We start from the raw sequence: 144,179 nt of genomic DNA, 5'->3' as shown, positions 1-144,179 counted from the left end.
GTTTGTTCGCGCCCAGCTCGTTGTGGGTGGCAGGTCCGCCGTGGCGGCCAGCCCCGGGTGCACGGGCTACTAGTAGGATCCCGGGGATAGTTAGTGGTTCGCAGCCGACGTGCGTCCGGGGAGCCTAGGGGACAGAGGCAAGAAAAAGTGGGGTGCGCCTTGGTGGGCGGCACGTGTGGCGCGAGTCTTACCGTCTGCCCTTTTCACTTTCAGGACTGGAAATGGCAGACCATATGATGGCCATGAACCACGGGCGCTTCCCCGACGGCACCAACGGGCTGCACCACCACCCTGCCCATCGCATGGGCATGGGGCAGTTCCCGAGCCCCCATCACCACCAGCAGCAGCAGCCCCAACACGCCTTCAACGCCCTGATGGGCGAGCACATACACTACGGCGCGGGCAACATGAATGCCACGAGCGGCATCAGGCACGCGATGGGGCCGGGGACTGTGAACGGAGGGCACCCCCCGAGCGCGCTGGCCCCCGCGGCCCGGTTTAACAACTCCCAGTTCATGGGCCCCCCGGTGGCCAGCCAGGGAGGCTCCCTGCCGGCCAGCATGCAGCTGCAGAAGCTCAACAACCAGTATTTCAACCATCACCCCTACCCCCACAACCACTACATGCCGGATTTGCACCCTGCTGCAGGCCACCAGATGAACGGGACAAACCAGCACTTCCGAGATTGCAACCCCAAGCACAGCGGCGGCAGCAGCACCCCCGGCGGCTCCGGCGGCAGCAGCACCCCCGGCGGCTCCGGCGGCACCTCGGGTGGTGGCGCGGGCAGCGGCAATAGCGGCGGCGGCAGCGGCGGCGGCAGCGGCAGCAACATGCCCGCCTCCGTGGCCCACGTCCCTGCTGCAATGCTGCCGCCCAATGTCATAGACACTGATTTCATCGACGAGGAAGTGCTTATGTCCTTAGTGATAGAAATGGGTTTGGACCGCATCAAGGAGCTGCCCGAACTCTGGCTGGGGCAAAACGAGTTTGATTTTATGACGGACTTCGTGTGCAAACAGCAGCCCAGCAGAGTAAGCTGTTGACTTGATCGAAACCCCGGCGAAAAGAAATCAAACCCCCAACTTCGGTGTGAATTAAAGAAAAAAACAAAAAAACAAAAAAACAAAACAAAACAAAAAAAAAAAAACATTCCCTTAGACACAGTATCTCACTTTTCAGATCTTGAAAGGTTTGAGAACTTGGAAACAAAGTAAAACTATAAACTTGTACAAATTGGTTTAAAAAAATTGCTGCCACTTTTTTTTTTTTTTTCTGTTTTTGTTTCGTTTTGTAGCCTTGACATTCACCTCCCTTATGTAGTTGAAATATCTAGCTAACTTGGTCTTTTTTGTTTGTTTTTACTCCTTATTTCCTCACTTTCTCCAGTGCTCAACTGTTAGATATTAATCTTGGCAAACTGCTTAATCTTGTGGATTTTGTAGATGGTTTCAAATGACTGAGTTGCATTCAGATTGACGAGTGAAAGGAAAAATTTGCATTAGTTGGTTGCATGAACTTTGAAGGGCAGATATTACTGCACAAACTCTGCCATCTCGCTTCATTTTTTTTAACTATGCATTTGAGTACAGACTAATTTTTTAAATATGCTAAACTGGAAGATTAAACAGATGTGGGCCAAACCGTTCTGGATCAGGAAAAGTCATACTGTTCACTTTCAAGTTGGCTGTTCCCCCTCCCCCATATGTACAGACAATAATAGGGTGTGGAATGTCGTCAGTGGCAAACATTTCACAGATTTTTATTTTGTTTCTGTCTTCAACATTTTTGACACTGTGCTAATAGTTCTATTCAGTACATGAAAAGATACTACTGTGTTGAAAGCTTTTTAGGAAATTTTGACAGTATTTTTGTACAAAACATTTTTTTGAGAAAATACTTGTTAATTTATTCTATTTTAATTTGCCAATGTCAATAAAAAGTTAAGAAATACTTGTTTTCTAGAAGTCATTGGGGGGTGGGGGTGGTTGTTCCTCTTGGTGGCTTTTTCTCTCTGTAAGTTGAACACTTTATTGATGAGAGTAAGCATTCCAAAGGATAAATTACAGGACACTAAAACAGGTCATGATGAGCTTAAGTGGAGAGCAGGATTTAACATAATTGGCATAATGCTTCATTGTTATCATTGTTAACATGCCTCTTGGTGTGGTTTAATCAGAAGCTGCAAAGTTGTCAAAGAGCATTTTTTTTTTTTTCTTAATTGTCATCATATTCAAGTGTACTCCAGAGTTAAAGGTTTGTGACACTAAATCCTATAAAAAAAATTTTTTTTCTCGGGATGGGAGGGGGGAACACCAAGTGTTTCTGGTGATATACCTGATTCAACTATGTAAATGCAGATCAGGATAATATACTGGGAGAATGGTGACGATGGCATTAAACATAAATCTCCCTTTATCTCTAGTGACGAATTTTATTTCTCAGCAAAAGTCCTAAGGAGAGGCACACATTTTCTAGCTTAATCTCTGAAATAGCTTCTGACTGGTTTATAGTCCTAAGAGGAAGAGGGGGCAGAATTCCACCTTGAGGCTTTCTATTTTGTTCTATAATATTTAAAATTTACACAGGGAGGTTGATTCAAAGGTCAAATTACAGTCTTCACAAGATCTTCCCTTGCACGCAATCCCTGTTTTCCAGAATTCTGAGCCTTTTCTGTTACAGACAAGGGGTGCAAAGGACATGAGGATAAGATTGTTTAATTTTACCTAAATGTTTTACCAGGAAGACATAATTACAGTTAAGGAGGTGTCGAGTTTTGCCTATAACCAAGCAAAAGAAAAAGTCATATTGTTAAAATCTCAAATTATCCCAGCTTGAAGATGGAATTTTGTTTTCCCTTTCATGTTTTCTTAGCTTATCTTGTAAGAGCAACATACCTACATTCAAGAAAAAATAGTCTTTTATATTTGACCCACTGAAGAAGTAAAATACAGGTTGAGGAAAATCTCACAAATAATAACTTTAAAAGAACATTTCATTCTGATCCTTAGATTCTAATCTTAAATCCCGTATTTCATAATTTTTAAAAAAAAGGAAATGCAGAAGTGTTAAATTACAGTGAGTCTGGCGTAAAGGCTCATTTCAATATAATTCAGATCACCTACATTCTATAATTCTATTTCCAAGGCAAGCCATTAAAATTAAGATACACACTCCACTGGGCTTGTTATACTTCTCTAATTGACATTTCCTTATTAAAAATTATGTTCTAAATAAATAATTTCTCTGAAAATTGAAAATAATTCCAAACTCTTCACCCCATTTTAAAAAGCTAATCCAGATTTCCCACATTAATAGTTGAAGCTGAAGTTTTCTTCAGCTAAGACCTGTCAATACTAAATCTGCAATCAGCAGTAAATCTTCCTGGCTAGGCATTTTCACAGTAAGTTTTTCTTTTCCTTTTTTTTTTTTTTTTTTTTTTCCAGAGGCTCAAGTGAAAAAATATGTTTGCATACATATTAATACAGCAATTCTTGTTCTTTTTCACTTGTGCCAGGAAAAAAAAAAAGAAAAGAAAAAGGAAAGCTATTGGAGGCATTGTGTTTTTTCTTTTCTTCTTTTTTTTTTTTTTTTTTTTTTTTTTTTGCATAAAGAAAGAAACAAAATAATTGTCTTGCCACCACCCTTCACCATTCATTCTGCCAGGAAATAAGCCACAACACCTGCTCTGTCACTAAATTCCTCCTGCTGTTCTAACACCGGAACACGTATGTGGAGACGCGGAGCCCAAGGAACTATTATTAGATCTGAGCCCATCTCTGCCAGAACAGAGGAGCTGGTTTAAAAGCACAATTTCTCCTTAGTGCAAATACAACCCCCCTCCACCCCCTATTCATCTGAATGATCTCTATTTCATTAAAACTCTTTCTCGATCAACAATTGAGCAGATTCCATGCGATATCTGCAGGTCTCTTAAGCACAGGAAAAATAACTCCTTGTTTGAACAACCTGATTCATGAACCCTGTACAGTGACCTAGATCACCGGGCTACTGGCGGACATTTGCAAAACCTTTTGTGGTCTTGCTTCCTACTAAGTTGCTTATAGCATATGGGGAAATTTGACCTCCGTACCTTGGCTGTTTTTCAAAAAGTTCTAACATGGTACAAGAGAGCTTCTGTTCTTTAAGCTTTGCCCACAAATAGATACTCCACGCTTGATTTTTCAAGATGAGATCGATGATAAGCAAGAACATCATAGAAACAAGTCAGAAAAATAAGAACACGTTGATGAAAACTTGCACCTCTGCCTTGTGCCTGCTCGGATCCTGGTGGCGGTATTTTTTGCGGGAGCTGATAAAGACGTTACATCTATGGATGGGTCTTTGAAGGACAGTTACCTAATCACCACTGTTTATGGGGTGCTAGGCTAGAGCACTGGTACCAGAAGGCTGACATCTATTGTGAAGTTTATGGTCTCCGTGACTTTTACTACTGTAAACGCCTGGGCTAGCTATAAATTGATGTCAACATTAAAGGCCAGATCCTTTAGAGCAAAATATTAATCCACTAATCTATTATGGGTGGCCGGCTTTGAAATACAAACTTTGCAGTCCCAGACCATTAGGTGTTTTCGCCCCCTTGTGGAATTTATTTAGAAGGTCAAAGGAAAGCCATTTCCTTAAGAGGGGTTTTTTTTTTTTGTTGGTGGTGGTTTGTTTGTTTACCTTTTCTGAATGCTTCATTTTCTATCTTGAAGCAAACAGCATATATTTGAGCAACAAATTTTTTTTTATTAAAACAGATTTCAAAGTAAACACCCTTTATGAAAATAAGAGTATTTTCCTTACCAAAGAACTTAACTTGGGATAAGCGTACATAATTGAGATGTGCCTCACATTTCAAAATATGCATTGGCTAAGGGGTTTTCTTTTATAAAAGTATAATGAGCAAATGCTTTAGCCTGTCAGTTAAAACTGATACTCTGCACTCTCACAACAGAACTGTTGTTTTGGGACAAGTACAAATAATAATGCATTTGATGGTAAGTGTTGGGAAAGGTGGAGGGAAATATCTAGGAATGCAGAATGCGGTTATCTGTGTTGGAATGCGACCAAGCCACAGGCTCTAATCTTGTGAAAGGGCCACAGGATGTTTAATGGGAATGAGTGTTGCTGTCTAATTGATTCAGTAAAATTTACTTTAAAATAAGCTTGGCAGATAACATTGTCTCCAAAGAAAGAAATACATTTAGAATTCAAGGAATTCAGGACTCAAGCCATTGGAAATGTTCTCCTCTCCAACCGTATTGTTTTGCTAGCACAAAAGAGGTGTTACGCAGCTTCAGAGATGGTATTTATCATTTTGGTACTGTACCACTGTCATCAGAATCACAGCTGCCAGGCAGGTTAAAGCAAGACAAGGTTAAAGGTTAAAGGTTAAAGGTTAAAGCAAGGTTAAAACAATGGATAGCACATCAAGTGACTTAGCCAATGAACCCCTATCATCTTGTGTTCTGTTTGTCTTTTCCCCCCAGAATAGAAGAAACAATGGCAATGTCAGAATTTTAATTGCAATGGACTGGCTTAAATTACTTGACCTATTTTTATCCAGCTAGGAGAGAAATGATTCTGTTTTTTCTTGGCAGCAATACTTATCATTTAAATTAGAAAAAAGAAAGATAAGGACATTTCTCTATCAAGTAGTGTACTATTGGTAAATAGTTTTAGTTTGTTTTATAGTAAATAAGATTCCCATATATTTTTGAAAAATTTTGAGACACCTGAAGTAAAGAACTTTCCCCCTTCATTGGAGAACTTAAATTTATGAAGGATGCTAAATAACAAAATGAAAATACTCTAGGAGCTGCTGCGGTGAATTCCCATAGTATTTTGATATTTATGAACATAATAAAAGAAAAACTAAGAGAAATTGGGGTCTACTGTGTGGGGGAACTGAATCCATGGTCCTTGGGAAAGAGAATATCAACCAACACCTTCCTTGCGATCTAGGAACAAATAATGGCTTTTTAGTACCTGGATCCTCATCAGCCGCCAGATGAGCATTAAAGGTGTCACAGCCCGCCCCAGGAGCCAGTTGGTGATGCTTTTTGAGAATTCTGTTTGGCTAAACCAACACATGAAGAGTGAACTAAAGCAGATGCAAGACGAATGAGTACTATTACTAGCTTTATATGTTGTTGGCTTTCATTAGGCTGAACTAATCTGAAAGATTAGTGAGGCAGGACACGACATGGGTGAGGACAGTAGGTCACAGGATTCTTGGAATTTTCCCATGGCATCATCATCGTGCCCCACCCTGAAATCCTTCCCCTTCCCTCTACAGTGGAAAGGCTCCTTGATGACATTTTGGGTTGCTGAACAGAGCAGACGAGGGACTGTGGCTCCAAAGGAGCCTGTGGCAAGGCAAGGTTGGCCTTGGTGTGCCTTGAAGGAGATATGCAAATAGGCGAGTGGCTTTTGAAAAGTTAATAGTGTTAAAGAATCCTGTGGGTCTATTCTTGAAAGCTGGGTGGGGAGTGAGATTTAGGCTTGAGCAAAAGTCAAACTGGCAGAAAACCACAAAAAAATGTTGTCAGAGGACAGCCAACTCCAGGGTATATGGTATTTTATGAACACTTGTAGGGGATAGGATGCTAGAGTGGAGGAAATGTGATCAGGGCTACTGAACCCTTTTCTCTGTGTGTCTCCCCAGGGATCGACAGAAAAGTTGGCCTTGTGGTTTCTTTAGCTTGACCACAGAGCTTGTTTGTTTGTTTGTTTGTTTGTTTGTTTTTTAATTTCTGGTAACCCACCATTCCCCCTGCCCTTTGTTTCATGACCATATCTCCACACTGACAAACACATAGCACTTAAATTGTATATAAATATCTTTAGGTCTCCTTGTAAATATTGCCCCATTATATTTATTTTGGATAACTCTTTGAAGGAAGATCCTGGATGCAAAATGATGGCTAGTTCCATATTTCTTCCCTTTATCCGGTGTGTTTAGCAAATATATGCATGATGGGGCCAGTCTGTGAAAAGTGATTGAACTGCTATGCTCCTAATATGAACTGAAAATAAAAATCTAAATGTTTCTTAGATCCCTGTCTGCCACCATGTTTTTTTAGGGCAAAGATTTTCAGCTAGCTAGGGCCACCCCTGTAAGAGACAGAGCAGAATAGGAAGAAGGTATAGGGCAGTAACTTGAAAAAACATATTCCATATATATATATTTGGAAAAATGTTTAAATACATGTTATTTCAGTAAGACTTTTTAAAAAATCTTCTTGACTGATAGAGCATGGATTTTAAACTGGAGAGAAATGCTGTTTAGACGACACGATGCTACCAAATCAGAGAAATTCACCCTGCTGCCAGCACCACTTAACAAATCATTTTGTTAACTCAAGTTTCCTGTGACAGAGCTGACTTTGCTGAGCGCCCACTATGTGACAGGCATTGTGGGGGGCACTTTGCATATGCAATCTTATTTAATCCTCACAGTGTTCCTACAAGGGTATGTCATGTCATTATTCCAATTTTAGATAAGGAAACTGTTATTTAAAGAGGAAGTAAGGGGCGCCTGGGTGGCTCAGTCGGTTAAGCGTCCGACTTCAGCCAGGTCACGATCTCGCGGTCCGGGAGTTCGAGCCCCGCGTCAGGCTCTGGGCTGATGGCTCAGAGCCTGGAGCCTGTTTCCGATTCTGTGTCTCCCTCTCTCTCTGCCCCTCCCCCGTTCATGCTCTGTCTCTCTCTGTCCCAAAAATAAATAAACGTTGAAAAAATAAAAAAATAAAAATAAATAAATAAATAAAGAGGAAGTAAAATTGTTCAAGGGCAATACAGCTGGTAGGAGGCTAAGTGGTTTTCCAGACCTAGCTTCCAGTACAGTGTTTATTCTGTTTTTAAAATTTTATTATTATTATCATTTTTATTTTAGTAAGAGAGAGAGAGAGCAAGGCGGTCAAGGGGCGGGGGGGGGGGGGGGAGAGAGAGAGAGAGAGAGAGAGAGAGAGAGAATCTCAAGCAGGCTCCACACTCAGTGTAGAACCTAACATGGGGCTCGATCCCCGCCCCTGGGATCATGACCTGAGCTGAAATCCAGAGCCACTCAATTGACTGAGCCACCCAGGCACCCCAGGACAGTGTTCATTCTAATACATGACACTACCATTCTAAACCAAATTACTTTTAATCGTCTTTTTTTTCTTTTCTTTTCAAATTACTCGTATTCTTAGATCCCATGGTTGTCAGCTCATCAGTTGATTTAATAACGTGCTTCAGGGGGGAAAAACCCTCTACATTTTATGTACGCAAATTATAAAGTATACTAACACCATTATGACACATACCTATCCCTACAGTTGCATACCATTTCCTTTTGGGATTTACAAGATTTGGGTCTACCCTTTTCACACCCAGTCTAAAAATTCTTCAGAATTAAGTTTGGCCCCGACAGACAACTGTGAGACTAGCAGAGGTGGTGAGACTGCCTAATCCCTTCTTAACAGCTTTACCTGGTTTACACTTCAAGTCAGATGAAATAATACCAGTGATTTGCATTTCAAATTCTGTTTTTTATTTCTTAATGGAATTACATACTGCTGGATGGTAAATAGTTTCTTTCGCAAAGTAAGCCAGCAAAACTAAGTAGTTTTGTCAATTCCATAATCTATTACATGAGAATGTGTCAGTGGCTAAATTCTTCCAAGTAAAGAGGATCATCTCACAACTTGACATACTTCCTGGAAGCAACTATGACTTAACATTGTTTCTAAGGGTCAGGCTGATTTCGGAATATTAGCGTGTATACACACACACACACACACACACATATACACACATATACATATACATATATATACACACATCTTAAAATAAAGAAAATAATAGTGTTTAGTTCCTTTACACTTAAATAAGCTTCCTTTATCTATCTAAACTTTCTTGACGATTTAAACTTTCTCTTGCTTTGGTCTTCTATGAAAACCCAAAACTCTTCCGTTAATAATTGTAATAAAAAAGAATGTAGAACAGGAGTAAAAACCATGGGTAGTCTTAGCTCTGCAACCAAATAGCTGGGTAATTTAATCACTGCTGACTCAAGTTTCTCCATCAGGAAAATGAAGATATATGTTTAATTAATATATCCTGTATTCAAATCCTCATGAAGGAAACACAAACCCATACGTATCATCTTCTTCCTCGGAAAACTGGAGTGGAATGCCACAAACCCCTTCAAAATCTTTATATCGTTTCTTGCCATTCTTTTTCCAAGGGAACTGTGAGCTTGGGGATGTGCCATAGATGTGTTCCCAGTCAGTTCGACTCTTCCATGGTTGGAATCATCTCTGTAAATGTCTGCCTTCATGAACATACGGGATTTCTCCATCTGTAAGCAACTACCAAAAAAAAAAAAAATGCCACTTGCAAAGATACAGGTGACTACGTAACGTTCTTTGCTGATGTAGTGGTTGAAGTATATATATTATACATTGAAAATACCTTGATCAATTCTTCATTGAGATTCTGCTCTATTTTCTTACAGATTAATTTCATTTTTCCAACCTGATAAATATCAGATGCAGAATAAATATTTGGTCTCTCTTTCCTTCAAACAACTCTTCCTGGACCATCATCATCATGATCACTGCTACTGTTATTTGTTTTCTGGAAAAGACAATCCTATATGTAAAGCTAAAGTACAGGAACCTAGCAAATGCTAAACGCTTACGCTGGCACTTAAGAGTTTTCAAGCAGGTAAGAGGTACACGTCTATGCCCATGTATTTCCTTCTCCCCAACTTCCCAACACACACAGTCTCTTTTTGTTTCATACCACCACATTCCTCCAGTTTGGGGAATCAATTATTTAGCTAGATGACAAATAGAGTCACTGAAAAATAGTTATACAGAGGAAACTGTACACTATAATACATAACTACCCAAGAAACAATTATTGACTGACTTGTAAAAGCAAAGAATCTCAAGAACCAGGATAAAGTATTACAAGAAAATATTTGTTCCTTTCCCTAGTTGGCCACTAGGTGTAGCTGAAGGTCCATAAGTTCACATTTACTCTTCATCACCCTCTAGACTAGATTGTCACAAGCTTAAAGAACTTGCCTCTTGCCCCTGCAGTGTGTTTTATGAACAGGTAAGATCTTCCACGTGACCTATTATAACTCTCAAAATTAAAGAGAAGCCAAAGACACCTCAGCACACTCTGCCCAAGCACCATTGCTCACCACAGTCTGATAGAAATTGGAAATCAACAAAAGGTATCTTTGAACAGCTTCCACTTCTCCCCCCTTTTATCCCCTTCCATTTCTGAAGTGCTCTCATCCAGCCTTCCATTCACTCAGGTACCAGTGGCTCAATTTTATGCTCTGCTGGGGACATGTATATCTTAGGAGACAAACACTGGAGAGAGTACAGCATTTAAACTAAAGGAGGAAGTTCTGAATGGTGGGTTTTTGTGCACCCGTCAGAAAGAGATTTGAAGCCTGCTAGGTCTTTCTCTACCTTTTTTTGACCCTTAAATCATTCCCTTCTCCTGATCCTCCTCTTACCTCTCAAGCCAGTCCACTTCGATGTCTTATATGAAACTCTTTGCTCTCACCTTAAGTATCGGCGTTCACCAGACTTCTCACCTCATGCCACTAGCCAATTCCATAAATTCCTAAACGCTTCCAAAACAATCAGAAAGGGTTCTAATACTAAGGATTCCAATACCTGGATCTTCAGCCCAATCGCTTTCCCAAGTTCTACCTGCATACACACACACACACACACACACACACACAATGAATTCTGATAAACATTTAAGCACAGCATGTCCAAGATTCACTCAGTCCTCTCTGCCCCCTGGGTTGAATTCCTGGTAGTGGAACTACCATTCTTCTAGACACACAAGCCAGAAGTCTAAAAATGCTAGACTTCTACTTTCTTATTCATCCCAGCTTTCATCAATCGAATTAATTGGTCAATGCCTTCAATAAGTCCTTTGCTCTTGCTGTCCCTCTGCCTGAAATGTGTTTTCCTTCCTGAACCTCCCTTTGCCAAAACTTGCTTCTTCAATGGCCACGTAAATTAAAATGGAAAGCTACTTCCTGCTTTTCCCCATGGGATTCCCCGCCCCTTTCAATCTTGCTCAGTTTTTCTCCAGAGTGCTCATGGTGGTTTTCAAATCAGTCTGTAAAGTTCTGGGCACTCATCTCCTCCAAAGGTTGATTCCCTGAATCTGCTACATAACTTCAGAGGCTGAGTCCAAAAACACCATATAGCTTCCTCCTAGTTCTCTTGGGACCTTGTCCTTGGAGCCCTGAGCTGCAGTATAAAAGGTCCAAGTATTCCTGAGGCTGCCAATCCCATGAGGAAGCCAGGCCACTTAGAAAGGCCGTGTTGAGGTGCGTCCACCAGCAGGTTCACACCTGGTAGCCAGTAACAACCTCCAGGGTGAGCGAAGATGCCTCCACATGCTTCCACTCTCCAGCTGTTGAGTTGCCCTTAGCTGTAAAGTCTTTCCAGCAGAAGCCCCAGACATTAGACATTATAGAGCAGAGACAAGTCATGCTCCTGGTACCTTTTCGGAATTCCTGTCTCACAGCATCCATGGGCATCATAAAATGGAGAGTCTTGGGGTGATTTGATAAATAGCAATCATAACTAAATAGCACTTGTCACTATCTCACACAATTCATAGTTTACTTTTACAAAATTTTCTTGATTTCTGTCTCTAAATTATGAGCGTTATGAGAATAGGAATTTTTGTCTATTTTCCTCATTATACCTAGAAGAATACTGGTATATGATAGATGCTCAATAAACATTTGTTGACTAAATGAATGAGTCAATGAGTAAATTAATTTATTTCACCTTTACTGTATCATTCTCCTTTCTATTCCCCTCCTATTGTCTTAGTTCAGACCTTATTTCTTACTTAGACTACAATAACTTCCTATCTGGTTTTACTTCCTCCCATTTTACCCCCTTACCACCCCCACGCTTCTTGCTTCAGGAAGAGTTATTTGAAGATATAGACTTGATCCTATTGTCAGGTGAACTGAAATTGTTCATCTATGCAGTCATGTTAATATCATAATGACCCTGTCTCCCAATGACACAACTGATTCAACCATAGGAAAGTAACTGTCGAAAGGCTAGCACATTGGCCGGCCAGGAAAATTCCAACCAAGACACAGAGAAACTATAGTCAGATCACAGTGGTGTTTAAACTAAAATCATCTTGAGGTGAGCCCAGGATGTCCTTTTGGGGTTATATACTCATATTGAAGACTGGAGAAACTAGCTTGCAAAAGTCCACAGGAGAGGAACACCTGGTCAGAACAAAGCAATACTAAGAGACCATATGACCCCAAATATAGATGGAGAGAGAATATACATCTGTCCCCAAGAGATGTGTAATTCCCCGAGTCAGTACCCATCACACCCAGTTGTGCATTGTTCCTATGAGATATCTCCTGGCTTTATTTTCTCTACCTTGAGTGATTTAAAGAAGAACACCTATTTTATTACTCTATGCTTATGTACATGTTGTTCCTTCTGCCTGGAAGGCTCTCCTCATCTTCATACCCTCGTTGAAGTGTCCTTCAAGATCCATTTCAAGTGTCTTCTTCTCTGAGAGACTTTCCATATGACTCTGTACTTTGTGGCACCCCTATACATTATAGATACCTTCATTTATTTGTATTTATCACACAGCACTATAATTATTTCGTAATAAGCTCCTCTTTTATAATTTGCAATTGGAATAGTCCCCCTTTATCTGTGGTTTCACTATTCATGGTTTTACTTACCTACTGTCAACATGGTCCAGAAGTAGATGATGACATGTAAAAGTTCAACAGGAGCCCACGCTAAGTCACAATGCTTACGTCATTCACCTCATTACATCTCATCACATAGAAGGAATTTTATCAACCCAAATCATCACAAGAAGAAGGGTGGGTATAGTAGAATAAGATACTTTGAGAGACTACTCTCACATAGCTTTTATTACCGTATATTGTTGTAACCGTTCTATTTTATTGGTACTTATTATTGCTAATCTCTTACTGTGCCTAATTTGTAAAATGAATTTTCATCGTAGGTGTGTATATCTAGGAAAAATCATAGTATATATAGGGTTTGGTACTATTCATGGTTTCAGGCTTCTGCTGGGGGTCTTAGAACATATTCCAAAGATAAAAGGGAACTACCGTATATTTATTAAGAAATTTGTAGCTACAAGTGGCAAAAACCCTGATTTTAGCTTAAATCGTAAGGAGATGTATTAGCCATCCTAAGTCAATGGAAGGAAGGATCCAAGGTTGGTTGCAACAATGTCGACAGGGATTTGGGTTCTTATATCTCTAATGGGCTAACCTCAGTATTGGCCTTACCTTGTACTGGTGACAGGTAGAATTAGCAGAGCATTTGTGACATATGAACCCAACCATGTTCAAAAGAAAAGTTCTTCTCTTTCTATGGAAGAGAAAATTTTTCACAGAAATGTTCAGTCCCCTGCTATCGTATTACATAACCCTTTCTGAACCAACCACTGAGATTGGTTTTACCATGGGATGGAAGTTACACAGTCAACCTAAACTAACCACTTGGGGGTGGGACAGGTAGACAATGGACAACAACTATGTCATTAGAAGAGTTAAAAGCTAAGCTGACCCTTTCTGAAACTGAAGGCAGAGATTTTTTTTTTTCTGGACCAGAACAAGACTATTTTTAAAGTGGTTATATTTTCAAATAGGTTTTCTTTACATAATAAAGATGTGTAGCCAACAAAATTGTATCATAAATCACTGAGAGCAGGTTTATTTGATAAATGTTAAAATGCTTCCTACGAAGTGATTTGTTAATATAAATAATCATCTTAAAAAGAAGTATATAATTATGATGACTTCATTTCTAGCCCTCCAAAAATTCCCTTGTTAATATGATTAATAAACAATTTCTCTGAACCAAGAAAATCATGTACATGTTGGCAGGTAATTAATCTCAGGGCAAAATGAACAGAACCTAATATTTATGAACAAATTACTGATAGCTAGCTATAAGGTCCATTTGCACAGTAAGATACACTGGCCCACATACCAAAGCCGAAAAGAAAATGACATTAGTCTGGTAACATTGAAACACAGGGGATAAGAGAAATCTAATACACATCTTTTGTTCTATCCAGTCATTGTTTGCTCTACCCTTCCCCAAAATGCCCCTTCATGCATTCCAGTCATGTACATCCATTTGAGAACTCCCATGATCTTAGGACCACAGTGATTGGTTAGGGCTACCCAGATAGACTCACTTGATCCAATCATCGTAACTTATCCTCCTGGCTGCAGCTAATGTGTCCACAAATAACACTTGACCCAATGAAAACCTTTCTCAGGGAGTTTTTAACTTCACAATGGAGATCAAGTTTTAATCCCTCTCCAGTGATGAAATTGAGCCTGGAAACTGCTGTGAGCCATATTTCCAGCTGTGTGGAAGAAGCTAGTGTCAGACAAGGAAGACAGTATGAAGAGAGAAGCAAAGACAAAAAAGTGATCTGTGACCATCTGAGTCCCTCAGGTCTAGTTGCAATTTTGCCTTTCCCGGAGTTTGGTTACATGAGACAATACCATTTCCTGTTTCCAAGCTAATTTTAGTTGGGCTCAATTATGTGAAACAAAATCATCCTGACTAATACATACGAACACAAATTTCATCTCCATTTGGGTTCTTTTTTTTAATGTTTCACAGAAATATGTTTGAGGGGGAACTTCTATTTTAGACCTAAGCTAGTGAGTGACTCAAAAACAATCTTTTTCATGAACAACATGAGGTCTATAAAGCGCCAGTATTAAAATTCACTTTGTTCCTCTCAGATGAAACTTCCAGCATCCTCTTCCACTAATATTACAATTAGCAATGGATGCCGTGATATGCTGCCCAGATTTTCCCTCCAGGACTGAAGAACCTATTCCCTCGGTTGCTGGGAATGCTGCCAGCAGATAGCCCACAGCTGACAAGAACTCTGTTTAAAACTGCCTCCTTGCCTTGCCCAAGGTCACATCCCTTTCACAAGGCAGCCTGCTTCCAATGACTGGTTAATGTTTGATACAAAGGCCTGGCTCCCTGGCCCCAACTCAGGAAAACTCTGAAAGGCCATCCTCACTTCCAAGCTTCCCATGGGGGGGTGGGGGGGGGAGCTGAGGATGTCACTGGGTTGCATTGCAGCCCATCTCCTCACGCACTGGGCTCTCCTCCCTTCCTTTCCACAGGCATTGCTTCCAACAGCACTCCCCGCTCAACTCCCAGCCTGCTAATCTCCACCTCAGAGGCCGCCCTCTGAGAAACCCAACCTGCAACACGGTGCTTTTTAAACATCATTAAACCATAAAGATATGATGTGGCCCTTTAAGAAAAGCTCAATGGTTAGTTAATGGCTCCTTAAATTTCCCTAGCATTCTGCTAAGCATTACAGAGGAGAGAATAAAAGTATAAGGTGTATCTCCTGCCCTTAATGAACACACAGTCTCATTGGACACATACAATGTAAGCAGTTGTTCTCATACAACTCAGCAGCATGTCCAGATGAATAAAACTAAAAGGAAGCTCAAACTGGCACACTGTAGATGATTCATTGAGTGGATTCATTCATCACAGTAGATGATTCATTGGGTGGATGGATGGATGGACGGACGGGTGGATGAATGGAAAGAGATGTATGTGAACTGGGCTAGACCATAAAATGTATGTGAAGGCTCTCCACTTTTGCCACGGCCACCTTCCTTCTCTTCATTAACCTCCTTTATCATCCCCTGTTTTTCACATTAAAAAAATAGAATAATCGACCAAAGTGAGCACACAAGATCTCACTAGGAACTCTGTTTTGGTCTGGGAGAATATGAGGGGGGAAAGAGCCTGCCCTTTTGCCTCTGTGCCAAAATCTAATCTCTCCCATGCTCTCAGAAGGGCCAAAGTGAACCAACCACCTTCCTGCCTCACAAGTAATCTATGGAGAAAGAGAGCTATTCTATAGTCAGTAACAATCATACCAACACTAATAATATCTTACATCACTATAGTGTTTTATGAACTAGCCTCTTACCTTATTTGATCCTCACATCATCCTGGAAGGTAGGGAGGGTAAATATCATTGTATCCTCCCTTTCACAGAGAGGGAAACTGAGGTCTAGAGGTCCTACATATTAAAGCAAAAATTAAAATGAAGTCTTCTTCTTCCTTTCATTGCCGTCCTATAAACTATTAGAATTCACATGGACTATGAATGAGGTCTGTCTCTGAAGGCTACCAACTGAGAGTTACGATTTATGTAGTAATGAGATGATAACATTCTTAGTTCCAATAGTACAGTTAGTTTGGGTCTCAGTAAAAGTCAGTCGATCTTTACCAAGCAGAACTCATATCATTGCATATATTATTCAGAAATGATGTATCTGAACATAAACTTTGAATTAGAAAAACAGAGAGAAGTTCGACCAATTAATTATACCCACCTTTGAACAGATAAGTACATATATTACATTCTAGGTCATAAATATCTCTAATTTCTATCAGGATCTTACTTACAATTACACAGTTCTGTAGGAGATAAAAGCTGGATCCTAACAGAAACCTATTTCCTTTTCTACTCAGTTGTATGGCATAACATTCTATTCTTAACTGAGATAAACTTATTTTGGATGTCTACTTTGGCAGGTCCTTTGTGGGGGTGGGGGTGAAAATTGATGGGAAAAGAAATTGCTCTGCCAGCTCCTGCCATGCACCTTCAACTCAAATCAGCTTCCTACTTCTTCTACATGTCTTCAGCCAGCATATGGCAGAAACATCAGCATGTTTTTTTTCTTCCCTTCATAAGTGAATTGAGGTCATCTCTTGTGCAGTCATTATTTTGTAAGGATTATTCTGCAGGATGATTTGATTTCCTATTGTCTTGTCTACTCTTGTTTCCACCTATATTTGCATCTCATTGACTCTCAAGAATAATGTCTTACTCAGCTCCATTCCATCTGTTCATGTATATAATGAAGATTCAGTTTCTAAAGTGTTCTATTCCTGAATCTGAGTCTCATCCAGCAGTCTCGTTTATGGACTATATGACCTTGGCCTAGACAATTGCATTCTCATTGGCTTCAGCTACCTCTTCTAGACAAAGGGGAAAATTATAACTGTTCCATTTATTAATGTGCTTTGAAAAATCACAGGAGATCATTGGAATGTATGGATTTAATCTTCATGACTATGCATTCACACATAATCCCTGAAAGTCCCTGACATATTCAGTAGATTGTCATTTTGAATTAATAGATGTTTAAGGATGATACCTGAGTCACTTAGCATGCCTCAGCACCTGGACTGTCCAATAACTAATTTTTTCAGGTTTTGTAGTTCCCTTCCCATCAGCAAAAATTCACATTGAGCAATAGAAACTTTCTATCTTTGTTAAACATGGACACCGAGCAAAAACAAAGCATATGCAAGTGTTGTCAGAAAAATTGAAGCCAAAGTAAAGAGAGCTAAAAAGTAATAATTATTAGTCAGAAAAATTAAGTTTTCAATATATTCAAGAGTGGAATGCTAGGGGTGCCTGGGTGGCTCAGCTGGTTAAGCGTCCAACTTCGGCTTAGGTCATGATCTCACGGTTCATGGGTTCGAGCCCCACATTGGGCTCTGAGCTGACAGTTCAGAGCCTGGAGCCTGCTTTGGATTCTGTGCCTCCCTCTCTCTCTCTGCCCCTCCCCTGCTCATGTCCTGTCTCTCTCTCTCTCTCTCTCTCAAAAATAAACATTAAAAAAAATTAAAAATTAAAAAAAGACTGGAATCCTGAATTTGGCCATGACTAGTGACTCTATTATGTGAAAGGCTCTGCCATATTTATTGAATACAGAATGAAGAGAAAGTGATTAAAGAAACTATTTCATCTAGTGCTTTAGCCAGTGCAATTATGGAAATTTGTAGGGATAAAACTATATGTTAAAGTCCCGCTGTAACTTGAAGGATTCCAGATGGGTTCAGATGTATCTCTCCTGAATGTTAAGTACCTACCATATAAGGCAGTGTGGAAATGCTGGGCATGTTATGATGGTCCCACCCAATGAGATAATGCTGATCATATAGAAGTTATTTTTAAAGATTTTTTTGTTTGACTGCTACATAAAAAGAGTATTTTAAACCCCCCAGAGCTCATATTCCATACTTCTGACCGGGAAAGCAGTAAGCACTTTGGGAGATTCTTAAGCATTTGTTTAAAACTATACCAATTTAAAGGTGACCCTATGACTCTATAAATACTCCTGTCTTTTAATTTATCTGTTTTTCTTCTATGAATCTATCTTAAGAAAGTAGTCCAAATATAGAGAAATGTTTATTCATTACAGTATTTTTGCAGCATTTTAGGTAGTGAAAAGCTGTTGGAAATAATCTAAATATCTACTGTTCAGGGAATGGCTCAGTTAATTACGGTTTAGACATGAAAGAAAAATGTTGTTGCCACTTAAAATGTTCTTTAACAGACTTTAATGAAAAGCTGAAATTCATGTAAAGATGTGTGTTGCTAAAAGTCTAGAAAAAAAGTCTGTCAAATGATAATACACTGGAGTTTGAACACTGGAATGAAAACTTTTTTTATATTGATGTACTTTCCAGTTTCTCTATGATATATACATATTACATTTAAAGTCAGGGAAAAAGTTGAAAAGAATTTTTAAATAATCTATCTTTCTTAAAAATAACAATATTATCCGGAGGAATGATGAACACATGAAACACTACCCCAATGTCAGAAACTAGAATTGCTGTTGACAATCTACTGCGCCTATGCCCTACAGGCATGTAAATGTCTCCCAGTTTCTTGCTTACCGCTTATGACATGTTTGTTTATAATGTTGGAATGTTTCCATAGCTAGTAAAACAGAAATTACTGACAATATCAAGAGGGAAATTTGCAGATGTTTGTGTTACCATCCAAAGTAGTTATTTATTTATAAATATTAGACTAACTAGATACTAGGTACTATGTGTGCTAGGGGCTGGGGAAATCAGAACGAGAAATGCAGAGTTTACAGTCTGGTGGTAGAGTTTTATGGGAAGCAAACAACCATTTCACCTGAAGCTAGAAAGATTAGTGTTAGCAAAGCCAAAGTGAGGGCTAAGTCAGGCATAGGGCACTCTATACAATAGCCCTGGAGGCAGAAAGGCGAGTTCCTAGTGTTCTCCAGTATCCAGTCCTCCTTCTCTTCTCTGTTCACAGAGAATTCTACGGCTCAGTTCCCTTGTAACTGGGCAGAGCCATGTGATTAATTCTGTCCACTAAAATGTGAACAGGAGTGATATGCAGCATTTCCAGGCTAAGGCAGTCTCTCTTCTCCTCTGACCTTTAACTGAAGAGGTCATGTGTTCCATCCAGGTCACAAGATCTTCTCTCAGTAACCACATAGATAACCGCTGTCCTAGAGTCATTTAGACCCATAGCAGATTTTGCACTGATAAGAAATAATTATTTATTTCGATCAGCTGCAGAAAATGGGGAATTTCTTATTTCTAGTATAACTCAACCTATCCTGTCTTTTTTTTTTTTTACTTTTTAAATTCTATTATTATTATTTAATAATTTTATTGTCACATTAGCTAACATATAGTGTATACAGTGTAGTCTTGGCTTCAGGAGTAGATTCTCGTGATTCATCACTTATATACAACACGCAGAACTCATCCCAACAAGTGCCCTCTTCAATGCCCATCACCCATTTTTCCCGCCTCCCCTGCCATCCCATCCCCATCAATCCTCAGTTTCTTCTCCGTATTTAAGAATCTCTTATGGTTTGCCTCTCTCTCTGTTTGTAACTGATTTTTCCTTCCCTTCCCCTAAGGTCTTCTGTTAAGTTTCTCAAATTCCACATATGAGTGAAAACATCTGATATCTGTCTTTTTCTGACTGGTTTATTTCACTTATAATATCCTCCAGTTCCATCCACATTGTTGCAAATGGCAAGATTTCATTCATTTTCATCACCATATATATATATATACATATATATATATATATATATATATGTATATATATATACCACATCTTCTTTATCCATTCATCAGTTGATGGACATTTGGGCTCTTCCCATAATTTGGCTCTTATTGATAGCACTGCTATAAACATGGGGGTACATGTGCCCCTGTGAATCAGCACCCCTCTATCCTTTGGATAAATTCCTAGTAGGGCTATTGCTAGGTTGTGGGGTAATTCTATTTTTAATTTTTTGAGGACTCTCTACACTGCTTTCCTGAGTGGCTGCACCAGTTTGCATTCCCACCAACAGTGCAAAAGGGTTCCCTTTTCTCCACATCCTCACCAACATCTGTTATTTCCTGAGTTGTTAAATTTAGCCATTCTGACTAGTGTGAGGTGGTATCGCAATGTGATTTTCATTTGTATTTCCCTGATAAGGAACAACATTGAGCATCTTTTCATGTGCCTGTTGGCCATCTGGATGTATTCTTTAGAAAAGTGTCTATTCATGTCTTCTGCCCATTTCTTCACTGGAGTCTTTTTTTTTTTTTTTTTTTTTTGCGGGGGGCGGGGGGTTGAGTTTGGTAGTTTTTTATAGATTTTGGATACTAACCCTTTATCCAGATATGTCATTTGCAAATATCTTCTCTCCATTCCATTGGTTGCCTTTTAGTTTTGTTGGGTGTTTCCATTGCTGTGCAGAAGCTTTTTATCTTGATGAGGTCCCAATAGTTCACTATTGCTTTTATTTCCCTTGCCTTCAGAAACATGTCAAGTAAAAAGTTGCTGCAGCCAAGGTCAAAGAGGTTATTGCCTCTTTTCTCTTCTAAGATTTAATGGTTTCCTGTCTCACATATAGACCTTTCATCCATTTTGAATTTATTTTTATGTATGGTGTAAGAAAGTGGTCCAGTTTCATTCTTTTGCATGTTGCTGTCCAGTTTCTCCCAGCACCATTTGCTAAAGAGACTGTCTTTATTCCATTGGATACTCTTTCCTGCTTTGTCAAAGATCAATTGGCCATACATTTCTGTGTCAATTTCTGGGTTCTCTATTCTATTCCATTGGTCTATGTGCCTGTTTTTGTTCCAATACCATACTGTCTTGATGATTACAGCTTTGTTACAGGCTGAAGTCCAGGAATGTGATGCCTCCAGCTTCGGTTTTCTTTTTCAACATTACTTTGGCTATTCGGGGTCTTTTGTGGTTCCATACAAACTTTAGGATTGTTTGTTCTAGCTCTGAGAAGAATCCTGGTGCTGTTTTGATTGGGATTCCATTGAATGTGTAGATTGCTTTGGGTAGTATCGACATTTTAACAATATTTGTTCTTCCGATCCATGAGCATGGAATGTTTTTCCATTTCGTTGTGTCTTCTTCAGTTTCTTTCATAAGCTTTCTAAAAGTTTCTCTTTTTTAAATTTTTTTAATGTTTATTTGAGAGAGAGAGAGAAAGAGAGAGAGCGAGCATGAACGGGGGAGGGGCAGAGAGAGAGGGAGACACAGAATCTGAAGCAGGCTCCAGGCTCTGAGTGGTCAGCACAGAGCCTGATGCAGGGCTTGAACTCACAAACTGCAAGATCATGACCTGAGCTGAAGTCGGACGCTTAACCGACTGAGCCACCCAAGTGTCCCAGATTTCTATAGTTTTCAGTGTACAGATCTTTTATCCCTTTGGTTAGGTTTATTCCTAGGTATTTTATGGTTCTTGCTGCACTTGTAAATGGGATCAATTTCTTGATTATCTCTTTCTGTTGCTTCATTATTGATGTATAGAAATGCAACTGATTTCTATACATTGATTTTATACCCTGCAACTTTGCTGAATCCATGTATCAGTTCTAGCAGTTTCTTGGTGGAGTCTTGTGGGTTTTCCATGTAGAGTATCATGTCATCTGCAAAAAGTGAACGTTTGACTTAATTGCTGATTTGAATGATTTTTATTTCATTTTGTTGTCTGATTGCTGAGTCTAGACCTTCCAACACTATGTTAAACAACAGTAGTGAGAGTGGACATCCCTGACGTGTTTCTGATCTCAGGGGGAAAGCTCTCAGTTTTTCCCCACTGAGGATTATACTAGCTGTGGTCTTTTCATATATGGCTTTTATGATGTTATGTTCCTTCTATCCCAACTTTCTTGAGGGTTTTTATTAAGAAAAGATGCTGTATTTTGTCAAATACTTTTTTTGCATCTATTGACAGAATCATATGGTTCTTATCCTTCCTTCTACTAATGTGATGTATTGCATTGATTGTTTTGCAAATATTGAACCAGCCCTGCAGCCCGGGAATGAATCTCACTTGATCACAGTGAATAATTCTTTTAATATGCTCTTGAATTCAATTTGCTAGTATCCTGTTGAGAATTTTTGCATCCATGTTTATCATAGATATTTGACCTATAATTCTCCTTTTTAGTGGGGTCTTTGTCTGATTTGGAAATCAATGTAATCCTGGCTTCACAGAATGAGTCTGGAGGCTTTCCTTCTGTTTCTATTTTTTGGAACAGCTTGAGAAGAATAGGTATTAACTCTGCTTTACATGTCTGGTAGAATTCCCCTGGGAAGCCATCTGGATCAGGACTTCTATTTTGGGGGAGATTTTTGAAAACCAATTCAATTTCTTTGCTGGTTAGGGGTCTGTTCAAATTTTCTATTTCTTCCCATTTGAGTTTTGGTGATGTGTGAGTGTCTAGAAATTTGTCCATTTCTTCCAGATTGTCTAGTTTGTTGGCATGTAATTTTTCATAGTATTCTCTAATAATTGTTTGTATTTCTGTGGTGTTGGTTGTGATCTCTCCTGTTTCATTTGTGATTTTTATCAATTTGGGTCCTCTCTCTTTTCTTTTTGAGCACTCTGGCTAGGGGTTTATCAATTTTGTTTATTCTTTCAAAAAACCAGCTCTTAGATTCATTGATCTGTTCTACTGTTTTTGTTTGTTTGTTTGTTTGGTTGGTTGGTTGGTTTTGTTTTTGCTTTTGGGTTTGTTTGTTTGTTTGTTTTTGGATTCTATATTGTTTATTTCTACTATAATCTTTATTATCTCTCTTCTTCTGCTGGCTTTGGGCTTTCTTTGCTGCTCTGTTTCTAGTTTCTTTAGGCATGAGGTTAAGATATGTTTTGGTGATCTTTCTTGCTTCTTGAGATAAGCCTGGATTGCAATGTATTTTCCACTTAGGACTGACTTTGCCGCATCCCAAAGGGTTTAGACTGTCGTGTTTTCATTTTCATGTGCTTCCACATGTTTAAAAAAATTTTTTTTAACACTTACTTATTTTTGAGAGACAGAGAGACACACAGAGCATGAGCAGGGGGCGGGCAGAGAGAGAGGGAGACACAGAATCCGAAACAGGCTCCAGACTCCAAGCTGTCAGCACAGAGCCTGATGCGTGGCTCGAACTCACAAACCACAAGTTTGTGACCTGAGCTGAAGTCAGGCGTTTAACTGAGCCACCCAGGCACCCCCTTTTTTTTTTTAATTTTTTTTTAACATTTATTTATTTTTGAGAGACAGAACATGAGCAGGGGAGGGGCAGAGATAAAGAGGGAGAATGTGCTTCTATACATTCTTTTAAATTTCTTCTTTAATTGCCTGGTTGACACACATTCTTTGGTAGGATGTTCTTTAACCTCCATGCATTTGGAGGCTTTCCAAATTTTTTCTTGTGGTTGATTTCAAGTTTCATAGTGTTGTGCTGTGTTCTGAAAATATGCATGGTATGATCTCAATCCTTTTACATTTGTTGAGGGCTGTTTTGTGACCCAGTGTGTGATCTATTTTGGAGAATATTCCATGCACACTCGAGAAGACTGTGTATTCTGCTGCTTTTGGATGAAAGGCTCTGAATAATATATCTGTTAAGTCCATCTGTCCAGTGTATCATTCAAGACCATTGCTTCCTTATTGATTTTCTGCCTAGATTATCTGTCCATTGAAGTAAGTGGAGCATTAAAGTCACCTACAATTACAGTATTATATCAATAAATTTGCTTATGTTTGTGATTGATTGATTTATATATTTGGCTGCTTCATTTTAGGGGCCTAAACATTTACAATTGTTAGTTCTTCTTGATGGATGGAGCCCTTAATTATGATACAATGCCCTTCTTCATCTCTTGTTACAGTCTTTGGTTTAAAATCTAGTTTATCTGTGGGTCGCCTAAGTGGCTCAGTCAGTTGAGCAGCCAGTTTCAGCTCAGGTCATGATCTCACAGCTCATGAGTTCGAGCCCCACGTCAGGCTCTGTGCTGACAGCTCGGGGCCTGGATCCTGCTTCAGATCAGTGTCTCCCTATCTGCCCCTAATTCACTTGCATTCTGTCTCTGTCTCTCTCCAAAGTAAATAAACACTAAAAAAAATTTTTTAATCTAGTTTGTCTGATATAAGTATGGCTAGTCCAGCTTTCTTTTGACTTCCAGTAGCATGATAGATGGTTCTCCATCCCCTCACTTTCAATCTGCAAGTGTCCTCAGGTCTAAAATGAGTCTCTTGTAGGCAGCATACAGATGGATCTTGGTTCTGTATCCATTCTGATATCCTATTTTTATTGGGGCATTTAGTCCATTTACATTCAGAGTGATGGTTGAAAGATATGGATTTAGTGTCACTGTGTTATCTGTAGGTTTTGTGCTTGTGGTCCTTTGTAGTCATTGCTGCTTTCCACTCACAGAGTTTCCCTTAGGATTTCCTGCAGGGCTGGTTTAGTGGTCATGAATGCCTTCGGTTTTTGTTTGTCTGGGAAAGCCTTTATCTCCCCTTCTGTTCTGAATGACAACCTTGCTGGATAAAGGATCCTTGGCTGCATATTTTTCCTATTCAACACATTGAATATTTCCTGCCACTCCCTTCTGGCCTGCCAGGTTTCAACGGACAGGTCTGCTGCTATCCTTATGTGTCTACACTTGTAGGTTAAGGCCTGTTTGCCCCTAGCTGCTTTCAGAATTCTCTTTCTCTTTGCATTTTGTCAGTTTCACTGTGATACGTCGTGGCGTTGACCCATTTTTGTTGATTTTGAAGGGAGTTCTCTGTGTTTCCTGAACTAGGATGTCTGCTTCCTTCCCCAGATTAGGGAAAATCTCAGCTATAATTTGTTCAAATAAACCTTCTGCCCCTTCCTCTCTCTCTTTTTCCTCTGGTACTTGTATGATACAGATATTATTATGTTTCTCTGAATCACTTAGGTCTCTAATTCTCCCCTCGTGGTCTAGTAATTTCCTATCCCTCTCTTTCTCAGCTTCATCATTTTCCATAATTTTATCTTCTATTTCACTTATTCTCCCCGCTGCCTTTTCATCCTTGCTGTCACTGCATCTAGTTTATTTTGCATCTCATTAGCAGCATTTCTTGATTTGTCATGACTATTTCTTAGGTCCTTGATCTCTTCAGCAATAGATTCTTTGCTGTCTTCTATGCTTTTTCAAGCCGAGCTATTAGTCTTACGACTATTATTCCAAGTTCATGTTCAGATATATTGTTTATATCTGTTTTGTGCAATTGTCTACCTGTCATTTCTTCCTGGAATTCCTTTTGAGAAGAATTCTTCTGTTTCATCATTTTGGCTAGTTTTTTGTCTTTTACGTGTTTTAATAGCTTGTTATGAGTCACCAACTTGCGAGTACTACTATGTTAAAAAGTGGTAATACACTATCCAGGGCCTGGCATTTCAGGCATTTCAGAGTGTGTTGCACACACTCTGTTGTGTCTCTCATTGCTTTGTCTCCCTACTGGTAGTGGTGGTTTTGTTTGATTTGTGCTTTGGTTTGTTCATTGAATTAAACCCTGGAAAAAATGGAAAAGGGGGAGGGTGGAAGAAGCCTTATCCCATACAAAGAGAGAAATGACAGGGATGGCAAAAAAAGACCAGGCAAAGAACCAAATAAACTACAATGCTTAATCCAGAGAGGGAGAGAGGAAAATAAAGAAGACAGAGATAAAGAAAAGGTGTAGAAAGAACAGAGTAAAAATGCCTGATTAAACAAACAACCAGAATAGAGAAGCAGTTACCAGGCACAGAGGGGCAAGGTTTGGTGTAGGAGGGTCTGCCCTCCACGGGGGGCTGTTGTCTTGTTCCCTGAAGCCCCACTGTGTTGGTGATGAGGAGAAAAATGGCTACACCCCAATCTCTCCTCCCCAGACTAGGTGTTCCAAACCACAATGTTCAGGCAGCCCTCCCAGAGCAGTGTGGATGGGCCGGTTTGTCCTGCTCCACAGTCTCCCGTGCCTCCTAGGTGCTCAGCTGGGATTCAAAACCCAATGTCTTAAAGGATCCCCCTCCACATGGAGCAGGGCTAGTCTGCCCAGCCAGCAAAGGGCTTCTGGCTGGCATCTATCTTTTATCCTTGGAAGAGTAATACACCCTCTTCCCACAGTAATCAGGGGAGGACACTGCTGTCTCCCAGTGCACCCTTGAGATCGCTACTGAGCCCTGAGCTGGTTCCCCCTCCCCCAGAAAGCTTGCACACACAGTGGCAGCTCTAGTCTAGAGAAAGTCACACAACTCTGAAAACTGATCTTCACTCCTAAGGCTGTTTGCAAGGTATAAACTGGCTCTCTCTGTATTTTTCATTCCCCGATCCATGGTCTAGAGAGGTTTTTCTCTTGTCCAAATACAATCCCACACTTCCACAGCCTCTCTTTCTCTTCCTTTTGTCTCTCTGCTGAAGAGGATCCCCTCCTCCAAGCCTATGCCACCCATTTTATATCAACCCAGTTGGTAAACATGCACCTCTGTCCCCCCAAGCTGTCTCTGTATACCTGTACACACGTGGAGATGTTTCTGTCACTCTGTAGCCTGGATTCCTGGAATTCCAACTGTTCTGACCTCCATACTGCTATGTTTGAGGGAGAAGGTTAATTCTGGTTTCCCTACTTCTCTACCATCATGATTCTCCCCCAACACATCCTGTCTTAAACAGGGATTTTAAAAATCAAAACACTGTGATTGAATCAAGTAGAAGGGATGGGCATTTAGAAATGAGTGTTAATTGCATCAGCTATGGCTGACATCATTATAACATGGTCCCTATAAAGATGCATTCCCCAGCATTACGAGAAGGTACTCACTCTCCCCTTCTCCATTCTCCCCATGACGTGCTTCTGGAGCACTTTTTTCTCACTCTCATTTGTTTAATTTCTGGTCAGACCTTCCCTATTTCAGTTATGCTTATAGTCTACTTCATCATAGACCACCACCAATCCCTGTCTATTTCCACAACTTTCTTTGAAGACTCTTGTAGTCAATGTAAAACTCCAATTTTAACACCCAGTATGAGGTTTCTTTGTTTCATTTTTCTAGAACACTGTCATCAAATCTATTTGCCAAGTACAAAATAAACAACTTAAAGAGAAGCCACAGAGAAGACTACCATGTTGCAACATAGTCAACTCAACTCAGAATAGTACAGTGGAGAACATTTGGGGCATGCTACACAAATGTGCATTGCCATAAATGCAGATTACAGTCTGGGGAGCTAGTTTTCATTGCTTAAATGTATAATAATAGTTGACATTACATAGGGCTTAAAATGTGTTAATAGATTAGAACAGACCAACCACCTCCATCAATCACACAAAATTGAAACTGTAAGAACGACCTCCAAGTGCAACTTTAAAATGTCTTGTGACTCACATCACGATTCCTCCTTCATTAAAGACATCACAGCACTGGCATCAACCCTCACTTGAAGAAATCAACCGATCCAAAGACCATTCCCACTTGTGATATCCTACAACCAAACTGAACAATAGAAAACTGTACAGTCGTTTCTGCTAATGAGAGACCATTTCCGTTGAAATGTTCTCCCTTGTTTCTATAATTTTATATAGTTTGTTCATTTATATTATAACTGGTTTCTTTATTTAAAGAGGAGGCTTTCGGGGCGCCTGGGTGGCGCAGTCGGTTAAGCGTCCGACTTCAGCCAGGTCACGATCTCGCGGTCCGTGAGTTCGAGCCCCGCGTCAGGCTCTGGGCTGATGGCTCAGAGCCTGGAGCCTGTTTCCGATTCTGTGTCTCCCTCTCTCTCTGCCCCTCCCCCGTTCATGCTGTGTCTCTCTCTGTCCCAAAAATAAATAAACGTTGAAAAAAAAAATTATAAAGAGGAGGCTTTCCAAAGTTTGGAGGACTTACCAAGGTTCACCTCTAACTTTCCTGCCACAGACCAGGACCGCTGAGCCAGACAACTTCTGTGTACATTCCTCAGGGCCTTGTTTGTCTCTTTTGCTTGAAGTTCCTGGGCTCTGCTGGAGAGATGAATCATGCACTGGGTCCAAAATATTATTTAATTACAGCTTCCAAAAATAACAAAAAACTTTTTTATTTTTTCCTAAGAAAATAATATTTTATTCATTTATATCTTGAACTTTCTGATCAGATTTGCACTACAAAAAATTCTTGGTGATATAGTGTTCTCTATCTTATGTCAACTTTATCTTGTAATATCTTCTCATAAACATTACTTGTTGATTAAAGGGAAAACAATGTAGAATGATCAACAGATAAAATACCAGTAAGTCTAAGTCCATGACAAAAACTGTCACCACGGTCTTCTGCTTATGGCCAAGATGGAATAGCAGATAACAGATTTACTCTCTTGCCTAAACAACGAAAAACAAATGGACGAAATATATGAAGAAACAGGTTTCAAGATATAGGACATCAGCTGAAAAACACTGGTAACGGAATGAGAATCAAATAAGGTGAATCCTATGATTGCCTGAGCTTATGGCCTTAAGGAATTTCCAAGTTACACCACAGAAAGGAAACCCAGGAATTCAATGCAAACGTCCTGCATTGAGGAGATAAAGCTTAGAGTCATGGGAAAACAAGGTGGCAGAGTTTACAGGGCAGAGTATTAGAGATTGCTGCTGGGAAAGAATCACCCAAAAGCACTAGAACTAACAACGCTTGATGCTCACCCAGGACTGGGAATAGTGCCTGTACCCACTAACCAGACAGGAAAACCTCATAACTCACACACCTTTTGGTAAAGCATCTCGCTTCGGTAATCTGGAGTATTTAACCCTAGACTAAACACTGCACTAGGACTGCTGAGCACATCTTAAAAGTAAGTCATGAAAGAATCAAACTTTTTCCAAGTAACTTACCCGCATCCAAGAAAAACGCCCAAGAATATTTTTACTAATATAAAAATATCCAACACTGAACAAGGAATAAATCTATAATGTCCAGCATCTGATAAAAGATTATGAAGCATCCAAAAAGCAAAATACAGCCTTTAATGAGAAGGGAAGTCAATCAATTGAAAACAACCAAGTATTAAACTTAGCAGACAAGGACATTGGAACAGTTATAAGGGTTTTCCATATGATCAAACATTACATACAGAGATGGGTGACATAGAAAAGACCTAAATCAAAATTCTAGTGATAATAACTTTAAAGTGATGATATGAAAAATATATTGGATGGAATTAAAGGTAGATTAGAAAAAAGAGAATAGAGAAGATGCTTCACAACAGCGTGAATATAATTACCACCATTGAACTGTACGCTTAAGAATAGTTACGACGGTAAATTTTATGTGATTCTTTTTCACCACAACAAAAAATTGTTTTGAAAAGTTGATTAGAAATTTCAGAAGAAAAAGTAGTGTGTTTGAAGACATAGCAATAGAAACTATCCAAAATGAAGCAGAGAAAGAGAAAACAATTAAAATAAGAGTATCAGTGAGGGGTGCCTGGGGGGCTCAGTCAGTTGAGCATCTGATTCATGATTTGGATTTGGGTCATGATACCAGGGTTCATGGACTGGACCCCAAGTCAAGCTCCACGCTCAGTGTGGAGCTTGCTTGGGATTCTCTCTCTCTCTGTCTCTCTCTCTCTCTCTCTCTCTGCCCCTCTCCCCAGTTCATGCTCTCTCTCTCTCTCTTACTGTCTCTAAAATTTAAAAAAATGAAAAAAAAAAAAACCCAGGATCAGTAAGTTGTGGACAATGTGAAGATGCCATATCTATCTATATATGTAATAGGAGTCTCTGGAAGAGAGGTTGACAGAAAGAAATTTGAAGAAATAATGGCCAGTAACTTTCCAAAGTAAATGAAAACTGTGTTTCTGTATACCTAAGCTCAATCAATCCAAGGCACCAGATATAGAAAGAAAGAATACACCAAGGCACATTATAATTGAATTTTTCTAAACTAGTGATAGAGAGAAAATTGTAAAGCAATTAAAAAACAGAGAAAAACACATTAAGTGCAGAGAAACACAGATAAGGATGACAGCAGATTTCTCGTAGGAAGTGATGCAAATGAGAAGGCAATGAAGCAACATCTTTAATCTAGTGACAGAAAAAAAAAAAAAACAGAAAACCTGTCAACCTAGAATTTTATACTAAGTAAAATATCTTTTAAGAACTAAGGTGAGGGACACCTGGGTGGCTTAGTCAGTTGAGCATCCAACTTTGGCTCAGGTCATGATCTCATGGTTCATGAGTTTGAGCCCTGCATCAGGCTCTGTGCTGACAGCTGGGAGCCTGGAACCTGCTCCAGATTCTGTGGTCTCCCTCTCTCTCTGCCCTTCCCCCACTCATACTTTCTCTCTCTCTCTCTCTCTCTCTAAGAATAAATGAACATTAAAATAATTTTTAAAAAAATAACTAAAGTGAAATAAAGACTTCCAGATGTACAAAAGCTGAAAAAAATTCATCACCAACAGACCTGCTATATAAGAAATATTAAAAGAAAAAAATTAGAAATATTAAAAGAGGTTTTTCAGGCAAACATATGAGGACAAAAGGGGAAAAGGAAGAATTGGAACAAATAGAAAACAAACGGCAAGTGGATCAATAATCACATTAAACATTAATTGTCAAAACCATCCCAGTTGAAAGGTAGAGATTGTCAAATAACATTTGTTTTTTTTAAATGTAAGATCTGACTATATGCTACATATAAGCACTCCATAGAAAAGGATAGAAAAAGGGGCGCCTGAGTGGCTCAGTCAGTTAAGCACTGACTCTTGATTTCAGCTCAAGTCCTGATCTCACAGTTTGTGTGTTCAAGCCCTGTATTGGGCTCCATGCTGACCGTGCGGAGTCTGCTTGGGATTCTCTGTCTCCCTCTGTCTCTGCTCCTCCCCTGCTCACTCTCTAGCTGTTGTTCAAAATAAATATATATATTTATTTTACTGATAGAACTACAGAAGTGGACCAATCCATAATAGTTGATTTCAATATTCTTCTCTCAATAGTTGATAGAAAAAATAGACCGAAAATCTGTAAAGTCGTAGAAGAATTAACAACATAATCAGTAGATTTAATTGGCGTTTATAGAACACTCCAACGAACAAAAGCAGAACATGCCTTCTTTTTAAGTGCACATGAAACATTTACCAAGATAGACCATATTCTGGGCTATAAAAAAGTGTCTCAATAAATTGAAAAGATTTAAGTTACACAAAGGATGATCTCTGACCATAATATAATTACCAGAAGTTAATGACTGAAATATTTCTATAAAATTTGAAATATTTGGAAGCTAAATGACACACTTCTAAATAACACATGGAACAAATAATCAACAAGGAAATTAGGCAGTATTAAAAGCTGAGTAAAAATGAAAAGAAACTATTCCCAAATTCGTGGGATGTGTTTAAAACAGTACTTAGGGGAAATTTATAGCATTAGAAAGTGAAATCCAAGTAACAAAGGGCGAAACAATAAATCAAATCAGAAAGCAATGAAATAGAAACGAAAACCTAGTAGAGAAAATCAATGAAACAAAAAGCTAGTTCTTCGAGAAGATCAATAAAATTAGTGAAACTCTAGCCAGACTAATCAGGAAAATAATGAAAGGAGTCACAAATTACCAATATCCACAAAGAGATAATAACAGCCTGGAATCTACAGATATTGAAAGAATAATAAAGTAATATTGTGAAAAACTTTATGCCAATAAACTTGACAACTTAGATAAAATGGAAAAATTCCTTGAAATACACAAACTTCAGAAGAAATAGGTAACGTGAATAGCCTTATATCTCTCAGAGAAATTGAATTCGGAGCTAAAAACTTTCCCACAGAGAAAACTGGGCCCAGATATTTTTGCTGGTAAAATTTACCAAACATCTAAGAAAGAAACAGTACCAATCACACACAAAATGTTGGAGAAGGTCAGTGAAAAAGGAACACTTCCCAACTCACTCAAATGAAGCAAGCGTTATACTGCACTAACACAACACAAAGACTACAAGACAAGAAGACTAAAGAACAATACTTCTCATGACATAGATGTAAAATTACTAAATAAAGATTTCAACAAATGGAATTCAAAACTATATTAAAAGGCCATCATGACCAAGGGAGAGGGAGCTATCCCACAAATGTAACAATAGTGTATCATTCAAAAATCAATTCATGTAACTCACCATATCAACAGAACAAAAAGAAAAAAAAATGCATGATAATCTAAATAAAGGCAGAAAAAGCATTTAACAAGATCCAATACCCCTTCCTGATAAAAATTCACAGCAAGGGAACTTTATCAAACTAACAAAGGGAAAAAGGACATCTATGAAAAGCCTACAGCTAACTTCATTCTTAATGATGAAAAAAAAATGCTTTTTTTCCCCTCAGATCAGAAATGGGACAAGTGTGGACCCTTCCCACTTTTAACCATCATTCTAGCCAAAGACGAAAAGAAAAAACAAATAAACGAAAGATCTCCAAATTGAAGAGGAAGAAGTAAAAGCCTATTTAGAGATGAAATGACTGTCTGTGTGGAAAATCCTACGGAATCGACTAAAAAGCTACAAACCAGACTAAATAGAACTAACAAGAGGATTCAGCATAAAAGATCAATATACAAAAACTCAGTTGAAGTTCTTCTACTAGTAATAAACAATCAGAAATTTTAAAAAGCAATACCACTAACAACAGCATCAAAATGTGAAACTGGGATAAGTCTAACAAAAGATGTGAGAAACTTATACAATGAAAACCACAAAACATTGCTGTGAGATGTAATAGATCTCCTACATACTTGAAGTGATAAGACCATGTTCCTGGGTTGGAAAACTCAGTGTTGCTAAGGTGCCAATTCTCCTCAAATTGATTTATAGATTCAGTGCAATCCCTATCAAAATCCCAGCAGGCATTCTCATAGGAATTGACAAGTTTATTTCAAAGTTCAAATACAAAATTTAAAAGAAATTCAAAGGAGCTGAAACAGCCAAAACAAATTTGAAAAAAAAAAAAAAAGCACAAAGTTAGAGGACTCTGATAACCAGATTTCAAGACCCAGTATAAAGCTACAGTAATCAAAATGTTATGTGTTAGCATAAAGATTAACAAATACATTAATGGAGCAGAAGAGAGAGTCCAGAAACAGACCTACAGATACATGGAAAACTGATTTTCAACACAGGTGCAAAGAAGACAAGGTAATCTTTTCAACCAGTATGCTGAAATGGATATCCATATGCAAAAATATGGACTTCTATCTATACATCTTACCAATATAATAATTAACTCAAATGAAATCATAGATCTAAATGTAAATCTTACAACTATGCAAATTTTAGAAGAAAATATAGAGCAATATCTTTGTGACCTTAGGTTAGGCCAGACTTCTTAGATATAACCCCAAAAGTAAAATATTTTTTTTAAATAGTTCAGATATTCAGTTCTTTGAAAGACACTAAGAGAATAAGAAGAGAAGCCACAGACTGGGCAAAATATTTACAAATAATATATCTGAAAAAACACATGTGTTCAGATTATATAAAGAACATCCAGGGACGCCTGGGTGGCTCACTTGGTTAAGCGCCGGACTTCGGCTCAGGTTATGATCTCATGGCTCGTGAATTCAAGCCCCACGTCGGGCTCTGTGCCGACATCTTGGAGCCTGGATCCTGCTTTGGATTCTGTGTCTCCCTCTGTCTCTGCCCTTCTCCCACTCATGCTCTGATTCTCTCTCAAAAATAAACATTAAAAAATTTTTTAGAAAAAGAACATCCATAACAACCCACTTAAAAAATGATGTAAAATGGTAAGACTATTTTGAAAAATAGCTTGGCAGTTTCTTAAAAATGCGGTTGTTCTACACCTAGATATTTACTCAAAGGAAAAGAAAGCATATGTGCACACAAAGACTTGTATGTGAACGTGCACAGCAATGTATTTGTAATAGCAAAAACCTAGAAAACACTCCTTTATTCATATAGAGGCAAACGGATACATAATTTGTGGAATACCCATATAATGGGAGACACATCGAAAATAAATGAACTATTGGCATACACAACAATATGGTCGTTTCTTAAAATAATTATGTTGAGTGAAAGAAGACAGAGAAGAAAGAATACATACTATATTCCTTTTATGTAAATTTTTAGAAGACATTGATTAATCTATAATAATCTATATCATCTATAATAGTCTAATTATTACCAAGAGTCATGGGGAATTTCAGGAAGTGATAGATAATTCATTATCTTGATTGTGGATTTGTTCATTGATTTATATATACGTCAAAACTCACAATTTTTATGCTTTAGTTATGTGCAGTTATGCAGTTATGTATGCCAATTATACCTCAATATAACTGCTAATAAAAATCTTACAAGCTGATGTTTCCCATTGGATAAAATTTATTTTAAGTCACCATCAAAAAATTTCACAAGGTTTGTGTCTCTTCTTTTCTGTGTTTACAACCCTGGGAGTTAATCTGGGAGCTCAATCTCCACAAATTCTGTCTGCTGAAGACCACACATTAGCAAATCTGTTGCCCAAGATGGACAACCACTGGCTTAATTAGGGCTTGATATATGAGCTATGGAATCAACACGTTAAACTGACCGCGATTCTTTCCCAGAGGCAGCCTCCGTTCAAGTTTGTACTTTTGCCAAGCCACTCCTGCTTCGTCGATGCCATATCATCATTACCCAAATTCTTGCACACATCTGACAAAATGGCACTATTTCATCGATGACAAATTGGAATCACAGTGATTGCTTTGGGGTGAACTCTAGATATCTCTCCAAATTGTCCATCTTAGAGTCATCTTAAAGCAAATGGGCAGTCAAACCCCTGTTAAATGTACTGTCTTTTTTTTTTTTTTTTTTGCTATAGAGAAGCTTCTAAACAAAATTCCAATCCTCTAATAACTTTAATTACAAGGAAAGAGCCAAAAGCCCATAGCTTATTAAAGACTGTCTTTTGATCCAGTGGCAAAGACCTACCTTGCCTCAAGGCTATAGCAGCCACTGCCAAATTTATGGTGGCTTCCGCTGGCACAGTTTCAGGGTCTTCCTTGGAGCTAATGTTATACAATTCGGCACTTAACTGAAAACACACATTTGCAGCAAGCTGGCTTACATCCTAGAAGATACTCTTGCTTACTTCTTGTTGGTTTGAAACCCTCTCTGGAGCTTCATGGGTGAAATTTGGAACCAGCGCCTGCACTCGGAAGGCAGAAAGAGACTAAAGAGAGAGGCAACTTACTCCGGGCTGGTAGGTGGCAGATTTAAAAAGAAAAAAAAAAAAAAAAAAAAAAGGTACGTACGAGGCTTATCTTGGGAGGCAAGATGGGTGGAGCCCCACATCTGTCCACCAAATCTTAAATGTTCATAAAGAAGCTTTAGCTGGGTTCAGTCACATATACCCTGCAGACAATCTCAGCACCACATCACTGTCTCAAGGCTGTTGTCCTTAGAGCACCTCTGGGAGAGAGAAAGGCAAGCAGAACCCACATTCCAGGAAGGGTGGGGGGGGAGACCTGATTGCCCAGTCCAGCTCAGGGGTCAACAGAGGGTCACTTCCTATCAATGACCTCTCCCAACACTCCTTTATAAATTACTGGCCACCTTATACCTTGCTAATTCCCTTCTCAGAAAAAGAAATGCACACAATGGGGGCTACCTAATCTATGACACATCCTTAAAATTAGATACCAAAAATCTTGGGCAAGATTGAAATTTAGGGGAAGAAGCCTAAGTTGCATGAGTTTACTCTGAAATAAGATTTTTAAAGTCCTGATTTGATTAGGTTATTCTGAATTGGCAAAATTAAATTTTGCATTAGCTGGTAGAAATTAACATTTATGAAATTCATAACACATATTTGATGATGAAAAAAGTTTAAGCTGTATTTTATGCACAATTATGTCATAGATTGATATGTTTGTGTCCACTGAAATAGCATCCTTTCCTGCTAGGAGGAACCAGACTCCTGGATTGTCTCATTTCGACAGGAATGGAGTGAATCCTACAAGCTCCTAGATAAGGATCTCAGGCTAGAATTTAAAATAATTCCACTGCAAGAATAAAGGAGGTTAATGAACAAGCTGGTTGAAGGCTCTGGGACAGAAATGGGAATCTAACCCAGATTCACACCCAAGTTTGTTTGAATCCAAACCCATGTTCTCCCTCTTACAGAAGAGGTAGCCCAGGGTTTGAAATCCAATTCACCAGCTTGGTTGGCAGCATCATGGCCCCTTATGTAAACGAGGAGATTACAGTGATCTTGAAATATGAGCCAGCATCTGTAAACACCTGACCTTAGCAAGGGTTTAACACACTTTATTTAAGATTATAACCATCTAGCAGGATGCCAGGTGATGTGGAAAACCTAAGGGACCAACCAAAAAAATAGAAAGAGGATTTCATACCTAAATGATCAGTTTTCTGACCACCAATGAATACTTGTATTCAAATTGTCAGGAAAGAGGAGGCAGGATTTTTGAACTGGCTATACATGACTAGGTGGAAGTCAGAGGGAGTCAGAGGAATATTTATACTTGCTTTCTCAGCTCCTGTCTACAGTGTTATTCGTCACATAAATCTTGCAGGTGCTTTGTTCAGACGAGTTCTAAATGCCAGCAGAGCTAATGGCCCCACCTTCTGGAGACTATTACTTCACCTACCTCTGTTGGGAGACAAACTAATAGAACTTCCCATTAAAAGTATTTTTGGATACTAAATTTACTCACTTTCTTCTGTAGTCTAACTCAATCTCTTTCTATATTCACCAGTGTTCAATGATTTCAGTTTAATTTATTCTTCTGTTTTACCTTGATTCATGCTTTCAGGCCACTCCATTTACCATCCAGCTTTCCCTGACCCCCCTCAAAAACAAAAACAGAACAACCCTCCCAAAAAACCTTTTTGAGAGTACGTTTCTAAGCAACAGCCCTGCCCGTATGTTATAGCCTCTAAGATTATAAAATCAATACAAATATTTTTCTTTTGAGACAGATTTCATCATTGCAGCCATGAAAGAAACATAAGATGATTTTTAGTGTTGATTTTTTTGAAGATGAAGACGCCTAGGGAAAGGTCTGTTTGTTGGAAGATGAGTCACATTTGGCAAAGGTTTAAATGAAACAACGAATTTGATAAATCTGTCCAAGTTTTAAGAATATTCAGACACCTTTCTTCTCAAGAAAATCCCCATGGATCTCTTCAAGAACAAAAGCTTCTCTACAATGGCTTCAAATGATTCAGACATAACTTCCTGCATATGCCACCGAAGGGATTTCTTTACTTTTAGTAAGACCATTAACTGGCTTGCCAAATTCTTCAGCATAACAAAATTATAGGCCGTTTCTCTCTTGGGCATGCTGAAATGGTGAAAATTGCCCAGAGAAAATTGAAACCCTGATAATTGATTTTCTTGCTGTTTTCAAAAGACCCAAACCCTTCTACGATTAAATTGAAACTTTTCAGGAAGAACACAATTGAGACCATAGGGAATACCACTATATTCTTAGAAGAGTTCCACAACTAAAACCTACACGGGACATTTCTTCAGACACAGATTTAGAATTAAATTATTTTTCTAAAATAGGATTCTTCTCTTTGGGCTTATGCAGAATCAGCAAACGTAATTGCATTGTTCACCTCGTCCTTGGAATCTGGGAGCCAAGAATTTGAAATGCAAAACAAAACAGGTAAATATTGGCTGTGAAAGAAATGCTTTAAATTATAAACTTGATGTTGAAAAATAAAGCTTTCTCATCAGGAGTGAACTACTTCAGATAGAGACGTTGTTGACAAAATGACTGAAATGTGAGACCTTTAGTTTCCCCATAAAATACATTTCCAAGAGATTCAATAATGTTGGATTATGTGATGTATATATTTCCAAATCAAGACGCTTTGTGGTTGTCCACAAAACACAGATTGGGTTGTGCAATACCATTGTTAGTTGGTATGTGAAAAACACGTTCAACAGTTGAAAGAAACTTTATACATATGTGGAAGTTCTTAGCCTACAAACACTTGGTTACCTTTTCCAGGATAACTGTGTTCCACAAGAATATTTGGGCTATTAGAAAAGTTATTTGAGGGCCGCCTGGGTGGCTCAGTCAGTTTAGTGTCTGACTCTTGACTTTGACTCAGGTCATAATCTCACGGTTCATGAGGTGGAGCCCCGCATCGTGGGATTCCCTCTCTCCCTCTCTCTGCCCTTCCCCCGCTCATGCTCTCTCTCTCAAAATAAATAAACATTTTTCTTTTTAAGAAAAGTTATTTGAATCATTATTTCTTGAACACGATACACCAATACTTAAAACCTCAACTAACATTAATGCCCTTTATTCCTAAAGCCCTAGATCAGAAGAAGGGGTTCATGAAGAGGCTTATAAGGTTATCGCCTTCAGATTCTGGCCAGCCCTACCCCTGGAACACCGATGTTCCATCGTAGAGTGGATATTTGTTCTTTTTGCCTACAGCATCCTTTCCCCATTCGGGTGGTAGGTAAGAGTATCTCAATTTTCCTCTGAGCGAACAAAGTCATCCCCACTCCTTCTGAGTAGGACTAGTCCCTCCACATTACTTTGGATGTGGGGCCTAAGCCAACTTGCTCATTTTACCACATACTCCCCACCTGCCCACAACCACAGTGATTAGTTGAAGGATGAGATGGGCCCAGTAACCCACGGGGGGCCAGAGATAGAATGTGTGTACATCTCTAGAATTATGAAGCTACAGGAAGTGATTCCCCCCTCTGCAGAACTTAAGAGTAGAATAATATGGATCTGAATCTCCTGTGGGCCACAGAGTAGAACCTAGAAATGGACGCTCATGGTACCGTCTGAGCACAGAATCAAGCAATCCCTAAAATTAGCTCCATTTCATCAAAAGAATCATTAAATGCTAGATCAGTTCAATCTTCAAATATCCGCAATAAAAAAATATCCTAATTGGTATGTGAGCCTCTCCACTATTCAAGAAGCAACATGTTCATTTTATATCTTAATTAAATCATTGTTAGAAGCAAGTTTTCAAAGGGAACTTTCATTAATCTGAGAGAAAACAAACAACCTCAAAGCATAAATAGCTATGTATGTAATTTATAAATTACATATATAGCAATCAATTTCATAGTTAAGTTGCAATGTGTTAAATTCAAGTGTTTATATTTATTATTATTTTTTTTTAACGTTTACTTTTTTTTTTGAGACAGAGAGAGACAGAGCATGAACAGGGGAGGGTCAGAGAGAGGGAGACACAGAATCTGAAACAGGCTCCAGGCTCTGAGCTATCAGCACAGAGCCCGACAGGGGGGCTCGAACTCACGAGCTATGAGATCATGGCCCGAGCCGAAGTCGGACACTCAACCGACTGAGCCACCCAGACGCCCCTATATTTTTTAAAAAAGGAACTGTAATGAACTACATTGAAAATAGCCAATAGGATCAATAATAAGGGTGGATTAGGAACATGGTTCCCATGCTATGGTTTTCACAAGAACATCATGAAAACACAAATTCCAATTCTGGCCAACAATTTTACTGAGTTATTTTACTCAGCTTTACATGCTATAATCATCTCTCCTCATTCTGTAGCTCTAAGACATGTTCCCGTTTGATAGTTCATCTGAGCAAACATTTACAGCTGGAGGATGATATCTCCTCAGTCACCTCAAGAAGAATGGAGACGCAAAAGACAATCTTTTGCTTATAGAATCCTTTAGAAACTATCTTGGGTGGCAAGTCTCCATCCCGGCCAATTCTTTATTCTCATTAGTATCTCAGGTATAGTTTCCTCAGAATGGACCCTATGGAATCAATCTTCTACAGAAAAGATCATTCTGTAGTCACTCCAAGTTACAAATTCTTCAGTGCGTTTTCTTCTTTTGAAAGTGTAGGACAGATTTCAGACACCAGGTCCGGGTTTCTCACTCTTTCGCAAGGGGAGGGGAAAAACCAAAAAAACAAAACCATGACCCTCTGACCACAAAATACTACCTTATTTTTCCTTCAGTCTCTTGAAGTATTCAGATGAATGTCGGAATCATATTGGCATTTATCAATCATTTTAAATGGTGTTCTTCCCACATGCACAATCTTGGTATAGAAACCAGCCTTTGAATTCTTTTCCAGCCAGGATTTTAACATTCCAGCAAAATGGGAACAGACAAGAGTAACATTCCGATAGATAGAGTTTTATTTTAATGTTTTCAAAACTGACTGCATTTTAGCCCTTTCAATTTATGTGTATGTGTGTGTGTGTGTGTGTGTGTGTGTGTGTGTGTGTAAAGGGTATTATTTATTTATTTATTTTAACATTTATTTATTTTTGAAGGAGAAAGAGACGGAGCGTGAGTGGGGGAGGGGCAGAGAGAGAGAGGGAGGGGCAGAGAGAGAGAGGGAGGCACAGGATCCCAAGCAGGCTCCAGACTCTGAGCTGTCAGCAAAGAGCCTGATGCGGGGGCTCAAACTCACGATTCATGAGATCATGACCTGAGTCAGGTCAGACGCTTAACCAATTGAGCCACCCAGGCACCCTTAACAGGTATTATTTAGATCTTAATGAAATAATGTCTACCAAGCCTTCCGAATAGGAAGATGACCACATGAACAATAAAAAGAAAATTCTACGTATCAGGTCAGTTTATCCAGAAGTTAATGGTGTGTTCTACAAATCATTCTTAGAGTATAATTCCAACCAATATCAGATTTACAACAATGCCCTACCAAACCCAGAAATTCAGGGTGAAAACTTGGGTAGGAGGCATAAAGGGGAACAATTTTTTTTCTGCTCATTTTAAGGTTCTATTATCATAAGTGCTATTTGAAGAAGTATATATTGATTTCTACTTATCTTTTTTTTTTTTAACGTTTTATTTATTTTTGAGACAGGGAGAGACAGAGCATGAACAGGGGAGGGTCAGAGAGAGGGAGACACAGAATCCGAAACAGGCTCCAGGCTCCGAGCTGTCAGCACAGAGCCCGACGCAGGGCTCGAACTCACGGAGTGAGAGATCATGACCCGAGCCGAAGTCGGCCGCTTAACCGACTCAGCCACCCAGGCGCCCCTACTTATTTCTTTTCTTTTTTTTTTTTTTTTTTTTTTTTTTTTTTTAATTTTCTTTTTCAACGTTTATTTATTTTCGGGACAGAGAGAGACAGAGCATGAACGGGGGAGGGGCAGAGAGAGAGGGAGACACAGAATCGGAAACAGGCTCCAGGCTCTGAGCCATCAGCCCAGAGCCCGACGCGGGGCTCGAACTCACGGACCGCGAGATCGTGACCTGGCCGAAGTCGGACGCTTAACCGACTGCGCCACCCAGGCGCCCCTACTTATTTCTTTTCTTAATAAACTTTGCTTTCCTGTCAGATTAGTTCATCAAAAAGCAACATACACATATTATCTTAACTCCTCACTGAAAAGCCTTTGCAAAAGTTTAATACTATCCTTTCAGTATCTGTCAATGGTCAATACCTAAAAATGGTCATTCATAGAACTTTTTGCATCTTCTGTAAAAAATAATATTTCAAGGGGCGCCTGGGTGGTGCAGTCGGTTAAGCGTCCGACTTCAGCCAGGTCACGATCTCGTGGTCCGCGAGTTCAAGCCCCGCGTCAGGCTCTGGGCTGTTGGCTCAGAGCCTGGAGCCTGTTTCCTATTCTGTGTCTCCCTCTCTCTCTGCCCCTCCCCCGTTCATGCTCTGTCTCTCTCTGCCCCAAAAATAAATAAACGTTGAAAAAAAATTTAAAAAAAATAAAAATAAAAAAATAAATAATATTTCAAGGTAATGCTCACTCTGTTATCCACTGCTCCTCTGTATGGATCCATGCAAGAAATTCCTCCTAGAACAGAATTCCTGCCTGTTATACAGTGTTAGGAATACTGTTTGCTTGTTTGTTTTCTGACTGTATACATATATTTCCTTTATAACATCTAAAGAGAATTCTAGAACCTATCAGGTTTCCTTTTTGGTTTTGTCTACCAGGAAACTAAAAAATACATTATTGCTAAATTTAAGTTAAATTCTATTTATATACTGTATTGTACTGTATTGCTCTGATACAATGTTAGATTTCTGTAGCAGTAAATTTATTTCTATTAAAATTCTGGCCATTCTTTTACTCTTCATATTAACTGCTTTGCCTTATGTCTGGGAAATATCTTCATAGTATGAAATTTCCAAATTTCATTTGTAAGTAAGGGTAAAATAACATATTTTAAATATACGTTACCTTCTTAATTCATATACGGTTGAATTAAAGTTGAAAGAAAGTTATGTATAAGAACGTTCTGGTACTAAAGCCAAAAGCATTGTGGAAATGGAGAGTAGTGTGGAAGTTTATAAACTATAAAGCAAAGGCTTCAGCTTTTTCCTAAAGACAGATGAGGAAACATATCTAAGTGGCAGTTAATAGTAAATGAGGTAACCTGAAATGAAATGCTACATGTCTTTTGATTTTGGTACTCTCAATTTTGCTTTTATACATTCCTTGTTTTATATTGTACACAGACTGCCGTCAGGGGGAGGAAAAGTGGTTTCCCTCTGTCTCTGAGACAAGGTCAGCCCTTTCACATACATGGAACTGTGAGGGAGGAAAGGGGCACTCTATTCATCCAGCCATGCGTTCATTCTTCCAACAAATATTTATTAAGTACTCACTATGTACTAGACGCTGCATTTTCAACCCTATTCTTATGGAACTTACAACTGTATGGAGACAGACATTTAAACAGAACAAAAATGTCAGATAAATATATCATTACAATATGGTAAGTGCTATGCAGAATTCGAAAACAAAACGGAAGAACACAGGGAAGGGGATTTATATCAGGGGATCAGGGAAAGCAACTCAGAAAAATGACACTCATGCTGGGCTCTGAAAGAACAGTATGAGTTGGCCAAGTCAAGGAGGGCACGAGGGAGAATATTCCTAGCAGAGGAAAAAGCGGGCAGAAGGGCCAGAGGCAAGAAAGAGGCTGGCACATTTGAGGAACTGAAAGACCAGTATGGCTCAGGTTAAAGAGTAAGGGAAGAGCGCAGAAGCATGGTACAGACACGAACACCTGTTTCAGCCACCAGGTCAGGCAAATCAAGCCAACAAGGGGGCAGAGAGCAATAGATATGACGGGCTGATGGCTCTTAGACTCTCATTATTAAATGACTGAAGTAGAAATTACCATATGTGTATATGGTAATAAGTTTTAATACAGTGAGTTTTCTTAAAGAGACAAGAGTACATGACTGCTTGCTGCTAATTGAGGCCAAGATGTTGTCTCATCAGTCAACACATATTTATCGTACTGGGGCTGGGTATCCAAAGGCGGATAGGATAAATACCTCTCCCGCCCTCATGCAGCCTGCAGCCTGGGGAAGATAAAGACAAGCAAGCAGACACTTGGGACTTTCTCAGACAGCAGCAGTGGTGGGGTGGCCATTCCTCAGAGGAAGGATGACAGAAAAGCAATGGGAACAGCGCCCACAGTTCTGTGGGTGTAGCAGTTGTGAAGGCTAGACAGGAGCCCAAATCCAGAAGGAAATATTCCCCACCCGAGGGACATGGATGGACAGGGGAGAGGGGCTCTTCTGATGACGCCACGTCCGTTTTGCCAGGAGCAAATCTCTCCCAGTTCTTGGTGACCCAACTATGCTTCATTTTATTGCCTTCATGAAATGAAGGTACTACTGACTTGGAGAATCATTCAGCTTAGAGTTTGAGTTTTTTAAGAAAACGGTTTTTGGGTGTTTTTGTTGTTGTTTTACTACAGTATAAAATATTTGACAATTAAATGTCAGATGATTTGACTCTGCGTGTTTGCATTTGAGGGAAATGGTGGTTATAAGCAGGCATAAAAATTAACACCCCTTGAAGAATGAGGAAGTGACTCTTACAGTTAGCAAATTGTTTCGGTCTCTGACCACAGAAGCAGAGGCTAGCAACAAATTTGATTTACAAAGTAAATATAATTTCTACAGTTGGGCTCAGCCTGTTGTTTCCTTAGAGGATATATATTTTAGTTTGCACTGCGCAAAAACACAGATTAGCATTTTTCAGAACATGAGGAATCAAAGATAGTATCATAAAAGCACAGAAAAAAAAAAAAAAAAGGAACTCATTTTATCTTCCAGTCACGGATGATGTTCCCAAACAAAACTGACATGTGACTAATAGGCAGATATCATATTTGTGGGCTCTGCTCTCATCCACATATTATTCCATGTATGTTTCTTTGCAGTAGCAGAAAACAAGATTCCAGCACTGATTCATCTGTGTGATTGAGAATATGAATATGCCAGAATTTTCTCGATGTCATGTGATCGAGAACAACAGTCTCTTAATATTTCTTGACTCTGGAAAGTATTGGCATACATTTGAATGCAACTCAGGATTTTTTTTCAAAATTGGCCTTTATCGTAAAAAAAATATTCTCTATTCAAATTGAAATAATTTTAATAGACCTTCATTTCCAGAAACGATAATATACAAAGCAAGGCATTTTGTGAACTGTGGTCCTAACCTAATCACAGTGCAAAAGTAAATATGTACTAAGTATACTAGTCGAACAGAGACTACTCTCTGTCCCTTGAGCTTCAAAGGAAGCTGGACAAACTTTGGGCAGGGGATTCCAAAACCAAAGTGAAGCTAAGCACTAAGGCTGCATGTTTAACATTTGGCGCTAGGATATGGTGATCAAAGGTGGACATCGTAAGTTAATATCAGTGTCCCAGAGAGCTTTTCAAAGTCAAAAGTGGCGTTGTAAGAGTTAAATACACAATAATCTGAAAGGAACCCATCTGTATGGAGATGACAATAAACAAGGCAGGGCAGCTGGCGGAAGGGGGACTTTGATTCACTTTCTCTGCTCAAAGCTCCTGAGGATTTATTTTGGTTTGCGGGACCCTTTCAAAACCCTGGAGGCACTGGCCTGGACACGGGGCGCGTCCTGACGAGAACAATCCATGGGCTGTCCCCTCCTGCAAACTAGAGTGGACCGATTTTGAGAAATAGAGACTGAATCAGTCAGAAGTGAGGGATGGGAGCAGATGTGAAAGGAAGCCCTGAAGTAGACTACAGCCTCTGCAAACTGAAGAGGAAACAGAAATTATGAGTAAGCAGCGGAAGTTAGTCAGTAAGTCTAGAGAGGAAAACGGAGCAGATGTGCAGAGAGAAGATGCTGAGAGACAAACTATGTGCCTCGTGATTCTTGGTGACTTTCTCATCCATCCCCGGCTCAAGTCTATATGTGTCCTAATTGTTACATAAGTAAGTTTAAAAGTCAACAAATGCTTTTTCTTGGGGTCACTATAATAAATCTCTAGAGGTACCTTGCAAACAAAGAAGTACTAACCACACACTAATCCAAATCTCCACTTTGTCTTCTGCTGACCAGAAACATCAACACTGAGAAAATGATTTCCTGTGTCTTTAAGTGAAGAAAATTCATAGTCACTGTCCCGTCTTTTCTTACTGAAAAGACGATTGAAATTCCTCCTGATCCCTCATAGAAATCCTGGCTTAGTATTTGAAAATGAGGGAAGGTCCAGAGGAGATAAAGGGATTTAGGGAAACGGACATCCAAAAAGTGATTGCCCCAAGAGTCTCTGTCCTAGGACACTCACTATTCAGTAAGCAAATGTTTATGGAGTATTCAGCAGGGGGAAAAATTGACCAAAATTCCTGCCCCATGGAACACACAGACTAGAAGAGAAAATGTAGAATAAGCAAAGTAAATAAGTAAGGTATACTCTGGGTTAGATGATTTCTAAAGAATGAAGCAAAGCAAATGATGGAAATACAAAGCTGGGGGTGGGGGCATTGATATTTCAAAGAGGTGACAAGGAGACACTTGCTAGTAAGGTAACTTTTGTATGAAGAAATGGAGAAAGGTAAGGATCTCTCCTTAGAGACATCTGGGAAAACAAGTTTTAAGACAGAGTAGACAGCAAGTGTGGAAACCCTGGCACAGACAGTGTTGGGGTGCTGGTAGAAAAGCAAGGCGGGGAGTATGGCTAGAGTGGAGTAAATGAGGGAGAGAAGTGCATGAGGTCACGGAGTCCCAGGGGACCCGGTTGCACAGGTTTTATAGGCCATCGTACAGGCTTTGGCTTTGAACTTTGAGAGGATGGGAAACGCCTGGACAATTTTAGGCATAACAGTAATGTGACCTGATCTACATTTGTATTGAAAGTAGATGGAAGGGGGCAAGGGCAGAAGCAGGTAGACCAGTAAGAGATTCCCTTAATGATTCAGGGGACAAATAATGGCGGTTGGAGCAGGACAATGACAATGAGGATAATGAGAAGTGGTTGAATTCTGAAAACTGAACTGATAGGACTTGGTGTTTGGATCACATGTGAGAAAGAAAAAAAAGAGGGGAGTCATTCTTGACTCCAAACGTTTGGTCCAAGTAACTAGAAGAATGGAGTTGCCATTTTCTATGATGGAGAAGACTGGAGGAGAAACTTCTTTGGAGGGAAATATTCAGGGATACATTTTGGACATTTCAGAATCTTTATGTCCATTAAATATGCCCAAGTGGAGATGTCAATAAGCAGTTGGATATATAAATCTGGAGTTCAAAGGAGTGGTATGGGTTGAAGCACTTAGATGAAGTCACTATAGATAGAAAAGAAAAGAGGTCCAACGACTGAGCCCTGAAGGCTCCCACCCTGAAAGGCTGTGTGTCCATTAAGATTCAATCCATGGGCTACAATATAAAGTCCAATTAACAGTATCATAAAGAACATAGACAACTGGAAATAAGTCTTCTCAGGCTAGTAGGCAGTCCGTGATATTTATAGAGATCCTGTCCCCTTTCCTCTCTGCTCTGCCATCCCAAACACATGGCTTCCATGTTCCACATTTGCCCCAGAGGCGGAATATGGCTGCCGTAGCTCCTAGCAATTCATCTGTTTCAGGCAGAAAGAAGGAGAAAGTGGAAAAGTGTGGAAGACCTCTCCTGGAGGTGCTACCCAACAACTCTTGCTTCCACAACATGGAGAGAAGAAGAGATACAGGCTCTGGAGGCAAACTGCTGGGTGAGAATCCTGCCTCCACCATTCATAATTATGCAGCTTTGGGAAGTCAGTTCACCTGGGCTAGTTGATTAATCTCTGCCATAAACTGACCTTCCAAAAATGAGAAGAATAATAGCTCTTCCACCTACACTCGTGTGAGTAATAAGTGAGATAACATGCGTAGAATATTTTCTGCTCAAAGTAAATGTTCCTTAATGGGTTCATGTGATCATGTTTCCTTTAATGAGCCAACGTGTAAGGGAGGCCAGAATACAGAGTTTATAAATTCTGTGTAGACCAGTAGCAGTGTTTTCTATAGAAGAGAATGGTGTAAAAACCTCTCGACCAGGAGTCCTATCTCTGGTGTTACAATGCGGTCAGTGTGGCACCTGAGATAATTCCACCACTCTGAAGATGATTGTATGCATCTGTTAAAAAGAAATAAAAAAACACCTCCCCAGATTTCTTCTCTAGGATATTGTGAGGATCCAATGACTTGATGTTTGTAAAAGTATGTGTGTACTGTATGTTATTACATAAAGTAGACTATTTTCTTAATTGTCGTAAGATTTCTTCCCATTCTAACACCACAGATCTTTCTTCTTCTGATGTTATACAATTTACATTTTTATAATTTAGTAAAGTTTTCCCAAATATAACATTTTATTGGGGAAAAATGAAAAATACTGAAGTATATACAGAAAAAAAATAAAAATTATCCATAATCCCACTAATGTAGCATGTTTCCTCACATATTTTTTCTTTCTATGTATGTGTGCGTGCATGCGTGTGTGTGTGTGTGTGTGTGTGTGTACACAAGCATTCACATATATACAAATGTATATTTCATTCTACAAAGACAATTTTTTAAGTTGAGGTATAATTGACATATTATGTTAATTTCAGGTATACGACATAGTGATTTAATATTTGCATGTATTGAGAAAGGATCACCACAATAAGTCTAGTTGACATCTGTCACCATACATAGTTATAATTTTTTTCTTGTGTTGAGAATTTTTACAATTTACCCTCTTAGCAACTTTCAATTATGCAATATGGCATTGTTAACAATAGTCACCATGCTGCACATTTTATCCCCATGACTCATTTGGTTTATAATTAGAAGTTTGTACCTTTTGACCTCTTTCACACATGTCGTCCACCCCCAACCCCTGCCTCTGGCAACCACTAATCTGTTCTCTGTATCTTGGGCTTAGTTTTTTTTGTGTATTTTTTTGGGTTTGAATTTTTTTTTTATTCTACATACAAGTGAGATCATATGGTATTTGTCTTTTTCCCTCTGACTTCATTTAGCATACTGTCAGGGTGCAAGGACAAGTTTTAACTCACCTTTCCCCTTGATTTTTTTTATCATCAGCATATCCCCATGTCATTAAATAGTCCTTAAGAATTGCAAAACATTCCCAGTCATAAATGTGTAATAATTTTATTTTTATCCTGTGGGAATTTCAGTTGCTTTCAGTTTTTGTTATTATAAATAAGTCTGCAATGAACATTCTCATGGCTGTAAATATTTCTGCCGATTGTTTATTCAGAATTATTAGAAGCAAAATAACTAAATCCTGGGAAATGGATATTTGTAAAGCCTGTGCTATATTTTGACATACTGATCACTAGAAATCCTGATCAATTTTTATGTCAATGCATTAGGAATGTGTTATTAATAAATTTTCATACACAACATTTTAGGAAGGAAATCATATTTTGCCCAAACTCTTTTTTTTTTTTCTTTTTTTTGTATATGTAGCTTTGGGCCACTGTCTTCCATGTATCTCCTTTCATTTCCTTTTCTTACTTGGAGTGCTTCCAAGCTCTCCTGTCCTTAGTCCATGAGTGTAGTTTGGAATAGGAGATAGATAATCTTGTCATTTAGTTCTTAGGTTTCCAGACTAAGAGCGGCCACAGGTGGATTTCATGTAGAGTCCCCTGCGAACCATTCCCTAGTGAAGAAACAACCTCACACTAAAGACACTGGAGATTGAATTTCATACCATGATTGGGTGGCACTTTAAGGATACTACCCTCAGAGAAGGGCCGAGTGTATTTTGCATGCAGGGAAGAAAGTAGACTGAATTTAATTACCAGAGAGGTGGACTGTGATGTCATTTGTCCCCATGGTAGATCTGTACTTCCCCTGGAAGTTGAGGCCATGGGACTGGTTTTTGCCAATAAAGTGTGGGTGGAAGTGATGGTTTCTTCACTGGCAACCGTTACCCAGGGAAACAAACCATGTGTTCCCCTTTATTTTTTTATTTTATTTTTTTAAGTTTATTTATTTATTTTGAGAGAGACAGACAGTGCGAGTAGGGGGGAGCAGAGAGAAGGAGAGAGAGAGAGAGAATCCCAGCATGGGGCTCAAACCCATGAAACCGTGACATCATGACCTGTGTCAAAACCAAGAGGTGGAGGTTTAACTGACTGAGCCACCCACGTGCCCCCATGTGTTCCCTTTTAAAAAGTGGTACTTTCTAAGGTCTGCCATTTTGCACCCCCATCTCTGCATGGGCCATAGCATATTCTCTGTCTTCTTCAGCAATTATTCCTATTTGTTCTCACTCCTGCTCACTCAGAGAAGTGCCCCTTTCTTTTGAAAGTGAATATTGAAGACAATTTCTAATATCTTCCCCAACTGGCCTTCTTCACACCTCCCATTTTTTCTCTATAATGCAATTCTTCACCTAGGATGCCCATGAAGATTTTTATGATCTCAATTACTTTGGGCCATATCCCCATTTATTACAGAGTTTGTAGGATTTGTTTCTTAAAGACTGTGTGGCTGTAATGTGTTTTGAAATGATATTTTCAAAAATAATTATATAGTAATATTGAATTTGAGGGATTGAAATTCCAATATGTAAAAGTCCATATTCCACAAGTGTTCACACATATTTGTGTGACCACCACCACAATCTATATACAGAACAGTTCCACCACCCCCCCCTCAAAATCTCCCCTGTCCTATATTTGTAATCACACCCTCCTTATGCTGGTAACCACTGATCTGTTCTCTGTCACTATACTTTTGTCATTTAGAAAATGAGAATCATTGGAATCGTAGTATATAAACTTTGAGACTGGATTCTTTCACTCAAAATAATGCCTCTGAGTTTCATCTAAGTTGCTGCATATATTAATAGTTGGTTCCTTTTTATTGCTGAGTAGTATTCCATTATAAAGATATACCAGAGTTTATCAATTCACCCACTGAAAGACATTTGAATTGTTTCCAGTATTTTGGCACTATGAAGAATTCTATAAACACTCATGTACAGGTTTTTTTTATCATGAATGGGTATTGAATTTTGTCAAATGCTTTTCCGTATCAATTCTTCAAACTATTTATATGGTAGATTGCATTGATTGGTTTCCAAATATTGAACCAGTCTTGCAATCTCAGGATAAACCTCACTTAGTTCTAGTGATTTTTTTTTTTTTTTACATATTACTGAATTCAATTTGCTAATACTTTCTGGATAATTTTTACATCTACAGTTTTCTCCTGCTTTTCTTTTTTGGGTACCATCTTTTTCTAGTGTTGGTGTCAGAATAACACCGATCTCATAAAATGCACTGTGAAGCATTCTCTCCTCTTCGATTTTCTGGAAAAGATTATGCAGAATTGGTGCTATTTCTTTAAATGCTTAATGTAATTTGCCAGTGAAACAATATGAGACTAGACATTTGTTTTTCAGAAGGTTTTACACACAAATTTAATACCTTTAATAGTTACAGGACTGCTCAGTCCTGTTTTTTCTTCGGTGAGTTTGAGTAGTTTTTGGATTTTAAAATTTTGGTCCATTTTGTCTAAGTTGTCAAATTTATGTGCATGAAGTTTTTTTTAGTGTTCTCTTATTATCTTTTTAATGTCTCCTAGATCTGTAGAGGTATTCTCTGTTTGTCAGTCCATCATCCATTATGGTCAGATGTAGAATGTTTTCCCACTTTCCTCATTGCCCTGTATGATTTCCAGAAGAAAAAGTAGAAACACTTACAGCTAAGTTTCCTCTACACTCTTAGTAAAAGAGAATATGAGAAAAACTTCTCTCAGATTTCCAGTGCCTCTTCTCCAATCCAGGTCCAAGAATTTGGATTTTCAATGAGAGTAGCATGTTAGGAAAGGAAACAGAGGTTGCTGGCAACAATTGTGTTTCTCCAGGACTGAAACAGTCATTACAGCTAGTAATAAAGGAGATTGTTTAATTCATGTACAAATATTCCTTGTGGTTTTCAGAAGTGATTTGGAAGCAGAAATCTAAAGAAGAATGGAGAAGTGTTCCAAATTATTGTAATTTTAATTTTAAAATTTAATTTTAATAGAGAAATGTATACTCCCAAATTGGTAAAGTAGGACTTATGTAACATTTTGGGAAACACATAGAATTAGTTTCCAATTAAAATGTGTTACATAGGTAAGTTTTATATAAGTGGGGGAGAGGAAAGTTGGTAACAGGGTGTTCATATTTACTTAAAAGATTTAAAATTTTAATACCACATTAGATTTTAATCATTTTAAGAACACTTAATTTTATTTTATTTTTTTCAATATATGAAGATTATTGTCAAATTGGTTTCCATACAACACCCAGTGCTCATTCCAAAAGGTGCCCTCCTCAATACCCATCACCCACCCTCCCCTCCCTCCCACCCCCCATCAACCCTCAGTTTGTTCTCAGTTTTTAAGAGTCTATTATGCTTTGGCTCTCTTCCACTCTAACCTCTTTTTTTTTCCTTCCTCTCCCCCATGGGTTTCTGTTAAGTTTCTCGGGATCCACATAAGAGTGAAAACATATGGTATCTGTCTTTCTCTGTATGGCTTATTTCACTTAGCATCACACTCTCCAGTTCCATCCATGTTGCTACAAAGGGCCATATTTCATTCTTTCTCATTGCCACGTAGTACTCCATTGTGTATATAAACCACAATTTCTTTATCCATTCATCCGTTGATGGACATTTAGGCTCTTTCCATAATTTGGCTATTGTTGAGAGTGCTGCTATAAACATTGGGGTACAAGTGCCCCTATGTATCAGTACTCCTGTATCCCTTGGGTAAATTCCTAGCAGCGCTATTGCTGGGTCATAGGGTAGGTCTATTTTTAGTTTTGTGAGGAACCTCCACACTGTTTTCCAGAGTGGCTGCACCAATTTGCATTCCCACCAACAGTGCAAGAGGGTTCCCGTTTCTCCACATCCTCTCCAGCATCTATAGTCTCCTGATTTGTTCATTTTGGCCACTCTGACTGGCGTGAGGTGGTATCTGAGTGTGGTTTTGATTTGTATTTCCCTGATGAGAAGCGACGTTGAGCATCTTTTCATGTGCCTGTTGGCCATCCGGATGTCTTCTTTAGAGAAGTGTCTATTCATGTTTTCTGCCCATTTCTTCGCTGCGTTATTTGTTTGTCGGGTGTGGAGTTTGGTGAGCTCTTTATAGATTTTGGATACTAGTCCTTTGTCCAATATGTCATTTGCAAATATCTTTTCCCATTCCGTTGGTTGCCTTTCAGTTTTGTTGGTTGTTTCCTTTGCTGTGCAGAAGCTTTTTATCTTCATAAGGTCCCAGTAGTTCATTTTTGCTTTTAATTCCCTTGCCTTTGGGGATGTGTCGAGTAAGAAATTGCTACGGCTGAGGTCAGAGAGGTCTTTTCCTGTTTTCTCCTCTAGGGTTTTGATGGTTTCCTGTCTCACATTCAGGTCCTTTATCCATTTTGAGTTTATTTTTGTGAGTGTTGTGAGAAAGTGGTCTAGTTTCAACCTTCTGCATGTTGCTGTCCAGTTCTCCCAGCACCATTTGTTAAAAAGACTGTCTTTTTTCCATTGGATATTCTTTCCTGCTTTATCAAAGATTAGTTGGCCATACGTTTGTGGGTCTAGTTCTGGGGTTTCTATTCTATTCCATTGGTCTATGTGTCTGTTTTTGTGCCAATACCATGCTGTCTTGATGATTACACCTTTGTAGTAGAGGCTAAAGTCTGGGATTGTGATGCCTCCTGCTTTAGTCTTCTTCTTCAAAATTACTTTGGCTATTCGGGGCCTTTTGTGGTTCCATATTAATTTTAGGATTGCTTGTTCTAGTTTCGAGAAGAATGCTGGTGCAATTTTGATTGGGATTGCATTGAATGTGTAGATAGCTTTGGGTAGTATTGACATTTTGACAACATTTATTCTTCCAATCCATGAGCACAGAATGTTTTTCCATTTCTTTATATCTTCTTCAATTTCCTTCATAAGCTTTCTATAGTTTTCAGCATACAGATCTTTTATATCTTTGGTTAGATTTATTCCTAGGTATTTTATGCTTCTTGGTGCAATTGTGAATGGGATCAGTTTCTTTATTTGTCTTTCTGTTGCTTCATTATTAGTGTATAAGAATGCAACTGATTTCTGTACATTGATTTTGTATCCTGCAACTTTGCTAAATTCATGTATCAGTTCTAGCAGACTTCTGGTGGAGTCTACCGGATTTTCCATGTATAATATCATGTCATCTGCAAAAAGCGAAAGCTTAACTTCATCTTTGCCAATCTTGATGCCTTTGATTTCCTTTTGTTGTCTGATTGCTGATGCTAGAACTTCCAACACTATGTTAAACAATAGCGGTGAGAGTGGACATCCTTGTCGTGTTCCTGATCTCAGGGAAAAAGCTCTCAGTTTTTCCCCATTGAGGATGATGTTAGCTGTGGGCTTTTCATAAATGGCTTTTATGATCTTTAAGTATGTTCCTTCTATCCCGACTTTCTCGAGGGTTTTTATTAAGAAATGTTGCTGAATTTTGTCAAAGGCCTTTTCTGCATCGATTGACAGGATCATATGGTTTTTATCTTTTTTTTTGTTAATGTGATGTATCACGTTGATTGATTTGCGAATGTTGAACCAGCCCTGCAGCCCAGGAATGAATCCCACTTGATCATTGTGAATAATTCTTGTTATATGCTGTTGAATTCGATTTGCTAGTATCTTATTGAGAATTTTTGCATGCATATTCATCAGGGATATTGGCCTGCAGTTCTCTTTTTTTACTGGGTCTCTGTCTGGTTTAGGAATCAAAGTAATACTGGCTTCATAGAATGAGTCTGAAAGTTTTCCTTCCCTTTCTATTTCTTGGAATAGCTTGAGAAGGATAGGTATTATCTCTGCTTTAAATGTCTGGTAGAACTCCCCTGGGAAGCCATCTGGGCCTGGACTCTTATTTATTGGGAGATTTTTGATGACTGATTCAATTTCTTCGCTGGTTATGGGTCTGTTCAAGCTTTCTATTTCCTCCTGATTGAGTTTTGGAAGTGTATGGGTGTTTAGGAATTTGTCCATTTCTTCCAGGTTGTCCAGTTTGTTGGCATATAATTTTTCATAGTATTCCCTGATAATTGCTTATATCTCTGAGGGATTGGTTGTAATAATTCCATTTTCATTCATGATTTTATCTATTTGGGTCATCTCCCTTTTCTTTTTGAGAAGCCTGGTTAGAGGTTTATCAATTTTGTTTATTTTTTCAAAAAACCAACTCTTGGTTTCGTTGATCTGCTCTACGGTTTTTTTTAGATTCTATATTGTTTATTTCTGCTCTGACCTTTATTATTTCTCTTCTTCTGCTGGGTTTGGGGTGTCTTTGCTGCTCTGCTTCTATTTCCTTTAGGTGCGCTGTTAGATTTTGTATTTGGGATTTTTCTTGTTTCTTGAGATAGGCCTGGATTGCAATGTATTTTCCTCTCAGGACTGCCTTCGCTGCATCCCAAAGCGTTTGGATTGTTGTATTTTCATTTTCGTGTGTTTCCATATATTTTTTAATTTCTTCTCTAATTGCCTGGTTGACCCACTCATTCTTTAGTAGGGTGTTCTTTAACCTCCATGCTTTTGGAGGTTTTCCAGACTTTTTCCTGTGGTTGATTTCAAGCTTCATAGCATTGTGGTCTGAAAGTATGCATGGTATGATCTCAATTCTTGTATACTTATGAAGGGCTGTTTTGTGACCCAGTATGTGATCTATCTTGGAGAATGTTCCATGTGCACTCGAGAAGAAAGTATATTCTGTTGCTTTGGGATGCAGAGTTCTAAATATACCTGTCAAGTCCATCTGATCCAATGTATCATTCAGGGCCCTTGTTTCTTTATTGACCGTGTGTCTGGATGATCTATCCATTTCTGTAAATGGAGTGTTAAAGTCCCCTGCAATTACCACATTCTTATCAATAAGGTTGCTTATGTTTGTGAGTAATTGTTTTATATATTTGGGGGCTCCCATATTCGGCTCATCGACATTTATAATTGTTAGCTCTTCCTGATGGATAGACCCTGTGACTATTGTATAATGCCCTTCTTCATTTCTTGTTACAGCCTTTAATTTAAAGTCTAGTTTGTCTGATATAAGTATGGCTACTCCAGCTTTCTTTTGACTTCCAGTGGCGTGATAAATAGTTCTCCATCCCCTCACTCTCAGTCTGAAGGTGTCCTCAGGTCTAAAATGAGTCTCTTGTAGACAGCAAATAGATGGGTCTTGTTTTTTTATCCATTCTGAAACCCTATGTCTTTTGGTTGGCACATTTAGTCCATTTACATTCAGTGTTATAGAAAGATATGGGTTTAGAGTCATTGTGATGTCCGTAGGTTTCATGCTTGTAACGATGTCTCTGGTACTTTGTCTCACAGGATCCTTCTTAGGATCTCTTATAGGGCTGGTTTAGTGGTGACGAATTCCTTCAGTTTTTGTTTGTTTGGGAAGACCTTTATCTCTCCTTCTATTTAAATGACAGACTTGCTGGATAAAGGATTCTCGGCTGCATATTTTTTCTGTTCATCACATGGCAGATCTCCTGCCATTCCTTTCTGGCCTGCCAACTTTCAGTAGAGAGATCGGTCACGAGTCTTATAGGTCTCCCTTTATATGTTAGAGCACGTTTATCTCTAGATGCTTTTAGAATTTTCTCTTTATCCTTGTATTTTGCCAGTTTCACTATGATATGTCGTGCAGAAGATCAATTCAAGTTACGTCTGAAGGGAGTTCTCTGTGCCTCTTGGATTTCAATGCCTTTTTCCTTCCCCAGATCCAGGAAGTTCTCAGCTATTATTTCTTCAAGTACACCTTCAGCACCTTTCCCTCTCTCTTCCTCCTCTGGAATACCAATTATGCGTATATTATTTCTCTTTAGTGCATCACTTAGTTCTCTAATTTTCCCCTCATACTCCTGGATTTTTTTTTTTATCTCTGTTTTTCTCAGCTTCTTCTTTTTCCATAATTTTATCTTCTAGTTCACCTATTCTCTCCTCTGCCTCTTCAATCCAAGCCGTAGTTGTCTCCATTTTATTTTGCAACTCGTTGATAGCATTTTTTAGCTCCTCCTGGCTGTTCCTTAGTCCCTTGATCTCTGTAGCAAGAGATTCTCTGCTGTCCTTTATACTGTTTTCAAGCCCAGCGATTAATTTTACGACTATTATTCTAAATTCACTTTCTGTTATATTGTTTAAATCATTTTTGATCAGTTCGTTAGCTGTTGTTATTTCCTGGACATTTTTCTGAGGGGAATTCTTCCGTTTCGTCATTTTGGATAGTCCCTGGAGTGGTGCGGGACTGCGGGGCACTTCCCCTGTGCTGTCTTGAATAACTTGTGTTGGTGGGCGGGGCCGCAGTCAGACCTGATGTCTGCCCCCAGCCCACCACTGGGGCCACAGTCAGACTGGTGTGTGCCTTCTCTTCCCCTCTCCTAGGGGTGGGATTCACTGTGGGGGTGGTGTGGCCTGTCTGGGCTACTTGCACACTGCCAGGCTTGTGGTGCTGGGGATCTGGCATATTAGCTGGGGTGGATCGGCAAGGTGCACGGGGCGGGAGGGGCAGGCTCAGCTAGGTTCTCCTTAGGTGATCCACTTCAGGAGGGGCCCTGTGGCAGCGGGAGGGAGTCAGACCCGCTGCCAGAGGGTTGGCTCCGCAGAAGCACAGCGTTGGGTGTTTGCACAGAGCAAGCAAGTTCCCTGGCAGGAACTGGTTCCCTTTGGGATTTTGGGTGAGGGATGGGTGGGGGAGATGGCGCTGGCGAGCGCCTTTGTTCCCCGCCAAACTGAGCTCTGTCGTCCGGGGGCTCAGCAGCTCTCCCTCCCTTTGTCCTCCAGCCTTCCCGCTTTCCGAGCAGAGCTGTTATGACCTCCCAGACGCTAAGTCGCACTTGCTGTCAGAACACAGTCCGTCAGGCCCCTCCGCTTTTGCAAGCCAGACTCTGGAGCTCTGCTTGGCCGGCGAGCCGCCCCTCCGCCCCGGCTCCCTCCCGCCAGTCCGTGGAGCGCGCACCGCCTCGCCGCCCTTCCTACCCTCTTCCGCGGGCCTCTCGTCTGCGCTTGGCTCCGGAGACTCCGTTCTGCTAGTCTTCTGGCGGTTTTCTGGGTTATTTAGGCAGGTGTAGGTGGAATCTAAGTGATCAGCAGGACGCTGGTGAGCCCAGCATCCTCCTACGCCGCCATCTTCCCAGGATCCACCCCCCACTTAATTTTAAATAAAGACATAAAGCACTGTATCCACCACAAGTTATAAAATATTTCAGTTCTCTATTATTGCCATAAACAAAATATTTATAAATGTAGAAAGTAGTAAAAAGGTATGTTTTAAGCTGATAATGTTTTCACTTTTTATCCAGCTAAATGCCATTTAGTATGTCATTTATTGCTAAGTCTTTCTAAATTTGCCCATCATTTCCTGTTATAATTGTTTGTCAAATTCTATAAATTTTTAAAAGCTGGCCCAGAATGTCATTTATCAATGAATGTAAAGTACTCATTCAGAGGATTATTTGTTCTCATGTTTTTCCTCTTATAAAGGAGAAAACTAACCTAATAAATCCTGAGTAAAGTTACACTTTCTTAAATCCCCCCAAAAGTTTACTATCTTTTGTGAATGCATCATTTTAGTCTATCCATTTATGTAACTTAATATTTGTGGGTATCTCTACCTCAATCAATTTTTATGTGAGTTTACTGGCAAGAAATATTCTCAGATTTTGTCTGAAAAAAATGTCTTTACTGTATTTTCATTTTTGAATACTTTCACTGCCTTGTAGAATGCTAAGTTAGCAGTGTTTTCTTACAGCAAGTTAAATATAGCATGCCATTATTATCTGGATTTCACCACTTTGATCATTTCTCCTTGGAAGAGATGTGTTTTGTCTTCTAGATGCTTTTAATAATTTCTTTTGGTCTTTAATTTTAAATAGTTTTACTATAATGTACCTGGCTGTGCTTGGGTTTTACAGAGATTCTCGAATCTTTGGCTTGATATCTTGCACTAATTTTGGAAAATTCTCCATGAGTATCTCTTCATTTGCTACTTATTCCCCAATTCTTTCCCTCTTCTCCTTCTGGGGCCCCAATTACACATATGCAAGAACTTCTCACCATTTGTTATATATATCTTGCTCTCTTTTGTATTTTTCACCTTTTTCTTTTTAATTTTTTTTTAACATTTATTTATTTTTGAGACAGAGAGAGACACAGCATGAACAGGGGAGGAGCAGAGAGAGAGGGAGACACAGAATCTGAAGCAGGCTCCAGGCTCTGAGCTGTCAGCACAGAGCCCAACGCGGGGCTCGAACTCACAAACCACGAGATCATGACCTGAGCAGAAGTCGGAGGCTTAACCGACCAAGCCACCCAGGTGCCCCACACCTTTTTCTTTTTAATGTGTCAGTTCAGTGATCCTCTGCTCTAATTACTGTTAAACTCATCTGATGAGATATAATTTTTACCAACTCTTGAACCTCGATTGGACTGTGTTTATAGGTCCCAGTCTTCTGGCAGAATTTTCTTTTTATCTATTTTCTTAAACCTATTAGTTACAATTATTTAAAAGACTGTCTAAAAACTCTGATATATAGATCAACCAAGGGTCTGTTTGTATTCTTTTTGCTTTTGTATTGGCCATTTTGTCCTGTTTCCTGGAACGTCTGATAATTTTTGATTGAATGCCAGTCATTGTGAATGATGAATTATAAGGGCTCTGGATAATATCCTCCTTGAAAGACGCTGGGTGTTTTGTTTATTTGTTTCCTAGGAGATAGTCAAAGGAGTTGTGAATCACTTTGATCCAATCAGGGACTGAGATGATTGAAATCCAAGAGGTCTTTGGAAATGTCTGAATCCAGTGTTTCTATCTCTCCAAACACCGTGAAACTGTTTAAACTTATTTTCCACTTTCTGCATTGTTGCATATATTCCCACCCTGTGCAGCTTATCAAATACACTGAAGAAAAAAGAGTTGCAGAATATTGGGCTCACTTCCTTGTAATTCCCTTTAATCCAAGATCTTGATTTCTAAAGTCTTAGCTACTTTGATCATATGGAACCCAGACTCTTACCCAGCTCTGATGCCCAGCTTTGTGAGCATCAAAAGTTCTGAGACTTTTCTCTCTGTCTAGCGTCTCACCTGTGCTACCTACCTACTAGAAAATGACTTGAGAGGATCACCAATAAAGAATGTCATATTTGCATCAATGCATTGCTCTTCTTTCCAGGACTTTATCCTATTAATCTTTAACAGCCTTAGTTCTTCTCTGATGCCTCCAACAGCTTGGAGAGGGGAACTGTTAAATTTTAATACATTTTACTATCTTTTTTTGGTCATTATTCTTGTCAAGAGAAGGGAGTCAATCTGATATAAACTACTCTGGCATAGCTAGAAGTGGAAATTTCTTTACAAGATGTTTGCATTCTTCTCTATATATTCTTACCGAATATATTTTCCCCTTGTCATGTTTCACTTATTATTTCAGATGAAAGAGACTTTACTATTATCATTACTTTATAAAATTTAGTTCTTGAATTTCTTTCCATTTATTTATACCTATACCATTTATACATTCTGTTTCTTTTTGGCCTGCAACTTCAATCTCATAATCCAAATTCTCTCTGTAAAGTCCGTGTCTAAAATAGTATCCCCGGCAGTTCTCTTGATTAAATGGCTTATTTCTAACAGTACACAAAAGGAACTCTGATTTAAAAAAAAAAAAAAAAAAAAAAAATGGCCTGCATACCTTTTGTTCGTTCCAGAATAAATTCTTTTCCTTTCATCATTTGTTTTATTCTCAAAAGAATTTCAAGCTCCCTTGCCTGAATATCCATCCTTGCTTTTAACAGTTTTTATAATACATTTCGCTTGAAGAGAATCTGAAACTCAAACTTCTCTGGGATGCCATAAATATTCTATTTCTATAAAATTTATATTCAAATAGCTGTTTCTTTATTATGTCATTCATGTAAGTAGTATTCTCAGTGAGAGAGATGACAAACAAATAATTACACGGATGCAGGCTTCATCCAAAGAATGCGAAGATCATGAATTTTACTAATAACATAGTCTCTTTCATGCCAGTAACAAGGTCTTTAAAAAAAACTACTTAGCATAGTATTGTTCTAGATAAAGTTATTATAAGGTTTGAAGTCCCATTTTGTAGGGGGAGAAAAATCTTATGAATGAATACTAAGGCTGCCTGCCACACAGGAGTCTTAAAAAATAAGTATAAAAAAATAAATTGGATATCACCAGAAAAATTTACCATAACAGCAGGGGCTTTCCCACATCAAATTTCCTCCAGTTGTTTCTGAAAGCACCACGGAGCTTTGTCATATATGCTCCACAACAGACCCCACATGTGGTTATTCTGGCCTAAACTAAACTCCTGGTGAAGGCACCCTTTCCCTTTCTCTTCTGGTAGGAGCTCTGAGATCACCATTTGGCAGAAGAAGCTACACTATGGAAAATGGCCATTGCTAACGCTTAACCAGCCTAGGTGACAGACCCTTCCCTTAACTAAGGGATGCAGCTAAGTTCAGACTGCAGCAGATGATGAAAGTATACTGTCTTTTCTTTGATGCGTGGCCCCCAATTGAAGGGTGTCTTACAAATGCTACCAGAGGTGGTTACTCTTACAGTTTAGTGTCAACTTGTTTTCAGGGTCCATTTGGGTGCTCCCAGCCAAAGTGAATAGAGTCAGGCTCAAATTATTCTAACCCCAGGAATGCTCTGAACATAACTGTGCCTAGGAGTATAGGTCACTTAAGACAAGTTAAGAAAGAATGATTTTTACCCTTCTTCAAGTCTAAGATCCTATGATTGGCTCCTCTTGCTCAAGAATAACTAAAGAAGAAATGTCTCCTTCACAGGAAAGTCCTGCCCTTGACCACAGGAGGGTGGCCTTGCATCATGACCCCATCAGCACAATGACACCAAACATAATAACGCAGTGTCACTCCAGGTCTGTGCATCGCATGGAAAAACAAAACTAACCCCCACAAACTACTTAAGGAAGAGTCTATGCAGCTTCACAAGTTCACGCAAGAGTTTTGTCAGCAGCAGGCTCTCCATTCATAATCTTAGAAACCCTCCAAAAAAATCACAAAGCCAAGTCTCAGAGGTATGGCCTGGGCTTGAGGACATGGTACATTTTGCATCACCAGACAGAGCATTCTGCAACAATGTCCTCCCGCCTGCAGATCCACCCACAGATGCTTGATTTACATTTGTATAACTCAATTATCCATTCAAGAGGGTTTTTGAGAAATAATAGTATGGCTCAGAAATAAGCTGAGCCTCTATTTTAGCAGAAATGTTTGCTACGTTTTAAAAAGTTTTTCCAGCTTCTACTGATCGAGGTTTCAAAAAGCATTAGAGTTGCATTGTCAACCAGTGTTCTCAATGACACAAGAAGCAGAGTGGTCAGTGGGGTATAGGGCCAGCTAGCTCCTCTGGAGGTGGGAAAATTTGTGTTCTTGCCTTAGCCTTCGATTAACTGTTAATTAAATAATGACTTCATTAGTTATTATATACTAATACTTATTAAAAAATGCAGTAAGACCTGACGATGTCTGGCAGTGAAGCAGAATGGCAGTTTAGTTGACCATGCAATGATACTAAAAGTTACCCAAAAAGAAAAGACACGGAAGTGTCCCTTTTAATAATTAAAATTCTTCTTCATTAGGTAGCTGGGTGGTCTGAACTCGCTCTGAAAGCTTCATAATTGGAAGGATAGATGGAATGGCGATACTTCAGCTGCCAGAAATTTACATCTGATAGATTGAGTGGTGGAAATGGGAATTTGTTTTTAGGGTAGATATCATCTTTTTGCAAGGTGTCACTTTAATGAGCATTTCAAAGTCAAGAACCTAATCATTTCCCTTTGGATATCTCTGGGCATGGCTGGAGAAACCAGCTGCAAATGCTTCATGCTGAGACACTAAGTATTCTGTTTAATAATGTTAAAGACTGGGGTGCCTGGGTGGCTCAGCTGGTTAAGCGTCTGATGTCGGCTCAGGTCATGATCTTGTGGTTTGTGAGTTCAAGTCCCGGGTCGGGCTCTGTGTTGACAGCTCGGAGCCTGGAGCCTGCTTCAGATTCTGTGTCTCCCTCTCTCTCTGCCCCTCCCTTACTCTCTCTGTCTCTCTCTCTCTCAAAAACAAATAAACATTAAAAAAATTAAAAATAACAATAATAATGTTAAAGACTGTGCTGTGGAAAGTAGCACATCTCTAATGAAGGATGTTTTAACTCCAAATTGAATGTCAGTTCCATAGCCTAAGAAGGAAAAAATGTTGGAGGAGCACAAAGCCTGGATGAGGAAGGCAAAAGGGGAGGGTAGGAGTCAAGGACAGGAATGCTGGGGGTATACCGGCTCTTCCTCGGCCTGGACCCTCTGCACTGGTGCTTGGAATGGCTAATTCTGTCTAATCATTTGGATTTCCATTCAAATGTGACCTCCATAAAGAGGACTTCTCAAACCCTCCTGTTCATGGCAGCCTCCAAGATGGCTTCTCATTGTCACAGCCTTCAAAGAAAGGAAGTAATTTTCAAGCACATCACTAAAGAAAAAAATTTACCACAGTTTATTTTTTCCCCTCTTTTGTGTGTAGGAGTATCATTTTTAATCAGTCATTCTTAGAAATTTATGGCTCCAAGCAAAATTTCAAGAAGGAATTCCCATATTGTTTGTTAGGTAAAAATACACATACTGAACTCTTCCTGCCATCTAAGCATTATAAACATTGTAACCAAAGAAGCTAGCCACAACTACATCACCAGTTCTGTTTTCAGTTTGCTTGTCAGTGCATTTTTGTATTATCATGCATGCTATCTGTGAGGGGTAAGTGAGAGGATTCATTTTCAGAAATACCAAATAAAAGCAGTGCGGTCTAGTTAACAATGGGTTTACAACCTTCCCCTCCCCCACCCCGCCTCGCCCCGCCAAAAATGGAGTTCCAAACCCTTGGACACTTCACTTCCTGGTTCTGGTTCGTCTTCCCCTCTCTATTTTACCAGCTTATTTTCACAGGCTTTGCAATGGGCATGCGCCAAAGAACTGAAGTCTGTGTGTCACCTCAAGGAATGTACTTTTTGCCTTACATGGGCCTAGGCGACTTCCGGGTAAGGCTATAACCGCTGTAGTACTCAACCAATGAGGATTAAGGGGAGGGACTTGCACAGTAGGAGATAAATTGTCTGCTGTGACTGCCCAGATCGTGCCTGTCCATCAGACACCCGCTCTTGCAAGAACATTGATTAAAGCCTCACTTCAGGTTGGGCCAACTCGTCCCTCCTTGGATTGGGTCGGTGGGCTTATTTCTCCCACTATCTAGAACCTTTGAGGAATTAGTGATGAATTCCACTTCGCGAAGTGTGCAGTTTAGGCCTGAGCCAATATTAACTGCTATTTGTACAAAGCAACATACTAAACTCCTTTTGGAGGGGTTAGAGAAATCAGCATCTAAAGAGCTTTTAATGCAACTGGGAGGGGAGCAAGAAGGAAAGGAAGGGGGCAAAGACATCACTGTTTAATGTGCGTCTACAAAGTCCTGTGAGGTGTACTTTGTGTTTTATACTGTTCAGAGATCCTGTTGTGGATGACAGAAGCCGATTCTGGCATATTCAAACAGAAAGGAAATTAATAGTTAACCTACTGACTCTAAGAAATATGGAGAACTGGATTTGGAAAATGGTAAGGAATCAAGGAAATGTAAGCAGAAGAGCCTTGGCTCAGAAATACTCTGATTAATATTATGCTGCTAAAACCTCTGGCACTAGCCCTGAGACTGCTGGACCCTACCCACTGGACACTTACCACCACCCCAGGAAATAATCTTCATCCCCTGCATAACTTTGTTCCTGTATTTCCCCAGATTCAAAGTTCCAGTTGGGCTTATGTTGGGACAAAGCTAGGTCATATGCTCACTCCTAGATGCCAGGTAAGAAATGGAATGTATGCCCCATGTACCATAACAAGGGCAGGCGGAACTCTGCCCCCACCAAGACTGATTCATTTGTGAGTGAGGTTTGAAATGGAAAAAAAGATTCAGATGCTGGGCACCCAACAAAATGGCAAGAACTCCCTGCTATCTACCACTTTGCTTTCTTAACACCCACATGCACCATTTGTCACTTATGTTAAAATAAACATCTACACATTAAAATAATCCTCCTGCCTAATAACACGGACCCATTATAGGGTAAAAAAATGTGCTCATCTTCCCAAAGGGAAATGGCCCAATGTCTCAATAGTTTCTGCAGTCAATTCCAACGTTTTTATTTATTTTTTGGGGGGGACAGAGAGAGACAGAGCATGAACGGGGGAGGGGCAGAGAGAGAGGGACACACAGAATCGGAAACAGGCTCCAGGCTCTGAGCCATCAGCCCAGAGCCTGACGCGGGGCTCGAACTCCCGGACCGCGAGATCGTGACCTGGCTGAAGTCGGACGCTTAACCCACTGCGCCACCCAGGCGCCCCTCTGCAGTCAATTCCAAATTGAATATTTTATTCTTGGTGGTATTTTATTTCTCCTCTAGTGATGATATAATCTCCTCGCTAACAACACATACACAACAGTGTGGTAGGAAAGAAAGGGAGAAAATTACTTGAAATATATGGCAAAATAAAGAAGTAAATACAAGTAAAGGTAACAATAGTCCCATCTATAACTTTTCACAAGCTATTTATGATACATGGTATGTGTGACTTTCCTCTTCACCATCTACTTCATTTTCCCTTTTCTTTCAGAGAGCATCTTATTTGGCCAGGGTTTGGCTTTGGGGGCCCTTCCAATATAACGATGTCGTTGTCTTCATTAATTTTTTGCAGCTTGGCAGATGTACAACTTAGGTTCCATCTATACTTTTTCTTGTCCCCATTACATAGTGACAACCTTACATGTCCCCGATAGCCAAAATCAGTGACTCCAACCAGTTCCCCTTCCCCTTGCCTATTTGCCTCTTTGTTCAATAGTACATAGAACTCCAAGGAGCCAGGTATCGAGTCTCAGCTTTAGTTTTCATAGAACCATTGCAGTCCTGTGGGGGCACTGCTCACGTGGATTCTAAAATATTGAATGCAACAGAGCCCAGATATCAGTGGACACCCCCACTTCTACTCTTGGTTCCCAGACCTTTGTGTTTTGTCTGATTGGGAGCAAGTTGGCCTTAAAACACATGTCCGGGCAAAAGTAATTTATCAAAAATGTTTTTAAGACATTTATACAGCGAAAATGACACTATTGTTTCTTAGGCTTTGAAATTCCCACATTTTGAAGAATTAAAATTTTGAAAATAAATTCAGTATTGCCTTTAGAAAGCTACTTGTTGGGGCGCCTGGGTGGCGCAGTCGGTTAAACGTCCGACTTCAGCCAGGTCACGATCTCGCGGTCCGTGAGTTCGAGCCCCGCGTCAGGCTCTGGGCTGATGGCTCAGAGCCTGGAGCCTGTTTCCAATTCTGTGTCTCCCTCTCTCTCTGCCCCTCCCCCGTTCATGCTCTGTCTCTCTCTGTCTCAAAAATAAATAAACGTTGAAAAAAAAAATTTTAGAAAGCTACTTGTTCAATTAATAACACAGGAAATAATAGATGCTGGCAAGGATGTGGAGAAAAGGGAACCTCCTTACACTGTTGGTGGGAATGCAAACTGGTGCAGCCGCTCTGCAAAATAGCCTGGAAGTTCCTCAAAAAGTTAAAAATTGAACTACCCTACGATCCAGCAATTGCACTACTGTGTATTTACCCAAGGCTACAAAATACTGATTTGAAGAGGCATATGCATCCCTGTGTTCATAGCAACATTATCAACAATAGCCCAGCTACAGAAAGAGCCCGAATGTCCATCAACTGATTATTGGATAAAGAAAAGGTAGTATATACACACAATGGAATATTACTCAGCCATTAAAAAGAACGAAATTTTGCCATTGGCAATGATGCGGATGGAGCTAGAGTGTATTATGCTAAGCGAAATAAGTCAATCCGAGAAAGGAAAACACTGTATGATTTCACTCATATGTGGAATTTAAGAAACAACACAGACAAACATAGGGGAAGGGAGGAAAAAATAAAGAATGGGAAGCAAACCCAAAGAGAGTCTTAACTACAGAGAACAAACTGAGGGTTGATAGAGGGAGGTGGATGGGGGATGGGCTAAATGGGTGACAGGTATTAAGGAGGGCACTTGTTGTGATGAGCACTGGGCGTTATACTTAAGGATGAGTCCCTAAATCCTATATCTGAAACCAATTTTACCATATATATTAACTAACTAGAATTTAAGTAAAAACTTGTGGTATACCTAGGATCCAGGAAACGAAACCGAGAGCGTTCCCACACCCCGGAGGTTCTCGGCAGCATGGAGCACCCGCAGCCACAGAACTCTATAAATCATGGAAAAGCAAAATGGACAAATGAATGCTCCTCGCCCAGGAACAAATTTACCATCTGACTATCCCCCGCAATGTCCTTCAGCAGCACCCCGAGGACCTGCAGGACATACTGGCTACCCTGGCCCCCAGGTTTGCTATCCTGGCCCTCAGGCTGGCTACTCAATTCCACCAGCTGGTTATTCAGGTGCTGGCCCAGTAGGGTTTCCTGTCCAACCCCAGCCTGTGTATAATCAACCAGGGGGACCTGCAGGGGTACCATGGATGCCAGCACCACACCTCCATCAGGCTGTCCACCCGGATTGGACTGTTTAAGTCAGATAGATCAGATACTGTTCATCAACAAATTGAGCTTCTGGAAGTCATAACAGGTTTTGAAACTAATAACAAATATGAAATGAAGAACAGCTTTGGACACAAGATTTACTCTGCAGCAGAGGATACAGACTGCTGTACCCGGAATTGCTGTGGGGCTTCTCGGCCTTTTACCATGAGGATTATTGATAATATGGGCCAAGAAGCTATAACTCTGGAGAGACCACTAAGGTGTGACAGCCGTTGTTGCCCTTGCTGCCTTCAGGAGATTGAAGTCCACGCTCCTCCTCGTGTACCTGTAGGTTATGTTACTCAGACCCGGCATCCATGCCTGCCAAGGTTTACAGTTCAAAATGAGAGGAGAGAGGATGCACTAAAAGTTATTGGTCCATGTGTTGGGTGCAGCTGTTGTGCAGATGTTGACTTTGGGATTAAATCTCTGGATGAAGAAACTACAGTTGGCAAGATTTCCAAGCAGTGGACTGGTTTTGGAGAGAGGCATTTACAGATGCTGATAGCTTTGCTATCCAGCTCCCTTTAGACCTTGATGTGAAAATGAAAGCCGTAATGCTTGGTGCATGTTTCCTCATTGATTTCACGTTTTTTTGAAAGGAGTGGAAACAAAGAATAAAAAGAAGGAGTGTGGTAGGGGATTAATGAAAGCCTCCTCAGAAAGTGTGGAGTCCGTGTGCTTATTGGGACTATGTCAAGGAAAAACTAATTGGTTTTCTTTTCTTTATTGAAATGACTTCCGGCATTTGTGAATTCTACTATGATGCCTGGTATATGCGATGACTTTTCAAATTATAGGGTTTATTTTCCATATCACTTACCTATAAATGTTCTTATGCATCTTGGTTTGTTTTATACATTTTCTTTTTCATTGTGTATTTTAGAGAAAGGACATGTTAAGTTTTACATTTAGTCATGAAATTTCCTGTGGCAAGTTGTTCTGAACTATAATCTGTTTTATTTTCAACTTTTACACCAAATTAAGTCCTTATTAATTTTAAAATATAAATGTGCATTTTATTAAACATAGTTCTGATTTATTTCACATCCTGTGGCCACTCCACATCCATTGTGGCAAAGATGTCATCATCTGCTCAGCAGCCCTGTCACGTTCTTGACTTTCATCATACTTGTGGCCAACTCAAATCCCTGTGTTTTGTCTTATGTTGTTGTTAATGTGGTATGTGAAAAAAATAACAATTATGTTATTTTGCAAATACTGTATATTCAAATAAGTTAAAAACGAATATAATTTGTTTCTTTTACATTATGTTAAAATAATACTTAATATTCATATTACCAAAGAAAAATAAAACATGTATTTGTTTTCTGTTCAGCAATCACAGTATATTAAACTTCTTTTGTAAGCTAAATAAATAAATAAAAACTTGAAATTAAAAAAAAAACTACTTGTTCAGATTCTCCAAGAATAAAAAGATACATAATCTATTTTAGTCAACCCACTATAACTACAGCATGGGCAGAGCAAGGTGGATACTTTGATATATTAATCATTAAGATAATAACTAATGGAAAATATTATTCAAATATTAGCAGATATGTATAAGTGCTACTTAAACTGGAAATTTTTAATTTCAGTTTTTGTATCCTTACCCAATACTGAGTCCTTTTTCATAAAACTCTAGTATTACATGCTAAGTTTTATAGCCATAGAGATTCCCACTAAAGCTAATTATAAGGAAACATAAATTACGAGGCATGATAAACTAAATTCTGAAAGGGCTATAAACATGTGTGCTTGTGATGAATTGTTACATTAATGTCCCTCAATAAATCTCACTTCCTATATCCAACCTTAGGTCGTCCCTTTCCTCACTGACTCTGGAATGTGGTCGTGTGACTTGTTTTGACCAATGAGACAACAGCAAACATGATTCAAGCAGAAGCTTGATTTGGGTTTGCACATAGGACTTTCTCCCACTGAAACGCAGCCAGTGTCAGATGAAAAAAACCTGAGTAGCCCTCCCTGAAAATGAAAGACCACATGAAGGGAGAAGCCCAGCCATTCCACTCACCCTAGCTGAGTCTGGCACCCTGAGGGTCTCTCGGCTACGTGCAACCGTGTGACTAAGTCCAGGTGACTGCCGCACAAATGACTAACCTACCAACAGAACTGTGATAAATAGCCATTGTTTTAGATTCCTAGGTTTTGGGGTGTTTTCGTATACAGCATATCTGATAGATGATGCTACCAATATCCTCTGTTATTAATATTGAATCCTGTCTGCACATGAATGAACGGGATGGAGAAAGAATGAATGGGAACAATAAGATTGTCCTGGAAACCTCTAGAAGAGCAAGAAAACTATCCCTTTGAAAAATATAGTGCATGCTTTTCTGAGGATAAATAAAGGGGCACATGCTTGCCTGAGTATGGTAGTAGAGACAATAACCACAGTCTACAACTTTTCCTTCCATCAGAGTCATGATTTAATTAGTAACTATTTGTTGAGCATGTGGTGTGCTCTGGGCTCTTTCCTCGACTTGTCTCACTCAATACCTTTCTCAGTAACTTGGATGAAAATGTGGCAGTAGGCTGATCAAAAGTACACATGGCAAAAGCTTGGAATGGGAAACATTTAATGGTGGAATCATCATTCCAAAATGTCAACATAAGTTGGAATAGCGAGCCAAACCTATCAGTTCCGTAGGAATACAAGTTAAATCCTTAGGTTCAAAGCAGCAGCTTGGTTCAAAATACACAAGCACAGAATTAGAGAATCATATTTAAAACATACCACATTAACAACAACATAAGACAAAACACAGGGATTTGAGTTGGCCACAAGTATGGTGAAAGTCAAGAACGTGACAGGGCTGCTGAGCAGATGATGACGTCTTTGCCACAATGGATGTGGAGTGGCCAGAAGGGCAACAACGGTCCCCTGATCTCTGCTTCGGTCAGGCTACAGCCTGTGTATGCTGTTTATTTCTAGACCCTTGAGGCAATACATAGAAGAAACATGGACAAAACAGAGGAAGAAAATTTAGGGGAGGAAAGGTCTGGAGACTGTGTCAGATGGCGAACAGTTGAAGCAGGAATCATTGCCCAGAAGGGATAAGGTTTTCAAACATCTGAAGGGCTGTCATGAGGAAGTGATTTGAAATGTATTGTCTATCGCTCCTGATACCAAATGCCTACTCAGGGTCTGAAAGGAAAACTGTCACCATGGCTCTACCATATGGTTTTCAAGCACAGCTGCTGGCGGGCAGATCTTTGTACAGCACATCCTTTCACAGAGAATGTCAAGGGCTGGGGCATCCTTGAAGTCTGACCCTTCCCCTCTGGAAACATGCCCTGGACTCAACATCAAAAACGTCAGAGAAATTTTTCCCTCTATTTCTATTACATTCTAGAATGGCTGCAGGAGGGAGCCTCCAAAATGGAAGCAGCCCGGAAGTACTGGAATGAGACACTTTTCTCTATCTCCTCAGAGGAACATATTGAGAGAACTAAATCTCTCTACAACCCTAAGGACCTTATTTTTTCTTCCTACAAATTTACTGAGCATTGACTCTGGGCCAGGCACTGGGCTAAGACTGCTGAGATAAAGCACGCTGTCTTTGTTCCCAAGTCCAGTGGGGTTATAGGCAAATAGACCATGGTAATTAAATTGGATGAAATGCCGTAATCATGGCTATTCTCCTAGGTAGATCTTACAGTTCCTGCTTGACACTAGTACTAATAAATTGTTTTGATTCTTCTAAATTTTTCTAAACTTAATTCTAAGTCTTCTGGGGAGTAAAAGATGCATACCTATTGAGAAAGATGGTTCCCTTTCTAATTAATTGAGCTTACTATTACCATTATTTATTACTATTAATTACTATTACTATTACTAGTTATTACTATTTATTACTATTAGAGACCGATGGAAGATCTAGATCCTTCCCAAGACCTGAGAATTAATGCAAAACTCTACTCATAGTAATCATGCTAATAATTCCATAACTCTAATAGTAGTTATCATCTAGCCCACTTTCCTGGATTTATATTATAAACAATTTCTAATTCTTTCATCTACCTATAGAAATCTACAGATCCTATCTAGGATGCCCCATCTGATGTGCTTGGGATTCTTAAGCTATGTAAATATCTCTTTGAGTCTAAAGACTTATAAATTGAAAACATCATAAACTATGTAGATGCCTTCCCATTGAATTTTTTCCATAATCAATGTTTTCTGTTCCATGATCAGTCCATAGATGCTATGAAACTACTTGCAAACAATTCTTAATATAAACACTGAAAATTTAACAATTCATGAGTTGTAATCCATAGCAATTTTTCCAGTAGCTTTCCATCTTACAATGTGTAGGCAAATTTTTTCTTAAATAGAGGATCTCAAATACCAAGATTTTAAAATATCAATGAGCTGTTAGACCTAATTCCCTCCAAATTACAACTTAATGCACACACACAAAAATTTCCACTCTCTGACAGCACATGAATAAAGTAATAAGGAAAACTGGAGTACAACCACCAAAGATGGCACAGGAAGCAGACATTTGGGAAAGCAATTCTACTTTAAAAATGGATTTTTTAAAAAAAAGTAAGTCATTTAAAATACTTGTCATGCTGAATACATGATTATGGCTTCAAATCGCTATTTAGTTATACTGCATATCATGGCTATTGAGACTTCACTTCTGCAGCCTATGGAATGTTAAGTTGAAACACGAGACAGTCATTCACTTTTTAAAGAAGATTTGTAGTGAAAGGAAGAAAAGCACTTACCTAAATATGTAAAAAGAAGGAAAAAGGTAGTATAAGGGGTGGGATTTTTTTTCTCTTTAAAATGTCCTCCTAGAGCTACCAAAAAATTTGCATTTATAAGAGGATTGGTACAAATACCTCTGAATTAACAAGAAGAGACATGCCAGGACCACAGGTGAGACCAGGTATATGACACTAACTGGACTTTACTTTCAGTTTCTCTGGCTTCTGCAGGGCAGTCTTCTATAGTTTCTCGGTGAGCCACCTCAGCCTCTTCTCTTTTGTTTACATTTATTTTTGTCCTAAGGTTTGTCCTGTCCTGCTTCAATGTTCACCAGCAGGCTGGGCTGACAGCCTTGCCACTGCCCCTTTAATTCTTCTTGTCCCGCTCCTCCTGTTGAATTCACCCTCTTGTTCCCCATGGTGGTATTTGCCTCTTACCTTTGCTTTTTAAAGACATTTGCATGGTATACATTCTTTCCCATTCTTTGCGTCATTTAAAGAGCGATACAAATGTAGCAGCACTATCAACAACAGGCAAACTATGGAAAGAGCCCAAATGACCATCGAATGATGAATGGGTAAAGATGTGGTGTATATATACAATGGAATATTACTCAGTGATCCAAAAGAATGAAATTTTGCCATTTGCAATAATGTGGATGGAACTAGAGTGTATTATGCTAAGTGAAATAAGTCAGAGAAAGACAAATTATCATATGGTTTCTCTCATATGTGGAATTTAAGAAACAAAACAGATGAACATAGGGGAAGGGAAGAAGAAATAAAATAAAAAGAGAGGGAGGTAAACCATAAGAGACTCTTAAATACAGAGAACAAGCTGAGGGTTGCTGTAGGGGTGTTGGGTGGGGGGGGGTATGAGATAAACGGGTGATGGGCATAAAGGAAGGCACTTGTTGGGATGAGCACTGGGTGTTACAGGTAAGTGATGAATCACTAAATTCTACTCCTGAAACCAATGCTACTTGAATTTAATTTTTTTAAAAAACTTTAAAACAAGTGATGCCAATGACTTTTGGATATTTCCCATGGCTTCTGTCTTAGAGTCACAAGTTATGGAGTCTTTCTAATGACGTTCCTACCTTGTGTCAGGAAATGCCTTCTAACTGATACATTTAGGATTAACTCATTTCTGTCATCTTTATACGTACAATAAATAAGCAATAATGCCAAGTAAATAACAAGGCTCAGCAATAATAAATTCTAGTCCCTTCATCTTTTTTCAAATACTTAATATTATCTTTTTTCCTTTTTGTTCATCATTAGGGAATCACAGCTTTTTAATAGATTAAATGTATTTAAGGGGACTGAAGGATTTATTATCATTTTTAATGTCACAACTTTGCACTTCACTTAGGCACTTTCTTGTCTTTTAGATATGAATTTATTTATTTTGAAAGCTTTCTTTCTGGCACAACTATCCAAGTTGTATACCTAGATCATGCATAGACTGAGATATTTCTCCAAGGACCCTTAGTTTCTTTTAGTGAAAGAACAGAGAGACCAAGAATTACATAATAGCTCGCAGCATGGGATAATATTGCTCCTAGGTTATTTCAGTATCAAAGCTACAAATGTTTTCTTCCTTTTTTTTTTTTTTTTTTTTAAGCTCAGGCCCATGGTGGAGCCCAATGCCAGGCTTGAACTAACAACCCTGAGATTAAGACCTGAGCTGAGATCAAGAGTTGGGCACTTAACCGACTGAGCAACCCAGGTGCCCCTGCAAAAATTTTCTTTTAAAGTTTACATTAATATTTCTAATTCTGTTCTTAAATTATGATGTACCTCCTTAATTTGAGGAATCCTATAATCATAGCACCTTTTCTCTTATACAAGTAAGAATAATTTCTTATCTTCTTTACTTGACTAAGAGCCCCAAAAGACTCACCCTAACATCAATATGAGCCATGAAGTATTGAATAGAGTACACCATTCTATATGTAGTTACTTTTGTTTCGAGAGGGGATCCTGGAAAGGATGTGCATTCCAGCTACTTGGTTCCAAGTTCATTCTGCAGCCTTCATTCTTTGTAGCTGCGTAGATGCTTGTTTGACAAATGGTTTATTTCTCTTGTTTCAATTGGTTTAGAGTCTGAGGTCCTCGGCATTCTCACCGCTGCCAATTCCGCGTCTTGGCAAGTGGGGGCTTTGGGTCACTACTCCTTTCTTGGTGCTAATGCTAATATTCAGCTTCAGAAGACAGCACAAAACTAGTCCAGTCCACTCTGAGAGGATGGAAAGAGTTTTAATTTGTGGTCCACTAATACTGTGCAATTAAAAATACAAGTTCATTTATCTAAGTGCATGAGTGCATGCTGCGCAAATTGATTCTTCTTACTCCTCTCTAATTTCTAGTAATTTCTATTTCACACATTTAATTAAAACTTAGCTCTCCCAAATTTTGCCCTTTCCTGATACTCTTTAAATGTATCTCCCTCCCCTTCCTGAGCCCCAAGCACTTCTTTGTATATACCATTCACCGTGTCCTCATTTCCTTAGCAGCTTAACAGATCATAGAATGTTTTATTTGCATTTTAGGAACCCAATTGATTCTCTTAGTTCCACTTCATTCTAGGACCAAGTCAGTTCAAAGTGTTTAATTTTCTGTAGAGAGATCAAGGAAAGGCGCTGTGTGCAAATAACATTGCATGTAAACTTGGGCTCTGGAGGCTCAGACACAAAGTCTTCTTTGACCTACGATCAAACATTCATATATTTTGAATATATCATCTGATAAAATTTCACTTATCAATCAAAAATACATGTCTTTAATTTAATTACAGATGCTACCAGTATAGAACTCGAGTTTCTCAGAGGCCTCTGAATAAATAAAAGTATCTGTTACTTAAAATGTTATGAATTCAAGCTTCCAAAAACTACTTTAGAATATCAGAAAATATGCAGAATATATCAAAATTGGACAGTTTGGTAGAAATATTATGCACATTTACCTAACAAAATTGCATATTTTCACTTTTTTTAAATGTTTTTAATTTTGAGACAGCAAGAGAGAGAGCACAAGCAGGGGAGGGGCAGAGAGAGAGAGGGAGACACAGAATCCAAAGCAGGCTCCAGGCTCTGAGCTGTGGCACAGAACCCGATGCGGGGCTCAAACTCACGGACCAGGAGATCATGACCTGAGCCAAAGTCGGAAGCTCAACCCACTGAGCCACCAAGGCACCCCTATTTTTGCTTGTTTTTATGCAGAAATCTAATCTATGTCACTTAACCTTAGAGAGAAAACCACAAATCATATTAAATTTCCCAGTTTCATTATATGATGCAGGAAGGTTACACTTCAAAATTTAACGGGTTTTTAATCCAGAATGACCCAATTTGGAAAAACAACCAGATTATTTTTTGTTGTTGCTATTGCTCAACCTTTATCTTTCCAGAACTGGGGCTTTTGCTACTATGACACATTTTAAATAGCCACTTTTTTCCCGTCTCAGAACTTTACTCAGGCCCAAGCTTCCCATCCCTTCCTTGGCCTTATTTCATTCTTATTAGCACAAAGTCAAATGTCTCTTTTTGAGCTTAAATCTATGGTATAAAAAAGTATTCATTTAAAGCAGCGTAATTCATATAATATTTAACTTTATCTACATACATTGACACATAATGCCATTCAAGCAAAATATTCAAATACAAATTGTTCATACACACTTTTGACCAATAAAGCTTCATAATTTCAATTAAGTGTATTTTTTTATGTTTATTTATTTTATTTTTGAGAGAGAGAGAGGAGCATGAGCAGGGGAGGGGCAGAGAGAGAGAGAGGGAAACAGAGAATCCCAAGCAGGCTCTGCATTGTCAGCACAGAGCCCAATGCGGGGCTTGATCTCACAAATCCATGAGATCATGACCTGACCTGAAATCAAGAGTCAGGTTCTCACCCTACTGAGTCACCCAGGTGCCCCAAGTGTATGTTTTTTTTAATTGTTTACTTGTTGTTGCCTCCCCTCAAAAGACATTCATTCTTTAGATTCTAAGATCTCTGGATTTTAAATTGTGAATTTTAAAAACTTACGTTAGCTGCCTATTTTGTTTTGCTTTGTTGTTGTTGTTGTTTAAGGAAAGGCACAATCCTTTTTGTTAATGTATAGTTTATGATGATACATATTTTAATATGCACTCTGGGGGGGAGTTAGTTGATCTTTATCTCCATCCAATGACTCTGAAAGTAAGGTTCAGGCAGTGTTCAAGTGTTCATTCCTGTGAACAGATTCCTTCTGGTGAACATCCCTTGTCTCATTCACTGGGGACACCCAGGACAGCACTTCCTTTGGTGAGAACTCAAACCTGTTAGTTTTAGGCTGTCCTCTTCTAATCTATGGGGATACAGTGATCATGCCTCAGGCACTTATTTTTATTTCTAGACAACCAAGAGAAGGCTTCCTGGGATCCCGGCAGGAGGGATATATGGTGGTTTGCAGGGATGCCGCGGGAAGGTAGATGCAGGGCTAAGAGCAACAGCAGAGGTTTCAGAGATTCGCTGAGGCACTCATATCTCGGCAGCCGAGTATCACTACTTTTTAATAATAGTGGACATTTTTCCCAATAAAGTGCTTAACGCTATTACCTTTTGCGATTGCTGGCACTCTACAGAAACGTGAGAAGATCCCCTTGAATTTTTCCTTCATGTTTTTAATGCTTTTGCAACCTCTCTTGGGTACCTGTGAGAAAGACACTTAGGAATTTGTCCTTCCCAGATACCATGATTCCATCTGGCCATAGTGAACCTAGGACCACCATGATGCACAAAGCTGGGTGGGGACCCTTTATTTTGATTCATTAATGACCCTTGGAGTTAGGCAGCAAGCCAGCTCTGACAGCATCCAACTACAATATGGAACCACTGCTGGTTAATTCAAATCCAAATGGGTATAGGATGGGTCCACAAAATCGTTTAAAGATGAATGGAAAAGGTAAGGTGCTTCCTCCCCAGTCCTTGAAATTGAACCAAGGAGCACAAATGGTAAATTAATCTAGTCCAGGAACAACCAGTCACGTAAGAGATTATTCAGAGCCAGAAATGCTCTTAAAGACTAGATAGACAGGCAAACTCAGTTAATGGTCTGTCTCTAAAACAACAAAGCTTAGGCATCCCATACCACAAAAAGGAAGTAAGGAAGAGACATAATAAGAAGGATTCAAAAAGTAAGGTGTTAGAATCTAAGCATTCGCCCACCCGATCTTATCTCACTGACCACCTCTGCCATTCTCAGGGTCTGTGTTGTTCCAGATCCTATCATACCCACATCAAACTATTGGGAGGAAAATAACATGCTTAGAATTTCAAAACAGATCCATGGGGCCTCCTGGGTGCTTCAGTCTGTTAAGCGTCCGACTCTTGATTTCAGCTCAGATCATGATCTCACAGGCTCTATCCCAGCATCGGGCTCTATGCCGACAGCATGGAGCCTGCTTGGGATTCTCTTCCTCCCTCTCTCTCTGTTTCTCTCTCTCTCTCTCTCTCTCTCTCTCTCTCAAAACAAATAAACTTAAAAAAAAAAAATAGGTCCAGACTCTATGCTAAGAACTGCATTGCAAGAGGGAAGGAAAAGAGAACCCACCAGCTTGTCGCTAGAAAACCACCACACCCCTATTCTTTTAACACATCAAAATGACAGTCTTCCTTAAACACAAGTTCAACCTTAGACCCTTTCTGAGAATTGCTCTGTGCTCAGCAGGGGAAGAGGAGCCTCATGACACTCATGAAGAAGAATCAAAAGAACCTTTGATACTAAACAGAGAAGAGAAAGATGAACCTTGTAGTCATTAGTCACCAAACCTCAAAAAAGGGTTTTGAAGGAAATGCCTTTGTCAAATCTTTGAAAGGAGGCACAATTGCTTTTGTGGTAAAACACAATGGATCTATCATTTTGGGAAACTATTCCTTTATTTAACTAGTGACAAGTAGTGCTAGCTTATTAGGAAGGGCTGATTTATTTTTCTTCAAAATGTCGTCTACCTCAGGACAGGTCAGGGTGGCTTTGGACAAAACCTGAGTCTAAGGGAAATGACAAGGTAATCTCTGAGGTCCCTTCCTTTGTCAAGATTCTGCAGATGCTGAAAAGCCATCAAATCCCAGAAAAAGGAAGCATGAGAAGAGGGGGAGGGTTGGGGGATAGGATACACCTGATGGTCCAAAACCGTGGTGGGCTTGGCAACCTCAAAGTTGGGACCATCAGCAATTGGTATTTTCAACCTTCATCACTGCCTTCTTGTTGCCATTAATTTTGGTATCTTGTGATCATAGCTCTTTCAAATGGGGTGTGTCTTCCACATTTCCTCTAGGGAATATGAAACAGAGGATGTGGGATGTGAAAGTAACGGTTCCCCTGGAGTTCAGGAGCTTCTGCCCCCAGAATTATGTTATGAATATTCAAATGTGAGCAGGATTTTCCTGCTGGTCTGCAACAACAAGCAGACCCCCCACCCAAGGAACATCCTAGAACTCTGCTGGGCAAACTGCTGATGACACACATTTTAGACAGGACTAAGGGGAGACATGTCTCCATGCTTCAATCATGTGGCCTTTGAGCCCACTTGCTGGCACTCAGACATTGGAACAGTGAAGCCTGTTCCAGGAGAATGTCATTGCTGCAGACCTGGGCAGCTCTACCCTCAGTGGACACATTATAGATGAACAAGGCAACACACAGTCCCACACTCCCAGATCTCTATGACATTCAGCAATGAAGTAGGGACAGGCTTTTCCAAGATGAAATATCCAATGTTATACAATGTGACAGACTTTATTCTGTCTTCCTTGGACAAAATATTGACACAAGCCAAGTCTCCCTTGTAGAATCCATGCAGCAAAATCATAATTCAGATTAAACAGAGAATCCATGTAAGAAGCTGACTCCAAAATTTATCCGCATTATTTTTAAGAAGAAATCCATGATTAAATTGTTATCATGAAAAAAATTTTAAGTGTAATCAAATAAGGCCACTTAAAAAGAGGAGCTCTTTCCAAGCACAAGTGTAGCACCCAGTATTTATGCAAGTGTCGAATGATTTATTTTATTCATGAAAGCTAGTTCACATTGCCCTGTCTAGAGAAAATCTTTGTTTGCCTAATTCTTGCTTATAATTAATAAAACCAAATTCTTTTCATAGGAAGTGAATCATAATTGCACTTCTGAAGACCACCTGTGCACAGCTAGTGCAAATTAAAGAGGCATCACCGTAAGAATCGAGCCATTGTGACCTGCTGCCTACTTTTGAATTTAGACTAACTGAAAATAATTTCTGCTTGGCCACGGTCCTACATTTTCCCCTTTTCCAGAAACAGAGAGATGATGTCTGATGAGTAGGAACAGAATTTACAAAGATTTGCTCCTCACCACAAGCCAATCTAACCCAGGCATACCATGACCAAGAGATAATACAATACATTCTCAGATATAAATGTTTCTAGACGGCAACAATTCCAAAATATTATTAGTGTAGAAAATATTAATTTCCATTTCACAGGCTTCACTTAAGCATATCATTATTGGAATTAGTTAACATAGATTATGTATTCATTATATAGACCACATTTGTTGTGTTGTCTTATAACAGTCATATAAAATAGGTAGTCCTCATCTTACAGAGAAGGAAACTGAGGAAGTTAAAATATAGTCTAAGTAAAAGATCTAGAATTAATATGCAACCTGCCTGATTTTCAGGCATATAACCTTAATTATTATATGATTTCTGCTTCCCTTAAATCCATAGTAAAAAAGTATAGAATTAATAAACTCTTATATTTGAAAGATGTATTAAGTGAGTCATTTAATCTAAGTCTTTCCCACCCCAGGTAGAAATTTCTTCTTCAGTGTCTTTAAAAGAAAGAACAACCAAGACTTTATGAGATATTTCTGGTACTGGAGCTTCTGATTTTGGGTAATAGTTTACTTCATTGTTGGATCACTGTAATGATTAAACAGATCTCCCTGATTCCAAGATGGCATTGTAAAAATTTTTCTGATCTCTTTTTCCTCTAAAATTCTATAGCAAACAAGAACAAGAAAAAGAAAAAGAAACTGTAACATCAATGAAACCAGAATTGAATCTGTAAATCTCAAACCATAATGAAGACTAGAACAAAACACATAATAGTAAATGATCCAACAGAAAAAGGGTGCTTCACAGAAATGGTTTAGCAGGATGAAGGAAAGACAGTGGGAAAGTTAGAAGCAGTATCATTTTCTTGGTAGATTTTGTTTTGTTTTGTTCAATATTTTCTAAATATTTTATTTATTTTTGAGAGAGAGAGAGAGAGAGCGAGCATGGGAGGGGCAGAGAGAGGGAGACACAGAATCCTAAAGCAGACTCTGGGCTCTAAGCTGTCAGCACAGAGCCTTACCCAGGACTCAAACTCATGAGATCATGACTTGAGCCTTTTCCACTGACTGAGCCACCCAGGCACCCCTTTCCTTGGTATATTTTGAAAAAACTAAAGAATTTGAGGTTAATATTCAGCAAGTAGAGGTACTATCAAAAATATTAATAGAGCTGATTTTATGGGTTGGGTTTTGGTTGTTGGTTTTTAATTAGAAGAATGGTCAGACCCAAGGGTCCCCAATCGCACCTAAAAAAGTAAAGTAACCTCTCTCCATCCTTTCAGGATACCTGAGGATTGTTCTCTGGGGAAGCTTCACCAGAAAGACTGCACTCAGAGTTATGGGGCCCAGAGGAGGAAGAGGGTGAGCAACAATGATAAAGTGGGAAGGAAGTTAAAGCTGTAAGTCTCTAGATTTAAAAACCATTAAGCATCCAACACAATAAATGGGGAAAAATGCACATCAAATTTTATCATTGTGAAACTTCAGAATATAAAGGATAAAGAGAAGATTCTAAAGGTTCCACAAAGGGAAGGAAAAGAAAAAAAAGAAAAAAGATCATACAAGAGATCAAAAATAAAAATGACCTTACCCTTTAAGAAAAAAAAAAAAAGAAACCTAAAAGACAAGGGAATAATACCTTTAAAAATTCAATAGATATGTAAAAAAGTTTTATCAAAAAAAATTTTTTACATTCTGTAAAAAAGTTTACATCCAGCCAAGCAATCAAGTAAGTATAAGGGTAGAGAAAAGGCATTTGAGACGTACAAAGTCCCCCATAAATGCTTTCTCAGAAAGCCAACAGACAGCATGTTTTACTAAATGAGGAAGTACACCAAGAAAGAGGAAGGATGGGAATCAGGAAACAAGAGAAAGGTAAAGGGAATTCCCAGGATGACATCAGGGGAGGTGTTAGGACCACAGCTGTGCAGCAGACCGAGAAAGTCACCAAACCAGACTATAGCAGAAAGTCAAGGCTTTGGGGATGTTTGTATATGGGGGTGATATCTCCAAGAAAATACTAGAATGTATAGATTATCTGATAGATTATATCTTGTGGAAAATTGCATAGCAAGCATTTTACAGAACTTTTGTGCAGTTTGGGAAAACAGAATAGCCTCAATACTAAGCAAATGAAAAGAAAAAGTAATCATTAACTCCAGGAAAAACAAAAAGTTACAAAAGAATGGAATTATTTATAGTCAGTGCTTTACCCAATTTAGCAGTGAACATTATTTCAATAATGAAAATATAGAATATGAATTAAAAATTGAGTTGTAATTTAATGAAGAAAATGAGGAAAAGGGGGTATAGCTAAAATCTTTATCTATTATTATGGGAAGACAATAGGTAATGTCAAAAACTGATGAGTTGACAGCAATATCAGCATCTTATTTATAAATGAGAAAGTAAACTACTGGGGAAATACCTGCAACAGTTTAATATTATTACCCCTGGGGAATATGACAAGGTTGGAGGAACAGGGTGAGGAGAAGGACAAGGGATTATTTTTTCTTGTGGTAAACTTACCATCAGTGACTTTCTATTTTCTTGTAATATTTGCATAAAAATTAAAATGTTATTTTCAAAAAATATATATTCCTTACAATAGCTCAAAGGTTTATTTTATAATAAAACACTCAGCTCTATTGATTTGTTTTCTTTACCTTCCCAGTTCTTTGGGCCTCTACCAGGCCACAGAAGGATTCTAGAGAGCTACAAGTTTGTGCGTTTGTATTCATTTCAATAATAATTGAAAATGTATAAGCCTATTCTGGATCATCTGGATAACTGTCATTTTGGTGCCATCACTATTCTATTATGTGCACATCTAATCAACTTAGCTCCAAGTAGCACTACTTTTTTTTTTTAAGTTTTTATTTTAATTCCATTCATTAACATAGTGTAATATTAGTTTCAGGTGTATGATATTGTCATTTAAAACTTCCATACAACGCCCTTGCTCATCACAAGTGCACTCTTTAATCCTCATCACCTGTGTGACCCAATCCCCCTACCACCCACATCTCCTTTGGTAACCATCAGTTTGTTCTCCATAGTTAAGAGTCTGTTTCTTGGTTTGCCTCTCCCTTTCTTTTTTTTTTTTCCACTGTGCCCATGTGTTTTGTTTCTTAAATTCCACCAATGAGTGAAATCATATACTGACTGACTTATTTAGCTCAGCATAATACTCTCTAGCTCCATCCATGTCATTGCAAATAGCTAGATTTCATTATTTTTTATGGCTGAGTAATATTCCATTCTTTTTTGTTTTTTATTTTTTCTCAGATCTAGGGTTAGGGTTTTCTCAGATCTTAGGGTTAGGGTTATGGCCCAGGTGAGGGTATATAAGTAGCACTACTTTAATAATTGCAAGAAAATGAGGGGCACCTGAGTGGCTCAGTTGGTTGAACATCTGACTCTTGATTTCGGCTCAGGTTATGATCCCAGGGTCATGGGATCAAGCCCTGCATCAGGCTCTGTGCTGAGTGTGGAGCTTGTTTAAGATTGTCCCTCCCTCTTTCTCTCTCTGTCTCTCTTTCTGCCCCTCTCCCCCTCTCGTGTGCTCTCTCAATATATACGAAAAGAAAGTAAATCTTTAAAAAGAAAAAGAAAATGAGAAACAGCTATAAATCATGTTAGAATCAAAGGAAGTCCAACTGAAATTATGGCAATTAAGGTCAATGAAACTTATGTAATAATTTGAATGGACCAAGTGTTGAAGAAATTGAGTCATTTCTTCAGGTACATTGTAGAAGAGTGTCATGAACTCAATAGGACCAGCAGGCAGTACCATATTTGTGTTGCAAGTGGCAATTTGGGTTCAGCAAAATACCATCTGCCACATAAAAGTAATATTTTCATTTGAATTATACTTGTTCATCTCATAGGGTTCTTTAAATGATGTTTTTAAAATTGGTACCATATAATAATTATAAGCAGCTGATGTTTATATCTATTTTTATATTAGTACATACTGGTACAAATAATAATACAGTAACTTAGTTCAATCATGGTGAGTTCTTTTATTTCCTTTAAATTAATTTCATTATTAAAAATTCTGTTAAAAAATATGTACATTACTTAAATTTGAGAAGCACTGACTTACTGTTTATACTCACTGAGAATTCTAGCTGGGTCAGTTTAATGCAATCCAGTATGGTATGCCGCCCAGTTCTAGGTCCTCACCAAGAACACATTAATTTAGAAAGAGGTACTTTTTTTCTCCCACCCATTTTAATTTACCAACCTTATCATCAAATGATGCAGTAAACAGCTTATTGTCTTCATTATTGTAATTTCTTTATCCTGACCCCTATTTGTTGGGAACACTCATCTAATATATAACTTATGCCTCCTCCCCCGAACTCAGAGAAGGGGATGAGAAAATGTTTGGGGGCAGGATATTTTAGTTTTCCTTTACTAAGGTAACAATTTACCATGAATCTGATAGCACTGAAACAATACAAATTTATTATTTTATAGTTCTGGAGGTCAGGACTCCACAATGAATTTTACTAAGCTAAAATCAGGTGTCTGCAGAATTGCATTCCTTCTGGAGGATCTAGAGAACAATCCATTTCTTTGCCTTCCCCAGCTTCGAGAAACTTCCCAAATCCCTTGGTTTGTGGCCCCACAGCACTATGACCTCTTTTGGTGTCTTTTTCTGACACTGACCCTCCTGCTTCTTTCTTTTGTTATAAGGACCCTTGTGATTACATTGGACCCACCCAGATAATTCTGGATAATTCCCCCATCTCAAGATCCTTAATTTAATCACACCTGCAAAGTCTCTTTCACCTTGCAAAGTAACGAATTCACAGAGTTTCTGGGATTAGGATGTGGACATCTTTCTGGTGGCACTATTCTGCATACCACGACAGGTGTCATTATGCCCACCCAGTCCCAGAACAGAAACTCTAATGGAGGAACACGTTCTCCAGAAACAGAAAATAAAGGGCATGGTTGTAAGTTAAGAGAAAGAGGCAGAAGGTTCTTTCTCTGAGGAGGGTTATGGAGCAAGTTGAAGACCTAAGAAGGGTGGAAAAACTTGGGAAAGCAGCAGTGGAAAAGTCTCCAACTCAAAAAGAAAAAGTGACTGCCTCCCCATAGGGCTTATCTAAAATAGACGTGAAGGCAGTGACGTCAGTAAGACGTGGGACGTGAGGCCACGCCAATTACTGTGTACGTGAAGATGCCACTAAACCAAGCTCCAGGACACCACTTCGATTTTTATTTCAAATTTTACAAACCAACCAATGACATCAGGATTTAAGGAGTTCTACCACCTCCTTTCTGTTATGCCATTGTCCCCCCCCCCCCCCCCGCCCATGATTCCCATAAGAAATCTGACACTAATTAGACTAGCATAAGAAGGAAAAAAAAAAAAAATAAGATGACTCATAGACCACACTGGAGATAAACCCAGAAATAAGAAAAACTGATCTCTGCCCGAAAGAACACGGGTGAAAAATCGCTGTAACAGAGGGGCATCTAGTGAGAGTTAAATTTTTTTAAGGACAAAACACAGAGAGTTTGATAAGATATACCAGCTGCTTCTCTTTTCTCAAGACGTTTGCCCAGGAGGCAGCTACTGAAACTTGGGTGTATTTCTCTCTTGCTGTGTCACACGCTGTTCCTTTCCCTCCCCACCCCCTCGCTGCTCTCCTGCTGTGCCTGTGGTGTGTGTGTGTGTGTGTGTGTGTGTGTGTGTGTGTGTGGTTTCTCTCTCCCTTTCAAGAACACAGCCGCCTGCCTGCCTGTCTCCTGCTGTCGGGGCTCCTCTCACTAGCTTTTTGCTGCCTTTTGCTTCTTCTCTTTCTGCTTAGCTCCTTGCCTTCTGGTAAGTGCGACAAACGCTCTCCCCAAGCCCTGTGAGAAGCTGGAGGGTGCGGTGTGTGGTGTTCAAAACTTGCAACTTTGAGACTGCCAGTGAACTGTGGAAGAACTTTCCATTGTTTTATTTATAATTGAAATGTGTTGCTCAGAAAGGGATGTGTGTGATAATTGGCTGGACTACCAATACAAGTGAAAAATTCTTAGAGGAGAAAAAAAAAAAAAAAAGAAAACGAGGCAATAAAGTTTATTAAGAAGATAAAATTTAGAAATAATTTCTTGCTGTCAAGTTATTCATAGTGAAAGGGACAATTTAAAAGTAGCAGAGTTTCTTGAATTTGTTTTTTTTTCCCCCTTCTTGTTGATTTATCCTGAGGCTACTTTTAGGAATTGAGTTGTCTCGTGGTTTACAATGACTCAGTCAATTCTGTTTTAAAGTAAATGTGGGATATGAGTTTAAGGGATATCCATGGAATTAATATTAAAAACATCAATGACTGTGGCCTCTGAGGAATGAAGAATAAATCAAATACAACCAAACTTTTGCATTTAGACTAACCGTATTAAAACTCCTGTGAACAGTTTTAAATTCATTGCTTTGAAGTTGGGTTTACTTTAGATTTTATTTCATCCCAAGAAGCCTCCCTAACACGTTAAAACTCACATATGTATTTAAGCCAGTAAATGTTTACTGCTTTTAGTTTTGATTTAAAAAGGATTCGCTTCCCTTGATTTTCAAAGAAGTGCCAGATGCCACGGCTACTTTTAGAAGAGCTTAAAATAACTTCTGGCTGGACAGCGGGTGCTGTGTGTCTTTCTTGGAGTTTAGGGGAGGCAGGAGTTATATATAGATGAGTGTGCCCAACAAGTAGGGGTCAGGACACAAAAAAATGCCGGTGATGGAAACAATAAGGCTGTTTACTGCATCATTTGATAATCAAGTTGGTGAATTAAAGTGGATGCGAGAAAAAAGTGTTTCTTTCGAAATTAAGGAGTACTTGATGAGGGCCATAAGTAGGTGACAATGACTGTAGGTTGAATTTTTCGTGCTTGTTGGTGCTCAAGCACTTGACCTGCCCTTCCCTGAGAACAAGAGGAGGTAGCTGTGCAAGGCACGGAAGAGTATGCTTTTGTTTTCGCTCTCATCCCCCCACCACAGCAGAACCTATGCCCTAGGAGGAGCCTGTCATATTTTTATGCTAAGAATTAGCAGCATCACCATTAAATACCATTGACAAATAAAATGCACCGTAACTTAAAGGCCTAAGTCAATTCCACTGTAACCTAGAAACGGTGATATCCAGAAATCCTGGAATTCTTGACTCAACTTGTACTTCAGCAACCTATTTCCAAACAGCCCCTATTATATGTCGATTATTTCCCAATAATATTGGGAACATTGCTATTTCCTAAAAATTATGAAGTTATCCTAGAGTTTCTTGACTGAGAGAAAAGATATGCAATCTGTTTTTTTTTTTTTTTTTCTAACATAAATCCAGTTTTTACACTGGAACAAAAAAGTGTTATGGAAATTCAAGAAATTGTTATCATGACCATCACCATGGTTCCATATTAGTCTGTTGGTTAATTTATACCCTCCTTCATTCTCCATCTTATTCCAGAAATGAAGCTAGTTTGAACCTCAGAAAAAGTGTCTTCCTGATGGATAATTACGTGTTGCTCATCTGGGAAAAGGAAAATACCAGAAAAGCCAGAAAGTATTTCCTGTATGCAGTATAATAATTCATTTACATCAATGTACTCATATTTATCAACTCTTCACTTATGGGTTAAAACAGAGTTTAGGACTACAATTGTTATGAATGATTTTAGTAAGTTCAGTGGCTCTTGTATTAAATGTCTTAACTTTGAAAAAAAATAACACCACTTTAAACATTTTTAATGTAGACATTCATGTCGTTCCAATGATTGTAAGGCTGTATAGAATGTCAGAGAGAGGTAGCACAAATTGGCTTAAGCAACAGGACAAATACAACCTGAAAAACAATATCTTGAATTACTCCATTAGTGTCAATAATAGGAATTTCTTCTGGAACTTAAAGACCAAAACCAAAAATATGCTAGTAGCATGACCCACTTTGGAAAAATGGCTCCCCACTGTTTCTACCTTAACTAACTGCAATATCAATGTCTTGTCAAAGTACATTCATTCTATGTTAGAAACTGTAATCAGTAGGTGCCCTTGTGGGGATACCCTTACATTTTACATGTAACTGTACTAACTACATAAAACCTGACTATGCTTACCACTAGATACTGCTCCCAGTATGGAGATGAATCAGTCTGTACAGCTCTCGGGGGAACCCCAATCAACACCTCCAGGGGACAATTCATTACCCACTCAAAATGGTCTGGAGAAGCAAGAGGAGAAGGATTCCTCAACCCTACTCCAAGCACCGGAGGGGAAGGCAGGTATGCAGTCCGAACAGGGAGCTCATGATATCTCTGAGGAGCTCAACCGACAACTGGAAGACATCATCAACACATATGGGTCTGCTACTGAAAAAGAGGGTCCCACCAAAGCAAAGGAGCAGCCTGAGAACACAGAACCACCCGACCATGAGGACGGGGACTGTGATGAGGCCACTGAAGAGATCGAGAGAGAACCCACAGCTTCTGGAGAGCCAGCCACAGCCAAAGAGCCTGTCAGTAATAAAGAGCAAAAATTGGAAAAGAAAATCCTGAAAGGATTAGGCAAGTAGTTGTGTTCTAATGCATGCATGACTTTTCTTTGAGGTATTCCTAAAAAGGGACACTTCCTCCAACCTTTACTAAAAGCCACATCTCATTTTTGGCTATTACTGTAATAGCTTCCTTCAGGGTCTCCTTAAACTTCCCTTGCTATAATTGTGTTTAGCCACTTCCCCGCAAAAGAGCTAAAGCAAACTTTTCAACATGTTACTCACCTACCCTCTCTTTCCAATGGTTTCCCACTGCTCTTAGGGCAAAACCAAAATTCTTAACATGGTCTTTCAGGCCCTAATGGTCTAACCCTAACCAGTCTTCCCAGCTTTATCTCCCATCACTCTTGCCCACAACACCCCTTTTCTGAACTCTCTGCCCCTATCAGCACCACAATGAGTACTGCCTAATTGCTAATCATTCTGATCTTCTCTTTCCTTTGTTTGAACACACCATGCGCTCCATCCCCCCACAAAGCCCACATACATCCTATTTCCTCTACCTAGAAATCCTTACCCATTCAGCCCTTTGGGCACTTAACTTAGTATTTAGCTTACAATCCAAATGGCATTTTCTTAGCCCAACCCTACATAAGGTCTTCTTGTTTTCTATTTCGATTGTACCATGTATCTTTCCTTCCTAGCATTTACAGCATTTGAGAGTGTGCATTTCCTTTTTGCCATTATGTGGTTAATGCATGTCTTCCCAGCTAGCTTTTTTCGATCAAGAACAGGGATTGTGTGTATATTCAGATGCCACTGGATGCCTAGCATCTAAGATAGTGGGTGGCACATGCTAGGTACTCAGTAAATACTTGTTACAAGGAGGAATGAGTGAGTAAATGAATGAAAGAGAAATTGTTTAAAGCAAAGCTAGTGGAATCTGGATTTAAACAAAATATAAATATAGAGATGGTTTGTACATGAAATGATCACCAATTAGATCACTTAGTACGTTCTATTACTACGTGAAATATTTTTTATTAACAAAACTCTTTAGAAATCAATTATAGAATGTCAAACATTGCAGAAAACATGTTTACTCTCATTCGCTTATTGATTCAGCAAATATTTATGAATGCCTAGTCCTTATGAGGTACTGCGTTAGGTACACAAAGATAAATAAGTCATTATGGACCTTTGGTTAAGGAGCTGTAGGTATGGAGAGAAAAACACACATTTAATCTAATTGTTACATAGACGAAGTGCTAAGAACAGGCACAGGAAAGTTTTTGGGAGGGATTTTATACCAGAAATGGCTGTGAAAAAAGAACGAAAGGGTTAAGCTTTTAGCTACTGGTGGAAGCATGTTACTATACACAGGATAGCCCCCCTGCCTGTCTTCCTTGGTGAATTCCACTGTGACACCACAAATACCACCTCTTATATGGCACCTTCCCTGACATGCCCAGGTAGAGTTGGCATCACCTTTCTTAGTCCTCCACTCAATCTTCTGAAGCAATCATTTGTTTATATACCTGCTTCCCAAGGAAGGTAGAGAATCTATCAGGAGAAGCTGTAATGTCTTATTCATTTCTGGAAGATAACGTGGCAAAGTGAAAACTCATGGGCGCTGGAGTCAGTCAGTGCGGGGTTCGGACTCCAATAATGAGCTATCTATAACCCCCCAAATATGCCTATGCATGGGATATGACTATGATGCTTTAAGCCCACTGCTGGCAATGATTTCAAGAAGGGCTAAAAGACACATTCAAATGGCACACTTGGCTCACCCAGCATAAAGAATAAAATAACCCAAATAATACCTTGAAAATATCTACCCAGTTCCAAAGTGCAAGATTGGAATCCCTCAAGTGTTTTTGGATCTTTGGGAAAGAGAATAAAGTTCCTCTGCGTTCAAACACTGCTTTTCCTTATCTATCCAAGCCATCTCAGGAGAGTCCCTTTTGGATTAGTCCCTGTGTAACTTCCCATAAGACAACACAAAGTCACATCTCAGAGGTGAATGATTTCAAGTGTTCCTACCCAGGAAAGTTCTTTTGCTTTCTCACTCTAAAACAACTTCTATAGAGGAATGTGTCTGTGTTGTATTGAGAGGATATGAAGAAAATAGGAGTAAAGTCAAAGAAGACCAATTGTGGTTTCTTCTCTGTCTTCCAGGAGTTATTTCAAAATCCATATTAACCATTTAATTACCAAATAATCAAAACCATTTTAAAGAAAAAAATTCCACAATTCTAATCCTCCCACTATCTACAAGTTCCCAGATTTCAACTGAGCCTGTGGTCAGAACCAATGTTTGTGAAGCAGGGTGCCCACTCGTGTCCACTCTAACCGCACGTGGTGTATAAACGCTGACCCTTCCATGCCATTCCCCTAAACACCATCAGTACGTTCTTCTAACCACTAGTGTTTCAGCTACGTTATGATGTTAAAAAAAAAAACATTTTTAGGCTAATCAAAATATGTAACCACCGATGTATTTTTTTTAAGTTTATTTTGAGAGAGTGAATAAAAGTGGGGAAGGGGGAGAGAGAGAGAGAGAGAGAGAGAGACAGACAGACAGATCCCAAGAAGGCTCTGTGCTGTCAGCACAGAGCCCATTGAGGGGCTCCATTTCATGAACTGTGAGCTCATGCCCTGAGCCCAAATCCAGAGTCTGATGCTCAACCAACTGAGCCACCCAAGCTCCCGTTGTAACCACCATTTTAAACATTATTTCAGCCATCTGCATGTAGCGTTAGCAGGTTTATTAGCTGTTTATCAATTAAATGGCTCTGTACTATCATCTACACCAGTGGTTCTTAAACTTCATTGTGCATTAGAATTGAATACTGAATTTATAAAAAATGCTATTCCTGAGCACAGAAATTCAGAATTTGTAGGAATGGAGTGGAACCAAAGCACCCTGGGTAATTTTGATACAAACAGATTGTGGAAACAATGATTCTGATGCTTTAGAAAGTGCTTCTTCCGCCCTCTTGGAAACAAAAAAACAAAAAAAACAAAAAGTGAAGTGTTGACTATGGTCTTCGTTAGAATCTATTTGGACTTCTATAGAATTTTAGTAACTCATTTGACCAGTACCTGAAAAGATATCCTTAGACTTTGCTTAGGTGCTTAATCGAAGATGACTCTTTAATTATTGCATGCTTCTCAGATAATATAATATTTGTTTTGTTGGTATTTTGAGATGCTGAAATGTTCTGGCTCTCTAACCCAAATTTTTCCCATAGTATATATTTTGGGACATTTCAGATTTCAACAAAGCTAAAGTTTCATTACTGCCAGAATTTTCTGACCTTTAATGTATACAACAATGAAAATGTCCAATAGTGATGGGCATAGTTTACAACATTTCCTAGACTTACTGGACCAAAGAGACCCTTCTTTCCCAAACACTTTGAATATTTGGGAAATATCTCTACAACCCAAGTATCTAGGACTTGTTTTTCCTTTAGAGACTGCATACCCCCTCACAAGCAACACACTATGCACCAAAGCAGTTGGGGAAACATTTTTAAATCTCTTTAGTTGGTAGAGTCACTTTCTCCTTGGCATTTGAACTGAAAGAAACAAGAACATATAAAACATTAGACAGCACCATGGCACGCCCTGTCAGCATCTAAGTATTCCCCCTTGCCTCCCCCACCCCATCATCCAGACTCACAAGTGTCTTAATAATCACTTGTCTGCCAACAGGACGTGGGTTGCACAAGCACCACGTAGTAATAAGCACAAAACAATGACAGAATATAATGTCCATTCTGATATTTAGGTAGATAACTGATTGAGTAGGAAAGCATAGGTTTGAAGTGTAAGCCTAGGAGGAAAACAAAGCTGATCCACAGGTCCAGTCTGAGCTCAGAATACATCTGGTCAACCCACTAATTTTATAGACAGGGAAATTGAAGCCTAGAGAGTTTAAGAGTCTGCAAAAGAGGTTACTCAACTAGTTGATGCGACTGTGAGATTAGTCACAAAGAAAGCAAGGGAGCAGAACTGAAGTCACTAATATTGCAGCACCGAAGATACATAAAAACTAAATGGGGTACTGGTTGAGGAGCATTTATTAGAGCTCAGTGAATGGGTTTCATCTTTAGTTACAGGTAGACTTTCAGTTCTATCATCTAAGGACCTTGACTAGGACAATGGATTCTGAAATGTCTTTAGAAAGTCATTTACTTACTCTTCCTTAGAATGAGCACTTTCCCAGAAGATGTGTTTCATCCATTTTAGCTTGATTTCTAGTTTCACTGTGAAAGAGGAATAAACTTTTGCCTTGATACAAATGGTAATTTATTTTATTTATTTATTTATTTATTTATTTTGGAAGAAATGGGAGGAAACCAGAGGAATTCAGGGGAAAGAGGAATCAGCAAAGAGTGAGGTGTTCATGAGTAGATTCATAGGAATGCTAGATCTCGGGCCAGGTCCTAAAAGGAGAGAGGGGTTTAGAGAAGTGGGTGGAATAGGATAGAAAAATACAATTTGAGCAAAATGATTAGTATTCTCTTTTGATCAGAATTAGGAATAGATGTATTCATTTTTTCCTGCTCTTTCTGGTATTTTTCTTTCATTATAAGGTTTTGTTTTGTTTTCCCTGGAGTAACCTCCTCATTATTAGACTCTTAAAGGTTTTTCCTTTTAAGAAAGTTTTCTTTATAGTTACAGCCAAGAAATCGCTAACAGTTTAAACATATCACCGCCTGATCTAATAAGAGGTCCAGGTCCAGGGGCCCCTGGGTGGCTCAGTCATTTAAGCTTCTGACTCTTGATTTCGGCTCAAGTCATGATCTCATGGTTAGTGGGATCCAGCCCAGCGTTGGGCTCTGCGCTGTCAGCTTGAGATTCTCTCTCTCCCGCTCTCTCTGCCTCTCCCCCACTCATGCTTGCTCACTCTGTCTCTCTCTCTTAAAATAAATAAACTTAAAAAGAAAGAAAGAAAGAAGTCCAGTTCCACTCCCCAACTGAATAAGAGGCCGAAGTTCCAAACACATACAACAAGGTGACTAAAAACACAAGAGATATGAAATGTTGGCCAAATAAAAACAATGTAACAAGAAAATACAGGGCAGGTAGTATTTTCAAAACTGATAGGTCATTAAAACCAAGCACAACAAACAAAACCAGACTATGAGAGGAGATAATGAAGGATAAGAAAATCTTGATAAATTTTTAAAGTGGACAAAAATATTTTGGAAAGACAAATATACCATCCAAACATTGCTATTTTTGTTGTTATCTAAATTAAGCTAAAAATGGTTAAAACTACTCTAGTCATGGAATCAACAAATCCTAAGTGCTAAACTCAGAACCCATTTAGTCAACTTACTCATTTTATAGACAGGGAAATTTAGGCCCAGAGAGGTTAAGACTCTGTAAAAATGGTTACTCAACTTCTCAATGGCAGGGTGAGTTCTAGAACTCAGGTTCTAGACCTTATCCTTAGTCCAGTGTGACTACATTATCCTTTTTGTCTACATATGCAAATCTCATTTTCTTACAAGATATCTATAGATGCTCAGGAATTATTTTTACCATACTCACTATTTTTAAATTTTGTTAGGAGACAAAATTAACATTAAAATATGAATCTGGGGTTGGGGGGGAGCACCTGGGCGGCTCAGTCAGTTAAGTGTCCAACTTTGGTTCAAGTCATGATCTCACGGTCCGGAAGTTTGAGCCCCGTGTCAGGCTCTGTGCTGACAGCTGGGAGTCTGGAGACTGCCTCAGATTTTATGTCTCGCTCTCTCTTTGCCCCTCCCCCACTTGCCCTCTGTCTGTCTGTCTCTCTCTCTCAAAAATAAATAAACATTAAAAAAAAATACGAATCTGGGCCTAACACTGAAACAGAATATTCATGATCTTTTTCCAGCTTTAAGCTTCTGCCACAACACATGGAAATTAGGGAGGGGGGAGAAAGGCACATGTGTGTACCCAAGATGAAATTTTAGCCCCCAATTTCTAAAAGATAATTTTGGAAGAGAAAGAACAAGGTTTAAGACACTCATCAATTCTGCATGAATTTAGAGGGCGCCTGGGCAGCTCAGTCGGTTAAGCGTCTGATTCTTGGTTTCGGCTCGCGTCACCATCTCATGGTTCATGAGTTCAGGCTCCACATTGAGCCCTGTGCTGGCAGCACAGAGCCTGCTTGGGATTCTCTCTCTCTCTCTCTCTCTCTCCACCCCTCCCCACTCACACTGTCTCTGTCTCTCTGAATATAAATAAACTTAAAAAAATTTGTGTAAATTTAGTTTAAATGGTTATCGCTATGCTGAAAGTTTAAGAAAAATCCCAGGTCATATTTATATAGCTGACTTCATTATCTTAAGTGTTTTAATATCTTTGATGTAAGAATCATGTCTTCATATTACAATACTCCCTCGGTCTACAACCGTGCCACAGGTGCAACACACCCGTTCTTGTTGCTGAGGTGGTCCTACCTTCCTGGGGACCGACTACTAAATGCATACTTTGTGGAGGGGTGGCCGAATGCCCTTCACATGCCGTCCCCAGCTCGAATGGGGACTCAGGTCTGTCCCTTGCTTTCTTTATGACGAATCTCACAATCACAGTGCTTTGGAATGACACACTGGGGGGAAAGGCAGTCATTCCCTCCCAGTAAACTGTCCCTGGAAAAAGTCAGTTTGTCTCTTGGGTCTGACACTATCACCAAATGACCCCATTTCTGTGGAACTGTAATTACAGCCTTCATGAGAAGCGGAGCAATCTTTTTGTCTATTCCTCCCTGCCACGGTAATCCCCCACAGCATTCTAGCCCAGCAAAACCGATGCAAGTTTACAAACTAAGCTCTCTGGTGTCACGAGTTTATTAATTCTGCACATGCTTGTCTCCAATTTCCTGGATTTGGCTGTTGTCGTTAAAGGGAGAAATCATTTGGGAAGGATAGACTGTTGCTTGCGAATGTTAACTTTCTAAATATTTATTTTTGAGAGAGAGCACACACAGGAGAGAGACAGACAGAGAGAGAGAGAGAATGAGAGGCTCTGAAGCGGGCTCTGCGCTGAGACAGCAGAGTGCCCAATGCCGGGCTCGAACTCATGAGCGGTGAGATCATGACCTAAGCCAAAGTCAGGCACTTAACCCACTGAGCCACCCAGGCGCCCCACGAATGTTAACCTTCTACACAAAATAACAGAATATTAGAACTGAATATTAGAAACCTCAACGTGACCGAAACAAAACAGGACAAAAACCCTCTTCTCGCAGTTAAAGAAAATAAGAAGGAAAGAAGATACTTCATGTGAAGACGAAAATGTTCCCATCTCCCCCAGATGAGACACGTAATGGTTTTACACGTCGGGACCCTTACTGAGGGGTGATCCTAGGCATACAGTAAATGTCCCAGGGGAGAGTAAGACCCATCTGTCCTCGGGTCCAGCACGAAGTTGTCTTTAGGACACTGATCGTTTAATTTACGTGGCACTAGTGTGCACGCCTTGGCTTGGCTTTGTTCCGTTGTTACCAATCCTTCCTGAGCACTGGCCACAGAACAGACCCATGCAGCGTCCTGGGCCAAATCTGATCTTCAGCAATCTCTTTCCTCTAACAGATGACAGAGGCTTCACGGGGGCCCCTTCCACAGACTGAAGGCAAGGGTGAAGGGATGTCCTGACCAAGGCACGTCCGTCCCTGCGGCTAGAGAAATAACTCAAAGCACTGGCGCAGTGGGGGCAGGGCGGCAGTGATGACCAGGGTAAACGCAGCACGCTAGGCCGCAGCCCATAATCGGAGAGCTGGCGGGGCCCCTCTCACACCCACCCTCTCCCCTGTCTTAAGCCACATCTCTAATCTGAACTGACTCACTGGGCAAAGATGGACAAAACCAGCTGTTAGGAATGAGGTCATGTTTTTTAAGAAGAAGTTTCTTATTATTTCTCTGGGTTTCCTGGCATCAAAATTCCACATGGGAAGGGAGTGATTTAGAGCAAGCAGACAAACCTTGGACTCAAGCCTTGCCTCTGCCAGTACCAATTATGTAACTTTGGGCTTCTCTGGGGCTTCGATTTTTAATCTATAAAATTGAACCAGTTGGCTGGATGCTCTTTAAAGTCCTTCTAGACCTAAAATTCTTTGATGCCATTAGAGTTACCAGATTTAGCAAATAAAAATACAGGAGGCCAAGGCAAATTTGAATTTCGGTAAACAATGCAAAATTCTTTAGTACAATCACGTCCCACGCCCTGTATTTCATCTGGCAAGCCTAATTCCATGATTCATACGCCTCTCCGGGATAAAAGCAGATATTCCAGCAAAAGGGAAATGCCCGTTCTTGGGGAAAGGTTGTCAAAGCTGTTAATACTCTTACATAGATTTACATCAGGAACCATGACCTCTACTGTGTGCCTTGACCTTCCTATCGTAACTAGACTGACTTGTCACTCTGTTCCACCTTGACCAGACTGTTTGAAAAGATATAATCAGTGGTACCTGCAGAGCTCAGGGTCCCACTCCTCCCCACCAACACTCAGCCCAATGGCGACTTGAAAACCAGATTTCCAGGCTCACAGAAAGGCAAGTGGGAGGTTGGGCTGAAGAAGACAAAAGGAAGAACAATGAGGAAAGAGGAGAAGCTGAGGTTCACAGGCGGATAATCGTGAAGAGATGAGTCTTCAAATGTAGCATGAACTTCCACGGGGACCAGAAAAGGAGACCGCCAACAAAGATGAAGACCTGGGTGGCGGAAAGGAAGGCCCAGGAAGGCGGATCCCATTGTCACAGCGACATAAAGAGGCCTGTGGAGAAGGTCCTCTGCCATGTCTTGGCTCGCTTTTCCTTCTAGGTTGATCTTAACTCATTCTCTGCTACGTAGGAAGCATGATCAGAACACTCCCACCCAAACCTCGCAGAAAGCATTCCTGCACAAAAACAAGAGAATTGGTTCCCCCAAAAAAGAGAGAAGAGAGGGACTGAAGGAACAAAAACAAAACAAAGAAAGAAGTGGCCTACTGAACTGTCAAATTTCCGTGCTTTGGGCTGGAATTCTAAAACTGCACACCTCCAGGCTGGCAGTTTGGTGGTAGACAGAAATTTCAATTGGTGGTTTTGCCTCTTTTTTTAAAAATTAGTCAATGCAGGGAAATGGGTGATTTATTCACATATAAAGTCAGTGTTTTTTATTCTTTTGAATATTTTCAAAATATTTAAAGCCCTTATGTTTTTAAATGTCTGTATGGCTTTTTGTTGTCTTTCAAGGCAAAGAAGGCAACCTGCTCATGCAAACGCTGACCAAGCTGCAAACACCTGAAGAAAAATTTGACTTTTTATTCAAGAAGTATGCTGAATTGGTAAGATCTCTGATTAGCTCTTTTTGTCAGAAAGATTCAGGCTCCGGTTAGAGCTGAGAAAAGGAGGCCGTTCGCTTTTCCTGTACCTCATTATAGACCATAGCTGGCTATCTCACATACGCCAGAGCGGGGATCCGGAAAAGCAGAATTTTTTTTTTAAAGGAAAAAGAAACAAAAACTGAGGGCAAACAGCAAAATAAAGAAAGAGGACAGGGATGCCTGGGTGGCTCAGTCAGTTAAGCGGCTGACTTTGGCTCAGGTCATGATCTCACAGTTCGGGGGTTCAAGCCCCATGTTGGGCTCTGTGCTGACAGCTCAGAGCCTGGAGCCTGCTTCGGATTCTGTGTCTCCCTCTCTCTCCCCCCCTCCCCCCCCCCACATGCTCTATCTCTCTGTCTCAAAAATAAATAAACATTAAAAAAGAAAGAAATAAAGAGGATAGAGTTGGAGTCTACTCTGCCTTCAATTATATGTATAACTTGGGGGGTAGAAGAAAGAATTATAGATAATTGAAAGTTGTGGATATTTTGAAGTTTTTTTGGCTTTGTAATATAACAGAAATATACTCCATGTAAGGGCAAACTTTTGTTTAGTTCTTGTTCCTAGGTGTTTCGAGGGGCCCCCTCAGGAAAGCAGAGGGATGAGTTACCCTCAATTTGTGACACATTCTCATTCGGTCTTGAAAACTTTATTTGTGCACTCACTCATTCATTCATTCAATCAACCATTCATTCATTCATTCAACCATTCATTCATTCTCTTTGATCTACATTCTTCTCCCCTCCCCCACTGTGGCAAAGTGTCTGATGTGGATTACTTTGCGCCCAGTTCTAAGACCTCCTGGTGCAGGCTCCCTCTGGATAAGAGAGGGCCATTGGAAGGCAGGGAAGCCACCCACAGACATCAGAGAATCCGGGAAGTGCCTGGTCCCCCCACCAGTACTCCTATAATGGGACCACTTGGGAAAAAGAGGCGGGTTCAGGAAAATACCACTCCCGCATGGGGACTCCCTTATGGAACCCGCGGCTGGGATGTGACATCCTCTCAAGTGGGGCTAGCCAACATGCTTCTCCTTCATTCCTGCTTGCTTTCCTTAAAAGAAAAAAAAAGTTTCATTATTCCTGTTGGACAAGCTGTCACAGGAGAATGAAACTAAGTCCACACACAGCAAAACAGTTCCTCCAGGCGGCAGGTTGAAGGCAGATGGACCTTTACCACTAAAGCAGCTGGATTCAGAGCCTCTCCCTGGTATGGGCCCTTCTGAGACCCTGGACATAATTCTCTTTTCTTGATTTTGGGTTTTTATGTGTCTGTGTTGTTTTCGTGATTTTGTTGGTGTTGGTGTTTTGTTTTTTGTTTTTTGCGTGTGTGTGTTTTGTTTTTAAAAAAGGGGCCTCCAAACTCCCCGTCTTATCCCTATTGATGGAGTGGAGTTTAACAAGTGACTTGTCTTTCTTTTTCACTTGGACTTTCGTCCTGTGATTCCTGTCCTTCCTTTTCTTCCTTTCACCTTGACGCGTTCTCTGTGCTGAACTATCCTGCAGTAGACCCAGAGGAATTCTGAGGCCCTGAGGGACTGCCTGGTTGTTTATCTCTGCCAATACTTTTTAACTGGCTTATAATCACATAAACCCCACATCATGATGATATAAGAAATACTGAATACACGCAGAAATATCTCTAATCCCCTAACCCTTAAACACAAACTTGGATTTATCCCTCTTCCTTCCCAGTTTTGCTACATAGGCAGAGATACTTTTTATAATAATTACTATAAGGTACTTATACTTTGGAATCTGGCTGGGTTTTTTTCTTGGGCTTTTTGGGTTTGTTTTGTTGTTGTTGTTGTTTGGTTTTTTTTGTTTGTTTGTTTTTTTGTCTCATAGGACATTTTCCCATGTCGTTTATAATTATATTTTGTAACAAGCTATGTTATTTTCCATTAAGTAGCCATTATCTACCGGTTCCCTAATTTGGGGACATTAGATTCCTTCCACTGTTTGCTTTACCAAATATCGCAGCAGTGAATACCGTCATGCTTTACATGTGTTCCTTCTTCATTTTATGATCTTTGGGAAAAGTTCCAGAATTGGGATTATTGCATCAAATAGCATGAACGCCTTTTGTTTGTTGTTGGGCTTTTTTAACGGTCATATTACTTTCCAAAAGAATGGTAGAAATTTATGAAGCAGGCATCAGTGCATCAACTTGTTTTTATCGCAACTTATTTAACATTAGCTATTAGCCTTCTATGAACAATTTTGATGCCATAAAGTAAGTTAGGTTTCAAAAATATTTTTCCCAAAAGTAAGGCCCCCATTCTGACCTGTCCATCCTTGCTCTTTTCAGTATTTTCCACATCGTTTTTCTCCCTTTGCCCCTTCAATTTACCTCCTCCTACCAAGGCCATTCATGTTTAGTTTCTAGTGCTATGCTCCATACTTGGCTGGATTGAGCAGCATTCTAGCCTCGCACAGGAAGCCATGTTCAGTGCCGCAGCCCACAGCAGCAAATCACTTCGCCCGTCAGTCCAAGATTTTTTCTTCCGGAACCAGGGCTGTTCACCATGGGATCTCCCTCCACCTACTCACTCTCCTAGTCAAGAGTCACCTCACGGAGGTTCTCTTTCCAGACAGCCTACTCAATTCAAGCCTTACTTACTCTACCTTGGCATTTATGTCCTGTCCTGTAATAGGACACGATATAAACTTTAAAACCCAGAAGATCATTCTAGAAAAAATGAATAGGAGAAAATTGGCCCCAAACCCATTACATTTCCTTTTCAGAAAGGAAAAATTTTGAATAATTTCAATCTTTTACCTGAAGACTAAAACCTATTTCATTGCTCACTGATTTGATATAGAAGATGTTTTGAGAGCAAACTGAGGGTTGATGGGGGGTGGTAGGGAGGGGAGGGAAGGTGATAGGTATTGAAGAGGGCATCTTTTGGGATGAGCACTGGGTGTTGTATGGAAACCAATTTGACAATAAATTTCATATATTAAAAAAAAAAAAAATATATATATATATATATAGGAGATGTCTGATGTGTAGGTGTTAACATAGAATAAATCATCAAATTCAAAGCTGTGAATCAAATAGCCTCTCTAGCTAACTCACCCTTACAGATTCTGAATCCTGTAATATACTACTCTTTTCATTAATAAATAAAGATACCTCATGACTAAATGAGGAAGTGACCTAGGAGAAGTATTTTTTCTAAGTTTCCTCAGTTTTAATGTAGTTACAACAAATCACTAACACTATCGTGATTTGGTAATTGGCATTAATTTTATTTTTTAACTTAGTAATAAACAAGAAGAAAAGAAAAATAGCAGATGAAAATCCATTCGGCCTGTTACAATTGTACAGAACAGCTGTGTCTAAGTGCATTATTAAATCACTAAGCCAGCAAGTATTTGACTGAAGTTGACTCAGCTGCAATACGTTTGCTTCTGTTCATTAAGAAACCATATATGTGTTCACAAGTCTGAAGTACTTGAACAAAATTAGCCACACTCTTTTAAAAAGTGTCAGAAAGTTAAGCGTTTTTATTTAGAGCAAAGCAAGATAGACCCAGCTAAATGTCAAATGTGTATGACCTTGGAGTACACGACATGGTTGATAAGCAAGCAAGTCCTCTCTTCCAACTTATGAAACACAGGTAGGGTATCTTCCTCCTGATGCTCAGATAAATCCATATTGGGCAGTGTTCCCCAGTCAAGGGCAGTTGTGTTCACCATGGGCCAAGAGTAAATCTTTCTGGAGATATTCTGGGTGACACAATTGGGGGGGTGCTACTTGCTTCCAATAGGTTGGGGACAAGGATACTGCTAAACAGCCTACAATGTCCAAGAAGCCCCCCCCCACCACAAAAAAATTATGCTGTCCAGTATGTCTAAGTGCTAAGGTTGAGAAACCCTGACATATGATTTAATCTTCAAACGATAAAGACTAAATCATAATGGCAATAACAATAATAACAATATAAATTTCAGCAAGAGATAACAGGTCATTTAAAATGCAAATATAAGCACAAATATAACTGTGGTCAAAAGGAAAAGACCTCATCTATCCTCCTAACAGGAGGCTTGCATGAGAAACATATAATAACATATCAATGATTTTCCAATTGAACCTCAAGAAGAATATCAATTTCAATCGATGTTTACAGTAATACAGGTCTAGTTTTTCCCGATGCTAATTCTCACTAATAAATAAAAATTGCCCATAAATATGAAGACAGAATATCTTGTGTGGATATCCCCAGCTTGATCTGGCAATGGTCATTTTAGCGTAGCAGGAGGGAGGGAGGAAGGGAGTAAAATAAGATGTTAACTGGAAAAAGTGCAACAGTCCTGTTCAGCTAGTTCAGAAAGAACAAATGCTTTTTCAAGACAGGGAAACTGAGGTACAAATGAGGGCTCATGTCATGTATGTAATCACTTGCATCAGGCTCTTCAAGGCTCTAGGAACACCTGGGGTCACTCCCCGGGGCTTTTCCTCCTCTTGAGCCCACAAGGTCCTAACCAGGACAAGCACCTACTTGGATTAAGCACCATTCAGACAGGCAGGGAACCGAGCCCAGCAAAGGAAGGGCTCTGGACAAAAGGGCTGCCCTTTGCATACAGTCTCACTGATTGCCAGTCTGAGATCGAAATGCCTGGAGCATGCTAGGCTCTGGTGGCTCCGTTGGTAGATCCCCAAACTCCTCCCACCAGAACTAGAATTCCATTAAAATGTTGCCAAATTTGGCAAAAAAGAATACAGAACACCCAGTTAAGTTTGCATTTCAGGTAAACAATATGCTTTTCCAGTAAAAATGCCCCATGCAATACTTTAGATACACTTTTACTAAAATTTATTTGTTTGAAATTCAAATTTAACTGGGTATCCTACATTTTATCTTGCAACCCTATCCCAGAACTTTAGCATCCCAAGATGGAAAGTCCAGTGGAACATGGGTATCATTCTCCATGCCATCCCTAATACTTCGTGGTAGCTGTTGGAGGAGGGTGAGAAGAGACCCCAGCTGTGGTTGGCAAAAGCCAGTGTCCTGATTTACTAGCCATAAGCATGGAGGGTGGGGGTGGTTGGAGGGCAGGCATGTTACAGATACTTGCCTTTCACACTGTGCAGTGGCTACTTCTGAAACTGGTGGAAAATCGCCAATCGTAGACAGTCGATAGGTACTTTCTCTTCTCACCCTTTTTCACGACCCCCAGACTTCACCTTCCATTTACCAGGGGGCTGTTTTATCCTTTTTTATTTTTTAAAAAGATAGTTGCTATAAGCTTGTTTTGAGAAAGAATTCTGAGAACAAAATATAAGCTGAGCAGACACACTGTTGACCATTGCCCCAACACAAGGCATTATCATGGATTCTGGCAGCTTACAGATTCCAAGATATGCCTTTCTATATCGACTCAAATCACTGGATAGAATCAAGAGAAAGAAAACTATTTCTAGACCACCAAAAAGAAGATCAGAGCAAAAAGAGATCATTATAACCATAATGATAAGGAAAAACCTATCACTGACATGGTCTAAAACCCGTATCTACAAGTATTGCAAAGTCCCATTTGTGAAGTTTATTTGACTACAGGGGGGCAGTGATGACAGCAAAAAACGTTTCCAACAACCACAGAGGGGTCTTTAGGTACTTCCTCTTCTGTGTCTTTTCGATCCACTCAAAAGTGATCCCCGCCATTTTGTTTTTCATGTCTGTACCCCTCACGTCTAGCTGGATGAACATCGCACTGAGCAAAAGAAGTTAAAGCTCCTACAGAAGAAACAGGTACAAATGCAAAAAGAAAAGGACCAGTTGCAAGGGGAACACAGCAGAGCCATCCTCGCTCGAAGCAAACTGGAGAGTCTATGCCGGGAGTTGCAGAGACACAACAAGACACTGAAGGTGTGTACTACCACCTGTCTGAATAACACGCTTGCATGCTGCACAGACACAGCCTTCTGCTACTCACGGAAAGAGTGCAAGTTTCTGACTTTCAATAAATCATTTTACCTCCCCAAGCCTGTTTCCTCAGCCCTAAAATGGGGATCCTACCAACGTCACTGGGTGGCGGGGGGAAAATTAAGTGAGGTCATATACTGAGAGTGCTACACAGGCCCTGACACAGAACAGGCTCTCAGTAAAACGTGTGGCATCCCCGCTTACCTTTTTCTTACCTTGAGTCTGTATTATTTTATTTTTTTCAAGGCAGACCTTAGTTCTACACTTGAAAATACAAATTTTCAAAAATCAGAGTTTTGTGTTATAATGAAATCTGCATGACATGAGAAAAATGGACAAAAACTAACTGACCCCATAAAGCAAGATTGAGAGCCCGAATGTCAATAGTCCGCTGAAAACAGAAGCCACTTGAAAAAACACTGACACTCTTCAGACTTAATGATTCAATCTAAAAATAATAGACTGATCACTTCATTCAGGCTGCATGGGTTTCCTTAATTACAGCGCAAGCCTCTAGCAGTGTGCCTAATTTGATTACACACAGACACTAGTTTCATTCAACAAAGCAAGATGCAGCACTCTCCAAGATAATACCGCATGCGTCCACAGTCCCCTTTCCAGCTGAAGATCTTAAAGCTTTTGACAAACAATAATTAATTAGACATCAGTATTCCTGTGAGATAGTTATTGTCACATGTGTTTAAAAGGAGATACTTTAAGAAGCAGAGAGATTCAGATCACTGCCACGTTTGCACAACAGAGTTGGGAAGGAATATGGCTCTGCACATTCCAGATGGTTTTTTGATATCTGGGAAATGGAAGGCCAGTGTGATGAACTATATCTCTCAAATCACAAGGTGTAGGAGAAGGACTCCTGGCATCTCTTCAATCATTGCAGTAGGGACAATCGGAAACGCGGGGTAAATGGCAGCCTGGGGATGGGAGCATCATTCTCAACTCAAGATACATATTCAAGTCAATAGCACCCTGTGTTTACCTAAGTCTGGCTTTCAGTAGTGTTGCATTGTAAGGAGATAAAAATTAAATCAGATACAGTGGAAAGAAAGATATATCAACAAAGATATTTAAAGAATGAAATGGGGTGGCTTGGGCTCTTTGGGTAGCATTCAAAGACAGAATGATGGAAGTGGCAAAGACCCTGTACCTACAGGGTCCACGCCCTCACTAACAGCTTCCAGTTGCGGACAATGAAGTATCATTATTATGCCAGGACTTGTGCTAAGTGCCTTACATATGTCATTTTATCTAATTTTCAGAATAACCTTAACAAGGGTTAACACCTCCATTTTATTGGTGAATAAACTGAGACTTGGCAGTCCTAATCAGTTGCCCACGGTGTAATGTTGCACAAGCAACAATTAGCTCTGGAGCATTTGTCTTTACTGAATTTTTGTCTAGTTGTTCTATCAACTGCTGAGGAAATCTCCTAGTATAATTGTGGAATTGTCTACTTCTCCTTTTAATTATGTAAATGTTTGCTTCATGCTTTTGAAGTATTAATATGATATGTATGCACATTTATGATTGTTTTTATTAAAAAAATTTTTAATGTTTACTTATTTTGGAGAGAGAAAGACAGACAAAGCATGAGTAGGGGAAGGCAGAGAGAGAGGGAGACACAAAATCCAAAGCAGGCTCCAGGCTCTGAGCTGTCAGCACAGAGCCTGATGCTGGGCTCAAATTCGCAAACTGGGAGATCATGACCTGAGCCAAAGTAGAGTGCTTAACCGACTGAGCCATTCAGGTGCCCCTCACATTTATGATTGTTATGTCTCCTTGATAAATTGACTGTTTTATCATTATGAGCTGTCCTTTGGTAATAATTGTTATCTTGATGTCTATATTATCTGATGTTGACATAGCTCCTCCAGTTTTCTCTTATTGTTTGCATGGTATATCTCTTTCCATGCTTGTTTCTAAGCCTGTACCTTTATATTTAAAGTGAGCCTCTTGTAGACAGTATATAGCTGGACCTTACTTATTTTCATTCTTACAATACCTCACTTTTAGAGTACTAGTCCATTAACATACAATGTAATTGGTCATGTGGTTGGATATACTTTTACTATTTTATTATTTATTTACTCTTTGTCATCTCTGCTTTAGGGTCCTCTGTTCTTTTCCTGCTTTCCTTTGGATTATCTGAATATTTTTAATAAAATCCCATTCTAATTTATCTCTTGGATTTTCAGTTATACTTCTTTGTATTTTCAGTGGTTGCTCCATGATTACTTATACATTCTTAACTTTCCACAGCCTACCTGGAGTTAACACTGTTATCATTTCACATAAGGTGTGGAAACACTGCAACCTAAATTGGTCCATTTACTGCCCCCCACCTTCAAACTATAATTGTTATGTGTATTGCATTCACATACATTGAAAAAGCCCATGAGGTACTATTATCATTTTTATTTTAAATGATCATATGCATTTTTTTAAAAAATTAAAGGCAAAGGGGCGCCCGGGTGGCTCAGCCCATTCAATGTCCAACTCTTGATTTCGGCTCTGATCATGATCTCATGGTTGTGAGATCAAGCTCCACGTTGGGCTCAGTGCTGAGCATGGTGGCTGCTTGGGATCTTCTCTCTCCCCCTCTCTCTCTCTCTGCCCCTTCCCTGCCCCTGCTCTCTCTCAAAAGAAAGAAACATTAAAAATAATAATCATAAATAAAATAACATAAAAATTAAAGGTAAAAACTGCTTTTTACTTACTCATATATTTAAATTTTGGACATTTTTTATTCTTTCTGAAGCTTCAACTTTCTGTCTGCTGTCATTCCTTCCCTTCAGCTTGAAAACCTTCCTTTACTATTTCTTGCCATAGAAGTGTGCTGGCAACTAATTCTCTTATGTATTTATCTTTAATCTTTAAAAATGTCTTTATTTTGTTTTTATTTTTGAAGGTTATGGTTATTGGATATAAAATTCTGGATTGGCAAGATTTCCCTGTTTTTCTTCTCTTTCTTTCAGCCTTTTATAGGTTCTATATTCTGTAATCTAACCTCCCATAGTTTCTGATGAAAATCAACAATAATTTGAATTGCTGTCCCCCAGTATGCAATAGTGCCATTTATCTCTGGCTACTCTCAAGGTTTTTCTACTGATCATTGGTTTTTAGAGTTTTGACCACTTTATATGCTGAGCTGCAGTTTTCTTCATATTTATCCTATTTGGGATTTGCCAAGCTTCTCTGCATCTGTAATTTATGTCCTTCACCAATTTTGGTAAAGTTTCAACCATTTTTCTTCAAGTATTTTTTATGTTTCATTCTCTCTCCTTTCCTCCTAAGATTCTAACCTCATGTGTGTTCAACCTTTTGCTATTGTCCCACACACGTTCCTTGGTCTCTCTTCATGTTCTTCACCAATCCTTTTTCTTCTAGCTTCACATTAGATCATTTATACTGGTCTAGCTCCCATTCACTGATTCTTTCCTCTGCCGTCTCCACTCTGCTCTAAGTCTGCCCAGTGATTTGTGAATTTCATATTTTGTAACTTTTAACTGCAGACTTTCCACTTGGTTCTTTCTTATAGATTTTTTTTCTGTCTTCGATTTCCTATCTTTTCATTCATTAAGATAATACTTAACTTTATAGTCATTAAGCATACTTATAACACCGGTTTTTATATTCTCCCTTGCTAATTCCACATCTGGGTCATTATGGAATGGGCCTCCTCCGATTATCTTTTCTTACGAGAATGGGTCACATTTTCTTAGTTCTTCATATATCTAGTCACTGTAGACTATACTCTGGATGTTGCAGCTGTTGTGTTGTGTAGCATATAGATTCTACTATACCCCTTGAAGAATGTTATTGTTGTTGTTGTTGTTGTTGTTCTTTTAGGCAGGCAATTAACTTGATTAGAGTCAAATTGCAAATTCTCTCTCTTGGGCAGCAGCTCAAACTCAGTTCATTTCTTTTTTCTTAATTAGGCTGCTTTGAGTCTGCCCTGCACATGTGTGGTTCAGGGTCAGCCAAAGATTTGGGCAGAATTTATTCACAGAATTTAAGGCTCTCTCTCTGACTCTCTCTTTTTTGGGAATCTCCTCTCATCTTTCTTTTTTTTTTTTTTTTTTTTTTTTTTTAGTCTTTTTTAATGTTTGTTTATTTTTGAGACAGAGGGAGATAGAGTGCGAGTGGGGGAGGGGCAGAGAGAGAGAGAGGGAGACACAGAATCTGAAACAGGCTCCAGGCTCTGAGCTGTCAGCACAGAGCCTGATGTGGGGCTCAAACCCACAAACTGTGAGATCATGACCTGAGCCGAAGTCAGACACTTAACCGGCTGAGCCACCCAAGTGTTCCTCCTCTCATCTTTCAGTGGCTGTAGTTGCCCATAACTCTTCATTCCTCGGACCAGAAACATGGTAGGTAGGTTTTCGATGAGAATTTTACCCATCCTATGCAACTGCCAATTTCAGTCTTCATTCAAGCAAAAAGCTATTTTAAAAAATTGAGAAACTTACAGTATACTATTTTTTACAGGGGTCAGCTTCCCTCTAGCATCTGCCTGATTCTGTCTTCAGTTCTCCAGTGTTTCTAAGTAGTTGTTTCTTGCATCTTGTCCAGACCTTATAGTTATTACCTGTAGAAGGGTCAAAATGGTATGAGCTTCCTTAGCCATACTAGTGAAAGAACCTAAGTATATCTACATCTAAAATCCATGTGCTGAGAGCTTGGGAAGATATAGAAAAAGAATGCATGCCAGGCTCTTCCCACCAAAAAAACTTAACTATTACTATTTTTTTTTAATGCTTATTTTTGAGAGAGAGAGGGTGAGCAGGGGAGGGGCGGGAGGGGGCGGGGAGGACAGAAGATCGGAAGCAGGCTCTGCCCTGACAGCAGCAAACCCAATGTGGGACTCAAACTCATGAACCGTGAGATCATGGCCTGAGCTGAAGTCAGACGCTCAACCAACGGAGCCACCCAAGTGCCCCTAACTATTATTGTTCTTTATTAAAATTGATTCTTCAGTGAGTCAAAAAAAAAAAAAAACCCACAAAAGCTCATAATTTAGAATAATTTAGAAAAAGATGAGTGAAGTTCTGAGACATGGGTTTATTTCAACAAAATATTCATATATTTGAAGCAATAAATGTGAACTTCAAACTATACTGAGGAAGAACTTTCCACTAAGAGATGGCTAAGTGTTTCAGGAAACACGATTTTAGTAAATGAATAAGTAAGATTGGTTATGAGAATATCACAGAATTTTAAGTGGAAAGGACTATAGGACTCATCTAGTCCAAGTTACTCATGTCTGTATGTAAATTATTAATTTATTGGTTCATTGAATAAACACTTACTGAATACTTATGAAGGATGTGCCAGAGCATAGCACCAGTTCTGAGATGCACAGTGATGCACAGTGATGCTTGCAGAGTCTGTTTGCTTAGTTATTTCAGACTTTGCCTCTCAATCTTACTGGCATTACTAATTTCCACTTTGAATTTCCACTTTGAAAATTTTACCTCTGACACCGTCCAAATTATTACAAATTCTTTATCATAGAATCAAATTTTATAAAATTTTGCTAGACTTATTTTTCTCTCAAAAGAAACTACTATAAAATGCAAAATGCTATTTTTTGGGCCAGGATTAGGTGCTATGATGGTTTGACCTGTGTTTAATACCACCCTAACACCCACACCTTCTTTCGGTAGCCAGTTGGCCAGTGACAAGCTCAGACTTGCTGACTATCACGGGATGGTTCTTTCATTTACTCGTTCATTAATGGATGGAATACAAATGCAAATGGCATTCAGATCATAGTCTGTAGTTCTAGAACTAGGAACCCATTGACCTCTAAGCTAATCTGGAGCAGTAAGGAGACAATCACTATCATAGGTATATTCGGTGACTCTTAGCAGCTGGCCATAATCATTCTTAGTGAAATATATATAGTAAGCGCTAGCCTACAAAGTTCAGGGAAATACCTTAGTTAATTTCCTCAGATTAAGAAGGGTAGGTATTTCCTATAATAACCCTAAAAAGTTGTCATTCAATGTTTACACCATGACTTAATTATGATTCAGATATCAGGAATTCTATAAGAGTTGGAGAATATGTTAATATTGTAGCATAAAAAGGACACTTACTGATAAATTCATATATTTCCAGAGCATAATTTTTAGCATCCGTTTTTATTTTGATCACATCATTCAACTATCATAAAAAAAGATTTGCACAATTCCTTCTATTTAAATCATTATTTCTTTTTAAAATTCCTATTACATAACTTGATCATGGGAGGCAACTAAATGTAGTATAATTTTACTTGCCAACCATGAACAAGCTCTCATAATAACAATTAATCAGAAGTGAAAGGCATCCTAAAATGTCTGGATCACTTTTCAGCAGTGTCTCTATCTTTGGTATGATAGAGCAAGATTAAACCCTTTGATTCTTAAAGAATGAGAGGAATCATCACAAAGCAAACAATTCTCAATATAGATATGGGGGAAATTTGGGCACATTGTTGGTAGTTAGCAATGAAGGCAAAGTTTGGATTTAGGAGAAAAGAGAACAGAAATGATATAAAAGTTAATTTCCAATTCTTACATGTTAACAAAGCGGAAGAGGGGGAAATTAGATGTTTCACTTGAGAGTTAAAAAAGATTTGAAACATAATATTGCTTTCAGATTCAAAATTTACATTGAACATCTCAATTACCCTATGTGACACATGGACTGATTGTTCTTTCAGAAATAAAACATCCAGCAAATTTTCTAAGATTTCTTTTTACATTCTTGAATTGCTGTAATTGATCTATAGCCATCTTCGTTTCCTTTTCAAGCTTTTTGATAAAGTTTTTCTTACTAAGAGAAAGTTTGTATTGAGATCACTTCTATTTACAAAACTTGGGTAACACAATTATGCAGTTAACATGCTGTAGTTTTTTTTTAGAGAGGAATATAAGATCTATTATTCTTCTTTCTGCACCAAACCAAGGAAACACAGGATCTGTCTCATCAATCAGTAAAGCCGAGTGGCCTTTTTTCCAGGCCACAGACAAGAAATCAAAACCGTGTTACTATGTGTTTGTTAGGAATCGCTACAGCTTATGCACTCAGCAGGAGACCCGTCATCTTTTAAAACAAGCCTATTCATCACCAACTATCAAATTCAAGGCCCTCATTGCACCTGCTCTGAGTGACTGTGTATTTACAACTGAAACCTTTGCTCACACATTTATTTTGGGGCTGAGCAAGGTTAGCTCCAGAGAACTGAGAAAAAAATGTCCTGCTTACCCTACACACTAACCTCCTTTTATGGACCTAACCCTGCGTTCTATAAACCCAGGTGCATGCAAACCAGCATAACAAAAGACTTTGCTTTTTATCCACAGGAGGAAACCCTTCAGAGGGCACGTGAGGAAGAAGAGAAAAGGAAGGAGATCACAAGTCATTTCCAGACTACTCTGACGGATATCCAGGCCCAGATTGAACAGCAGAGTGAGCGAAACATGAAGCTGTGTCAGGAGAACACAGAGCTTGCAGAGAAACTGAAAAGCATCATTGATCAGTATGAGCTCAGAGAGGAGGTGAGAAACACATCAAACAACTTAGGGGCACTATATATAGATCCAGATCTGGGCGGTGAAGGTGGAGAACTTGGTAATAAGAAAGTTATGGCCAGCCCTCTCAATTGATTAATATTTAGGATCAGATGTCTTTTGGTAGCCAAAATTAAAACAGGAGGTATTGCAAAATACCTGGCTGAAAGTCATACGGGATTTCTTCAAAACTGGAATCATTGCAGAGCAAAGCAATAACTAGGAAGTAGTAGGCCATCAGCACAGTTATCCTTGAAAATAGCATTTGTCGATTTTAAAAAACATTGTCTATAGAGCCGAGAAATATCTCACACACTCCTTCTTAAGAATCATCATGTCATGTAAATGAAGGGTCTGTATTCTATATGCTCCACAAGCCAATAATAGTATTAATGATGTAATAATTATAATATTAATGGTATTATTTATTCAGTGCTGAATTGGTGCCAGGAAAGGTGCTGAGTACTGCACTTTACATACAATATGTCATTACATTGTCTCAACAACCTTATGCCCTAGATAATACCCTATTACCCACATTATATAGATGGGAGGCATAGGCTATGAGGTTCATCACCTACCCATTGTCACAAAAGCCAAAAGAGTTTTGCTTTCAATAGTTTACATTAGGGAGACTAAAAGGGCCTTTTATTATTTCAAAGTTATATCTGGATATTGAATACATTTTGAAGACTTCTGAGGCCTTCTCAAGATCTTTATATACATTATTTTCCTCTTTCCACACAAATATTAAAATGTCTGCCTTAAATGTCACATAACATAATCAGAGCAGCTCTGTTGGCAACATGAGGATTTTATCAAGAAAGAAACTGAGCCAGTAGCACACAGAAGCAGCAGTTAGATAAGTTGAGGAAACCCCTTACAGTAAACCAAAATGCCGTGTTACCGTTTTGTCTTATCACTAAGATCAATCCTACACCACGTGGAGGCTCAGGCAGAAGCAAAAGAGAGGAAGCTAAAAAAAAAAAAAAAAATCCATACTCTTCAGAGGGATCCCAGAGAAGAACAGAATAGACCCAGTAGACCAGTTGTACATTCTTGGGATTGGTTCTAGATGAGCCCGAAGGCTAGAATTCCTTGCATCCTCTTGCCGATTAGACTTCCTAATGACTAAGAAATTCTCTGCACTAAAGTAGAATTGGAAGCTTCTCTTCACTAAGCCAGTTGAGAGGTCAAAAGAGGTAGAGGAGGAAGTAGCAATTTGCATATCAATTCACCTGTGACCCTTAGCCTTGTTTTGCCCAGCATCCAACAGAGTTCAAGTGGGGGGCTCCCCACCCAGTCCCAGACTCTGGGCTACATGCTGGTACCCCAGAGCTGCCTCACAACCCTTGAGACAAGAATGTGGAAGGGAATTCACTACAACAAATTGTATTAATGTGACTGAAGGTGGTTTTATATCTATAGATCTCACCAAGATACTGAGTGATGGTGCCATAGCCCTTCCTTGCAGTATGCATCACCTTGCTATCTAGCATCATAACTCACCTTCGTATCTAGTCGTTGCTAAATTCAGAAAAATAATGTTGGGAGCTTCTGGGGTTAACATTACTGAACTTTGGCACCTCTGCCTTTTGCAGCCACCTTTGCATAATGCAAAATGCAGGGGACTGCACCAACTTATGACTTTTATATAGAGCCATAAGTGATGCCAATGCATTTATCCACCCCCCCCCCATGTTTTAAATCCTGAAACCCGGAAAACATGTGTGTCGATACTATTTTTTTTTTATTTTACGTTATTCAGCACCAATAATAAGCCAAGCTTGATATGTGCAATTTATTTTTCCTTAGCATCTGGACAAAATATTTAAACACAGAGAACTGCAGCAGAAGCTGGTGGATGCAAAACTGGAACAGGCACAAGAAATGATGAAGGAAGCAGAGGAGCGACACAAACGCGAGAAGGAATATGTACTTATCATTTAGCCAATGTGCTTGTCTGGTCTGCCTGGGGGTCAGGAACCCCTGAGAAAGTTGTTTTTGATCATAGTCACAGAGCACTAGACCGATGGGGAGAACCTGGGCTTCCCTGGAGAACTACACTGGCCAGCCAGTAGAAGGCACTGTACCCCCACGGTTTTTTACATAAAATAGTCATGCACCCATTCAACAAATCTTTTTCAAGCACCTGCCCTGTGCTAAGCGTCATCCGGGGCACCGGGGTTTAGCAGTGAACAAGACCAAAAAGGCCGTGTCCCGGCATGGAGACTAGAATCTAACTAAGAAAAGACAGGCAATAAGCAAGGAAATGAACAAAGAAGTAAAATTTCAGATAATAATAGGTGCTAGTAGAGAAATAAGGAGGAACTGCAAAGGGGCAGAAGGAGGGAGAGCCTACATTAGACTGGGTGGCCAAGACGCCTCCCAGAGGGGAGGATGCTTGAGCTGAGCCCTGCCTAGTGACAGGGAGGCAGAGAGGAGGCCTCCAGCAGCAGTATGTAGCAGCAAAAAAGACCCTGATGCTGGAACTAGCTTGGGGTCCCCCAGATACAGAAAAATGTCACAGTAGCAAGAGCATGTGGACCCAGGAGGAGAAAGGTTCCAAATGAAGTTGGAGACATAAGCAGGGGCCAAATTGTGTAGCTTTATAGGCTTGGGAAAGTAGTTTGGATTTTATTCTAAATATACTGAGAAAGTCTGGGTAGTTTTAGCTAAGGAAGTAACATGATCTGCCTTGTATCTCTAAACGATGAATCTGGCTCCTGGGTGGAAAGTGAACTAAAAGGGGACAAGGAGTCTACTGCAGCAATCTGGAGGAGACACGATGATGGCTTGGCTTGGGGACATGGCAGTGGATAAGGAGAACTGGACACGGACAGAAGTTACGTTTTCAGTACAAAACCAACAATCGGTGCTCTATACTGAAGATGGTGGCAGTGAGGAAAGGGAAGAGTCAAGGATGACTCCTGAGTTTTGGAGTTTAAGAAACTGAGTGGTGGCTTTTAATGACATCTCATTAACCCCAAACCTTCTGAGCCAGCTGTAGGGCCCGTCTCCAGATGAGAGAATTGAGGCTCAAAGAAGATATACCACTTGTTTAAGGTCACACACTGCTAAGTGATGGATATGTGTTGGTCACACTGCCCAACACATCACATCTCCAATGTGTCTGTCTCCAAAGCCCAAGCTCTGTGATAATACATCACACTCAGACATGTGTTTCAGAGGCATGAGTTGAAGTGTGCGTCTGCTGCTGGGAAAAGGGATTTAAAATGCAATCAATGGACTAATCATGCAAATTTGGCCATTTAGTAATTGATCACAAACTTTGCAATTACCGAAAATCAGACTAGAAGAGCAATTTAATAATAACTATGGTTATCACACATGGCAGCAAAAGGGCGAATTTTGGAGAACATAACCTGGTGGACATTGGATAATCTCAAAGCAGAAGCCCATGTGCTCTTAACAAAAAGATTAAGTTGTTAAATCCATCTACAACCTACCTCTCAAAATAAGAAAGCATTTAATTATTATTCAGAATTCAAGAAAACAGATACCCCACTATTGGCATAATTACCCTGTCAGGCAAAATATGCTTCCTGTAGGATATCAGTACATTTGGCACATAACACATGAGACATGACAGAGGAATAACTAGGCAGAGATTCATTTGAAAGAGACTAGGGGTCGTTTTGAGGTGACCCAGCCTTAGCAAGAAGTTAACATACTCCCCTGTTTTTCTACCCTGGTTTAGCAAAACAGCAGATTTAAGTAAAAAAAAAAAAAAAAAAAAAAGAAGAAGAAGAAGAAGAAAAATTAGCCCCCCCAGTTCTTCAAAGATGGCCACCTACCCAGATTCCAGCTATGATGCTTCTTTTTGAAAGTAATGAAATAGCAAATCGGAGCTGGAGGGTTCCTTCATCCCAAGCAGAACAGGTAGCCATCTTCCTCTCTCGGCCAGGGAACCACCCACCACAACTGGGCTCCTGAGCCTGCTTAGTGAAGAACGTGCCACATGCTCAGATGGCCAGAGGGGACCCTACAGGTCTTGTAGACCACAGCTGCCTCAGACCTCCATGGGGTGGGTCTTGGCGCTTCTATAACAATGAACTTTCACTGTTCTCTGGGAGGCATGGAGGAAGAGATACAACCCATTTTCACAAATGGAGGCATTGAGCCACGAGAAAAAGATAAACTTGGATAAGAAAAGAGATGCCTCCAAGTTTTTTTATGTAATGATTTTATCATTTTTTGTTCTGATTACCAAAAAAAAATGGGCATTTTTTTTAAATAGGCATAAAGAAAAAATATATAAGTCAGTCCATCTTCAAAACCACTAGAAACTTTTTTTTTTTAATGTTTATTCATTTTTGAGAGAAAGAGAGAGACAGAGCACAAGCAGGGGAGGGCAGAGAGAGGAGACGCAGAAACCGAAGCAGCCTCCAGGCTCTGAGCCGTCAGCACAGAGCCCAACATGGGGCTTGAATTCACAAACCATGAGATCAAAGTTGGATGCTTAGCTGACTGAGCCACCCAGGTGCCCCTAGAGTAGAAACTTCTTAAACTGATGGCCACCTACTTGACTAATCAGATTAACTCATGATGTCCACCATTCTGTCTGTAAACACACTAACAGATCCCTCAGTATGTTGAATCCTGTGACTGGACAGCTACTCCAGTGTCTACACATGGGTTCCCAAGTTAAGGAAGACGGCGCTGACCACAAATCAGCTCTTTGCACCCAAACCTTTTCTTTCAGTTATCCTTGATTTTGTGTTATGAAAACCGACAGAATGATGTAGAAACTGATGAAATGTAAGTGTGAAAAGAAAGAACTGTTTCTATGAAAATGATGCTTAATGCTTTGAAATGCCAAATAGCACAAAACAATTGTCAAGTTAGATGGGAGTAGCTATAAAGGACTTGGAGAAAGTGGTAAAACTTATCCAATCCAGCTTCTTCACAAATAATCTTAAGTCTTTAGGTTTTAGTACTATTGTTTAAAAAACTAATGTATATACAACAACAAAAAGCTTCTCTGAATGCCAGTCAGAAGACCCATACCCAAGGGTGGCTCAGTTGGTTAAACATCTGACTCTTGATTTTGACTCAGGTCAGGATCTCACAGTTCATGAGATTGAGCCCCGCATCAGGCTCTGTGCTCATAACACAGAGCCTAAGATTCTCTCCCTCCCTGCCCCTTCCCTCCTCACACACTCTCTCTTGCTCTCTCTCACAAAATAAATAAATAAATAAATAAATAAATAAATAAATAAATAACTTAAAAAAAAAGAAGACCCATACCCAAAACAAAGACCATAGCTTTATATAAAAATCAATAAGTAAACATACATCTTAAGTTCAAATAACATGTTTTACATATGTGTATGTCATATTTATGTCTAGAACAACATTTTCAATTTAACCTGTCAGCTTCCAGTTCTGATTATCTTTGACATGAGAGCCTTGGTTGTATTTGAAAGGCTGCCTCGTGGAAGAGGAATGAGACTTCTTTTGTAAATCTTATACAAGATTTGGAATAATAGGTCAAGTTTGTAACTCAGTGTTTCTCAAAATACAATCCATGGACCACCAAATCCCAAACCATCTTGTTTATTTGCTCTAACTACAGACTTGAATCACACCTATACTTCCTAACTTACATTCTTTGAGAGGGATCTGCATTTTAACATGCTCCTTAGGAGACACTGGTGCATGCTATGGTGGAGAACTGTGGTCTAGGAGAATAACCTTGAGTTCAACATAAGGCAACAGTTGCTCACAATAATGATCTGGCAGGGGGAGGGGGGGTTCTGGAAATGTTCAAGCAGGGACTGAATGATGACTGAACAGGATTGCTAGACTTTTCCAGAATTTGGTGGGAGGTTAAATTTTGTGTGATTTATGCTTGAGTTGAAGATTATTTTTCTCTTTTATCCCTAAGAACCACAAATCTTTAGTTGAGAATCCAACTTTTTAGACGCTGTTTTCTTAGCTTTCTTAGATACTTTGCCAAGCTCCCAAAAAACTACTTAAGAGGGTTAATTAGCAAGTTATTCCATTTCATCCACAAATTATAACCAAATGGTAACGTAAAGAGCAATCTGACAATCTTTCCACGTGTTCTCTCTTCTCACAGTTGCTGAACCAGGCAGCAGAGTGGAAACTTCAAGCCAAAGTGCTGAAGGAACAAGAGACAGTCCTGCAGGCTCAGGTGAAATGGGGGGTTGCGGGGGGACAACCACACATGGGGTGTGCTCTCCTTGTTGCCACATTAACAGGCTATGAACCAAAGGTACTCTCCACCAGGCCTTAACATGTGGCGGAGGCGAGGGGAGCAGGAGTTAGAAATGAAGAATAACTTCATATTTATTATTTTAAAGTAAAAATAAAAGCACCACATTATACCTGAGAAAAATAAATGGTCCGCAACAACAACATCGAGTCAAAAGGTTTGCTGACATATGAATGAGGGCACCCGACGGGCAATCGGAATGAGTTGGTGTCCTGGTTCCTGCCTATCTGTTCATAATATGTCATCTCTCTCTCTCTCCTCCCCGTGATCCTATTAAAGTAAGAATGAAATGTGAACGGATCACATGCGCCATCTAGAACTCTCAATACTGAAAGTATCCTTACCTATTTGATATTATTTATAATCAAAAGAAATGAGGAAGATAAAGTCAGCACCAAAGTTCTTGTGCTATCGGAGGTTGGCCTTGTCGGTGATAAGTGACTAGGGATGATGGACAAGTAGGGAACAGTTTTGATCTGGCTTTGTGATGTCATGTGTGTGTTTTGATTAGACTACAAGAATTCATATTTCAGACTCAAAGATAAAAAGCCTCGTGCAACAGATGACTCTATCCATCCCTCCCTTGCCCTTGGGGCTCTGCCCCTTCTGGCAAAAGTTGCCTGTCGGGTTCTGGATTAGGCATCCTAGGTCTGAGCCAGAGAGAGACACTAGCGCCCCTGCTGGGAGAAATGAGCCAGTGCTAAAGACACTGTAAAGTCACGTAGAGCAAATTCACAGAAAGTGAGGAAACCGGAAGCCTGGCGAGCTGGGCAGCTGTTAATTTAAGATTTGGATAATTCACTTGTAAATGTTTATGTGCTGCCTGCTATACACTTGTCCACTGTAAAAACAAAAACAAAAACAAAAACTTTGTTCATTATACGAATGAACAAGTTCATTGAAAACTTGCTTGTATGAATACTTGTTCATTTTTTACAAAGCATATGAGAAAAGATAAGACACTCACAAATAAATTTATTTGTGGGTAATAAAATCACAAATTATACCACTGCAGACAAAACTGCAGATCGCATTTTCATAGCTCACCTTCCTAATGCATAGTTTTTCCAGTGTGTGTCCCGAATGTATTGATAAATTGTTTTCCCTCAATAACATAAAATAACATAATTAACATAACATTGATAAATTGTTTTCCCTCAATAACATAAAATAACATAATTAACATAACATAAAATCACATAAAATAACATAAAATCATTTGTAAATACTAATTACATAGAGATTTGAACCATGTTTCTTACTGTTAATAAAATCAGCAGGTCCAGAATTAAAAAACTAAAATCTAGAGTTACAAACTCAAGGTCATCCTTTAGGGAATCCCAGAACCATCACATCATGGTTGTGGGGTAGGCGGCAGGCAGCGGCCACTCTCTAAACAGAGGCAGGCAGGAGGAAAGAAGGTGTGACCTCACAGTCTTGAAGAGACTCCAGAGAATTGAGGCAGGGCTCCTGGCCCTATCTCTGTACTATTCTCAGCACAGAGCCTTGAGGGGTACAAGAGACAATATTTGAAGCTATTCATTGTTCATATCATCTATGACAAGCAATCTCTACTCCTCTCGATAAATGGTGATAATGAACTTGAGAAGAGTAGATTAATACCATTAGACATGGGGTTAGAGAGTCATTCATTCAGCTGGCATCAGAATCTAGGCCTCAAATGACCTGTGGAATGAAACATAAGGGTATGATCCAATGCCACACCTCAAATTTGAAAAAGCATCTACCAGGAGTTTTAGACTTGCCAATGTTCCTCATTCGTTCCTTGATATTGACAGAGTCCAGAGACCAGGGTCAGGGTCCTGGCTCTTCTGCTCAGAATTTGTCTGACCTTGTGTAATTCATCGAAATCTCCCTAAACCTAAATTTCTTTGCCTGTAAAATTAGAATACTGTAATGCACCCATGATCCCAAGTTGGAGTTCTCTAACCTCTGGGAGGCTCATTACTTTTCAGTATTTCCAAAACATAACAGCATAACAGCAGCTACTATTTAAAATATAGTTGTTTTGGGGCGCCTGGGTGGCGCAGTCGGTTAAGCGTCCGACTTCAGCCAGGTCACGATCTCGCTGTCCGTGAGTTCGAGCCCCGCGTCGGGCTCTGGGCTGATGGCTCAGAGCCTGGAGCCTGTTTCCGATTCTGTGTCTCCCTCTCTCTCTGCCCCTCCCCCGTTCATGCTCTGTCTCTCTCTGTCCCAAAAATAAATAAACGTTGAAAAAAAAATTTTTAAATATAGTTGTTTTGGGGGGTGCCAGGGTGGCTCGGTCAGTTGAGCGCCCAACTTTTGACTTCAGCTGAGGTCACGATCCCAGCGTCGTGGGATTGAGCCCCGCATCAGGCTCCACACTATGCATGGAGCCTTCTTCGGATGCTATCTCCCCCTCTGTACCTCTTCCCCACTCACACACACTCTCTAAAAATAAAAATTAAAAATGATAAAAGAAAATAAGATATAGTTGTTTTTGACATATCAGTTCTCACTCAGCAGCTATATGGCAGTGATTCACATGTTTGGTTAAGTTTATAAAAGGAAAATGAGTTAATGAATATGTAAGATATGCAGTTTGCCTTCAAGTTATGCATGCAAAGCACTTAGCCCCATACCTGGCCCATAATTAGCATAATTAATTCAACCAATATTTGTTGAGCACCTACTCAGTGCTAGACAAGGTTCTAGGTGCTGGAGATAGACTAATCCATAAGAGAAGCAAAAGTCCCTACCTAATTAAACACAGTGATAATACTACTAATAAAAATGCTAACAATTAGTGTATGAGCTAACATTACTATTATTTCATAGGTGAGGATCTACGTAGAGATATATGAGACAAAAGGAGTCTTTGGTTACAAAAAAGTTTATGAACCCCGGAAAAGATGATCTCAAGACCTTGTGCAGCTCTAGTTCCTGAATGTAGACAGCTTCCAGAGCAGAAGCAGTGCGGCCTAAGCTGGGCTAACCCCGCCTTTTCCTCCATTGCCTTGTTTTCTGTGGCGCGTGGCTCTCTCTGCAAGGACACCCCTTTGTCTCCTGTCTTCAAGGCACTTTTCAAAACTTCAACAATGACTTCAAGAAGAATATAGTAGCCCCCAAACCCTATGTATAAAAATGTTTAAAAATTCCTCTTGAAAACTGTCGATGTTGTAGCTTTAAAACCTTTAGACCTTGAAAAACAAAATCAATCACAGATTTGATTGCAGAGCACTTGAACCCTTCCTTCGGGTTTAGAACTGCTTTAAAGGAGTGGGGTGGTAGGAGGCAAGAGGGCTCAAGTCCCCATTTCCACATTCCGAGCTAAGGAAATATCAAGGACAGATTATGTTTAACTAGATGAAGTCACCTTCAGCCATAAGACAACAGCTTGCCAGGTTGGGGCATGATTCTCACTTAGCAAAGAGATGTCTGGCTTTCAATTATACAAACCATGGCAACAGAGTAAATGTCAGAAATGATCAATGGAATACAATTGCCACTACACATAGAGTGTTCACTGGATCGATAAGGATGCAGATGGGGGATGTGGAAAGTCAGCAACACCGACGCAGCCACGCAGCCACAGAAACACTGCCCAAGGGGAAAGATCATTGGGTAAATTTGGTTTGGCTTTATTTAGTTTTTTCTTTTTTCTCTCTTTCTTTCTTTTTCCTTTCTTCCTTTCTTTCTTCTTTCTTTCTTTCTTTCTTTCTTTCTTTCCTTTTTTTGGTAAATTAAGGACAGCAATCACAGCCTTTAAACCGGAAGTCCTCACCTTATGTATCTAGGATGAGAGGACATTACTCTGCAACTGCTATTATAATCGGACGTGTTCCCAAATCAAATATCACAAGTTCGCTAAGACAATTCCTGGACATGCTTTTGTTTCCTGTATGCTGTGAACGTTTGTAATTAAAATTTGGTGCCCCAGTAAAAGAACGTATGAGTTGCTCACCCACATAACAGTGAAAATGTTGCAGCAACTGTTGTGGTGACTCACCCTAGAACAGTCCGTTTCTATTTCTGCCTCTGGCAGGAGTACTGTGGATGACCTCTGGATGTCCCTTCCATGCTTCTCTGAAATACCAAAATAAGAGCAGGAATATGACACATGAAACCAAACGTGCATCATGTCAGCGTGATAGTGAGAGGGAACATATACCAAACAAATATCCACAAAGTAAACAAGAAGTGTCCATTTTGAGTTAGCACAAGTAAAGAGTTTTAGAGTTGTTTACCTGAGACAAGCATAATCCACACAGGTTTTGCCACCTGCCACAAAGAGGTCAAATAGGAAGAAAGGCTGAGTATGAAAAACAGTACTTAGAAGGGGAAATGTGGAGTTACTGTTTCATGGGTAGAGACTTTCAGTTTTGCAAGATGAAAGGGTTCTGGAGATTGGTTACACAACAGTGTGAACGCAGTTAACAATACTGAACTGTACATTTAAAATAGTTGAGATGGTAACTCTTATATTACATGTATTTGCCCCAATTAAAAAGAAAGAACAACAGTGGAGAGAAGGAAAAAAACAAAAACAAAAAACAGTCACTAGAAAAAGGCCAGAAGTGGTAATGAAATGAGACACTTCTTCCTGGCCCTCTGGGTGTGTCTGCCTTCCCCCATGCCACAAGAAAACATGAGGAAAGGAAACAAAACCTGCCCGATGTATACACCCAAAAGACCATTTTTGCCCAAAGGAAGGGGAGAAGCTGGCCAAGGTGGGCACGGTTGCTCCTGCTGATACTGTCAAGGTTGTGCCAGCAAGATGGGCTGTGCACGCGCCCACTCCTGCTCTGCCTGTCTGCAGCCTGCAACGACCCGGCTGCGTGAGCAGCTTTGAGAGGACCTGCTCCAGGGACGGTAGTATCTGCCACCCTCCCGTAACTCTGCAGGAATTCCCGAGAAGTGGGGAAAAGAAAGGCGAGAAAGTAAGAAAAACCAACTTCACAGGATATGTAAATCCAAGAATGCAAATGAAGGTGGAGAGGATCAGCTGGGAGTAGCTGTCCTCACCCTGGACCACTAGATTATGTGCAGTAATATAGATAGCCAGTCCAGTAGAAGTTTATCCTCAGATTAAGGACTTGACCTACTCAAGGGCCCTGAAATCAATTCAGTGGATCCCAGCCACTACTTCAAAAAAAGTGAAACAGAACTAAACAGAATGTGTCAAGAGTGCATTGCACATAATGAGTAAGGATTGTCTTATGCAGTGTGTGTGTGTGTGTGTGTGTGTGTGTGTGTAAAACCCTACTACACCTTCCTGGCCATGAACTCCCTGGTGCCCTTTTATTCAGTCTTCTTTCATCTGTGTGCCAAGGAATCATGAGAAAAAAAAATTTAGGCCACCAGAGTTGCCCCCAAGCTCTGTCACATATGCACGGAACCAACATGTGATTTCAAAATGATACTCAGATGTTGTTTGACTTTTCTTTGGAAAATCTATCCTACAGAAAGGTTTTACGTTATCATTCCGTTGTTCTTGTTTACTGCAGTGAAATCTCTGCTATTCTACAACATTTGAGAATGACCCCTTCTCGATCAGCAGATTTTCTGGGTTCTAGGGGTAGTCTGATTCCCATACTCTCTACCTCTCACCCCCAAGACTGGGAACTCTCCCGTCTACTGGCTTCCAGTTAGTAGTTTTTCTCTTTCAAAAGGACAGTGTCCCAGGTACCACCAGCTAGTCATTTGGTGCCCATTTGAGGAGCTGGGGTTTGCTCCAGCATTCAACAGTACCAAACACTCATTCGAAAATGGAGGCCTTCCTAACATGTATCATCCATATTAAATCTCCACTCATAGCATGCTATTCTAAAATCATTTTTTAAAGCAAGATTTAATTAGTGTATTGCTGTCTCTAGCAATCAAGTACTTAACACACTCTCCTTCCCTGTCCTGCTTTATTCCTACTTCAAATTACCTTATTCCTTGGAAAAAGGATATAGAGGTAGAAAGTACTCCTGAAGTGAACCACACGCTTGCCAATGCTAACCCATATGATGTTTTATACTGTGTGCATATTAGAAAAGGCATTCCTTCCTCGAGACTCATTCTTTCCATCTGTAGAAAATTCGTATAATAAACTGATTTTGATGAACAGGGACATTTAACTGCTATTGGCTATAACACTGTCTTCATAAACATACAAAACCAAATGGACTGAAATGCAAATGGTTGGTTGTTTAGCGTGGCACAACGGGTATGATTGCAGCCACCCATGTCGGGTCCACCTTTTCTACCACTTCTTTTCATTTTTCTACATTCTCACTTCTTTCAAGACCAAGTTCAAGGTTAGCCTTCTCCACAAAAACATGGCTTACGTGGTCACCTGCCATGCTCACTTCCTTCTCTGACTGACACCATCCTGAACAGACTTGGCACTTTGTAGTATTCCCTGTCCCATCATCAAGTTGTCTTTGAGATTATCTTCCCATCACGTGTGCACGTCTCTCAGAAACAGTAGCCACATGTCCAATGCTTTGCACATAGAGTCAATGTGTATGTTCGGTGCTCAATAAAAGTGTGTTGGGAAAAGTTAGGCTGTAATGAAACGGTGATGACACATTTTCTTATTCCATTTTTTTCTTTAAAGACGTACTGCAATCATACTCACTGACTTAGGTTGATGTCATAGTAAACAAAAGAACAGAACACATTGTTAACATTGTGTTGAGGATTCCTTTAAATCAACTTTCTTCTCAAATAATGAACGATGCCATGTTGTTTTGTTCTGGAAGCATGCTTAAAGCAGCTCTAAAATAGATCTACTTTTCCCCTTATTTACAGCTTACTCTCTATTCCGGAAGGTTTGAAGAGTTCCAGAACACACTGACAAAAAGCAATGAGGTGTTTGCCACTTTCAAACAGGAAATGGATAAAGTGAGTACACAAAATACTGACATTTTCTATTTTGACAGGCAATTCTCCTTTGAGTTCATTTCTGTCACGTTAAGATCTTTTGGTGCATTTCATGAAGTAATGAAACATTTATACATGCAAATAAGATTTGGGCTGTGTTTTTTTATTGGTAATTATCTGGTGAATTAATCTTACAAAGAGTCCAAAAAACACCAGGATCTATTTTCACCCTGAGAAAAAAATATTTTCCTTTTCTAGTCCATGGAGAGCTAAGAAAAAAAAACACAAAAGCTAGCAATTTAACATTATGCTGTTTATACTGAAATTTTAAAAAATCTAATTTTAAAGATTAAAAAAACAACTTTCATACAAATATGCAACAGAAGAAGTTTAGAATAGAAAATACCATTTCATATAATCCTTCTTCGAAGAGAATATACGTAGTATGATATAACCGACAGAGCCTTGAATGAGAAGCCTAAATTCAAATTCTGGGTGTGTTCTTCTCCTCATGTAGTACTAGACGATCCACTTAACGTCCTTCCAATTTTATTTTTCTTATCTACAAATTAACATACTATTTCCCTTGCCTAATACACAGATTGTAAAGTTCAAATACATGTTTTTTAATGTTTATTCATTTTTGAGAGACAGAGAGAGACAGAGCGTGAGCGGGGGAGGGGCAGAGAGAGGGAGACAGAATCTGAAGCAGGCGCCAGGCTCTAAGATGTCAGCACAGAGCCCAACGTGGGGCTCGAACTCACAAACCACGAGATCATGACCTCAGTGGAAGTCGGATGCTTAACCAACTAAACCACTCACGTGCCCCATATTAATATATTTTTAAAGGGTTTTAAACTTTCTTACACTCTTTTACAAATATAAGGTGCTAAATATTACTGGACATATGTTCAAAATTTATTTAATCCAGTGTTTTCCCAAAACAAAATCAGCATCAGAATTGTGCTTCTTAATGGGCATAGGCATTAACCTTTTTTAAGTGCAAAAAGCATCCTTTTAAAACCACTTTCTTAAAATTATATGATAAATTTCACAATTCAGTGAACAAACGTAAGTAGGTCAACACTTGTTAGAAGTTATAGCTTTCTCACTCCGGGATGGATCTATCCATTTTTAAAAACCTCTCTTCATTATAGAGTGTTAAGATTGGAATAAATATTAGAGCAAGAAAAGTGTTTTTATTTATTTCAAAATTACATAGTTTTAAGATTGGAATAAATATTAGAATAGGAGTTTTAAATCTGGGGTTTATTTATAGACTTTTAAAGTTGACTCAGCAAAAAAAAACCAGCAAAAAAAATGATGTGCATATTGTATTTCTTTGAGTATGGTCCCATCAAATCCTTAAAGGGGTTGATGACTTTTAAACTAAAACTACTAAACTTGGTTAATAAATGATCAAAATTAAAAACCATTCAAGGCTCACCTAGCTTCTCTATAAAGCCCAGGGCTTAGCCTGGGCCCAGCCTCCTGCCTCCAAGTGTACTCAGCCTCAGGCAGCATGGCACATAGCAGCAAGGGCCCAGGTATGGCTCATCCAGGGGAACAAAACCTGATTACATTGCTGTCCTTTGCTGCATCCAAGCAGAGCAGAGATCCAACCGTTTCAGTTTCAAAAAGGATGAGCTGCATTTTATCCACTTCTGTTCCCTCCACCCAACTCCCCACTGATGACCAGCAGACACTCTTCACACATTGCATTAAATGCAATGAAATAACTCTAGTTCCACTCTTCTGCTAACTCGCCTGAATATTCTTCCACCTCTCTGAGCGTCAGTGTCCTCAGTGAGAGTGGAGGTGAAAACAGAACCTTCCTTATGGGACTGTTTCCAAGACGAAATGAATGATGTGTGTAATCACATTCTGTGACTCCCACCACACTCTACAAATGTGAAGATTGAGAGGGAGCAGGAAGATGGCAGTGGAGTAGGAGGACCCTAGGCTCACCTTTCCCACAAATACAACTAGATAACTATCAAATCATCCTAAATACCGCAGAAATTGACCTGAAAACTGGTAGAATGCACTCCACAACGAAAGGGAGAGAAGAGGCCAAATCAAAGATGGTAATAAATGCAAAGCCATCGTTTAGGGGAGAAATAGATCACAGCTGCTATGGAGGAAAAGAAGCTGTGGTCTTGGAGAAGAGTGAGAGAGAGAGAGAGAGAGAGAGAGAGAGAGAGAAGTACACAGGGGAATACACAAGGAGAACATTTCCCCAAAGCCACTGGCTTGGAAAATGAAAGGGGCTGAGTTTTGGAAGTTCTTGCAACCAGCAGGTCTTAAAGCCTGGAGTTTTAAAGGTCAGTAGGCTTGGATAGGATAGACCTGGAGGGTACTATACTGCTCCTGGAGAGAAGGTATACAAAAAACCTGTGGCAGACAATGTGGAAACAACTATCTGAAGAGTGCCTGGGGAACACCGTAGGGAAATTATTCCCTCTTCTCAGAGTGTGTCTCTGAGAGGCAGCATTCACGGACACATGTCTCTGGGAACAAAGGAGCTGGCCGACACCATTTCCCTCCCTTGCCCCTCAGCATATACACAGAGCCACCTGCAAGAAGCAGCACAGCATGGACACTGGCTGCCTGACTTGCTTACACCAAGCCCCACACATCCCCTCCCTGCACCCCAGTGGAACTGCTCTTCTCAATCACACTTGCCTCAGTCTCGGCATGGCAGGTCCCTCCCCCCAAAGACCAGCACAAATCCCTGCCTGCACAGCATCTTCTGACCAGAGAGTTCTGGAGGGCTTCAGTTCTGGTGGAGGTGGTCAGGCCTCACTTCACAAGCAGACAAGAACACACCTAGTTAAAACTGACCACATTCACACCAGGGACCAAACGCTGCCCACAGCAGGTAAGGGAGAGACTCTGCAGATGACTGGCCTGAAGGACAGAGCAACCAAAACACAACAGCGGAGCTCACATAGCACACACTGGAGACACTTCCTTGAAGCGCCAGGGTCTCAGCACTACATGACCTCTTCTTCATAAAGAAGCTCCTGCTTCTTTCAGGAGCAGAAGACCTAACTGGATTTTCTAACCCAGAGAAGAAGATAGAGACTTAGACAAAATGTGAAGACAGAGGAATTTCTCCAAAATGAAAGAACAAGATAAGGTCACAGCCAGAGATCTCAGTGAAACAGATACAAGTAACATGTTTGATGGAGAATTTAAAGCAACAATCATAAGAATACTCACTGGGCTTGAGAAAAGAATGGAAGACATGAGTGAGACCCTTACCACAGAGATAAAAGAGTTTAAAAAGAATCAATCAGAGATAAAGAATGAGACAAACAAGATCTGAAACAGGCTAGATGCAGTAAAGAGCAGGCTGGAAAGAAGGAGACCTAGAAGTGGAAAGACCTAGAAGCTGGAAAGAAGTGACCTAGAAGACAAAGTAATGGATAGTAATGAAGCTAAACAAAAGACAGTAGGAAGAATTATGTAACCAGAATAGAATTTGGGAAGTCAGTGATTCCATCAAATGTAATCACACTCATATTATAGGAGTGCCAGAAGAAGAAGAGAGAAAAAAAGGGGGGGGGGGCAGGAAATTTATTTGAAGAAATAATAGCTGAAGACCTCCTTAATCTGGGGAAGGAAACAGACATCCAGATCCAAGAGACACAGAGAATTCCCATCAAAATCAATAAAAGCATGCCAACACCAAGACATATTATAATTAAATTTGCAAAATACAGTGATAAAGAAAAAATCTTAAAAGCAGCAAGACAAATGAAGTCTTCAACTTCCAAGGGAAACCGCATAGGCTAGCCGGAAAGTTCTCAATAGAAACCTGGCAAACCAGAAGGGAGTGGAAAGATATATTCAAAGTATTGAGCGGGAAAAATCTGCACCTAAAAATATTCTATCCGGCAAGGCCACCATTCGGAATAGAAGGAGAGATCAAGAGTTTCTCAGAAAAAGAAAAACTAAAGGAGTTCATGACCACTAAACCAGCCCTGCAAGAAATATTAAAGAGGACCCTTCAAGTAGAAAAGAGAGACCAAAAGTGACAATTTAAAGGCAGGAAATACAAAAGCAGTAAAAATTAATATTTCTGTAATAATCAGTCAAGGATCTCACATACTAAATGGTATAAAATAAAACATATACCTAAAATGTAGACAGGAGAGGAAAAAAGAATGAGTTCAACCTTGAGTGAACATCATCTTCATATAGACTGCTATTTGCAGAAGAGGTTATGGTAACCATATATCAAAAATCACTAATAAATATGCAAAGAACAAAGAAAAAAATCCAAATATATCACTAAAGAAAATAAGCAAAACATGAAAAAGAGAAAGACAAGAAATGATCAGAGAAAATCTCCAGAAACAACCACAAAATAAGTAATAAAATGGCAATAAATACATATCTATCAATAGTTACTTTGAATGTAAATAGACTCAATGGTCCAATCAAAAGACATAAGGAGTCATAATGGATTAAAAAAAAAATACCCATCTATATTCTGCCTACAAGAGACTCATTTTAGACCTAAAGACATCTGCAGATTGAAAGTGAGGGAATGAAGAAACATTTATCATGCAAATGGATGTCAAAAGAAAACCAAAGTAGCAATACTTATATCAGACAAACTAGACTTTAAAACAAAGACTATGACAAGAGACAAAGAAGGACACTTTATAATAATAAAGGGGGACAATCCAACAAGAAGATATAAGAATTGTAAATATTTATGCACCCAACATAGAAGCACCCAGATGTATAAAACAATTAATAATAAACATAAGGGAACTAATTGCAATAATAGTAGGGGACTTCAACATACCATTTACATCAACAGACAGATCATCTAAACAGAAAACAAACAAGGAAACAGTGGCTTTGAATGACACACTGGACCAGATGGACTTAACAGATACATTCAAAACATTCCATCCTAAAACAGCAGAATACATACTCTTTTATAGCACACATGGAACATTCTGAATAGATGTCACATATTAGGTCATAAAACGGGCCTCAACAAAGACAAAAAGATTGAAGTCATACCATGCACCTTTTCTGACCACAATGCTATGAAACTAGATATCAATCACAAGAAAAAATCAGGAAAGACCACAAACACATGAAGGTTAAACAACATGCTACTAAACAATGAATGGGTCAACCAGGAAATCAAAGAAGAAATTAAAAAATACATTGGAAACAAATTAAAAAAAATATATAACAATCCAAAACCTTTTGGATACAGCAAAAATGGTCCTAAGAGGGAAGTGTATAGCAATACAGGTCTACATCAAGAAGCAAGAAAAATCTCAAATAAACAACCTAACCTTCCACCTAAAAGAACTAGAAAAAGAACAGCAAACAAAGCCTAACGTCAGCAGAAGGAAGGAAATTATAAAGATTAGAGCAGAGAATGTAAGGGTGATCTGGCTGAGACATTTGTCACTCCATTGATCACCAGGGTTCATTCAACTGATCTGGCTGGTTAGGTGGGTGTCCAGATAGAGAAAGACCATCCTTCTTAGTCAGGGGTGTATAAGTACCTGCGCTCCCCTGCTAGAACTTCCAAACAAGCTCTCTAGGTCCATTTGTAGGAAAATGTAGGGTAGTCAAGCTTCCAAGAACCCAGACACATCCAAATGAGGTGCTGAATGTGGCAGTCTGCATTTCTTTCAAAACAAAAAATAATAATAAAGATTAGAGCAGAAATAAGTGATGTGGAAACTAAAAACACAACAGAACAGATCAATGAAACCTAGAGCTGGCTGGTTCCTTGAAAAACTTAATAAAATTTATAAACCTCAATTCAGACTTCTCAAAAAGAAAATATAAAGAAAAAAAAAAAGAAAAGAGAAAGGACCCAAATAAATAAAATCACAGATGAGAGAGGAGAAATAACAACTAACACCACAGAAATTATAAGAGAATATTATGAAAAACCATGTGCCAACAAATTGGACAACCTAGAAGAAATGGATAAATTCCTAGAAATATATAAATTACCAAAACTGAAACAGGAAGAAATGGAAAACTTGAACATACTGATAACCACCAAATAAATTGAATCAGTAATCAAAAAACTCCCAACAAACAAAAGTCCAGGACCAGATGGCTTCACAGGAGAATTCTACCAAACAGTTAAAGAAGAGTTAATACAAGGGTGCCTGGATGGCTCAGTCGGTTAAGCATCCAACTTCGGCTCAGGTCATGATCTTGCAGTTCGTGAGTTCAAGCCCTTCATAGGGATCTGTGCTGACAGCTCAGAGCCTGGAGCTTGCTTTGGATTCTGTGTCTCCTTCTCTCTCTGCCCCTCCCCCATTCACACTCTGTCTCTGTCTCTGTCTCTCTCTCTCTCCCAAAAATAAATAAACATTAAAAAAAAATTAATGAAGAGTTAATACTTATTCTTTTTAAACTATTACAAAAAAATAGAAAAGGAAGGAAAACTTCCAAATTCATTCTATGAAGCCAGCATTACCCTGATACCAAAACCAGATAAAGACACTACTAAAAAAGGGAACTACAGACCAATATCTCTGAAGAATATAGATGTAAAAATTCTCAATAAAAAACACTAGCAAATCAAATCCAACATTACATTTAAAAAATCATTCACTACAATCAAATGGAATTTATTCCTGAGTTGCACATCAATCACCATGACACATCACATTAATAAAAGAATGGATAAGAAGCGTGTATATGATCGTTTCAATAGATGCAGAAAAAGCACTTGACAAAGTACAATATCCATTCATGATAAAAACACTCAATACTTTAAGTCGATTTAAAGGGAACATACCTCAACATACTAAAGGTCATATATGAAAAACCCATAGCTAACATCATCCTCAATGGGAAAAACTGAGAACTTTTCCTATACAGTCACGAATAAGACAGGGATGTCCACTCTCACCACTTTTATTCAACATAGTACTGGAAGTCCTAGCCACAGCAATCAGACAAAAAAGAAGAAGAAGGAGAAGGAGAAGGAGAAGGAGAAGGAGAAGGAGAAGGAGGAGGGAGAAAGAAAGAAAGAAAGAAAGAAAGAAAGAAAGAAAGAAAGAAAAGTCCTAGCCACAGCAATCAGACAAAAAAGAAGGAGAAGGAGAAGGAGAAGGAGAAGGAGAAGGAGAAGGAGAAAGAGAAGGAGGGAGAAAGAAAGAAAGAAAGAAAGAAACAAACAAACAAAGAAACAAAGAAACAAAGAAAAGGGATCCGAATTGGCAAGGAAGAAGTAAAACTTTCACTATTTGCAGATGACATGATGCTCTGTACATGTCTAGAGATGACAAATTCATTAAAGTCACAGGATACAAAATCAACATACAGAAATCTGTTGCATTTCTATACACCAATAATGAAGCAGCAGAAAGAAAAACTAGGGATCCATTTACAATTGCAGAACAGAAACAGAACAGAAGCAATGATACCTAGGAATAAACCTAACCAAAGAGGTAAAAGGCCTGTACTCCAAAAACTATAAAACATGGATGAAAGACATTGAAAATGACACAAAGAAACAGAAAGACATTCCATGCTCATGGATTGGAAGAACAAATATTGTTAAAATGTCTATACTATCCAAAGTAATCTACATATTTAATCCAATCCCTATCAAAATACCAACAGCATTTTTCACAGAGCTGGAACAAGCAATCCTAAAATGCGTCTGGAACCAAAAAAGTCCCTGAATAACCAAAACAACCTTGAAAAAGAAAAAGAAAGCTGGAGGTATCACATTTCTGGACTCGAAGTTCTATTACAAAGCTATAGTAATCAAAAAAAAAAAAAAAAAAAAAAAAGTATGGTACTGGCACAAAACACACACATAGATCAACAGAGCAGAATAGAAAACCCAGAAATAAACCCACAACTATATGGTCAATTCATCTTCAACAAAGCAGGGAAGGATATCCAATGGGAAAAAGAATGTCTCTTCAACAAATGGTGTTGGGAAAACTGAACAGCAACATGCAGAAGAATGAAGCTGGACCACTTTCTTAAACCATACACAAAAATAACTTCAGAATGGGTTAAAGACCTAAATGTGAGACCTGAAACCATAAAAATTCTTGAAGAGAACACAGGCAGTAACTTTTTGATATTGGCTGTGACAACTTCTTAAGTATGTTTCCTGAGGCAAGGGAAACAAAAGCAAAAATAAACTATTGGAACTACATCAAAATAAAAAGCTTCTGCAAAGGAAACAATCAACAAAACTAAAAGGCAACCTATGGAATAGGAGAAGATATTTGCAAATGACATAGCTGATAAAGGGTTAGTATACAAAATATATAAGGAACTTATCAAACTCAACACTCAAAAAAATGAATAATCCAATTAAAAATGGGCAGAAGACATGAACAGACATTTTTCTACAGAAGACATACAGATGGGCAACAGACACATGAAAACATGCTCAATATCATTCATTATAAGGAAAATCCAAATCAAAACTACAGTGAGATATCACCTCATACCCGTGAAAATGGCTAAAATCAACAACACAAGAAATATGTGTTGGCGAGGATGTGGAGAAAGGGGATCCCTCTTGCACTGTTGGTGGCAATGAAAACTGGTGTAGCCACTGTAGAAAACAGTCTGGAGGTTCCTCAAAAAGTTAGAAGTAGAACTACCCAATGATCCAGCAACCACACTACAAGGTATTCACCCAAAGAATACAAAAGTAAGAAGTACTGATTCAAAGGGATACATACACCCCAATGTTTATAGCAGCATCATCTACAACAGCCAAATAATGGAAAACAGCCCAACTGTCCACTGACTGATGAATGAGTAAAGATGTGGTGTGTATATATACACACACATGTATATATACATATATTTATGAATATCATATTACCCGCCATAAAAAAGAATGAAATCTTGCCATTTGCGATGACATGGATGGATCGAGAGAGTATTATGCTAAGTGAAAGAAGTCAATCAAAGACAAATACCATATGATTTCACTCATATGTCAAATTTAAGAAAGAAAACAAACGGGCAAAGGGAAAAAAAGAGAGAGAGAGGCAAACCAAGAAACAGACTCAACTATAGAGAGCAAACTGATGGTTACCAGAGGGGAGGTGGATGGGGGGGGATGGGTTAAAGAGACGATGCAGACTAAGCAGTGCACTTGTGAAGAGTACCAGTGATGCACGGAAGTGTTGAGTCACTATATGGAACACCTGAAACTAATACTACACTGTATGATAACTAGCTAGTATTTAAATTAAAACTTAAAAAAAAAAAAAAATGTAGACTGAGAAAATAGAAAGCTGTAGCTTTGTGTAGCTACTTCTCAGATGTGCCCAGATAGTCCCAATATGTTAATGGCTAAAAAGCCAGACCAGCTTTCTCGCTTGCAGTTTCTATTCAGTAAAGAATCTAAATTGCAAGCTTATTCTTGGGACTAAATAAAGCTACTTTTACTTTAAAGAATAAGCAATGACAAAACAGGGTAACTCTAAGTAGTTTCCTTTTTCCTGAATTGGTGCAAGTAAGTTTGTTCACCACGAGCCTAGATGATTCAGGAATAAATTGGACTCTTCCCACTCAGTCTTCATTCCGTGACATCAAACTTCTGTTTGTTTCAGCAGCTAGTGACAAAGAGACTTTTCTTGGCATCACATATGGAACTAGTAGTTTTTTTGATATGTTAAGTTTCAGGATTAACATTAAAATACTCTAATTTCTGTAGACAACCAAGAAAATGAAGAAGTTAGAGAAGGACACAGCCACGTGGAAAGCCCGGTTTGAGAACTGTAACAAAGCTCTGTTGGACATGATTGAAGAGGTAAGGAAGCCTAGCCGCTAGCTTATTTTCCCCTATCTAGTCCAAATATTCATATTCCGAAAGTAATTATAACCTAATAGTGCAAATTATTATCTTGGAAAAAGAGCTGATTTTTTTTTTCTGAGGTGTGATATGTGAAATTGTAATAAAAATATTTAGAGCAAAAGAGAATTGGATCCAGACTCACAAAGAGCTTTGTGACCCTAAGTCACATGCCTACGTGCTGAGTCCAAAGCTGTTGCCAAATCAGCATCATGCCTGTGCGACTTCATTCCATAAAGGAAAGACAAGTGTCTTACTTGTCTTTGAATTTCCCCAGTGCCTAGCACAGAGCAGGTGCAGAATAAATTAATGAGTTAATCTGAACATACTGAGAAGACACCAGCCCCAGCACCCAGGGTATGTACTACTGTATAGACAGATATGGAGATGTATTGTCTAATTCTTCCAACAGGCATTTAATTACTGATATTATGTCAGGCTCTGTAGGTGTTGAGACAATAAAGGCAAAGATATATAGCCCTTGACCTGAGAGGCAGAGCTTACAAGTGAAGGTCTCCCCATGTGCACGAGCAACAGAAAAACCCTCAAAGGGTACAGAGTGGCACAAAGGTGGGGGCAAGGAGTGAGATGATTAGGAATGATTTCATGCACAAACACACCAACATTTCCACAGAAATGGAGAAGAACTGAACAGTTTGAGCACGCAGCATCATGAATTAGTGTGTGGGGAGTTTCTGTCGTTATAATTACTGTTCTAGCAATTCATCCCAAATAGCAACCAATTCCAAAGAGATGGGCTTATTATTCACTGACATAAATCAAACAGTTGCCAGATTAGCATACAGCAGTTTATCTATAGACTAGATAAGGCTCTGCTGACAGCCAGGTCCCAGTCCATCGCATTCATTGTGCCATTGGAAGACTTAAAAGCAGAAAATGCATCTACTTTAAGATTCCGGAGGCCTTGGACTGAAGCAGAGAGATGCTTTGCCATCTTTCTTTCCCACAGAAAAGGATACAGGGATTAAAATTCTACCAGGGTCTCACCCACAAGGCAAAAAAATGGAAGTGATTCCCCCTGACCAGGGGTCTGTTCAGCCACCAGTCTGCGGTGGCTCCAGAGTCTGGCAGACAAATTCCTGGGCAAATGGTTTTGCTTGTCTCCAGAGGGCATCCTGGCAATTTTGCTCTGGTGTTTTACGTGTGTGTGTTTTCAACTCACAGAAAGCATTGAGAGCCAAGGAATATGAGTGCTTCGTGATGAAAATTGGGAGGCTGGAGAACCTCTGTCGAGCTTTACAAGAAGAGAGAAACGAGCTCTACAAAAAAATCAGAGAAGCAAAAATGCCTGAAAAAGATGACCAAAGTCAGCACACCTCCGACGAGGAGCTAGAGTCTGCTGTTTCTGTGGGCGGCGAGGTTGATGCAGAGGAAGCCGACAGTGTTCACAATGCTGTGAAAAATCTGGCCACAGCCTTCATGGTCATCCATCATCCAGAGTCAACCTTCGACCAGTCCAAAGAAATCCCACCAGAATCCGGCAGTCCTCAAGGGGTTGGTGACTCGGCCCTCAAGGAACCAGAACGATCCCCTCCGAGCCCTCTATGCCACTCAGAGATTTCCCTGCCTCCCCCAGGGAAGGCCGAAGGAGGCAATGAGGCAGAACCGCCCCCCAGGCCCAGCAATCCCCCCGAGGGGTCGGCAGCAGAGGCCCAAGACCAGGGTCTCCTTACAGCAGCCCAGGCTGATCAGCAGCCCCAGAAGCCAGAGACAGAAGCTTCCAGTCAGGCCCCACAGTCCCCGGCAGAGGCTTCCCTACCAGTGATGGAGGCAAATGGTCCTGCTCCACCACCCACAGCAGGTGAGCAAATTCTAGTTGGGGAGCTCGGATGTGGGCCCAGTAGGCAGCCACCCCCACTGGAAGCAGCAGCATTGAGACCACCCACAGGGGTCTCGGTGGAGCCCCAGCTGCCCCAGGTGGCTGACACCAACCTGGAAGGAGTAGACTAAGCCTCGTCGTGGTGCCTTCCGAGCTTAGTGCCTTCCCAGCTTCACGTCTTCATCGTGACAGATTGTCTTCTGAAAGAGGCATTAAGGGCCAGGGATGTCTAAGGGAAGAGACTTAATTAGAATCAAGACATTTTTAAATGTTATGCAGAGCACATTCAGCCTGTGCTATTTGTTCTCAATTTATAACTGATTTGGAGCTTTTCTATTTAACGTTGGTTGACAGTACAATTTTCCCAAATGGCAACAAAACATACAAATAGCAAATTCATAAGAATTTTCCACTGAGATGGTATTTATTTCAATTTTTTAATCAACAGTAGGATTTGGTGTTTAAAGACTTCTCCTACAATATGTAAATGCATAAAAAGTGATTGTTATTTATTTCCCTATACATTTTAATAAGTTCTATAGTAAGTTATGGATGTCCAGGTTTCATTTAAGCAACATTTACATAATATGTGCATACGTGTAGATGTATATACATATGTATACATGTGTGAATGTATACGTATGTGTGCGAATATATACCTATCCGAGTTTATGCACCTATATGTACAAGTGTGTATTATATATGTGTGTGTATATATATACAAATATATTATATACTAATATATATTACACATACATTTCATCCCTCTTTGGAATTCTCTCATGCAAAATATTTAGACAGTAATCAAAAAAATGATCTCTTATGCTTGGGATGACAGTAGATTAATGCTCTATGAATCAGAAGTAGGTTCAGAATACGAGTATTTAGGCCATGTAATGTAGGGCAAAAACAAGTAACCAAATGGTAAGTCAATAAATTCAATCAGTTGATCCAAAGATAGAACAGCAGTTGGGTTAGATTCCAAGTCTGCAGAACACATAGACACAAAGGTGCCACAAGAGGCAATAGACAGAATAGGGGAACAATCACAGCCCTCGATGGCTCATCTCTTCCAGCGGCCTCTCCAACACAGCTCGGCCCATTGCCTTGCCACCCCATGTGGTGGGGCAGCCCACTCATGGCTACCTGCAAGGAAAGGGTGGGAAGTGGGAGAGCAAGCAAGGGCATGGAGGGATTGAGTGCCCTGGGACTGATACGAGGCTATGCTCTCGTCCACTGGCTCTTGTGCTATGGAAGTCTTGAAAAGGAATGTTCGCCTGGCCCGGCCAAGTCCTCAGTTCTCTCGCTGTCATCTTCTGCTCTCTCCAGAGGGTTTCCCACCATTTCTTGCTGTCACTGCCTCAATCTATATTCTCAAAGCATCTTCACATTTTTTCCAACCTTCACTCCCTTTACAGGAAATTATACCCCGTCCTCATCTCAATAACTGATAAGTAAAAGCTATTATTTTTACAAGACAGAAGTCCACATAGGGTCTCAATATGAGTGATGAGGGGCACCAAACAATATATTATCTGCTTTGGGGAATTCTTTACAACCAGAAGTACAAATGGCTTGAAAAACAGGTAAGGATTCAGCAGGAGGCAAAAGTTAGATGGTCTACAGGAGTATTACATTAATATTGGACAAGAACCTCTAATACAACTGACAGCATAAATTACTCTACCAGATTTACCAAAACCCGGTAAATCCAGTAAATCTGGTAAAGGGAGACTGGAACAAAGAAATAGGAAGGAAGGGAGGGAAGGAACGGGGAAAGGGAGAGGAGGGAGAAAAGGGAAAAAAAAAAAAAAAAAAAAAGGTCTAACCCAGCCCTACCTCAAAAGTTGAATTCAAGTAGAAAAATGGATAAAAGCAAGATTCTCTACTATTCATCCAGAAAATCATTCTTCAGTGTTGCATGTGGCTGTCTGCCAAGGAACACAAAATGCTTGTAGGCAGCAACCATATGCTACAAGAATTGTAAACTGCATAAAATTTGTTTGAAGTCGACAGTGAGGGTAATAACGAAATGCTAATCAGGAGAAAAAGCATATCCCTATTGAAGAACCAATGTATTTTTATTTATTTTTTTCCATGTATTTTTGAAGGCTTGCAATATTATAACCACAGACTATCCAGCCAAATTCAACATTACTGGAAATCTTAGAGATTTAAACATTCATTTAATTCAGAGCTAAATACTCACCATAACAATCCAGGAGGGTCTCCTTCTATTTACAGAAGGTAAACTTCCAAGAATGGAGTAAGATTAGATAATCATAGTAAAGTCTCAGTCTGAATGTTTAGCAAGAGAAACAGGTAGGAGAGGAGCCAAAATCTGGTAAATCAAGTATTCTAATACCCAAAGTTCATTTTTTTCATCCAAAAAGCTTTCACAGCAACACATTACTCACTACTGTGTATATCTTGGGCAGAATTTCAATACAACACCTTACCTAAAATTTGCAAAGCTTAATTTAGACTTTGGAAGGATTATTTTAATATTCAAAGAACGTTTTATTATAGTCTGTGTTAGAATTCGGCCTTGCTAATTATCACAATAATTCATACAACCTGAAAGAGTAAGGAATTTCTGTTCTTTATCAAGTTCATGTAACTATTTCTAGAGATGCCAAGTCTACTTTTCCAGAAACACCAGTATTGTTTGTGTTTTCTTAATTAAATAACTATAATTTATGTATCTATTAAAGTTACTTCTCTTCCCACATGCTTACTTTTGTTACTTCTATGTTTCAATAATACCTAACAAAGATTACGGTTTTATTTTGTTGTTCGTTAAATTTCTGGTCTCTGAGTAGAATGTACATATAATGAACACGGTGAACATCTTGGGTGTGTGCGTGTGTGTGTGTGCGTGCGTGTATGTGTGTGTGTGTGTGTGTGTGTGTGTGTGTGGTGTGTGTGAGAGAGAGAAGGAGGGAAACAAGGGAAAGAGACAGAACATGATTGCCTGGAACTAATGAGAAAGCAAAACCCCGGCTCCCCTGCCCAGTCCTCAGCTTCTGGCAGACAGTTATCCCATGACCAATGTCTCTCTTCAGTGCCAGTCTCCAATGAGACCATTTCCATAGGTTTCTCTGCCATGGGAGTTTCAGAAATACTCTGGGGAGTAAGGGGGCAGATGTAGAACGTGTCAGCTTATTTTACCTCCACCCCGTCCTTCTTTTTTTTTTTTTTTTTTCAATATATGAAGTTTATTGTCAAACTGGTTTCCATACAACACCCAGTGCTCATCCCAAAAGGTGCCCTCCTCAATACCCATCACCCACCCTCCCCTCCCCCCCACCCCCCATCAACCCTCAGTTTGTTCTCAGTTTTTAAGAGTCTCTTATGCTTTGGCTCTCTTCCACTCTAACCTCTTTTTTTTTTTCCTTCTCCTCTCCCATGGGTTTCTGTTAGTTTCTCAGGATCCACATAAGAGTGAAACCATATGGTATCTGTTTTTCTCTGTATGGCTTATTTCACTTAGCATCACACTCTCCAGTTCCATCCATGTTGCTACAAAGGGCCATATTTCATTCTTTCTCATTGCCACGTAGTACTCCATTGTGTATGTAAACCACAATTTCTTTATCCATTCATCCGTTGATGGACATTTCCACCCAGTCCTTCTAACTACTCCAAGAATTCTCCCTAGTAGGACCCAAAGAGGCCCAACTATTCTGCCTTTTACTTATTCTCTCTTCCCAGTCTATCTTCAACCAGGAGAGGCTTCTTGAACAAAGCACTTCCTAGTATGCTTGGAGAAGAGAACCAGTTAGCTAAAATTGGGAAAAAAATTAAACCCTGCCCTTAGGGCTGTTTTTGTTCCTTTTTGCATGGTATAGATATGCATTTTTTTAATACTTAAAAAATTGTTTTAATGTTTACTTATTTTTGAGAGAGAGAGACAGAGCGTGAGCAGGGGAGGGGCAGAGAGAGAGAGAGACACAGATTCCAAAGCAGGCTCCAGACTCCGAGCTGTCAGCACAGAGCCCAATGAGGGGCTCAAACTCAAGAACCATGAGATCGTGACCTGAGCCGAAGTTGGACACTTAACCGACTGAGCCACCCAGGTGCCCCAATACACATTTTTAAACAGCTCTTTTTTTTTTTTTTTTTAAGCTAATAAAGTATTATGTGTTCGTTGCAAAACTGAAGCTGCTTTTCAATAAGACTAAGATATCATTAGGGGAGAAATCATTTCAGGAAAACATCCTCAGCTCCTTCTCCTCCAACCAGTAGTTAAACCCAGTACTTAGGATACATAAAAGTAATTTAAAATGTAAAGAATTGGGGCACCTGGCTGAATCAGTCAGAAGAGCATGCTACTCCTGATCTCGGGGTCATGAGTTCAAGCCCCACGCTGGGTATGGCGCTTAGACAAAACGTAAAGAATCTCCCAAAAGAAGATATGAAATAAAAATGATGACTCTGGCCTCTAAAGTTTGTTGCCACCATAAACTGGCAAGTAAGATTTAGGATTCAAGTCAAGTATCTGGGTAAATCTTCACAAGGTTTAAACCATTTATATTTCTGTACTTTATAACCTAAAAGTTAAAGTTATCATTAGATCAACCATAAGGGCATTCCATTTGAATAGAAGCATTCATAAATGATAGTGATAAAGATCTCCCCCAATCTTGTTAAGTTGTACCTTCCACACTCGAAGTGAAGTCTCCTCGGTGGTATCCCGAGAGAAGTTGTGCAAACGCCAGTTGCTGCTGTACATGTGTGTGAATGTTCCCACATACACACATACACACGCACATAAACGCACATGTATAAAATTTGTCCTAGATTTAATGCTGTTCCTGTTGGTGGGCCTTTACACCTATATTTTCAAAGGATATTCCTATTATCTTTCCTGACAAGGACAAACTATAAAAAGAAATCATTTCCTGTATAAATAAGGATATTTGATAGAAACACTTAACTCACAAAATAAGCCTACAGGCTCATTGATCCATGGCACAAAAATTATTCACAGAAGCTGATTCACTCTTCCAGGAGAAAAGAGATGAGATAAATCACCAACAACACAATCGAGTTGGCAACAGCCAAGTGCAAGTCCTTCTTCCTGCTGGATTTTAAAGCCTCCACGACCAGCAACGTCTATCCCATTTTATAACGATTTTTTGACAAAATGATATATCATGACATTCAATTACTCCATGTCATAATTAAAACATACCTGGGCATAAAACTCATTATTTCAGTGCGGACAGTCAATGTGACATTTTATCTCAAAGAACACGAAACCACAATGGAAGCCAAATAAGAAGATATTGTGTTAAGAGAGGGACAGGAGAGAGAAAAAGAGACTTTCAATCTGATAGCCATTACAAAAATGAAAAACAAAAAGATAAAACCTTAAGAGCAATAAAAGGAAGAGGAACATAAATGGGTGGGACCCTTTTGTGAAAGCAGGATGCCAACAGACGACAAAAGCCACAATGACATTAATACGCTCCCACACAACACCCTCCACCTGGGGGATTCTTACAAACATGTTTCTCAGTGTTGTTGTTTTCTTGTCTTTCTTCTTGTTTGCCTTTCGTTTAAAAAATATATATAAATGCATTCTTTTCAATAAAAAATAAATAAAATAAAATTACATCACGGAACATGCAGAAGACAGAGAAGAGAGAAAATGAGTGTTAATTCCATCACCCTAACTTAACCGCTATCAGCGTTCACTGCGTCCAACCATTTTTATCTTATCTACCATTTGTATTTAACATGTTAGTTTGTCTTTGGGGAAGGGAACAGTAGTTGAACTGAGAGTCATAGCTATTAACAGCTGCCAGATTTGACTGTTTACACCATGTATTCAAATTTTATGCACTTTACCATATAAACATGGAAGCATATTATGTTATTTATAGAATAAACACGACTATGCAAACACAAATACACAGCATTCTTACATGTTGTTTGGAAAGTTTATGCCACGCACTGCACTTAAATGTAAGTAAACCTGGACATAGCTAGAGTTAACTCAGCTCGATAAATAAATAGCCAATGCAAGAGTGATAACAAACACGGTAACTAAGAAAACAAACAACAGAAAGGGTCAAACTCGGGTTTACGAAGTGACAAGAAACATACGGTATTACCGTAAATCACAGCCTTGGCTAACTAAAGGTCAGTGTTCTGAAATAAATCTAAACTCTTCAAAATGAATGAGACAGAGCTTTGGTTGTTCTAATGAAATGGTGGTCACCAACATTAGCTACAACACAACAAGTAGGGCAAGGCTGAGAACCAGCGCGAACCTGAGACTGCTCTGGCATCCACCAGGCAGAGGCAACCAGCCGTGGCGCATTCAGAGATCCTATATGCTCAAAAAATTTGAAAGTCAGGTCTCGAATTTATAGGAATAGGGTAATAAGGATGCCTTTCATCGTGCCCAAAGTCATGAAGTTAAAAATATGTTGGATGGGAGCACAACCCATGTGACCGCATAGACTAGATTTATTAGGATACTGCAAAGCTCTGGCCAAACCAGGATAATCCCTCACAGACTATTGTAATGCTCTGGGTAAAGAATTCATGTTGAATTCTCTTGTTTTCTTAACATTCTTCCCAGGGAGTTATTCCCTGGAATAAAAATCGCTGGGGTCTAATCAAGGTGAAAAGTGGGGGATAGCACTAGTCCTAGGATCAGGCCATTTGAGCCCTTAGTCCCGGTTCTGCTGCTAACTAACTGGGTGATTTTGGAGAAATCACTTAACATCTCTGGGCCTCAGTTAGTTCACCTATAAAATGGGAGCCTGGGACTAAATGATGTCTGAGGGTTTTGGCAACTCTGGCTAAATCCTCAAGAGACTTAAGAAGTTATGTGGGACTTTCCCCTCCCCAGGGAGAGATTTATTCTAAGAAATCTACACATCACTTTGGGCACTTCTATTAAAAGCCAGGCAAGGGGAAAGAGACAAGATACTACCCAAATAAAAAAAAGTTTTAATTTTAAAAATTAGACAGAAGTATGAAGAAGGAAATCACAAATTCTTGGATTTCTTCAACAAATACTGAAGACTTTCTGTGTGTGAGGTTCTGTGCCAGCACCTGAGATGACAGTGGTTACAAGCCTGAACAAAGGAGCTTAGAACCACCCATATCTTGACTGGATCTGCTCAGCGCCAGAGGGCATGGTTGGGCCCGAGGATCCCTGGGGACTCAGTACCAAAGGAAGGGGCTGCAAAAGGTGCTGAGAGGCCCCACCTGCCCCCAAAAGTTCCACAACCAAACAGCAGGATGGTGAACTCCAGCAGCATTTTCATCACAAATGGTACCCAGATCTCCAAGTGGAAAAGCTGTGTTCCTTGCAGAGAAGGAGGGTGTGTGTGTGTGTGTGTGTGTGTGTGTGTGTGTGTGTTCATTTATTTTGAGAGAGAGAAAGCTCATGAGCAGGGGAGGGGCAGAGAGAAAGTGAGAGAGACAGAATCCCAAGCACAGAGCCCAATGCGGGGCTCGAACTCACTAACCACAAGATCATGATCTGAGCAGAAGAGTCGGACTCTCAACCGACTGAGCCACCTAGGTGCCCCGAATAGGAGGGTTTTATGAAATATGTATGTAGTTATTTATGTGAATATATATGAGTGCATACTTGTGAGGATATGTATGAGCATATATGTGTAATGTGTGCCAGTATATATGTGTACTTTTGTGTGTGTCGTATGCATACAGTTCTTTTTTTAAAAAAATTTTTAATGTTTATTTATTTTTGAGAGAGAGAGAAAGACAGCATGAGCGGGGGAGTGGCAGAGAGAGAGAGGGAGACACAGAACGTGAAGCAGTCTCCAGGCTCTGAGCTGTCAGCACAGAGCCCGACACGGGGCTCGAACTCCGGAACCGTGAGATCATGACCTGAGCCGAAGTTGGGCGCCTAACCAACTGAGCCACCCAGGCACTCCATCGTATGCATACAGTTCTGTGTGAGTGTTTGTAATTATATGTGTCAGTATTTATGCATAATAAATCAACATGAGCCTATGTGTAAGTGTGTGTAGTTGTGTGTGAGTTTATGACATGTGTATGATAAGACTGGGAACTGAAAACCTGAACACCACAGATGTGATTTTAGTCACGTGGCCAGCTTGTTTTTCATAAGATCAGGTCTTGTTGCAGACTTCGTTTGCACAACTAATCCTCTTTTGCTTACAGCGCATAGAGCCCATTCTTTTCTGGCTGACAATCTGCCTTCTAAGCAAACAGGCAGGTGGGTGAGGTTGCAGATACAGCGACAGCTCTTCATGAAATAATTGTACACACTACAAGGCCAAGGTGATGGCCCCTGCTGACACACAGCTGTCATCCTCAGGCAAGGCAAGGCTATGTTTTGAGAAATTCTCAGCACTATTCTTCACATAGACCAGTCACAGCTTGAGCAAAGAATATATATATATATATATATATATATATATATATATATATAATTGATATATCTATCATCCAGCTGAAACCAAACCCCTGAATATTATGAATGTTATGAATGTTTCTCTAAATTAAAAACCAGAGAGAAAGTGTCCAATCCATTGACGCTTAAATCAGTGAGTCAGAAGGTAGCAAACCAGAGTTAACTACAGATGCTACCAGCCAATCAGTCATGACCATGACTCATCCTTTGTGCAGGGAGATTTTTTGCTGTGACGCAATTCATCTCCCAAAAATATCTAGTACTGACTAGCTATGCTGTCATAGCTGGAC

General features: G+C 39.5%; 3 protein-coding genes and 2 long non-coding RNA genes across 6 annotated transcripts in view; 3 read left to right on the top strand and 2 right to left on the bottom strand.

The window, feature by feature from the left end:
• CITED2 (Cbp/p300 interacting transactivator with Glu/Asp rich carboxy-terminal domain 2) overlaps window positions 1–1,950 on the top strand; it is a 2,448-nt gene extending 498 nt beyond the window's left edge. The window contains exon 2 of the mRNA XM_045499834.1: window positions 214–1,950. Within this exon, the coding sequence (XP_045355790.1) occupies window positions 222–1,043 (822 nt within the window). The 5' untranslated portion in view covers window positions 214–221 and the 3' untranslated portion in view covers window positions 1,044–1,950. The remainder of the gene's footprint in view (window positions 1–213) is intronic.
• A 6,566-nt stretch (window positions 1,951–8,516) lies between these two features.
• On the bottom strand, window positions 8,517–9,751 carry LOC123609091. Its single transcript, XR_006717605.1, has 2 exons — window positions 9,463–9,751; window positions 8,517–9,359 (listed from the first exon to the last, which is right to left on the bottom strand). It is a non-coding gene; the product is annotated as an uncharacterized LOC123609091 (long non-coding RNA).
• A 57,283-nt stretch (window positions 9,752–67,034) lies between these two features.
• On the top strand, window positions 67,035–68,136 carry LOC123609090 (phospholipid scramblase 1-like). The gene is given in 3 exon segments (XM_045499832.1): window positions 67,035–67,207; window positions 67,210–67,677; window positions 67,680–68,136. Coding segments are annotated over 3 exon segments (660 nt in total). The 5' UTR covers window positions 67,035–67,134; the 3' UTR covers window positions 67,799–68,136.
• A 16,842-nt stretch (window positions 68,137–84,978) lies between these two features.
• Window positions 84,979–138,192, top strand: TXLNB (taxilin beta). Of its 2 annotated transcripts, XM_045499831.1 has the most exons (11): window positions 84,979–85,141; window positions 86,757–86,861; window positions 87,409–87,849; window positions 97,018–97,109; window positions 102,853–103,023; window positions 110,451–110,645; window positions 112,473–112,592; window positions 116,764–116,838; window positions 123,703–123,795; window positions 133,484–133,579; window positions 134,807–138,192. In XM_045499831.1, exons 3-11 carry the CDS (start codon window positions 87,423–87,425, stop codon window positions 135,590–135,592), a joined length of 2,055 nt encoding a protein of 684 aa, XP_045355787.1. In that variant the 5' UTR covers window positions 84,979–85,141; window positions 86,757–86,861; window positions 87,409–87,422; the 3' UTR covers window positions 135,593–138,192. The 2 variants fall into 2 exon arrangements, with proteins under 2 accessions (XP_045355787.1, XP_045355786.1); XM_045499830.1 differs by lacking the exon at window positions 86,757–86,861 and having other exon boundaries at window positions 84,980–85,141.
• On the bottom strand, window positions 91,304–92,341 carry LOC123609089. Its single transcript, XR_006717604.1, has 2 exons — window positions 91,468–92,341; window positions 91,304–91,363 (listed from the first exon to the last, which is right to left on the bottom strand). It is a non-coding gene; the product is annotated as an uncharacterized LOC123609089 (long non-coding RNA).
• Window positions 138,193–144,179: the final 5,987 nt, after the last annotated feature.

The sequence above is a fragment of the Leopardus geoffroyi genome, chromosome B2 (genome assembly GCF_018350155.1).
Source record: "Leopardus geoffroyi isolate Oge1 chromosome B2, O.geoffroyi_Oge1_pat1.0, whole genome shotgun sequence".
NCBI classification, from domain to species: domain Eukaryota; kingdom Metazoa; phylum Chordata; class Mammalia; order Carnivora; family Felidae; genus Leopardus; species Leopardus geoffroyi.
This window is presented reverse-complemented; position numbering and strand designations above follow the sequence as displayed.

Coding starts and splice junctions, on each gene's coding strand:
- TXLNB (XM_045499831.1), top strand. CDS start 87,423: ATGGAGATGAATCAGTCTGTACAGCTCTCGGGGGAACCCCAATCAACA. Junction 87,850..97,017: donor GAAAATCCTGAAAGGATTAG/GCAAGTAGTTGT, acceptor TTGTCTTTCAAG/GCAAAGAAGGCAACCTGCTC. Junction 112,593..116,763: donor ACAAACGCGAGAAGGAATAT/GTACTTATCATT, acceptor CTCTTCTCACAG/TTGCTGAACCAGGCAGCAGA.